At 59.1% G+C, this 104,743-nt stretch overlaps 1 protein-coding gene across 3 annotated transcripts; it reads right to left on the bottom strand.

Annotated features, from left to right (window-relative positions):
* Positions 1–3,413: 3,413 nt before the first annotated feature.
* Positions 3,414–63,951, bottom strand: SLC12A7 (solute carrier family 12 member 7). Of its 3 annotated transcripts, XM_055245839.2 has the most exons (24): positions 63,747–63,951; positions 45,023–45,117; positions 44,408–44,530; positions 40,090–40,236; positions 39,412–39,466; positions 37,822–37,952; positions 36,286–36,527; positions 34,874–35,085; positions 33,703–33,870; positions 30,109–30,207; positions 29,420–29,477; positions 28,556–28,730; positions 27,410–27,528; positions 26,851–26,949; positions 25,999–26,118; positions 25,188–25,292; positions 24,382–24,550; positions 19,418–19,613; positions 16,602–16,771; positions 16,357–16,488; positions 13,177–13,284; positions 10,275–10,453; positions 6,403–6,536; positions 3,414–5,497 (listed from the first exon to the last, which is right to left on the bottom strand). In XM_055245839.2, exons 1-24 carry the CDS (start codon positions 63,868–63,870, stop codon positions 5,406–5,408), a joined length of 3,252 nt encoding a protein of 1,083 aa, XP_055101814.1. In that variant the 5' UTR covers positions 63,871–63,951; the 3' UTR covers positions 3,414–5,405. The 3 variants fall into 3 exon arrangements, with proteins under 3 accessions (XP_055101814.1, XP_063475667.1, XP_063475668.1); XM_063619597.1 differs by lacking the exon at positions 33,703–33,870 and having other exon boundaries at positions 63,747–63,928; XM_063619598.1 differs by lacking the exons at positions 39,412–39,466; positions 40,090–40,236; positions 45,023–45,117; positions 63,747–63,951 and having other exon boundaries at positions 44,408–44,510.
* Between the last annotated feature and the right edge of the window lie 40,792 nt (positions 63,952–104,743).

The raw sequence follows: 104,743 nt of genomic DNA, 5'->3' as shown, positions 1-104,743 counted from the left end.
ATTAGTGGGTGAGTTAGTGTGTGAATGAGTGGGTTAGTATGTGAATGAGTGGCTTAGTGCGTCAATGAGTGGGTGGGTTAGTGTGTGAATGAGTGGGTTAGTGTGTGAATGAGTGGGTGAGTTAGGGTGTGAATGAGTGGGCGAGTTAAGGTGTGAATGGGTGTGTGAACGAGTGGATGTGTGAACGAGTGGGTTAGTGTGTGAATGAGTGGGTGAGGTAGTGTGTGAATAAGTGGGTTAGTGTGTGAGCGGGTGGGTGATTTAGTGTGTGAATGAGTGGGTGAGTTAGTGTGTGAGTCAGTTAGTGTGTGAATGAGTGGGTCGGTTAGTGTGTGAATTAGTGCGTTAGCCAGTGTGTTAGTGGGTGAATGAGTTGGTGACAGTGTGTGAATGAGTGGGTTAGTGTGTGAGTTTGTGAGTGGGTTAGTGTGTGAACAAGTGGGTGAGTGTGTGAACGAGTGGGCGAATTAATGTGTGAAAGAGTGGATGTGTGAACGAATGGGTTGGTGTGATTGAGTAGGTGAGTTAGTGTGGGAATGAGTGTGTGAGTTTGTGAATGCGTGGACAGGTTAGTGTGTGTTAGTGTGTGAATGAATGGGTGTGTGAATGAGTGGGTTAGTGTGTGAATGGGTGTGTGAAAGAGTGGGTTAGTGTGTGAATGAGTGGGTTAGTGTGTGAATGGGTGGGTTAGTATGTGTGTGAGAGTGGGTTAGTGGGTGAATGGGCGAGTTAGTGTGAATGAGTGTGTGAACGAAGTGGGTGTGTTAATGTGAGTGGGTTAGTGTGAATGATTGGGTTAGTGTATGAATGAGTGGGTGGGTGTGTTGAGTGGATTGTGTCAATGAGTTAGTGGGTTAGTGTGTGAACGAGTGGGCGAGTTAGTGAATGGGCGAGTTAATGTGTAAATAAGTGGTTGTGTGAATGAGTGGGTGTTAGTGTGTGAATGAGTGGGTGTGTGAACAAGTGGGTGAGTTTGTGAATGGGTGCATTAGCGTGTGAATGGGTTAGTGTGAGTGGGTGGGTTAGCGTGTGAATGAATGTGTGAATGAGTGGGTGGGTTAGTGTGTGAATGAGCGTGTGAATGAGTGGGTGGGTTAGTGTGTGAATGAGCGTGTGAATGAGTGGGTGGGTTAGTGTGTGAATGGGTTAGTGTGTGAATGGGCTAGTGTGTGAACGAGTGGGCAAGTTAGTGTGTGAATGGGTGAGTTAGTGTGTGAATGAGTGGGCAAGTGTGTGAATGAGTGGGTTAGTGGGAATGAGTGGGCGAGTGTGTGTTTGTGAATGAGTGGGTTAGTGTGTGAACGGGTGGGCAAGTTAGTGTGTGAATGAGTGGGCGAGTGTGTGAATGTGTGAGTGGGTTAGTGAAGGAGTCGAGTGTGAATAAGTGTGTGAGTGGGTTAGTGTGTGAAGGACTGGGCGAGTTAGTGTGTGAATGGGCGAGTGTGTGAATGAGTGGGTTAGTGAAGGAGTTGGCAAGTGTGTGAATGAGGTGTGTGAAGGAGTGGGTTACTGTGTGAAGGAGTGGGTTAGTGTGTGAATGAGTGGGTGACTGCTCTAGCCGAGTGCTTGCTGCTTGGGAAGCACCGGCCAAGGCTAGGAGGCAGCCTGGTTTTCGGGGTCCCAGGGAAGGGGACACCTAGGGGTCTCTGGCTGGGCCCTAGTCCCAGATTTGTGGGCATCAGTGGGACTCCCTGCTGGAATTTGTGAGCACGTGGCCCTCAGGACAGCAGGCCCACCCCAGCCGGCTGCTCCTGTGCTCTGAGTCCCGGGTGTGGATGCCTGGATGCAGCCGGCACTCACCCCTCGGGGGTCCGAGGATGACGCTGCTCTCACGGTCACTCTCCTGTGGCCCGAGAGCCAGAGCAGGACCCGCCACCCTCCTGTGCCATGTCCCTTCCTGTCACCATGTGTCAGGCCCGCTTGAGACGGTGCCCAACAGCTTCAAATACACAATTCGCCCTTCGTCGTGCACGAGGCAGTGTTCCAGCGTGTTCAGTCACATAAGCTTCACCACAGCCATTTCGGAACATTTTCACCCAAAAAGAAATCCATACCCTGTAAGCAGCCTCCCCCCTCCCCCATCTCCCCCCATTCCCCTTGACCCACTCCCAGCACCCGCCAGTGCACACCCTGCCTCTGTGCCTGGCCCGCTCTGGCATTTCGTGTTGTGTAGTCCCAGTGTGAGACCCTTTGTGTCCAGCTTCCTCCCAGGCCTGAGGCTTCCAAGCTTGGTTCCTGGTTCTAGCCGAGTGAAGCCCGCAGCAGGCACGGCCCACGTGGACTCAGCATGTTCTCGGACTGCATTCATTTTGGCTGCTGTGAACTTGTACGCACCCATTCCTGAGGCCGTGCCACACACCTGGAGTGGACCTGCCAGAGAAGGGGCGGCTCTGTCTCACGCTTTCAGGAACCACAGGCCCTTCCTGCGCAGCTGCAACCCTGCAAGAGGGGTCCGATTCTGCACGTCCTCCCCACGATTCTCCAGTTTTGGCTGTGGCCATCATAGGTGTAAGGTGGCATCTTACGAGTTAGAACACGCTGTCCCCACTCACGGTAGACTCTCTGGTGCCTCCATCCTTACATAAATTTTTTTTTTTGAGACGGAGTCTTGCTCTGTCGCCCAGGCTGGAGTGCAGTGGCGCAATCTCGGCTCACTGCAAGCTCCGCCTCCTGGGTTCACGCCATTCTCCTGCCTCAGCCTCTCCGAGTAGCTGGGACTATAGGCGCCCGCCACCACGCCCGGCTAATTTTTTGTATTTTTTAGTAGAGACGGGGTTTCACTGTGGTCTCGATCTCCTGACCTCGTGATCCGCCCGCCTCGGCCTCCCAAAGTGCTGGGATTACAAGCGTGAGCCACCGCGCCCGGCCATCCTTATATAAATTATAAATCGAATGGCCGGGCACGGTGGCTCATACCTATAATCCCAGCACTTTAGGAGGCTGAGGCAGGCAGATCACTTGAGGTCAGGAGTTCAAGACCAGCCTGGCCAACATGGTGAAACCCCATCTCTACTAAAATACAAAAATTAGCTGGGCATGGTGGTACATGCCTGTGATCCCAGCTATTCGGGAGGCTGAGGCAGGAAAATAAATAGCTTGAACCTGGGAGGCAGAGGTTGCAGTGAGCTAAGATGATGGCGCCACTGCATTCCAGCCTAGGCAACAGACTCTGTCTCAGAAATAAATACATAGATTGGGTCACTTCAACACACAGCACTAGAAGTTTGGGGTAAGGTCATTTCCAAGCTGATGACATGATTTGGAAGCCCTCGTCCAATTCATATGGTCACTCTTCAGCCACCTGAATTGGCTGTGGCTGGTCAGCCCTGACGCTCCTGCTAGAGAAGGGGCGGCCAGGACATTTTCTCCAGCTGTCTTTTATGCTGAACGAGACTCCAGGTTCTTCAACATACTGAGATTTCATAGCATTTTATTTTTCTACTAACAAAATCAATCATACAAAGAACAAAGAAAGACAGGGAACCTCCAAAAGGAAACGGAGTCAATTGTAAATGGCTGTAGTTACTGGTTACACGGAGTTGACAACACAAAAGATGCCTGGCGCTTGCGTGCAGAGGCTGCAGCCCAGGGCGGAGGCAGAGCTGAGCCCTCGCGAGGCGTTTCGTGTGCAGAACTGAGCGGCCCTCAGAGGCATCCAGAAGGCAGGGCTGTTTTCCAGCCACCAACCAACGTTCAGAGCCAGCACCAAGCGGCCACCGTGCCTCTAGCCTGCTCTCCTCCAGGTGCAGGGGACACAGGACCTGCCGGCCCCATCCAGACACGGAGGAGCATTTTGCTGCTCAACTCGTGCTTAGCCAAGGCAGGCAGAGGCTGTGGGAACTGCTGAGCCCCGCTGTGATGTCTGGGACAAGCTCTGGGCAGCAGCCATCACTCTACAGCAACGCCAGCCCTAGTGCGGCTCCTCAAACATCTGGAGGCACAAGTGCAGCCTCTGCCCTGATTTGAACTTCGTTGATGGGGCTGATTCCCTCGGGAGACCATGCAAGCTGGACGTAGCCCAACGCCTGGCCATCTGGGGCCTCTAGTATAGAAGCAACCTCTTTATGGACAACCTCATTACCATGTAACTCCCCGGGGTGTTTAAATAAATAAATACGCCACACAGAAAGGGAGGCCAAGGTCGGTGCCACTGCCCGCAGCCTGCAAATGTGACCACAACCTACAAAGCAGAAACAGCGGAAGTGCAAAGTGTTGGGCCCTTGAAAGCTATCTCTTCAGTGCCACCACTGCCTCCATGCAAGGCACAGGCCATGGCAGGGGACGCCCGGGACTCAGCCGGACAGACCTGACAACAGGAGCCACTGCTGCCCGAGGACCTCCCACGCGGGGGCTGTGTTTTCCTTCCCTGGAGCGCCGGGGTGGGGATGGCACATGGGAGCCTGCTCAGAGGCTGAACTGTGCGCCGCGCTCCTAGGGTGGGGTGGACAGTCCTAGCTCTCGTGGGCCGTGGGGGGAACTCACTGTTCACTCTGCGTGCGTGTGCCCCTGGGTTTCAGTGCATTCGCCTGCGTGAGGCACTGATCGCACTGGTGGCTGTGGGCTGGGCCCTGTCAGTGCTTATGAAAAGAAGTGGCTGGTTTTCTGAAGGCGGATGGAGACTTGGACAGCTGCAAACACAGCCCAGCATGGCAGAGCCACAGCTGGCGGCTCCTTCCCAGAGCATAGGCCCTGACGAACATACCGTGTTCACCACACACCTGACAGATGATCCACCACATTCTGGAAAAGCTGAGTTCCCTTTTCCTGATGGCCCCAGCCCACGCCTCAGCTCGTGAAATGTGGACCTGCCGAGCCCAGATGCTCCCACACGAGGGTGACACAGGCATGGACAGAGTCCTCCAGCTTCACTGCCTTGAGGTACAGAAACACAAAAACAGTCAAGGAACAGAGTGACTCTGAGGTGACCGGGGCCCTGAGTGGAGCCACGGCCAGGGCTGACATTTCACCTTCATCATCAGGGACAGCTTCAGCTCCGGGTGCTCTTCCAAGAATGTTCTGGATGGGGTAGAAATGCAACCTAGCCACTGGGTAAGTCCAGCCAAGGAAAATAACTTCCAGAAACCAAGGCGAGGGCTCGCTGGCTTCTTGTGACCTGCGAGAAGATCCGGCCACGTCCAGGTCACTCCTGCAGCAGTGTCTGCCCTCAGATGCAAGGAAATCCTCCAGCCACGCCCTGACTTGCTGAGCATGTTGTTTAAGGCTGCTGAAGAGGAGAGCCCCAGGTGACGGGCCTAGAAACTTCCATAGGAAGCCCCATGGGCAGGTTGGGCGGCATCACTAGGGGACAGGTGTGTTTGCCGTCTGTTTCCCTGGGCCAAGCCCAGGAGCAGGCTGCCCACGCCATCCTCCGTGCCTGTCCCAGAGTGCCGTGATGCTGTTGGGCGTTAGGAGTAGATGGTGATCACCTCCCGGCCGCCACCCCTGACCAGGAGGACTCTGTTCAGCCCCTCGGTCAGGACCTCAAGAAACTCCATGTCTGTGGTCAACAGAGTTAAGGCCACAGCTGATCTCACCTGGGCGTGTGTAGCTGAAATTGTGATAACAGCGAGGTTTTATCGTCTTCCTGGTTAGCTAAGATTTGGTTTGAGAAACCCAGAGCCAAGGTGAGAAGAGAGGTGGGGAATAGAGAGACCCCCAGGCGGGGAGAAGCAGGGCAGGGGAGAGAAGGGCCGGTGCTCAGGAAAGAGAGAGAGCACCGTGGCCACAGGGAGGACGAGCAGAGACAGCAACACAGCCCACGGTGCTGACCCCACCCGACAGGGAACCCCAGCCAGGGGACTGGGTCCTCGCCAGCCTACAGGGGACCTGGGCCACAGCTTCTGACCAGGACATGTCGAGGACATGCCCTCACTGGCCCCGGTTCTTGGTGCCAACCTGGCAGGGATGTGCCAGGTGTCGCCCTGTCTGTGCCAATACGCCCAGATGCACCGCGGAGTTCTCCTTCCAAACAAAGCACAAATTCCCAAAGCTGCGACTAATCGTGGCCTTAAAGCCGAGAGCTGGGCTCCTCACCTGCCACCATCGTTGGCGCAGGGTGGGGCTGAGCCCCAGCGGAGGTGGTTCCAGGATGCACAGCCACTGTGGGGGTGCATGACGGGGAGCCTCCCAGCCCCAGGGCAGCCCTGAGCACCCGGGGACAGTGGGGCTGGGGTTGTAGGTGGGCCCTCCCTCCCCCACACCAATGCCAGGGTTGGCCCCAACTCCGGCCCCATCACCACTGGGCTCAGAGCCCCACTGCATCCCGTTCGCAGCTCCCAGGGCCTGGGGCTGAAGGAGAGGCGGGAAGCCAGCCTCACTCACAGCACCCACAAACCCAGGTCTTAGCGAGAAGCCGCCAGGGGATGCCCGCACGCCCGGCAGACACACTGCGGGAAAGGATACAGTTCTCGTCTCCCTGCCGGTTTTTGGGAGGACCTGGCATGTTGAGTAGGACCAGCTGCGCGTCCTGGGACTTGTTGAGGACGACGCCATTGAGCTTCACAGCTGTGTGCATCCGCCTGACATTGGACTGGTCCCTGCGGGGGGAGGTGGGCACGGTCAGCGGGCGGCAGGTGCACCCCACGCTCCGGACACGAGTCTGAGCCGAGCCCTGATGAGCTGCATTTACATGTGTTGCAAAGGGCTGTGTGAATCAGGATCAGGCAGATTCTCTGACCCTGAAGGATGCAGAGGTGGCGGCTCAGAGCAAGAGGCGCTGACTGCAGCCGGGGCGGGCGTTCAGCAGCGGGATGCTTTGGCCTCCAGGGACCTAGAACTCAGTCCACTAAGGCTGCCAAGCTTCTAAGGGCTACAGTCACACAACACAAACCGCAAGCGTGTTCTCAACTACATCTACATCTGCGAAGCAGGCAGAACAGAGTGGAAGCCGTCTGGGTGTCCCGTGTGCCTGATGCCTTCAAGGCTAACACATTTCTCTTGACATCTACGCGTTGCCCCTAAACCCCACGTCAGACGCTGCCAAGCACAGACCCGTCAGGCTAGGCACACAAGGCCTTCTCTCCGAGGTTCCTGATACAACTGGGTCCAAGGGGCTGGAAGCTCAGGAAGAAAAGGCTCAGAGTCCCCCACACCGGCCTGTGCAGCCATTGCTGCTGAAGCTCCCAGGCTTGTGACAGGGACAGGGTCTGCCGAGAACTCAGCTGGAGGCACAGGCGCTCACAATGGCCACTATTGGGGTCCCCTCCTACAGCCCACCCTGCCCCTGCCTGGCCAAGGGCTAAAGGACAAGCACTTCCACCGTGTGGCCGTCCAGCCCCCGCCTTCCGTCCTCACTGACAACGCAGCTCTGCTCCACGACCCTCCCTGTCTGCTCTCTGAAGCTGCTGTGGCCAGTCCATGTCTCAAAGCGTCCCCGGCGGCCTGGGCCCGGCCACAGCCCCCCAGGAGGCTCCCCAGCCAAGTGGGTTTGGGGACACTGCAGAATCATGCCGTGAGGCGCTCAAGCCCCTGCGGGACACAGCTTATCTCCCTCCTCTACCCCATGGTCCCCTCCTAGGCAGGCCCCTAAACTGCAGCAGAACTGGCGTTCCAGGAGGCCACCTCGTGAAATGCCAGCAGAGGGCAGCCCTAGGGGAGCACTCGCGTTTCTGTGTTGGAAAAACCTGGCCCGTGTGTGGACTTGCAAGTCAGAGCGGGTCTCAGGCCAGCTGCAGTCAGTGCAGTAGTGACTGTGGCCCCCTGGGGAGGTCACCAGTGCCCTGGACGCAGAGGGGCAGCGGCAGACAGACAGAGGCCGCCCATGCAGGGTCACGGAGAGGCCCCACGGATGCCATCCAGGCTCACACCCTTTGATCCACTTGACGCTTAAGCCAAATAAACCTCATCATAACCACCAATTTCCAGGAGGAACACAGGGAGAGACCTTTTATCTTCTCTCCAGCTTGGTCTAATTACAGATGGGGTCTCTGTCCACAGCACAGTCAAGGGGCTTTCATGCCAGGAACTTTGAATTCCACTTCTGGATAGACCACAATTACCAGTGTGTTTGGGGACAAAGAGCAGCTCCAGGAAGTGAGAGCAGGCCAGGAGCACAGGGGGGTCAGAGTGGGCAGCATGTCCACAGCCAGTGAGTGCTGGGGTGAAGCGGGGACCTGGCCCTTGGCTGCTGGTGGAGTGTGCCAGCCGCCACCCCAAGGAGGACCAGTGCAGACACACTGACGTGTACACACACAGGCATAGTCACAGTAATACACAAACACGTGCACACATAGGCATGCAGTCACATTAATGTGCAAACGCGTGCAGACACACTAACATGTAAGACATGCATAGTGTGTGCACACAGACATGCACACTAACATGTACATGGATGTGCACACAGGCAGGTACACGTCCACCGGCAGGTGCGCTGACAGGTACACGTGAGCACGCACACAAACAGACATCCCTAAGTGCGCCCCCGGGGACGTCACAGTAAGCCGCACACATCTCACGCCTGCACTGCCCAGAAGTGGTCAGGGCCGACCTCCAGATCTTCGGAGGGCTTCTCCCAGCCCAACCCCGAGGAACTGCTGGGCCAGGAGAGTCAGTGCCGTTCCAGACGCACGCCCCACGTCAACACAAAGCCCATGCGTCGTCCATTCCGGCCCACCTTCTCCTGACCCTACAGGCCTGCGGGGACCTGTCCCTGCCCCAAGGGGAGGCAAGCCCCGGCGCTGGGAGGAGGCACAGGTGCCACTGCGGGTCCCCGAGTGTGTGTGCCTGTGCATGTGTGTGTCAAACCCTACTCCTAGGTCTACGTCGTTCTGCGGCTTTAATCAACACGCTATTCTGAAGGCACTTTCAGATTTACAGAATGGAGCAGGAACTACAGGGATTGCCTGCACGCCTCCCACATAGCTGCAGTTTCTCGTCTGATTAATCCAGGTTTCGGGGTTAAAGATAAAAAGGGAAGCGTGGCTCAGGCCCCAGGCACTGCCCGCCCACAAGGAAAACACGGCCCAGGCGGTTACTGGCGGGGGCAGGCAGGGGACAGAGACAGCATTGAGGACTCCCAGGGAGCAGCTTGGGGGTCTGTCCAGGGTACTCCCTCCCACCTGCCCCGGAGCTCAGACGCAGGCAGCTCCCGCCCGAGGGTCCAACCACACAGAGAACTGATCCGCACCCCTCTCCGCCTGGAGGCTGGACAGCTTTAACAAGGAAGGCATTCCGGGTGGGGACGCGATTCAGCTAGCACCCAACCCAGAAGGACGTGGATGGACTCACTGACGGGCCCTGCGAGGCACACGCCTCCCCTCCACTCCAGAGCGGCTCGGCCACCTCCCAGGTCTCAGCTCCTGGGCCTCACTTAGGAAGAGGCTTCAGGTGTGTGCTGGAGCCACCGTGAAAAGAGGGGAGCGAAGGCAACAAGAAACTGACATGGAAGCCGCGGCAGCTCTGGGTAAGCTCTGGCTGCACACGGACGCACACAAGCCACCGTGCACGGGGCAGGCACAGGCCTAGAACACGCACACAGACACACGCAGGCCACGCACACACAGGCATGAAGGGCAACCGGGCCCGGAAGGCGACCTGGTTGTAGCGAGTGAACTTACAGGTTTCCCCATTCTCTATGCAGGAGAGAAAAACAAGAGTGCGTTACTAACCTCAGGAGAGCGCACCAGGCTGTTCCAGATATCACGGCTGCCCGGGAGAACGCCGCCTCGTCCCACCCCACAAGGCCCGGGCGCCCCCAGCCTTTCCTGAGAACCTGGCTTCAGGGTCTGGCTCTGACCCCGGGTGAGAAGTGTCTCTGTCGCTCTCATCCAGAACTCAGAGGCTGCATCTGCAGAACCAAACCCACACCCCCAAGGACCCTGTACAGCCCTGGGGTTCGCAGCCCAAGGCCACAGGTGGGAGCCTGGGCGTAGGGCAGGCCGTAGGGCCCGACAGCAGCCTGAACAACCCACGGGGTGAAGGCCAGGAATTCCGTGCCCAGTGGCACACGCCTCCTCACCTCCATGGAACAGACCCATCTGCCTGCCGAAGCGAGGCTTCCCTGAGCACAGCAGGCCTGGCCGCAGGGCTGACTTCAGGGCCGGCCCAGGTGCCAGGAGGACCGCTCGGCACCAGCTGTGGGGTTAACATCGGGGTCCACCCTAGGTCCTACAAGGTCCCCTCAGCGCCCACTCAGGCAGCTCCCTGCTCTCTAACGGGCCCGCTGGCCTGCAGGGTTGCCCCGAAGCTCTTCAGTGGTCAGGGAAGGGACTCTGTCCTCACGCCAGGCCAGCACTGCCAAGATCTGTTCCCCGCTGGCCACACGCACGGACACTCACGGCTTCATGCTGAAGAGGTCTTTGAAACCGGACAGGCTGGTGTCTCTGTTCCTGTACTTCTCAGCGATCAGCTTCTCCCTGGTCCAGGTCATCTGCACCTTGTCTGGCGTAGGCGGCGCTTGGGTCCTGGCTGCCGCTGCGGTGTGGGACGCGGTGTTCCTGTCGTGGATCAGCTGGGCCTGGCGGGCCCGGGACTCGGTGAGACCAGCCGGTCTCAAAACTCCTCCGGGCAAGAACGACCCAGCATGCCAGGCCGGAGGTGAGGCCAGCTCACAGAACCTAAAGGGCCCTGCGCGCCTGACCCGGGACCCAGCCCGGCTTCCCACAGCGGCCCTACACCGCCCCCATGACTGCCACCCTCCTCCCAGGCTTCCCGACCGAGCGCTCACCCCCTCACCTTCCCGCCCTGGCCCTGAACTGGAAAGGCCCCACGACCCCGTACTGACAGGAGGGGACACGTGATGGCAGAGTCTCCCCCTCACCTGACAGGGCTCCACCCACGCGGTGTTCACCCCAGACCACCCGCTCGCCCACATGACCAGCACGCAGGTGTCCCTGTCTCAGGGAGGCTTGGGGCAGGTGGGGCCATTCCAGCATCCAGGCCCTGTCCCCGTGGAAGCAGGCTGTGTCTGACCAGCCAGGGGACGTTTGGGGGCCGGTCAGGCTGACAGGGGCCCTGTGGGGCACCGCTGGGGCCAAGACAGGGTCGGCTCCCTATGCGTCACTTCTGATAATCCGAGGAAAATGAAAACACCGTCCGCGCCCCTAGCTGTAGGCGCCGAAAGGGAAGTGGCGCCCTCACCGCGAGATGGCACCAATGGCTCAGCCCCTGGTGGTTAAACACCCTCCACGGGGTTCTCATTCCTCCCTGCACCCTTCACGCCCTCCGTGCTGTCGTGACCAGCATCACAGGTAGGCCAATGGGAGCTCCCGGACACGGGCGCCACCTTGGAAGTGCTATTTATGCACACACCGGAATGGCCACCTCTCCCACTGTGGCTGGAGCCCTGCCTGAGTTTCTGATGCAGCCCGGAGAGCCACTTGCCCCAGGGGCATCAGGAGTTTGTGAGCCCCAGGATGATTTTAAAAAGCCAAAGGCCCAGAGTGATTTCACTGGACCGGGTTCTTCCTCCCCGGATAAAAAATGTTTAACTTGGATGTCGGGTCCATCCCGAAAGGGAAGAGGTTGGCACAGATGGGGGAAGGCCTGGGGCTGCCTCCCTCTCTGGACACGGACAGTGGGCCCCAGGCCTCTACTCACTGTGGCTGGCGCTGCAGCCACCTCACAGCCCGGCCCGGCCTAAATTTCCCGCGGCCTTGAACACGAAACCAGAGCCTAAGGGCTGCCCGCTCTCGGCAGAGCCAGCGCCGCCCACCTGGCCCTGAGGGCCACCGTGTAAGGCACTAGAGGGTGCCCACTCAGCGTCTGCACAGCAGCTCAGCCAAACCCCGGCCTCTGCAGAGCGGTGACACCTCCAACCCCCCGCCCCAGGAGGGGCCCTTCAAGCTCAAGCTTGCTGTTCCCGCTCTCGGTCCCTCCTCGGCCAGCATTTGCTGACTCTCCACACTGAACTTCCCATCAAGCCGTGGGCGGATTCTTGTTCTTAGCTGGACCCAGGCTGAACCCTTGTGATGCCAGGGCGACCCTGCCGGATCTCAGGGACCTGGACCGGACAGAAACAGAGGATGTGGGTCCTCCCAGACACTCCCGGCTGCCCGGGCCCCCGTGGAAGGGGTCTCTGTCCACAGACAAGCTGGACGTCCCCCTGTGTCCTGCATCTGTGCCCACCCTGACCTGCCCGGGGTCTGGGAGTGGGCAGGGCCACAGCTCCATGCGCCTTTTGCTGTTGGAGGAGAGCGATGGTCGCTGCTTAGTGATTCCGGCTGTCAGCACATATGGCCCCACATGCAGACCCGTGTACCGAAGCTTCCTGCTGAGGCCGAGGCCCCAGGGCAGGCAAATCCTCCGTTCCTGCCACCGCTGTCACTGCAGTCTCAGAAAACCCAACACCTGCACCTGGTCTGCAGACACAGACACATGTGTGATGCCAGCCTGGTGGGACCCATGAAGACCCCATGAGGCTGTGACCTCACAGAGCTGAGCATCCCGCTACCAGGCGACCCCTGTGCCGTCCTCCAGTGTGAAGTCACCACAAAAACGCCTGCCCTCGGGGTCTCACGGTGGCCATGGTGCCTAGGCCAGTGTAACTCAGGTGGACACACCCGGACGTCCTCAGCAGCCTACAGTTACCCACGGAGCCAAAGCCGCTGCAGCCAGGTGGGGAGCTTCCACACGCGGAGGCTGCGCAGGTCTGCGTCGGTGGGGGGTCGGGGTGGTGGCACCTCTCCTCCGGCTCGCTTCCCTCCCTCCCTGCACACTCACTCTCCCCTCCTATTTGGTCTTGGACAGGACAGAAATCTGCACGCTGCGGGGAAGGGTGCTCAGGGGCTCCAGGATTTCAGGCTGTGAGACAAAGCAGCCATCGTAAGAAGCTGCGGGCACTCATCTGGCTCAGAAGCCGCTGACCCTGTCAGAGGGCACTGCCCTTGGGGAGGGTCCCCATGTCTCCTGCCTGCATCGCTGCTCGGTTAGAAAAGCTAAGTTCAAAGGTCCCGGCCCTCGTCCCTTCCTGCACATGAGCGTGCATCTGGCAGGCCGCCGTTCCTCTAACCAGGCACCCGCACGCCCAGGCTCCGATGAGCTCTGGCTCTGACGCCACTCCTGTGCTCCTGCAGGGCCTCTGCCACCTCCACGCAGGCTGGGGGCTGAGACTGCGACGCAGCACCTGAGGCATGCTCTCTGGAGGACCCTCGTGGGCTGCAGGAGGGTCCCAGAAAAGACTCAGCAAAGCTGGCTGTACTTCTCAGAAAGCCTAGTCTCTGGGCCGCGGCCCCCACGTACCTCTCGCTCCTGCTCGTTCTTGGACAGCTGCATCTGCTTCAGCATCTGCGATCTCTGCTCCATCATTAGTGTCCTCTCGTAGGTGAAGGCAGATATGTCATTTTCAACCTAGAAAGTTCCCAAGTACATAGTAAGCCCGGTGTGCACAGAACCACGGATGCCTCCAACACCACCCCGGTACCCAGAGACTGAGCCGCCCTGAATGGTGGGAGAGGCATTGCGTCCTGGGCCCCACAGGCCCCCTCTGGCTCTCAGGCCCCCCGCCCAGTGGCCAGGAAGGTGTGAGCACACGATGGGCAGTCACGCCGCACACACGCTCTGCTCATGTCCCTCCCTTGGGACCCTCCGACCGGGCACAAGGGCAGCTGTGAGGACAAGGCCATAGCCACAAACCAACCTGGCGCACGTAGCTCAGGGCGAGGCACTGCCCTGTGGGGCTGCACGATCCACGCTCACAGGTGTCATTGTCTATGCTCAGGGGGGCTTGGCACCATGGGAAACCCACCCAGGACACACGGAGAAGCCACGGCACAACCTCAGCGCCCGCTGTGCAGGACCCTGGGTCTCACCCATTGCACCTGCCGTGCAAGACCCCCGCGTCTCACCCGCTGCACACGCCATGTGGGACCCCCGCGTCTCACCCGCTGCACACGCCGTGCGGGACCCCCGCATTTCACCCGCTGCACACGCCGTGCGGGACCCCCGCATTTCACCCGCTGCACACGCCGTGCGGGACCCCTGCGTCTCACCCGCTGCACACGCCGTGCAGGACCCCCGCGTCTCACCCGCTGCACATGCCGTGCGGGACCCCCACGTCTCACCTGCTGCACCCGGCTCATGGAGTTGGGAGCAGCTGTGCCTGTTAAGCACCAGTATTTAAAACAGCACACCAGATCAGGCGCGGTGGCTCACACCTGTCATCCCAACACTTTGGGAGGCCGAGGCGGGTGGATCACCTGAGGTCAGAAGTTCGAGACCAGCCTGGCCATCATGGTGAAACCCCATCTCTACGAAAAATACAAAAAAAAAAAAAAAAAAAAAATTAGCCAGGTGTGGTGACGTGTACCTGCAGTCCCAGCTACTCAGGAGGCTGAGGCAGGAGAATTGCCTGAACCCAGGAGGTAGAGGTTCTAGCCTTGGTGACAGAGTGAGACTCTGTCTCAAAACTTCTTTTTAAAAAAATAAACAGCATGCCAGACTGAATGGCAGCGGCCCACACGCCCCTCTCCAGCCAGGTGACACAGGGCCACGGAGGGGTGGGCAGCCCCAGCCCTGCCAGAGACATGGCTGGGAGTATGGGGGGTGCTGGGAGCTCCAGGTTCCCGGACTTCAGAGCTAACAACCCCTGCTCAGGAGCTGGCGAGCTGCTTCTGGCACCACGAGGGGGCTGGGGGGTGCGGCTGAGGCCATGAGCTCATTTTGCCTGTTCCCTCTGGGCCCCAGTGGCCGCCCCACCTGGCCCCCTGGCAAGGCTGGTTCTCCCAGGCAGCATTTTGTTACTATTTTACTAAGTGGTTTTATGACTTGGAAATAACGTTATTCATACGACTATTAGCACCAATAACCCCTACAACCTTAAACCTGCAAAGCCTCGTCCAAACAAGACAAACTCCAGCCACTGTCCCCAAAGACACGGCCACGTGGAAACCAAGCCCAGTGCACAAAACTGGGCAGAAAACCACCCAGCACCACGCAGGCCTGCGGCCCTCGGCCTAGGAAGGTCCTGCAGGGCAACAGGAAGAGCAGCCCCATAGGACAACCGAGTTCCACGGGAACGGACACAGAAACACACAAGGTTGTCGGTGAGGCACGAAGCTGTGCCTGGCCTCACTCACAGCCCAACAAACCAGCAGCAGGTGCTCGGGGCTTCTACCATACCCAGGGCTGTGGGGCTGGGGGGATGGGGGGCTGGGGAGACCACACCTCCCAGGCTGCTGCAGGGGCACAGGTGGCTTCCTGGGGGACAGCGTGACAGCCTCTATCTAGCTTTATGTCTTCCCAGCACCCACCTCCAGGAGTCCAGGCCACTGAGGGCCTGCAAAGCCATGCGCTGGGGTCACGGGAGCCAAAAGAAACCAGGGCTTTGCGGGTTCTGACTTCAAGGCCAGTGTTGTCGGTGTGATCCACGTGGGGTCAGAACCCACGAAGTCCCGGGACCGCCAGTGGGACCAGAGGGGAAGGCACAGCCGTGGATCCCGGTGGGCTGGTTGGGAACAAGCACGGTTCCATCCAGCACAAGGGGCCCACCAGACCCCCGGGATCCAAAGCTCCATGCTTGGGGGCAGGAAGCAAGGGCTCCAATGTCAGGCCTCCGCCCATCAACCCCGTCCTCTCCAGGCGTGAAGGACCGGACGAGTCTCTGTCCAGGCCCTGCCTATAGCTGTCCCACGCGATGGCCGAAGCCTGGCCTCACTCTGACCAGTGCCCCTCTCCCCGGGTCCTGACTGCTGACGTGTGGTTTCCAGCCGTGGGACCATGAGCGCATCTGGGGAGAGCACCCAAAATGGGAGGTGCTCAGAGGTGCACCCACCATGGCAACACCACTGAGGTGTGAAGTCCTGGACGGGGTCCTGGGCCGAGGAGGACACAGGACCATGGGGGACACGGAGATGCCAACGCCAGCTCTAGGGCACCACCCACGCCGTTACACGAGGTGTCAACAAGGGACACACGGGGCTCTGTGCTTTCTGTGATGTCCCAGCGATTCCAAAACCAAGTCTCCTTGACCACCCCACAAGGCCTGGCAGCCCCCGCCACAATCGCCACCACCTTCTCCTCCCCACCTCCACCTCCACCTCCTGATCTCCAGCTCCTCCTCCGCCTCCACCTCACAAGGCCCACAGCCCTCCCCGTTTGCCCCCCACCCCCCCCCACTTCCCCCCACCTCCTCCCCTCGAGCCCGCAGGCCTCACCATCTCCACCACCTCCCCCCACCTCCCCCCACCTCCTCCCCACCTCCCCCCACCTCCTCCCCACCTCCCCCCACCTCCTCCCCACCTCCCCCCACCTCCTCCCCACCTCCCCCCACCTCCTCCCCTCGAGCCCGCAGGCCTCACCATCTCCACCATCTCCCCCCACTTCCACCCACCTCCTCCCCTCGAGCCCGCAGGCCTCACCATCTCCACCACCTCCTCCCCGCAGGCCTCACCATCTCCACCACCTCCTCCCCGCAGGCCTCACCATCTCCACCACCTCCACTTCGGCGCTGATGCGCAGGTGGTACAGGAACATCTGCAGGTCCTTCTTCATCTGGATGCTGTTGTCGTCCACCTGGGCCACCGTGAAGATGCGCATCCGGCACTTCCTCCACACCTGGAGACGGGGTGGGCATCGCTGCAGGGCCTTGGAGGAGCCCGTCCTGGCCCGCAGCACGTGGGGTGGCCGTGCTCCGGCCAGCGTGTCCCCGTCCCCGTCGCGTGCCCCACCTTGTGCTGGCGCAGCAGGAAGGGCAGCAGCATGAGCATGCCGCCGTCGTGCACGATCCACCACACGTCGATGTGGCCCCCGCCGAAGCGCTCCTGGTTTTGCGGAAACGAGTCGATGTTCTTGGCTACCAGCAGAGCCTGGTGCGCGGCGGTGGTGTCGCGGACGGTGTCTGTGGAGAGAGGCGGCCGTCCGCAGGTCATCTGAGGCCAGGGTGCAGAAGCGTCTGGCCTCCCCGGGGACTCACAGCCAGTGCAGGGGCGGGCACGGCGAGGCGACGGGGGTCCCTGCAAAGCCCCCACCCTCACTCCATCAGCTCCTCCAAGGCCCAGCCAGAGACTCACAGCAGAGTTCAGTTGTGGGTCATGTGCCCAGGGACTCCCCCAGCCCCCGCGGGGCTCTAGAAGGGGAGGGGAAGGCCTGGACACTTTCAGATGGGGAGGGAGAGCCTGGACACTTTCAGATGGGGAGGGAGAGCCTGGACGCTTTCAGATGGGGAGGGAGAGCCTGGACACTTTCAGATGGGGAGGGAGAGCCTGGACACTTTCAGATGGGGAGGGAGAGCCTGGACGCTTTCAGAAGGGGAGGGAGAGCCTGGACGCTTTCAGATGGGGAGGGAGAGCCTGGACGCTTTCAGAAGGGGAGGGAGAGCCTGGACGCTTTCAGAAGGGGAGGGAGACACTGGATGCTTTCAGATGGCGAGGGAGAGCCTGGACACTTTCAGATGGGGAGGGAGAGCCTGGACGCTTTCAGAAGGGGAGGGAGACACTGGACGCTTTCAGATGGGGAGGGAGAGCCTGGACACTTTCAGATGGGGAGGGAGACACTGGACGCTTTCAGATGGGGAGGGAGACACTGGACGCTTTCAGATGCGGACGCTTTCAGAAGGGGAGGGAGACACTGGACACTTTCAGAAGGGGTGGGAGAGCCTGGATAATTTCAGATGGGGAGGGAGACACTGGACACTTTCAGATAGGGTGGGAGACACTGGACGCTTTCAGATGGGGAGGGAGAGCCTGGACGCTTTCAGAAGGGGAGGGAGACACTGGACGCTTTCAGATGGGGAGGGAGAGCCTGGACGCTTTCAGAAGGGGAGGGAGACACTGGACGCTTTCAGATGGGGAGGGAGACACTGGACGCTTTCAGATGCGGACGCTTTCAGAAGGGGAGGGAGACACTGGACACTTTCAGAAGGGGTGGGAGAGCCTGGATAATTTCAGATGGGGAGGGAGACACTGGACACTTTCAGATAGGGAGGGAGACACTGGACGCTTTCAGATGGGGAGGGAGAGCCTGGACGCTTTCAGAAGGGGAGGGAGACACTGGACGCTTTCAGATGGAGAGGGAGACACTGGACACTTTCAGATGGGGAGGGAGAGCCTGGACGCTTTCAGATGGGGAGGGAGAGCCTGGACGCTTTCAGATGGTGAGGGAGACACTGGACGCTTTCAGATGGAGAGGGAGACACTGGACGCTTTCAGATGGGGAGGGAGAGCCTGGACGCTTTCAGATGGGGAGGGAGAGCCTGGACGCTTTCAGATGGGGAGGGAGACACTGGACGCTTTCAGATGGGGAGGGAGAGCCTGGACGCTTTCAGATGGGGAGGGAGACACTGGACGCTTTCAGATGGGGAGGGAGACACTGGACGCTTTCAGATGGGGAGGGAGAGCCTGGACACTTTCAGATGGGGAGGGAGAGCCTGGACGCTTTCAGATGGGGAGGGAGAGCCTGGACGCTTTCAGATGGGGAGGGAGACACTGGACGCTTTCAGATGGAGAGGGAGACACTGGACACTTTCAGATGGGGAGGGAGAGCCTGGACGCTTTCAGATGGGGAGGGAGAGCCTGGACGCTTTCAGATGGGGAGGGAGAGCCTGGACGCTTTCAGATGGTGAGGGAGACACTGGACGCTTTCAGATGGAGAGGGAGACACTGGACACTTTCAGATGGGGAGGGAGAGCCTGGACGCTTTCAGATGGGGAGGGAGACACTGGACGCTTTCAGATGGGGAGGGAGACACTGGACACTTTCAGATGGGGAGGGAGAGCCTGGACGCTTTCAGATGGGGAGGGAGACACTGGACACTTTCAGATGGGGAGGGAGACACTGGACACTTTCAGATGGGGAGGGAGACACTGGACACTTTCAGATGGGGAGGGAGACACTGGACACTTTCAGATGGGGAGGGAGACACTGGACGCTTTCAGATGGGGAGGGAGACACTGGACACTTTCAGATGGGGAGGGAGACACTGGACGCTTTCAGATGGGGAGGGAGACACTGGACGCTTTCAGATGGGGAGGGAGACACTGGACACTTTCAGATGGGGAGGGAGACACTGGACGCTTTCAGATGGAGAGGGAGACACTGGACACTTTCAGATGGGGAGGGAGAGCCTGGACACTTTCAGAAGGCCGCTCCCAGAGCCAGGGCCTTTGACAGCCTCAGAGCACACATCCTCGGGTCGGTGGCCTTGAGGCCCATTGGGACCTGACAGTGCATGGGCCTGGGGACGTCGAGGGGACAGCGAGGAGACGGTGAGGGGACAGCGAGGGGACACGGAGGGGACACTGAGGTGACAGTGAGGGGACACAGGGGATGCAGAGGGGACAGTGTGGGGATGGCGAGGAGACAGCGAGATGGTGAGGGGACAACGAGGACAGTGAGGCGACACAGAGGGGACAGTGAGGGGATACAGAGGGGATAGTGAGGGGACACTGAGGGGACGCAGAAGGGACAGTGGGGGGATGCAGAGGGGACAGTAAGGGGACACTGAGGGGACAGTGAGGGGATGCCGAAGGGCCGCCAGCCATACCTACCCACAAAGTTCTTCCAGGAGAAGGGGTTGTCCTCCTGCTTCCAGGACGCAGGCCAGGCCATGAGCACCGTGTTGTGCTTGAGGCCGCCCAGGCCGGCCGACTGGATCAGGTGGGACATGCCATCCCGCAGGCTGGATGCGACCACCAGCTGGCAGAAGCCCTTGGTCTTCTCTGTACTCATTAGGGAGCGTATGTTCTGCGGGAGACAGGACAGGTTGGTGCTACAGCCCCCAAGAAGCAGGAATGGGGTGCGCAGACCCACACCCATCACCCACGGTGACCAGGGCACCCCCCGACCTCTGTGGACCCAGCAGGAGGGAAGGCCCGAAGGCTCAATGGTGTGCCGCGGTGCTCCAGGCCGCTGTGTGTGTGTGTGCGTGTGTGTGTGCGTGAGTGCGTGCTCACACACTGGGGAGACACAGAGCAGGTGCCACTGATGCCACGTGCAGGTGACGTGGAGGGCTGTTCTGGGCACATAACGCCAGGCAAGTTCTCTGAGGCGATCCACAACATCCCAGACCCACCCCCAGTTCACTCGGATGCTCTGGGCCAGGTTCATCCACCTGGTGCATCAGAAACACCCGAAAATGGGCCAAATTAGCAACTCTTCAAAGGGAGGCCGTGGGGTCCAGGATGAAGCACCCTAAGAGCAATGGCGGGGGGGTTGGGGGGGGCACTGCCGTGTGGTCTCCTCCTGGGGTGGGTGGGGGCGGCACTGCCGTGTGGTCTCCTCCTGGGGTCGGGGGTGGGGGGGTCACTGCCATGTACAGTCTCTTCCCGGGGTGTCTGATGAGGCTGCACCACGGAACGGCTTGACTCCATGGGGTTTGCACATGCGTGGCCGAGGACCTGCCACACACTAAAGCCATGCATGTGTGGACGCAGGCCTCCCACCCTCTGACCCTCAGGCCCTGGAACCCCAGGGCCTGCCCTGCTGGGTCTCAGCCTTGTGTAGTACCAGTGGCTCCTTCCCACCTGATTCTCCCTTTTGGAGCAAACGTGCCTCTCCTGGCCTGTCCCCTGCTGTGTTCTGGGATAACCACTTCCTCACTTGCACAGATCTACAGACAGAGCAGTTTTGTCCAGGACGGACCAGACCCCACATTTCACTGGCTTCTGGTTTGAATGCTTAGAGGATGAGATTTGGGAGCTCTGAGCAATGAGATGTACATGAGACTTGGGACTCAGAGCTGGTCTGTGCAGGGCTGAGACTTCAGGAGACACTGAGATGGGGTGAACGTACTGTACCTGTGTGGCAGACATGAATTTTAGGGCCCAGAGCGCAATTGCAGTGGGTTGAATGGTGGCCTCAAAAAAGAGGATACCCACATCCCGGCCCCAGGAACCTGAGCACGTGACCTCATTTGGAAAACCTGTCTTTATGGATGTGTTGAAGAACCTTGCAATTAGGTTATGATCTTGAGAGAGCATCCTGGGTCAGAGGTGGGCCCTGAAGCCACTGACAAGTGACCTTACAGGATGAAGGCAGGAAGAGCTCTCAGACTGGGAGGAAGAGGCTGCGTGGAGGTGGAGAGGGAGGCGGAGGGACCGGCGCCCAGGGTCGCCTGGGGCCCCAGGAGCTGGAGGAGGCGGGAGGATCCTCCCGGGAGACTCTGGAGGCAGCGCGGCCTGCGGTCTCCTTCATCTCAGACTCCTGGGCTCCAGAACTAGGAGAGAACAGATGCCCTTTGCTGTGAGCCGTGTGGTCTGTGTCCCATCACAGCAGCCCCGGGCCACTCAGGGATCAGAGCCACCACCTGCCTCCTTTGCCAAGATTCCAGCGGCCTCTACGTCAGCCTGACTGGTATCCTCACCCCTTACCCTGGCTCACACCTAGAGCTCCACCAGCCCTTCACACACAAAACAACACCGTGTTCTCCCACAGCCCCGCTCCTCCGCAGGCAGCCTCGCCCTCACCCTGCTCTCCAGACACCTCCACCTTCTGCCCAGCTGCCTGGGGCAAGATGGGACAGGGTGCAGGGCCAGCAGATATGCCCCTCTTTGAGACTTTTGTTTAGGTCGGGAAAGGCCTGAACATGTTACCCCCAAGGGGCACCAGCCAGCGAGTGGAGGCAGGGGCCCCAGAGAGGCAGAGACCGGCTGGAGGTGGACGCTGCGGGGTAGACACAGCGGTCCCTGGGCAGGAAGGCGCAGGGAAGCACCTGCATCGGGGGTCATGTGGGAAGAAGGCAGGAAGCGCGGCTGTTTCAGCAGCCCCTTTATGTGGCTGCTTCTCATCCCCACGAGACCCCTCTGCAGGGCAATTCAGGTTCTCCGTTCTTGTGCCCCCATCTGGCCGGAGAACAGAGCCAGGGAAACGGCTGTTCAGGATCAGCCAAGTTTGGATGCAGCCACTGGAGGGGCCCTGAGGGCCTCCAAGTGCTGCAGCCACGTCACGGGGCCACTTCCTACGTGACTGGCTGCCGTGCTCACCCCCACATGCTGGCTCCGAGGAGTCGGAGCTGGGGATCTCAACTCTCTTCTGGCCTCACTGTTGGGAAAACCACCTTGCAGGACCGCAGGGTTTCAGGAGGACGCAGCACTGTGTCGGGGGACCCTGTTATCACGAGTCCCCGCACCTGCCCGGCGCAGCAGTCACAGAGGCCTCCATGCAGACAGACCTCAACCCGGAGGACAACGGGCCCTTTACGAGTGGGGAGCAAGAACACCAGTGCCTTAGGACCCCTTTTATGCCAATCAGTGCCACGTAGAACAGAGCACAAGGGCACGCATAAGCCTCCCTGCCAACTGCATGAGTCACGAAGCTGCACACTTCTTAGGGAAATTTCCATGCTTTACAGACTTGCCCAGACCGGGTGCAGTGGCTCACACCTATAATCCCAGCACTTTGGGAGGCCGAAGCAGACGAATCATTTGAGCTCAGGAGTTCGAGACCAGCCTGGCCAACGTGGCGAAACCCTGTCTCTACTAAAAGTACAAAAATTAGCTGGGCGTGGTGGTGGGCACCTGTAATCCCAGCTACTGGGAGGCTGAGGCAGGAGAATTGCTTGAACTCAGGAGGTGGAGGTTGCAGTGGGCTGAGATTGCACCACTGCACTGCAGCCTGGGCAACAGAGGGAGACTGTCTCAAAACATAAATAAATAAAAAGTAATAAATAAATACATAAGAAAAGATTTGCCCAGATTTCTCTAATTTCACACTAACGTAGCCACGATGGAGACTCCCCAGGGCAGTGCAGCCCCAGAGGCAGCCAAGCGAAGGCGGGGCCTGCGGCTGGCTCCAGCCCTCAGGACCAATGCAGCTAAGTCACAGCCAAAGGCTCGCTGAGAGCAGCGGGGGCAGGGTGGGCTCGGCCTCCTGTCCGCAAGAGCGGGCTGCTGTCTGAGGCTGTCCCAGACCCCGCAGCCAAAGGGCTGTCAGATGGAGAGGATCTTCCTGTGAGCTGCGTTAACGTGAGAGTGTGAGGGCAGCTCTTCCCATGGCCGTGAAGACTGGCAGAGCATGGCAGGGGGTCCCGTCATCCCCCAGTCACTGCAATCCCTGCCCTGTCCCTCATGAACACAGACGCGCCCTCACACACCTCCAGGAAGGCCAGGTGGTGCCAGGATTCTTAGAATCCGCCAGCAGGGCAGTTCCAACTCTGGGATTCCTCCTAAGAGCATTCCAGCACGGGATAAGAAACACGGAAAGGGACATATGGGGACCAGTACTGTGAACATCCCCCCGAAAACCACGATACCTAAATCCATGGGTTCACAGTCAATAGCAGCTAACGCCCGAACCCGTGGTGAGCCATGATGCCGCTGTCAGGGAAAGGGAAGGCCCAGAGCATCTCCTGTCTTCCCTGGAAAAGCCAACCTGTGGAACCGCCTGAGAGGGCGGCCGTCCACGTGGCCAAGGTGGCGGGAGGGGTGGGGGCCGTTTTTTACCTCCATGGGATCCTGGCCCTAGGCCACGCCACCTGAGGCTGCTACCGTCCACATGCCCACAGCCCCCTTGAGCAGCGTTCCCACCCCTAGGCTGACCGGCCCGGACCTGGATGGGCCTCAGTGCGGCTGTGGTTGTCCAGAGAAACATACAGCAGGGGGCCGGCTGCAGATGCCTGGACACACCCACAAGGCCCCAGGGGAGGCCTGGCAGCAGGGAGTTGGCTCCCAACCCACAGCGAGGACAGAGGCGGGCACCCGCATGGGAGGGACCTCGGACACACACCACTGCAACAGGCACTTGGTGTAGGCCCCACAGACTCCCACACACAAGAGGGGGAAGAAGGAGGCTTGAGGCGCCCGCAGCAGCCAGCCCTGCCTGGGCACGAGGCGCCCTTGGCATGAAAACCACGCAGGTGGGCACTCAGAAGCTCCTGCTTTAGCAAGAAATACGGAAGTAACTCCAGGTGACGCGACGGGACCCCACAGGCTTTCATCGTGTCATCATTCCGTTTCCGCATAGTGTGAAGCTTCCCGTAAGAAGTTTGAAAATCAGAGAAATGAAGACACGAAGTCTCAGAGCCCGATGTCCTGGGGCAGCCGACTGTAGCAGCAGGGCCCAGAGCTGGCACCAGCATGCTACATGCCCGGGGCACTCAGCCGTCCCTCCCCACAAAGCTCTGAGTGCGCAGAAATTCAGCAGCACACGGGCATCACGCTTACGCAGCCCCCAGTGAGCCTGAACAGCAGGAGACTGAGCTGGCAGCAGAACCGTGACTGTGGCTCTGGACGGGGCTCACCCTCTGGACGGGGCTCACCCATGGCGGGAGGAGGTGGTCCCAGGGTTCGCCCTTGGAAAGCTAACGGCCCTCAGCGCCTCCCAAGCTTCCTGGGGTGCGGCTGGCGCTCCCAGGCCTTAGCGCGCTGCTCTGAGCTCAAAGCCACTGCCATGGCTAAAACACAGCAGCGCCATGCACGGCACCGTGTTGACACGCTGCGATGAGGACGTGCCAGGGCGCGTTTCCTGTGCAGCTGGGGTGGGAAAGACGCCTGCCCCCAGACCCCGCCCGGCCCACCTCCTCGGCCAGCTGAGCCTCCATATGCTTGTCCAGGTACGTCCCCTCCAGCACCGAGCCCACGATGGTCAGGCCCTTGCCGGCTTTCAGCTGCGACGTGAAGGACAGCAGGCGGGGGTGCTTCACGGCCTGCTCCGCATCCAGGTTCAGCATCACCAGCACCTGGGGCCTGCAGTGGCGGGGGGGGGGGGGGGGGGGCAGCTGTTACCACGGCAACGCTCACCCGGGCACGGCCCATTCACAGGCAGGGCAGATGGGACAGGTGGGGCACATGACACAGGTGGGATGGGGAAACACGTGACACAGGTGGGGTAAGTTGAACAGGTGACAGGTGAGACAGGCCACACAAGCCAGATGGGACAGGCAGGGCCGATGGACAGGTGGACACTAGCCAGGCAGGACAGGTGAACAGGTAGGTTAGACAGGTGAGACAGATGACGTGCTGGACAGGTGAGACAATGGCCCAGGACACACGCCTGAGGCCCCCGCCGAGACCCTGAGCGGCAGAGGCTTCCCGCAGATGGCCTTTGCTTCAGCAGGAGCCACCCTCTCCCACCCCAAGCCCAGGGCTGTGCCGGCAGAGGAGCCGGCTCTCCATACCCCCACCCTGCAGTAGGGACACCCCCGGCGCTCCAAGGCCCCCAGCTGCGCGATTCGCTCTGCACCAGGCAGTGTTCACACCCCAGACCTTGCCCGAGCGGCTGAAGGCGAGAGGCCCCTGAGACTCTAAGGTCCCTTCTCAAAGGCCGACCTCAGAAACGGCTCTTCTGTGCGTCTGAGGAACACGGGGCATGGGCGGTGCTCACCTCCAGTTCTTGGTGTGGGGGGGACCGTGTTCCACGCGCAGCAGGGCGTAGCGAGCGGCGTTCAGGGACAGGCCGCGGATGCCGTCGCCCCACTCCTTCTCGGCCCTGAGGGGAAGGAAGTCAGGGGCTTGTCCAGCCGCATGCCTGGAGGCTTCTCTCCCACCCGGGAAAGAGGGGACTTCTGGGGGCAGGTGAGTTGGGGCAAACAGGACCCCCGGGAAAAGTCCCTGGATGAGGAGGGAGGCCTCCGTGCCCACCCCTGCCCTCAAGGGAGCCCATCCTAGGAGCCACCGGGTCAGAGGGTGCTGTGGCTATGGAGGGAACGAGGTGTACGCCCAGCCTGCGTGAGGTGCCTTCCTCACACGGCGGGGGGCAGGAGGCCCGTGACAGGGAAGTGGCTGGACCCCGGGCAGGAGGCGGGTGCAGGTGGAGGGAGGGTGGGCACTGGGGCCCGGGGAAGGATGCCCGTGGCTGCCGAGTGAGTACAGACACAACCTGGGGACACCTCGCAAGACACGCAGCAGGAATAGTCAGCCGTGGGCTCACCGCCTGCTGAAGACGGCACGAGACAGAGCTCCAGGCTGGAGACCCCGTCCATGAGTGCAGGCACCTCGGCCTGGCTGGAGGCGGGAGGGAAACCCCGGCTGTCACAACACAGCCCACCTGGACGTGCTCCCAGCTGCCCCCAGGAGGGCACACAACGCCTGAGCCCCAGGGAGGCCCCTCCAGGGAGCTGCCCCAGGTGTAGTGTGAGAGCGGCCCGCCTGCCCTCCCGTGCGCCGGGTCCGTGAGAGGCGCTAACGGTGCTTACCCACGGTACTCAATGTACTTGTAGATGCAGCCGGCGATGAGCATGGCGGACAGCGCATAGTACCAGGAGCAGATGAACATCAGCGCCAGGCACAGGCTCATGCCCAGGAAGGACAGGGTCCTGGGGGTGAGGCAAGTGGCTCAGGGGCGGCCCAACGCCATGCAGCCCCCACACCTCAGCCACCGCCACACGACATTGCCCCTCCCTCAGTGAAACTCTCTGTTAACACTAGGAAGACAGTCACTGACGCCTGACGATCATGGCTGCACTCAACCACCTCTGAGGGGTGACGTGGCTCCCTGGGCCCCTGTGGGAGCTGTCACTCCAAGACCCAGGACACAGCTCCAGCTCCCAGCGCGCACACAGCACCTCGGCTGTGCATGCAACAAGGGGCTGCAGCGTCCACCCAGCGCCTGATTCCCGGGGAGGGGAGTTAAGAAGACCCACAGCCCTGATGGGCTACGCCCCAAGCCTGGGAAGGCTGGGCTGACCACGGGAGGTACGAGGCACATGCAGACACCTGGGCAGCCTCGTAACCAGAGGCCTTCCTCAGGTGCAGAGGCAAGGAGAGGCCACAGTCTCATCAGCTGCGCAGGGGCTTACTCTGCAAAGGAACAGTCAAGGACCCGCCGGGGTCTTCAGGCCCAGGGCAGCTGGCCTTGCAGAGGCACCCAGTGTCCCAGCCTGTGGGGCCCCTGATGTCCATGCTGAGTGGCCTCACCAGTGGCAGAGCGACCCAGTGTCCCAGCCTGTGGGTCCCCTGATGTCCATGCTGAGCGGCCTCACCAGTGGCAGAGGCACCCAGTGTCCCAGTCTGCGGGGCCCCTGACGCCCGTGGCTGAGCAGCCTCACCAGTGGTAGAACTTGAAGCGTGGACGCCAGTTGGGGGTACGAAGCAGGGTCTGCACGGCGCAGGCCAGGTTCACGAACAGGTAGCACATGAGGAAGAACCTGCAGGGACGGCCGGCCACTGACACGGGCCTGCTGGGCCCCCCTGAGCCTCCAGTCACTGCCACCTGGGAGACCACCCTTGTCGTCACTGTCCCTCCCACCTGCGCCTTGTCTCCCCATGTCTGTCTCTGCACGTGACCTGACTCAAACTGATTCCGAATCAGGCCCCCTCAGGCTCCAGCCATCCTGTGGCCACCTGGTCCATCAAGAGATGGGCCATCGTCCCTTCCCCAGCAGCTGTCTGTCCAGCCACACTGTCCCCGGCTGACCCCAGCGGGCGCCTGCCTGGAGGCCTGTGCACCTGCCTTCCCCGGCGCAACTCCCTTCCCGGCAGGATCCTGACTGCCCACGGCTGGCCCCGCCTGTTTACTGCTTGTCCTGAGCAGGACCCCCCACCCACACTGCCCCACGCTCCAGGCCCACACACCCATCCCCAGGTCCCCGTCCTGTGGGGACTCACATGGAGAGGATTGGGGCCACGCTGTCCAGGGAGGCGATGAGGATGCCAGTCTCGCAGATGAGGACTGTCAGCAGCAGCGCCCACGTGGGCTCCCCGTTGGCCTTCCCGTGGCCAAACACCTGCAGGGAGAAGGGCAGGAAGATGGGGCAGATAACACCACCCTTTTAGGAGGCAAGCTGCAGGCTGGTCAGGTCTAGCCCAGATGAATCTTAAAGACACAGACCAGCAGAAACGCCTTTCACAGCAGGTCCCCGGGACACCACCCGGCCGGCCTGGGAAGAGGCCCTGACAAAGGGCTGCAGCCTGGGAGGCTTCAGAGCTGTGTCTACACTGGGCTTGCCTGCAACCTGTGTGGCCCCAGCCTGCCCCCACCTGCCTCAGTTTCCCTGACCACACAACACAGGACCAGCGTCTCCAGGGCACTCGCGGTTCCCCAGACCCTGTAGTGACCTTTCTCATCAGGCCACCCTCACCTCCCAGAAGCTGAGGCCCATGGGGCCTGTATGCCTGTCCCCTTCCTGGACACCATGCCCTAGGCCCGGCTGGGACTGAAGATGCAACCACACAAAGGCCCTGCGGGTCGGCACCCTGCTGAGGGACCAGCAACGGGCGAGGATGGCTCTGCCATCCACAACCTTCCCACAGCTGCCCCTGGGCCCAAGTGGCAGGAGGAGCCACAATCGGCAGCTCTGGGCACAGCACACGGACAGGACCCATGCGGGCGTCTGTGCAATCCTCAGAGCAGCCACACACTCTGGCTGCAAGTGGCTGGTGACGCCACCTCCCACGGACTAAAGAGCTCAGCCACACAGAGAAAGACGTGGCAGGAGGGCGGGCAGGGGGCTTCCCGCCAGACAGCAGACCAGGCACCTCTGGACCCGAGGCTGTGGCCCTCACACAGCCGCTCTTGACACACCCGGGGCCGCACTCGGAGGGGCCTGCAGGCAGGAGGGCTGGAGCTGCCTCTGCCCAAAACCCACCTCCCACCACTCCCATGCTCTGTGCAGGGGCCAGGGGCAGAACGACCACCACGGGGTCCAAGCTGCAGGCGTGCGTCCACACACGGCACTGTGAGGATTCCACAGGGGAGCAGAGCCCCCGACCCTTACCTTCCAGGGTCACCTCCCCCAAGGGCGCAGGACTCACCTGCAGGAAGGGGATGATGCCGTCACGGGCAATGGCCTGTAGCAGGCGCGGTGCCCCCGTGAGGCTCTGCAGGCCGGCGCCACAGGTGGAGAAGAAGGAGCCGATGACGATGACCCAGGGGGAGGGCCAGGCCAGCATGCCGATGACCAGGTTCCCCTGCAGGGCCTCCCCGAACCTGCAGGCAGGCGGGCGGGCGGGTGGCTTTCAGAAATGAGCCTAAGCCAGACAAAATGTCTTCTCCCACCCAGAGCGAGGGGCCCAGTGCAGTGGGGCGACTCCCTGGAAAGCTGAGGCCCGGCGTCCAGTCCCTGTTGGCTGAAACCTCCACCAGGCTCTGCCCAGCATGGCCAGAATGCTCTGGAAGGTCTTCAGCGGGGCAAGGGGTCCTGCTCACCTAAGGGTCACTCTTGGGAGCAGGGAAGACCCAGCCTGGCATTAGCTTCAGTCAGGGACCATCCAGGACCCCCGGGGCCTTGGGGCTGCCAGACAGGCATGCCCCACGAGGATGCAGGGTCAGTGATGACCTGCCTGGGACCCCACTACTTCTCCACTTGGCAGCAGGGCTGAGGGGTCTCCCAGGGCCAAGCCTCACCCGTCCACACCCCTGTGGCCTCCCCAGGAAGGGCCTGCGCCCCCAGCTGCATCAGGGCTTGGAGTTGGCTCTGAATGGTTCCCCAGGCCCTAGGCTCCAGTGGAAGAGACGACACATCAGACCAAGGGGATCCCAACCCTGGGACCAGGACGCCTTCAGCTCTGCACACGGACATGAAGTCCTAGGGTGATATAATTTCAAAGCCGAATTCGTCCTCAGGAAAACCCATGAAGACTACAGGCTTTGCACGAAAACTGCAGATGGAAACGTACTTATCTCGTAAGACCACGCCTTCGATGCAGGCCCCAAACAGCACAATGCAGGAGAGATCTACAGCTCTCGTCAAGGAAGGGCAGGTCCGCAGGTGCAGGGTCCTCAGGTACGGGGGGTGGGGTGGGTGGGGAGATGCACTGGCCAGCGGGCCGCAGGGTCCAGGTGGGCGGGGACCGTTCTGCACCCCATCCCATCCCGGGCAGGTCCTGTCCCCCGTGTCCCCAGCGCACCCTCCTGGGGCTCTGTCCAGCACCACAGAAGGGGGCCCTGGGGTGGTGGAGACACACCTGGCCTGGTGCTTGACCGCCAGGGATTGGCAAGGGACCTCGCTGAGGGGACAAGGCTCGGCTGGAAAGAGGCGGCCTTGGGATTGAGAAGCCAGAGGTCCCACGGGCCCAGCCTGCTGGCAGCACACACCACACACTGCCGCGCACCACTGTCCATGCGGCAGGGTGACTGCTTCTGTTTTATCTATGATCGCATCACACAGTGGTGAAGAAGCCGGGGTCCTGACAGCAGCCCCTGCCCCATCTCCCAGGGAGGATGACGTGGTCAGAGCACAGCCTAACCTGGGAAGTCACATGCTGGTGGCCGAGGGCACGATGCTGAGCAGGGGAGGGCATGGGGGCCTCCCCCCAGGCAGAGGCTGGAACCTGCGCCTCCCTCGCCTGCACCCCTCCAAGGATACAGATGAAAGACGTGGTCACTATGGCCAGGATGGTCCCCGTGGGGATGGACTTCTGCGCATCCTTGAGGTCCCCGGACCGGTTTGAACCCGCCATGATACCTGTGAACATGGAAAATGCTGCCAAGACCCATCTGAGGAGTCAGTGCCATGTGATGGCAGCCCGTGCCCGGAGAGCCAGAAAGGCAGTCTCTGGGGAGACCCCGAGGGTGAGCTGCGCCCAAGGCTGCAGTCCAAGCTCCGCCGGCCCACGCTGCAGTACTGCGGCTGGGGGGATGCAGGCCCAGGCACGCGGATGAGCCCCCACGTCTACCGCTCCCCTGGATCCGAGGATGAGGCCCAACCCCAACACTGACCCCCACCAACCCCCACACCCAAGGCTTCTCTGGAGCCTGCGTTAATCCCACGGCCAAGGGTCAGCCCAGGGACGGTGCTGAGCAATGGCTCACAGGCCCCCAGGACCTAAGGACTTTCGGAATGAGACCCTAGAACAACTCAGCCCAGCCAGCCAGGCCAGCAGACACTGCGACCCCTCCCACTGCAGCACCACGTGGACACCACCTTGCTCTAGGGAGCCACGGCCGGGGGTGTTTCCGCACAATCAGGTTCCACAAAGCTCCAGGAAGCCGGGTCGGTGGGGGCCACTTGACACCCGGCTCAGCCCCATCCAAGGCGCAGCCTGAAGCACCCATGCTCGGGGTGGCCTGGGAGCAGCAGAGCGCGCAATCCAGTGCCACGGAGACACCCGGAGCCATGCAGAGGCTCTGCCCCCACGCCCTCCACCCACGGTGCTGAGACACCCGGAGCCACGCAGAGGCTCTGCCCCCACGCCCTTCACCCACGGCGCTGACACACCCACAGCCACACAGAGGCTCTGCCCCCACGCCCCCCACGGAGGTGAGACACCTGGAGCCACGCAGAGGCTCTTCCCCCACGCCCTCCACCCACGGTGCTGACACACCCAGAGCCACGCAGAGGTTCTGCCCCCACGCCCTTCACCCATGGTGCTGACACACCCGGAGCCACGCAGAGGCTCTGCCCCCACGCCCTTCACCCACGGCGCTGACACACCCACAGCCACGCAGAGGCTCTGCCCCCACGCCCTCCACCCATGGCACTGAGTGCACGCAGACAGACGGGGGAGGCTGGAGCGGAGGTACAGGGAGAGGACCCTGGGCAGATCGCCCCCTCCATAGCAAGACAGGCCCACCTTCAGAGGAGGCAAGAGAAACACCAGACACCAGCGCTGTGGCCAGGCCCTGTGGCTGACCCTGGGCTCCAGGGCTTTCGGATGCGCTGAGATGAAGTCCAGGAGCAGATGTGGGAGGGACCGGAAGGGCAGCTGCACAAGCAGCCAGCACCAGTCAGGGGCGTCCCAACAGGAAGGCTGAGTGGAGACAGCCGGGGGCGTGTGCGTGCCACTCGGAGAGACGGGGCCGGGCCCCATCCCCTGGGGAACAACCAAGGGCCCCACCCCCCGCCGGAACAAGGCCCACTGTTTGAGGAGGACACAGAGGGCCGAGATCCCCAGCCTCTAAACTCACACTGAGGCCACTCCTAGGTGTCGCCTAACAGCGTGCCAGGTGTTCCCAGCAACCCTACAACACCTTCTCCTGACACAGGCCTGCCCGAGAGAGCAGCAGACAGGCTTCTTATAAATCCATCAGGACACAGGGCAGAGACCTCAGCCACTTCCCCTGACCCTAACAGGCAGGATAAGCAGGGGCAGGAAGGAACACACTAGAGAGAGACAGAGAGAGAGACAGAGAGAGAGACAGAGAGAGAGACAGAGACAGAGAGAGAGACAGAGAGAGAGACAGAGAGAGACAGAGAGAGAGACAGAGAGAGAGACAGAGAGAGAGACAGAGAGAGAGACAGAGAGAGACAGAGAGAGAGACAGAGAGAGACAGAGAGAGAGACAGAGAGAGACAGAGAGAGACAGAGAGACAGAGAGACAGAGAGAGAGAGAGACAGAGAGAGAGAGAGACAGAGAGAGAGACAGAGAGAGAGACAGAGAGAGACAGAGAGAGAGACAGAGAGAGAGAGAGACAGAGAGAGAGACAGAGAGAGAGACAGAGAGAGACAGAGAGAGAGACAGAGAGAGACAGAGAGAGAGACAGAGAGAGACAGAGAGAGAGACAGAGACAGAGAGAGAGACAGAGAGAGACAGAGAGAGAGAGAGAGACAGAGAGAGACAGAGAGAGAGACAGAGAGAGAGAGACAGAGACAGAGAGAGAGACAGAGAGAGACAGAGAGAGAGACAGAGAGAGACAGAGAGAGAGAGAGACAGAGAGAGAGAGACAGAGAGAGAGAGACAGAGAGAGACAGAGAGAGAGAGAGACAGAGAGAGAGAGACAGAGAGAGAGAGAGACAGAGAGAGAGAGACAGAGAGAGACAGAGAGAGAGAGAGACAGAGAGAGAGAGAGACAGAGAGAGACAGAGAGAGAGACAGAGAGAGACAGAGAGAGAGACAGAGAGAGAGAGAGACAGAGAGAGAGACAGAGAGAGAGACAGAGAGAGACAGAGAGAGAGACAGAGAGAGACAGAGAGAGAGACAGAGACAGAGAGAGAGACAGAGAGAGACAGAGAGAGAGACAGAGAGAGACAGAGAGAGAGAGAGACAGAGAGAGAGAGACAGAGAGAGACAGAGAGAGAGACAGAGAGAGACAGAGAGAGAGACAGAGAGAGAGACAGAGACAGAGAGAGACAGAGAGAGAGACAGAGAGAGACAGAGAGAGAGAGAGACAGAGAGAGAGACAGAGAGAGAGACAGAGAGAGACAGAGAGAGAGACAGAGAGAGACAGAGAGAGAGAGAGACAGAGAGAGAGACAGAGAGAGAGACAGAGAGAGACAGAGAGAGAGACAGAGAGAGACAGAGAGAGAGACAGAGAGAGACAGAGAGAGAGACAGAGAGAGACAGAGAGAGAGAGACAGAGAGAGAGAGACAGAGAGAGACAGAGAGAGAGAGAGACAGAGAGAGAGAGACAGAGAGAGAGAGACAGAGAGAGAGAGACAGAGAGAGAGACAGAGAGAGAGACAGAGAGAGAGAGAGAGAGAGAGAGAGAGACAGAGAGAGAGACAGAGAGAGAGAGAGAGAGAGAGGACGGGAGGGAAGGAGAGGGAAACACAGAGAGAGAGAGAGAGAGAGAGGCAGACAGAGAGAGAGAGGGAAAGGGGGAGGGGGACAGAGAGAGAAAGAGTGCAGGAGGAGAGAATGACAGAGACAGAGAGATGGACAAAGAGAGACAAAGGAAGAGAAAGATGGAGGCCAGGCGCGGTGGCTCAAGACGTCTGTAATCCCAGCACTTTGGGAGGCTGAGGATGGCTTGAGCTCAAGAGTTTGAGACCAGCCTGAGCAACGTGGGGAGACCCCCTCTACAAAAAATACAGACATTAGCTGAGTGTGGTGTCGTGTGCCTGGGGTCCCGGCTGCTTGGGAGACTCAGGTGGGAGGAATATTTGTGTCTAGGAGTTGAGGCTGCAGTGAGCCGTGATCACACCATTGCCCTCTCAGCCTGGGTGACAGAGCAAGATCTTGCCTCAAAAAAGAGAGGGAGAGAAAGAAAGAGAAGGAGACGGCTGGAGCCGCGGGCTCACCAGTCACTGAGGGGAAGTAGATGCCAACCAGCAGGGTGAAGGAGGCCGCGATGTCGGTGAGGACATAGGGCAGCGCACTGGCGTGGCTCTCCTCTGCCACAGGCACCGAGGGCACACCTTTCTTCTCCACAAATGCCCCCGCGTGTGCATACATACTCCACAGGTTCTCTGCCGGGCAAGGAAGATCCCATGGGTTTGTGGCACCTTCTGTCCATTGCCCCTGCCATGGGGCCGCCCACTCCCTGGCAGGTGCCACTGGTGGCCGGAGGCGAAGGGTCACAGCTTGCTCACTGCAAGCAGGCTCCAATTCAAACAAGTTTTTGAGATGGTACCTCTGGGAAAGCTACCTCTCTGCGTCTACGGAGGGATGGTCAGCACTAAAGAGAAGCCTCACGTGCGGAACAGCGTATTCCTGGAAAGTCTGGGCTTCCCATCTCGGGTTCTGGAAAGCCTGGGCTTCCTCTCTAGGGTTCTGGAGAGTCTGGGCTTCCTCTCTCGGGTTCTGGAGAGTCTGGGCTTCCTCTCTCGGGTTCTGGAGAGTCTGGGCTTCCTCTCTCGGGTTCTGGAGAGTCTGGGCTTCCTCTCTCGGGTTCTGGAGAGTCTGGGCTTCCTCTCTAGGGTTCTGGAAAGTCCAGGCTTCCTGTCTCGGGTTCTGGAAAGCCTGGGCTTCCTGTCTTGGCTTCTAGAGCAGGTCTCATGTACCCTGCCAGGGGACCTTTTCCCTCAACCCCCTGGGGCAGGTCCGAGGCAGCCTCTCATCAGGGAAGGATGCACAGAGGGGGAAGTTACCGCCCAGCCACCACTCCCTTATTAACACAGCAAGTTCCCCACACATGCTGCCAGGAGGTCGTGAAAATAAATCCATGGCGTTAAGACCAGCTTGCTGACCATGACGGAGGCGTCTCCCTGCCACACCGTGTTCGGCTTCTATGGCTCTGCCAGGGGTGTGTACAGGGACCCCCAGGCTCATCAGCAGCAGCTGGGAAGGGGTTCGGCCAGGCAGGAGGAACTGGGGCCCTGAGAGTGACTCTAAGGCGACAGCAGCCACCAGGGCCAGCGCCTGCTGCCCCCACCACCCCCTAGCGCCTGCTGCCCCCGCCACCCCTCAGTGCCTGCTGTCCCCGCCATCCCCGCCACCACCCAGCCCCAGCTGCAGCCCTAGGGTCCTCACCCAGGAAGACGCCACTGGCCGCACCCGGGATGCCCTGGATTTCGGTGACGTTGTTCTGGGTGAAGTACTCGTCACAGGTGGCGCTGGGCTGGGAGCCGTTGCAGAAGAGGCCCCAGAGCGCAGAGGTGGCTGAGTTGTTGTGGATGACGTAGGCCTTGATGCAGGCATCGAAGCTGCGCCGTGACAGCGTGCGGTTCCCCAGGAGGCAGACCCTAGGGCGGGACAAGGAGGCACAGCACGTGTGCTGCCACCGAGGTGGCTTTTACTGCCCCACCCAGCTCCCCCAATGGGAACCCACAGTGTTGCCCACAAGTGGCTCCTGGCACCCTGCACCTCCCAAGACAGGAAGGCCACAGATCATGCCGGGGACCGGGGACCGAGCCAGGCTGCAGCAGGAATGCTGTACCGTACAGCTGTCCCCTCATCCATGGTTCGGCCACCCATGTTCCAAACGTGCTAAATGAAGTGTTCTAGACATAAACAATTCACACGTTTTCCACTGCGCAGTGCTGAGTAGTGAGGCGGAACCCAGCAACCCCCCCACGCCAGCATAGCCACGCGGCAGCCGCTCCCTCCCCAAGGCCCTCGGCGGCGTCCTGGCCAGGTCAGCTGTCACAATCTCAGTGTCTGAGTTCAAGCCACCCTCGTGCCACGTGCCAACGGCCAAGAGCACAAGAGTGCCGCCGCTGACGTATAAGCCAGGCCTGTGTGTAGAAAACAGTCTACACAGGGCCGTGGCTTCAGGCATCGGTGGGAGGTCTCAGGACGGGTCCCCGAGGGGAAGGGCAGCTGTGCTTCCCTAAAACAGGCTTGCGGGGTTGCGGCTGTTCTGCCTCCCTCTGTTTTGAGGCCTCTATGAGGCTGTTCCTTCAGGGGCTCCCTCCACGTGGAGACGGCAAAACCACGGGAGCCTCAAGCGGCTTGGCTGCTGGCCCTTTCTGGACCTGCTCCCTGCGGGCTCTGGTGGCCACTCCTGTGTTCCAGGACCCTAGGCCGCCTCCCAGCTTCCCCTCCAAAAGGACAAGAAAGAGCCCCTCCATGCACCTCTGGGAGGGAGAAGAGACCCAGGAACCAGCAGCAACCAGGGCCACACCCATGACGCTCAGTGCACCTAACCGTGCTCAGGGCTGCCGGCCACCCCTGAAACCTGCCAGACCCCTCACCAGCCCTCCTGCCACTGAGGAAGGTCTTCATGCTCAGACCCGGCCACGAGGGTACCTCAGCCCACCTCACCGTTGGGTTTCCCGACATCCCCAGAACCAGCCCACAAGGTTCCCATCGCAGTCACACCCAGTCCCACCCCTCGCGGGGAGTTTCGGCATCAAGGATGATGGACGAGAGGCGAGCAAAGCCCATGGGACCTGGTCCCCTGCCCCACACACCACCCGCGGCTCAGAGGCCCCGAGACTCACGGGATGTCCGGGGGGTCGAAGGCAGACTTGATGACGCCGGCATAGATGGCCAGGATGGACAGCACGACGCAGGCCAGGAAGACCAGCGCCAGCTTGTTGACGTACTTGACGCCCACGAAGACCACCAGGGCCATGAGCACGAGCGTGCACGTGCCGTACACACGCATGTTGTGCAGCATAGCGGCCGCCTCGCCCCCTGCAGCCTCTGCCTGGAAGACGGCCGCACCCGGGGAGATGTACGTCTGCGGAGACAAGGTGGGTCAGGAGGCTGTCCCCGGACAGAACTCCCCAACGCCCGTCCCTCCCGCCACACAGGGGCCTCCTCCCAACAGGTGCTGAGGCCATCGGGACGCATCCATGCTGGACGGAGCCTGCGGGGGTCAGCACACAGGCAATGGACGGGCAGGGGCCTGAACGTTTCCCCGGAGCCTTAGAGTAAAGCAACTTCAGGACCTGGGGCATCTGCACATCCGCACTCAAAAGAAACACCTTCTGCTAAGAGGAATGTGACTGCTGCCCAGAAAGCTCGGCCCACCCCGGCTGGACGTCCTGGACAAACACGGGTCTGACCACGCCGGCTGGGGGCAACCTCTGTTCTGCCCAGATTCAAGGGACGGAGACATGAGATGGTGCTGCTCAGCTCCCTCAAGACCAGGACAGGACTGGGGTGCAGCAGGCATGGAGGGCATGGCACCCACCCCCACCAACGGGGATCCTGGGAGTGCGGCAGCCATGGCACCCGGGGCAGGTGGAAAGATGGAGGGACATGGCCGGGGACTCGGGTTGGAACGGGTGTGGATGTGACCCCACTGAAAGGTTTCAGAACCTTCTCGGCCATGTGGCTCTCTTCAGGAGCCCAGGAGGCCGGGAACCAGGTCTGGCAGCAGAGGGAGGGGCAGAAAGACTGGGGACAGGGGCTCAGGCGGGTGTCTCTGAAGCCCTGCAGGGACAGCGGGTTTCAGAACCTCAGCAGGAAGGACAGCGCCCGTCGGCCAGAGAAGGGCGGTCCCTGTCCCCATGAGGACCAAGGAACTCAGGCCACAGTTCTCGGCCGTGCTCAGGTGATGTGGGGCATGCTTTGAGCATGCCTGTTTTGAGAAGGTGATGACATCACCTGGTTGTACATTGCTGGGCTCTGTGACCCTCAGCCAAGTGCCCAAATCAGACAGGGAAGAGGCTGGGATCCTGGCAAGAGGTTCTTCTAAGCTGAGTTCCAGCCCTGCTCCTAAAACAGCTCAGACTGCAGGGCTGCACCTACGCGGGGCTCAGATCTGCAGCCCAGATGTCTACCCACCTTATGCCAGGCACCCCTCACGGAGGGCAGCAATGGTGCTCAAGGGGGACACGGGTCGCTGCTGAGTGCACGCTGCCCAACGGCTTCCGCCATGGCCAGAGCCCAGGAGAGCCCAGGGGCAGCCAGGGCAGTGCAGTCAAGATGGCTCAGTGTGCTGTGCGTGCCAGAGTGGGTCAGGCAGGGCCCCCTGGCATCCTGCCACAGACTGTGGGGTGGGAACCCTTCCAAAGCAGCACACTTACCAGAAAAATCTCGATGGTCCCCAAAATATACATGGCCCCTGCAAACGTCGTGCCCAGGTAGAAGCAGAGGCCGACGGCGCCTCCGAACTCCGGTCCCAGCGAGCGTGATATCATGTAGTAGGAGCCGCCAGCTGAGGAGACAAAGGTGGCAGCCGCGGGTCAGGGGCGCACTTGGACTCGAGGTGCGGTCTGTGCTGCCGTTCACAGGCAAAGGAGGGCCTGTCTCTGTGAAGGCAGCGTGTAGACCCTCGTGCACCCGCAAAGCAGCACACAGAGACGCTTCCACGGTAAACCCTCCCCTCCCGAGGCTTGGCACACGTTCCACAGCGAGGGCACACGCTCTCACGAACATGAGGACCAGGTGAGGTCAGGGACAAGGCTCCCTGAGGAGCAGGAGGCCCCAGCAGGTCCCGGAAAAAGTCCCGCGTACATCAATGGCAGCCCCGGCCCCCACTTTCACTAAGTTTTGCTTATAAAAAAGGCAAAAGAGAAACTAGGATGTTCAGGAGTGGCCTGGTATACTGTGAACCACGCACGCTACCACTGAGGGGAAAGCCGGGCGCAACCCCAGGGCTGCCTGGAGAACGCGGCTCTCCCTGCTCTGAGCAGCGCGTGTGGCATGAAGAAGGGGTCCTAATGGATGCGGTCATCGTGAGGCAGAGACTGGTCCCCTGGCTGTGGAGGGAGACCCCCAGTGAGGGCCCTTGTGCTCTCCTGCGGCCGGGGAAGTCTGCTGAGCACCACGCGATGCCCCCGTGGGGATGGGGGCCAGCTGCATGAGGACCTGATGCTGAGCAAGCCTGGCCGTTACCACGCGCAGCACACATGCACTCGGGAGCAGACGTGGCATCACCTCAGTTCACTAGTTATTACGTATTGTAATTCATTTATTACTAATTAACAGTATCATCTCAGTTCACTAATTACATTATAATTACTAATTAACATCATCTCAGTTCACTAGTTATTACGTACTGTAATTCATTTATTACTAATTAATAGTATCATCTCAGTTCACTAGTTATTACGTATTGTAATTCATTTATTACTAATTAACAGTATCATCTCAGTTCACTAATTACATATTATAATTAATTACTAATTATCATCTCAGTTCACTAGTTATTACATATTGTAATTCATTTATTACTAATTAACAGTATCATCTCAGTTCACTAGTTATTATGTATTGTAATTAATTTATTACTAATTAACGAGGTCAGGGCAGTGTTTTGTCTTCACCTTCCCTCGTGAGATACAGGTTCCAAGAACTCAGCCTATGGCACACGCTGGGCTACAGGTGCCACTGGAATCGCCCATGCCTCCCCCTCCCCAGCCTGCTGCCTGGTGGGCACTGACTACCCTGGCAAGAGACGGTCACCACGAGCAAAATGGGGAAGAAAACCCAACAGCTATGACCTCACGGCCCAAACACCAGAGGAGCCAGTGGAGAACATGCAGAAGGCCCGGCTGAGACCCCCAGGCAGCCCCTGGCCCAGCCTCGCCGAGCGGCCTCCTTGCAGCTACCGTGCGGCAAAACACAGACTCCTCTAACAGGACTTAGGGCCGCGGCTGGCGGGCACCCCTTACCTGGGACCACACCATTGGTAGCGATCGCACTCATGGAAATGGCGGTCAGCATTGTCTGAAAAAAGACAGGCGGCCATCTGAGGAGAGTTTCCAAGAGCCTGCCGGCGGAGCAACACTCCCAAGGCGGGGTCTACGACCTGGCTCCGGCCGAATGCCAGCCCCCAACTCCAGGGCTCCCCATCTCAGTGGAGTGGCTAGGAAACCAGGATCTGGAGGTTCCCAGGCGCCAGGCGTGCAGTGTCCTGGTTCCCACCCCTTTCCCTGTGACAGGGACCCCTGAAAGTGCCCAAGGTCCTTCCAAACTGGAGGTGATGTCATCAAAACACAGGGTGTCCCTTCCCTTGGAAGCCTCAGCCCCCAGATGCCACCCCATGACACCCACCACTGGCCGAGATGCCTTTCCGCAGACAAGGGTAAATGAGGTGCCAGTGTGCCAGTCAACACGCCAGCACTAACCCCGGACAGTGTGGCGTCTCATCCCCGCAGCTGCCCTGGCTCTCGTGGAGGAGACGGCGCTGAACGACGTCTAGACGGGCGTCTGGGGAGGGCCCTACTGTCCGGCTGCCATTGCCTGAAGGCACAGCCACAGCGGCCAGGGGAGACGGCATCTGAGGAGGGCCCTACTGTCCAGCTGCCACTGCCCGAAGGCACAGCCACACCCGGCCAGGGGAGACTTACACAGGTGCAGCACATGGCCACGATGAGGAAGGACTCCAGGACACCAGCCACCCCCACGATCCACGTCAGGCGCAGGAAGAGGATGACGCCCAGGATGTTCTGCAGACACGGCAGGTAGACGCCGATGAAGGTGCCCATGCGCGGAGCCTGCGACAGAGCATAGCGTGTCCCGGGGGCTCGGACCCCACACCCAAAGGGCGCCCCCTCCCCAGGCTGCACTCAGGCCCTGGGCAGGCAAAGCGGCCGTGGGGGCAGGAGGGGGCAGGAGTCCTTCCCAGAACAGATGGAGGTTCAGAGAAAGGCCCAGGGCAGAACCCCTGACCATCCCAGGGCGAGGGCTTAGGGCAGGGCAGCAGAACCACATGGTTGGCAGAGAACCAAGATGCAGCTGCTCCGCTGTGCCTCCCCGACAGAGGGAAACCTGTTACACTGGAAAAGTTATGGAAAAAACAAGAGGGAGAACAAGAGGGCCCCCGGCTCCATTCCTGGGATGGCTCAGGGCCTCAGATCTGACACCCTGGGAGAGCCTGAGCCTTCAGGAATGGAAGCAGAGCCAGCAGAGGGATGAGACGGCTGCTGCCCATAAAGCTAAAAAAAAAAAAAAATCTATAGCTCAGCATCGGCCCTAGGCAGAAACTGACACATCTTAACCGGGCATGGAGTTCACCACGAGATGACAGCAAAGGTTCAGATATCCACCCTGGGGGCCACCCCGCCTGCCCCAGCACGGAGCAGGCAGCCTGCTTCAGACACCTGTGCCAGAGAGGGGGACACACCCCGTGCCCTGAAGAAACCTGCATGGGCAAGAGTCAGCAGCACAGCCAGGAGCAGGCCAACGCCTGCCAGGCAGCCCCCCAGCTCCGCTCGGGACGGGCCAGGCTGGGGCAGAAGTTTCAGCTCCGTCCCCACTGCCTGCTCAGCCCCACTCCCACCATGAGCAGAGGCACGTGGCTCGGACCTGGAGGATGGCTGGTGCCAGCACAAGGTGACGTTTTAACAGGAAAACGTCTCAAGGTCAATACAGAAAAGGGGGAAGGTTTTATTTGAAGACACTTCCTGTGAACCACGGCCACAGTGCGGATCAGAACAGGCCCTGTGCAGAGGCTGAGGAGGGGCTTCGATCCTGGGGTTCACACGGCCCAGGCCTGGGGAGGATGGGAACGGGGACCAGGTGAGGGGCAGCTCCCAGGGAGAGCACGCTGAGCACCACACCACAGAAGCAAACGGTGGCTTCCAGGGTGACTGTGCCGGAACGCCTCCCACAGACAGGCCGAGGCCGAGGCCGGGGCCAGGGCAGGGCTCTAGGGCTCCACCGACTTTAGGACCCTGGGGAAAATAATGTAAGAGAGAAGCCCTGGATCTGAGAGCCTGGGGGATTCACTTGGTTCCCTGAGCCCTAGGTGGGAAGCAGCAGGGGAGCGACTTGCTTCTGATGGGGGCCCTGGAGAGGAGAGGAGAGGGTGACAGGGCCGGGGGCCGCTGCTGGGCCCTCCAAATCTGGGTACGCCTTGTTCTTGGTGCCAATGAGAGAAGGGGTGGGGGATGGTGGAGAACCGGCTTTGGGACATTCTCATTGGATAAAACTGAGAGCCCAGGACAGAGGTGACAGCAAGGCTCTGGGGACAAGTGTTGCTGTGACTTCACAGCGAGGCTTCAGCTAATGCAGGAGCCGACAGGCAGAGCTCCGGGCAGAGACGCGGTCCACACAGGGGCCCCTGCCCTCCAGGCTCAGCCTCAGATCCCACGGCCCCGTGACAGGCGAGTCAGAAGCTGGTTCTCGGCCAAAGGCGGGGGATCCTGACTCCTCACGAAAGGGCATGGCCGGCCTTGGCCTCTTGGTTCGCGCCTAAAAGGCAAATTTAAGGCTCAACCTGACCCAGTTTCAGGCTCAGGAGGCTGGAGATGCCTGGGCCCTTGAAAAGGCTCCTTAATGGGAGCAGGTCTGCTGGGACAAGCCTCTGAGCCTGGCCAAAGAGGACGAGGGGCGGCCCCTGCCCTTCCACCCCAGGGGCCGAGCCACGGTCCCCTAAGGGAGCTGAAGGATTCACTGCCAACCAAAACCTGCCACTGTCACTCAACAGGCCTGCTGGGGTCACGGGCCCTGGTCCGTCCACGACTGAAACGCAGGCGGCATCAGCCTGGGGCACCTGCATGTTGTCCCTGAAGGACAGAGGCCTGAGAGCCACCAGCCTGGGATAGGGTTGCCAGGGAGGGCCAGGGAAAGCCTTCCAGCTGGGAACCTCCTGGGCCCTGGCCCACAGTGTGCCATGAACAAACGCACCTGCCTGGACGTTTCACTCGTCTCAGGACCAAGTAGGGTGAGAGAAGCTGGGGTGTGCTCTCTATGGGCACCTCATGGCAGGCTGGGCTCCACCAGGCAGAGGGGTTGGAGCTGGGTGGCCAGGCCAGTGGTGCCTGAGCCCAGCCGAGCTGGAGCTGAAGCCGGTTCCCCGAGTACTCGGACCAGGCCCGTGGGAAGGCACCTGCTCCCTGGAGAAAGCCAACATCTCCCTAGGACACAGACTCCAGCACACAGAAGGACAGACAGGGAAGGCCTGTGGCTCCTGAGTTTTGGTGCCAGAGCACCAGCCTGAGCCCATGAGGCCTCAAGGTAGCGCCCAGCATGAGTGAAACCCCAGAAAGGTGCTGAGTGCCAAGCCCAGCAACACCCAATTCTGCCGCGTCCACGTGCAGCAGTGATGGTCCCATCCCAAGGGCTGGCCGAGCTATGTACAGGCAGGGCGGCCACAGGCTTCCCAAGCCGGGAAGGACCCAGCAGGGGAACCAGAAAGAGGTCCAGAGATGCAGCTTCTAAAGAGGCCACTGCCCTGTCCTGGGACAACAGCCAGGGCTGAGGGCCCTCATCAGGCCAGGCCCCACCCCGAGGTGGCCGCACGGTCACGTCCCTCACTTGTCTCTGGTTACTTCAACCCCAGAGTGAGGCTTCTCAAAAACAAAACCAAGTGTCTTCAAGTATCCTGGAAATGCAGTATTAATTCCACTGCGTTTACAGTAAAAGGAAGGAAACAGGCATCTTCAGGCGCCTGACTTCCCGATCGCTGTGCGGGACCCAGGTCAGCGGAACACTGGACGCTGGCAGGAGGCGCTCAGGGGTGGCGTCGATGCAAAGCACAGAGTCCAGGCTGGGCGGATGCAAGGGAGGGCAAGGGGCCAGCCGAGGGACACCCCACTTGGTGGAGGTCACACACAGCAGGGGGGGCCACCCTCCCTGGACCTAGGGGCGCCTGGCTCAGCACCTCCTTCCTTCCTGCTCACCAGCCTCTACCTGGCACTACAAAACCCTCCCTTCTGAGAAGATAGGGATCTCCTGATAGTATGTTTAGAGTTACAAAGCTAGGGAAAATAATAGGGGAATTTAAAAATCACCCTAAAAAGCCAACGTACGCCCTTAGCTGACTGCCGAAGGAGCGGGGCACAGGCTAGGGGCTGACTCGGGAAATGACAATTTTGTGTCAAGACTCGGGGAGGGCATCGCTCGGCTTCAGAGCGGGGCCTGCACTGCTTGGTTTCCTCCAGTGGATTTTGTTGTTGTTTTTTGTATCTTATTCTAAAGCAACGCACACGTATTTGGAAGAAGATTTAAAAAGCAGAGGGAGTTGAGAAGAAACTGAGCCACCCGCTGCACCCCCACAGCGAGGACATGAGATTTCCCCCAACACGGGTCCAGGGTCTTTCTCGCCTCAGGGTGGCTCTCAGGCAACCCGTCTGTGCAGGACGGCAGAACGCTCCCGAGGATGCTCAAGGGGATTCCACACCTCGTCGCCCACAGAAACCACTCAAGGGAAACCTTTCCCCACTGTACCCCCTCGTTTCCTAGGATGGATTCCTGCAAACAAATCCTCAAGGAATAAAACTGCAGGGAAAATGCTACCAGGCTAAGTGTCCTGGACAGGAAATGAACAGGAGGGCGGTCCCCTGGAAGCACCGAGGCCACAGCACCCTCTGGAAGGGGCCACGTCCCGGCCTCTCCGCACCATGCAGACTTCTCTCCACAGCAGGGGATGGGGCCGCTCCCGCAGAACGAACAAAACACCCCAAGTTCACTTCTCAACAGGGAACCCAGCGCCCAGATGCATGGGGGATGTCACGCTTCCCCGGATGGTGGAGAGGGAAGAGGGCTGCACAGGAGCTGCAGGGCAGGCACCATCGAGCCCTCCCAGGAAGAAAGGGCTGGACGTGGCCACGACACCAGAGCTCAGGGCAGCCCTTCTGACAAGCAACTGCTTTGTCGGCGTGATCTGACCGTGCCGGGACACATGGGGCGGGGACTGGGTGGGCACGGGCAGGGCGGCAGTACCTTGGCCTCGCGCCGCCGGCTCTCCTCGTCCTCCTCGTGCTCCACCACGCCCTGGCTCAGGTTGGTGTAGTTGGCCAGCTTGTTGAGCAGCGAGGACACCATGGGGTTGCTGTCCATCTCCTCCTGCGCGGCGTGGACATGGGTCACAGGCGGCCCTCACCTCGCCGTGCGCCCCCCCGAGTTCCCTCCCCGTGCTCAAGGTGTGGAGCTCGGGCCCTCGCCTGGTCCTCAGCCCCTGGGTCTGAAGCGAGCCAGAGAGGCCTGGACACCTGTGTGGCAGGTCTGAGTCCGAGGCCAGGGCCTCACTGAGTGGGACCACCCACCCATGGAAGGGACCCCAGGATGCCCAGTACTCAGCAGCTCCAAGGGGTTCCCATGGGGCCGGAGCACCCTAGATCCAGGAAGGAGCCCAGAAGGCACCAGCCGAGGAGCACATCCCAGCTCAAGTGCGGGACTGGGCCCCCTCCATGGCCTTCAGGACAGGGAGGCCCCAGTTCCTTCCACGTGGTGTCCAGTCCTGTGGGAGGCTCCGGCCCGGGGTCCCCAGGGGCTCCTTTACTTTTCCACATCAAAGCAACGGCCCTGGCACCTTCTTCTTCTAAAAAGTAAAGTTACCTCGAAAAGTGCCATGTTCTTTCCTTCAAAGAAGCTCTCTTGTTCCACCTCGACATTGTTGAGGAATGGGCTGTTTTCTCTCGGATTTCCATCTCCTAGTGAGGGAAAAACAATTCAGAGTCAGCTTAGAAGGAACTAAAAGCAAGCACAGAAGGCTAACCACAGACCTTGCACGGAGGGCTCTGGTCCCCACCAGCTGTCACCTCTAAACCATGGCTAAGGGTGATGTTTCTCACACACTCTCCTTCCTTTCACACATCTGTGTTCCAAAGAAAGGGGCATTTCTGAGGGTGCACGCTAGCCCCAGGACACATGCTATCCCCAGGGCACACACTAGCCCCAGGACACATGATATCCCCAGGGCACACGCCAGCCCCAGGACACACGCTATCCCCAGGGCACACGCTAGCCCCAGGACACACGCTATCCCCAGGGCACACGCTAGCCCCAGGACACACGCTATCCCCAGGGCACACGCTAGCCCCAGGACACACGCTATCCCCAGGGCACACGCTAGCCCCAGGACACATGCTATCCCCAGGGCACACGCTAGCCCCAGGACACACGATATCCCCAGGGCACACGCTAGCCCCAGGACACACGATATCCCCAGGGCACACGCTAGCCCTAGGACACACGCTATCCCCAGGGCACACGCTAGCCCCAGGACACACGCTATCCCCAGGGCACACGCTAGCCCCAGGACACACGCTATCCCCAGGGCACACGCTAGCCCCAGGACACACGCTATCCCCAGGGCACACGCTATCCCCAGGACACACGCTATCCCCAGGACACACGCTATCCCCAGGGCACACGCTATCCCCAGGACACATGCTATCCCCAGGGCACACGCTAGCCCCAGGACACATGCTATCCCCAGGGCACACGCTAGCCCCAGGACACATGCTATCCCCAGGACACACACTATCCCCAGGGGACACATTAGCCCTAAGATACGTGCTATCCCCAGGGCACACGCTATCCCACACACACATCATCATTGAAGACAAAGCCCCCAAAAGCCTAGGCGAGTGAGCTGTTCAGCCCAGGGCAAGGGCACCTCCCTCTGGCATTGAAAATCTCTCATTCAGCCAAATGTGGGCAAAATTCTCACTTTTAAAAGTCGGGGGGGGGGCACCTCCTAGCCTTGCTGCTTAATCCGCCATTTCTGAGGGACACAGAGGACTTCCCACTGTTCCCTGTTGAGGACGCCGCCCACGGGCTCTCCAGGTAAGTAAGCCCCTCCTGCGTCTTTCAAGAAGGCTGGGCCGGCGACCCCTCTGTGGGGCTGAGCCCAGGACTTGGAACCAGGGGGTAATCCCAGCAGCTGCCCGAGGGCATGAGCAAGGGAACTGGGGGGGAGGAGGACTTGAGGCTCCCTGGCGGCTTGAGGCCCGATGGCCCATGTGATGGTGTTAGGAGCCAGGGTCCATAGGAGGTGGGGCCCGTAGGAGGTGGGGTCCGTAGGAGGTGGGGTCTGTAGGAGGTGGGGCCCCTAGGAGGTGGTGAGGTGTGGAAGGGGATGAAAGTCCCTACACCCAGGCCTCAGCAGCAGAGCTCTCACCCTCCCACGCTCCATGGGAGGACACGGCAGGAAACCTAGGGCCCTCGCCAGACCCCAAACCTGCCCAGGCCTTGGTCTAAGACTTTCAGCCTCGAGAACTCTGAGAAGTTTCTGTCTTCATGAATCACCTGCCCTGAGGGACTGTCACAGCAGCACAAGGAACTCGGCACTGGCCACTGCAGAGACCACAGCCTGCCTGGGACCCTTGAGTAGCCCATGGCTAGGAGAACAGGGTCTGCAAATGCACATGCCCCAGCCAGGCACGGTGAGGAGCTGAAGGGTGTCAGACCCACAGCCACCTGCGCACCCCAGGGCCCTCAGGGCCCTCTGCCCCACGTGCTGCACACCAGCTCCCCAGACTGGGAACCACCAGGCCAGGACCCTTCCTAGGCGTGCTCGGCCCATCCTTGCCCCGTCCACCCTAGCCCTGCACTGAATGGTGTGGGACCCTGAGGGTCCAGAAGAAACGGTCAAGGCAGGATGCAAGGTGGCCGGAGGAGGGCAGGCCAAGACCTCATCACTGCATCAAACAACCCCGGCTGGGAGGGTGGGCATTTTCTATGGGACATTTCAGATGTGCCAGAGCCCACTGGCGGCCACCCTGGCCGGCTGACAGGCACAACCTGCAGGAGTGGTGGGTTCCAGCCGTGCCAGCAAAGAGGGCATCTCCGTCCAGGGGCAGGAGGGCAGCACATGCTCCCAGTACGGTGCCCAGGGTGGAAAGCACAGCCCTCAGGGTGTGCAGGTCCTCCGTGGGACCATGAGCGACTGCAGATGCCTAGGCCATGGGGCACACCACAGAGAGGCCAGTACCACGGAGCAGCGGCCCTACCCCTCAAAAACGTCAGGGAGACAACACAGAGGAAGCTCCAGGTGACAGAGACAGCCAAATGCACGCGCAGCCTCAGACTTTCTTTTTCTAGAGACCGTGATTGGGCCAGTTGGTGAGATCTGAAAAAGATCCCTCGTGTGTGTGTGATCACTAACTCCCTGATGCCGGTGACTGCACCGCAGAGATTCTGAAAGAAACGTGCTTGCTTTTAGGAAATACACCTGTGAGGGGCACCACGTCAGCTGCTTACTCCCAACAGTTCGGAAACAAATGTGGGGGTGAGGCCGGGCACGGTGGCTCACACCTGTAATCCCAGCACTTTGGGAGGCCGAGGCGGGTGGATCACGAGGTCAGGAGATCGGGACCATCCTGGCTAACATGGTGAAACCCCGTCTCTGCTAAAAAATACAAAAAATTAGCCAGGCGCGGTGGTGGGCGCCTCTAGTCCCAGCTACTCAGGAGGCTGAGGCAGGAGAATGGCATGAACCCGGGAGGCGGAGCTTCCAGTGAGCCGAGATGGTGCCACTGCACTCCAGCCTGGGCGACAGAGCGAGACTCCATCTCAAAAAAAAAAAAAAAAAAAGTGGGGGTTGGGGGGTGAAAGACGGAGACCCGGGGAAGGGCGGGAGGCAGGAGGGACACAGCCAACACAGCAGGAGGTTGGCATTTGGGCAACGCAGGCCAAGGGCAGATGGGCGTTCTCCACACTGGTCTTGCAACCTTTCTGAAATCTGAAGTTACACGGAAATCAGGTTAAAAGAAAAATTACAAATACTTTAAACTAAGAAAATATGTGTAAATATCTTTCCCATCGATTATAGGTGTCTTTCCAAGATGAGTCCCATCCAGGGCCCTTCCCCACTCCTCTTCAAAGGTTTCAGTGGATTCCTGCTCAGGCCCTTTTTCCGGACACAATGGCCAACTGTTTACAGACAGATCAGTGGTGACTGGCGACTCTGGAGTCAATGGAAGATGAAGGACCAGGAGCCTGGTGCAGCTGTTCTTGGAGGGGGGCAGGGAGGGAGGGAAGGAAGACTGGAGGCAGGGAGGGAACGAAGACAGGAGGGAGGGAGGGAGGAGGGAAGGAAGAAAGGAGGGAGAGAGGAAAGGAAGAAAGGAGGGAGGGAGGAGGGAAGGAAGAAAGGAGGGAGAGAGGAAAGGAAGAAAGGAGGGAGGGAGGAGGGAAGGAAGAAAGGGAGGGAAGGAGGGAGGGAGGAAGGAAGGGAGGGAAGGAGGGAGGGAGGAAGGGAAGGGAGGGAAGGAGGAAGGAAGGAAGAAAGGAGGGAGGAGGAAGGGAGGGAAGGAAGAAAGGAGGGAGGGAGGGAAGAAAGAAAGGAGGAAGGGAGGGAGGGAGGGAAGGAAGAAAGGAGGGAGGAAGGAAGGGAGGGAAGGAAGAAAGGAGGGAGGAAGGAAGGGAGGGAGGAAAGGAGGGAACAAAGGAGGGAGGGAGGAGGAGAAGAAGAAAGGAGGGAGGGAGGAAGGGAGGGAAGGAGGGAGGAAGGGAGGGAAGGAAGAAAGGAGGGAGGAAGGGAGGAGGAAAGGAAGAAGGGAGGGAGGGAGGGAGGAAGGGAAGAAGGGAGGGAGGGAGGGAGGGAGGAAGGGAAGAAGGGAGGGAAGGAAGAAAGGAGGGAAGGAGGGAGGGAGGGATTGAGGGAAGGAAGAAAGGAGGGAGGGAGGGAAGGAGGGACAGAGGGAGGGAGGGAAGGAGGGACGGAGGGAGGGAGGGAGGGAGAGACCCAAGGGTTTCAGGCTCTCCCTCCCTCGCAGCCAACCCCCAGAGACAACCTTGGACAAAGTCGCAGCTGCTTGGGTTCAAGTTTCTCTTCCCCACAGGAAGGGTGCGCGGCTGCGGAGGCTCAGCCCTGCCTGCCCTTCTCCACCAGGAGTGCAGCTTGGTGCTCCACTGCCCGGCCCACGTCCCTTCTGGAAAGCACAGGTTTACTGGTGGTTGGGGTCGTCGTATGTAACTATGTCTGCGTTCAGCAAGCAACCACTGTTTATCTGAACTTCTCCGAACTGCGCAAGTAGGAAAAACGTGTACACAGCAAGCACGTTCGCTCAAACCAAGGGGACGAACGTCCTTCCCGTCGCCTCCAACACTCCCAGCAGCAGCAACCCCTGCTCACTGCAGTGTCTCCTCTGCGCGGCCCACTTGGGAAGATGGCAACGCCTATCAGGCCCCAAGGACACTCCGAAAAACACACACACAAGCTCCCCACAGGCAACACATGCAGTTGGAAAAAAGCACTAAGAACAACTTGCTTCAGTTGGATGAGTACCCAGAAATTCATTAAACTTAGAAAACATTACGATGTAACCGCCACAGGGTCACACCTGGGATCCGTGCGTCCGACTGTGCAGGGCTGTGCGCCAGCGGCCTCACGACAAAGCCCTGCGTGTGGGGCCAGCAAGGCATGACTCTGTCCTTTCGCTGCTTATTAAAGTAACACAGATGATGAGTCCAGAGTGCGAGGATGCGCAGAAAAGGGGGACGGAACACACAAAAGCAGGGTGTGGCTGGTCCTCCCACGTGGGGACTGCACTGAACACATGAGCGTGTGTTCAGCCACCAGCATGTTCTTGTTACCAAAAGCAGCCTCAGACCATGATTATAACCTTCAAGCCTTTAAAGAGAACACCTTTCCCCTCGCTTTCTTGAGAAGAGTGTCGCTTGGTCTCTACGGAGGCCACAGCAAGCGTGCTCTCAGCAGGATGGAAGTGCCCACTTGGGAGACGCACAAACGTTTCTATCTGGTTAAAACAGCCAGGTCAGACCTGAACCAAGAGTGTGTCCCAGGGACGTCATGGGCTCAATGCCATCCCAGTCAAAAGACTCTTCGTTAAAAATCCAATGCCCCCTCTAACCCTCTGCACACCCAGCCACCCCCTCAACCCTCTGCAAACCCAGCCACCTCCTCTAACCCTCTGCACACCCAGGCAACTAACCCTCTCTCTACACGCCCAGCCCCCTTCTAACCCTCTGCACACCCAGCCCCCCTCTAACCCTCTGCACGCCCAGCCCCCCTCTAACCCTCTGCACGCCCAGCCCCCCTCTAACCCTCTGCACGCCCAGCCCCCCTCTAACCCTCTGCACGCCCAGCCCCCCTCTAACCCTCTGCACGCCCAGCCCCCCTCTAACCCTCTGCACGCCCAGCCCCCCTCTAACCCTCTGCACGCCCAGCCCCCCCTAACCCTCTGCACGCCCAGCCCCCCTCTAACCCTCTGCACGCCCAGCCCCCCTCTAACCCTCTGCACGCCCAGCCCCCCTCTAACCCTCTGCACGCCCAGCCCCCCTCTAACCCTCTGCACGCCCAGCCCCCCTCTAACCCTCTGCACGCCCAGCCCCCCTCTAACCCTCTGCACGCCCAGCCCCCCTCTAACCCTCTGCACGCCCAGCCCCCCTCTAACCCTCTGCACGCCCAGCCCCCCTCTAACCCTCTGCACGCCCAGCCCCCCTCTAACCCTCTGCACGCCCAGCCCCCCTCTAACCCTCTGCACGCCCAGCCCCCCTCTAACCCTCTGCACACCCAGCTGCGTCCCTTGAGCTCCCTGGCCTGGACTTGGACATCGGCAGGCCTCGCTGCTGTGAAGGGCAGTGAGTTTTCCTCTGGCTGAGCCCTGCCTGTGTTTTGGGGATAGAGCCGCTCGCCTGGGATAGCACCTCCTCCCTCGTCATTCTGCACATTCATGATGACCGGAAGGCTCAGAGGACAAACAGACACAGGGGAAAGCCTGGGCGTGCGGTGCAGGAAGGTGAGACGGGCAGGGTCCTTGCCGGGTGGCCCACAGTGTCTAACCCTCAGGGCAGGCCCCGGTGGTGCACCTGCCATGCACCGGTGGCCTCTGCCAAGCAGGGTGAAGCGGGGGCGAGGGATGACCCAACAACCCAGATCAAGTCTCCCCACAGCCAAACCCCACCCCACGGGACAAAGAGCAGCACCCAGACCCCGCGTGCCCTGAGGCAGGAGCGGGGTACAGACATCAACCCAACCCCGACCCGGTCCACCCCGGCTAGGGGACGGCAGAACCCGAGCCGGTCCACCCCCTCTGGGGGACGGCAGAACCCGAGCCGGTCCACCCCCTCTGGGGGACGGCAGAACCTAACCCGGTCCACCTCCTCTGGGGGACGGCAGGCATCCTCAGCGGGTCAGAGGATTGATCCCAGTTCCGGCCAGGACACAGAATGAGCCATGGTACCGACCCCCACAAAACTCACCTCCCCTCCCTCCTCCCGAAGATAAACCCATTTCTGACTTGTCTCCACATTTAAGGACTGAAATGCTGAACTCACCTCACAGAAACCCCTGTAAAGGCCGGCTCCTTTCACATTTTACATCACAGCCGTGGCCTGCCCACGACAGCTTAGAAAGGCTGACTCGGGAATCTCAGTTTGTGCCAAGCTCGTGGTCTCCCCAAAACCAAGTGCAGCAAAACTCGGGACACCTTAAAACCAGCGATAGGAACGGCCCCTGCACAAACACCACGGTCCCCTCCGGCGGGCGTGTGGGGCAGGAGTGGGGAGCGGAAGTCCAGGGTCCCCCAGGCCTGGGCCGCCCCACTTCGCACCCTGATGGCGCATGACGGTTCCTGTTATCACTGAGAAACGTGACTAATAAGGCTTTAAAAGGAGGCTCCTTCAGCCAGTAGCATCCAGGGCAAGAAGAGGAAGGCATGGCATTTCAACCCTCTCCTCCCACCCGGTCGGGCTGGGCTCCCACATGCCTCGGAAGAGAAGAGCGAGGCAGCCGCTCAGGAATTTCCCCTTAAAGGAGACTCGGGCGGGTGTCTGCAAATAGCTCATGAAGCCCGTGAATCATCCACGAATGTCCCTCATCCTCGGGCAGCACCGGGACGGCAGGGGCTGGTACTTTCCGCGCTGCCTGATGAGGCTTGTACAGTGCTTCATTCTGCAGACATGATGTCGGAATTAAAAATCTACAGGACCCGGCCAGAAGCCCCTGTAAAAGCCGCCTGGCCCCTGGGCCACCCGCAGCCGCCTGTCATCTACCTTTGCACAGCCTTTCAAAGGCTTGATGGTCTCACAGCAGCCCCCAGATCCCCTGGGTTACTCCACAGCACAGCAGGCCCCAAAGGCAAGCCCAGATCCAACAGTGGGAACCAAAACCAAACGAGGGTCCAGAAGCCTGGCTGGGGTGGGAGAGGAAGGTGAACCACACTCGTGGGTAACAGAGGAGGATGACGGAGCCCTCGGGGAGACCACGCCAAGTCCTGTTGATGCGTGTGCCCAGACGCCGCGTGCAGGGAGGGCGCCTGTCCTCTGGGGTCTTCCTCCCCTAAACACTCAGCCGCAGGCTAACGACGCAAGAAAACACCAGACACCTCCCAACTGAGGGGCATTCTCTAAGACGGACCAGGACTCCCCAAAACTGCCACAGTCACCAAAAAAAGAAAGTCCAAGAAACCGTCCCAGCCAAGAGGAGCCCGAGGCGGCGTGGGAACTTGGCGTCTGTCATGTCGGATCCTGGATGTGTCCTAGGACAGAAAAGCACACCCGGGAAGAGGCGGTGAAACATGAGCCTGTAGGGATGTGGCTCCGCATGGTGACCCCCCACCAGGAGCCCTCGACGAGCTGAGCCTGCACCCGTGGCCAGCTCCCCCACAGCTGCGTGCACTGCTCTCCCCGGCCTCGGCCGCCTCATGCCTGGGAACAGCCTGTTTCAGCGCCTCTCCCCAGAGGCCCCTCCTCGATCACCTGCCCCGAGCGGCCCTAAGCAGCTGGCACTGGGTGGACTGCCCTGCCCACCTGCACCGGGACAGGGCCTCGGTCACTGTCACTGGCGCCCGTCCCTCCAGGTTTAAAGCAGTTCCAGCAGCAGCTCTGCTCACAGCTTGTCTGGTGCCTTCATGAACCCCATGCACCAGGCTGACCTATCCCCAGGGGCCAGCGTCCCAACAGGACCTGCCCCAAGCAGACATGCCCGGGAATGATGGCGTCTGGCCAGCAGGCCTGACCTGGTCCAGGCCCCAGAACTATACAGCCTCTGGTGGGCCCCTGAGACCTTGGAGGAGTCCTCCCAATAGCCAGCAAAGGCCGACAGCCGCTGGTGGAGAACCAGACACACCAGGCTGACCAATGCTGCCCTCCTCCTCAGCCACGAAGGCGGCGAGGTCAAGCCCTGGCCTGGAGAACTGGCCACAGGTCAGTTTTTTCTCATCTTGTTTTTTCTGCCTCTTCATTTTACTATAAAACGACCCCAGGTAAGCAAGTGGGCAGACATCCTGTGCAGCCCCACGGGTGCTAGCTGTCCACACACAGATCCACCCCGCACAGCCCTGGTCTGATGCATGTCACGGCACACAGTGGCCACCACCGCCCCGACCCCCCTCCACCCCCCGACACTGAGCAGCCTTGTGGCCCTCCGGAGCCGCTTTGCTGAGTTTTTTCTGGCTGCAGCCGCCTGGGCAAGAGAACGTCTATCTGCTGAGCATTAACAAAGGCCTGCCCCTGCCCACCAGACCTACCAAGAGCCTCCCACCACTTCCCCAGCTCCTTCCTTGCCAAGCCCCCCAGCCACAGAGGCAACCTCTGGTCTGTTTTTCACTCCAGATTAGCTTTCCCGACACCTTATCAACAAAGTGAATGCAGACCCTGTGGTCAGTAAGCAGATCCTGATGGGCTGGGCCCTTGGGGAGCAGCCTCCTGGGCTTGTCCAACCAGGCTGTGTCCCCACCCCGAGAGGGAAGGAGGCGGCTGCAGGTGGAAGGGCAAAGACCAGACAGCCCCTCCAGCCAGAGAGGCAGTGAGAGTCTGCGTGTCAGATCCCTGACCCATCCCGATCCAGGCCTGGGAAGTGCGTTCATGGGTAGTTTCTGCAGGGAGAAGCTGGCTCACCTCCCTAATTGGCCCGAATCCCCTCTGAGATCGCAATGCTTCCATCGGCCTCCCTATCTCCAGGCACAACCTCCTCCCTTTGTCGGTGGCTCATCCCTTCCCCTCTTCCTCCCGCGTTTTGGGATTTTACAGCCATTCTCCGCAAAGGGCTCTGGGAACGTCCTCTTAGACTCAGCCTCAGCCGGAAGCAGCTGACAGGCAGGAGGGGCCGTGAAGCTGGAGCCAGGTCCGACAGCCTCCGCCCTTTCCTGCCCTCCAGCGTGGGTGGTCCATCCAGCTACCCAGCTCTGCAGAGCAGTGGCGGGCGGCACCAGACCTGTGCACACAGAGAGGCGCTGGGCCTGGGGCAGGGGACAAGCAGGTCCAGGCTTCCTGGCTCCCTGCACTCGAGGAGGTTCTCAGGCCTGGCTCTGTGTGTCCCCTGGGTCCAGGGGCCACCCTCCCCTGGAGCCACAGGGGCACCTGCAGCAGAATGAGTCCCACCTGGTGACCCAGTGGCATCAGCCCACGTGGCCTCTGGGGACAGCCCGAAACTGAATGGACCCAGGAGCACCCCCTGTCTACGCCACTGCCTGGAGGCTGGGCTCCCTGTCAAGGTGCCAGGCACTGAAATAAAGTGTGTTTAGGTTCCAGGATCTGAACGCCAGCTGACAACCCCTGGCCCTTGCCCTCCCTCTGCCCCTCACAGTTTGTGCTGTGTGGGCCCTAAAATCTGGAAACTGAGGCTCTCAGGGGCACAGGATGAGAGTGGCCCAGTGTTCAGGCTGGGACATGGGGGGCTTCAGGCAAGCTCTCAGGCTTCCAGCACAAGTTTCTGGCTAAAGCAGCACTGCCTTCTGAGGAAAAAACAGGCCCTTCATCACCCATTCCCGAAGGGACCTCATCCCAACAGTCTGTGCAGACACCACCGCCAGTATCCTGTAAACCAGGAGAGCGCCGGGAGATCCCAGCTCACCGTCAGAGGCACCGGGAGCAAGGAAGCCTGGCTGGAAGGTCCTGGCAAGCTATGGCCAGACACACATGAACACATGCCACACAAAACATACACTCACATGCACAGAGACATGCACGTGTACAGATGCACAGATAGGCACTTCCATGTGCACACGCAAATATGCTCACACGTAAGACACTAAGACACTCTCCATACCCATACTCACACGCTTCCCCACTCATTCATACACACAACATTCACCTCGCAAACCTGCACACGCACCTGTCCTCACATGTGCATACCCATACCCAGTCACACACACACACCAACACCCGCACATACACGTGTACACACACACACACACCTGCAGCACACACATCTGCACAAAGTCCCGGGGACTACAGCCCCCAGACTGCACGACCCACGGGGCGGGGTGCCCAGGACACAGGCATGCACTGGGACTACAGCCCTTCCATCTAAAGAACACGCCTGCTCGCGGGAAGGTGGCCTCGGGTGAACTCACTTCCCGAACCCTCTGTCACGTGGCTGTTTGCTGGTCCTGGTCCAGCCTCCTCCCTCAGCAGCCAGAGTGACGTCTGAGCCATGGAGGGGCCGTGGGGTCCCCTAGTGCCAGACTCGGGGCCCAGGCAGCCTGCAGGGGCAGAGATGAAGGAAGGCTGGAGAGGCAGGGCCCCCAGCGCACCTGCCAGGCCCTCCCAGGGCGGCTCCTGTTACAGGCTCCCTCTGGGCTGCGGTCGGGGACCCTTGGCGGCGTGGAGGGGACCCAGGAGGGGCCTGGCCTGGCACACTTCCCTCCTCCGATTTCCACTCCACTCAATCCCTCCCCAGTGACTGCCCAAGGCGTCTCTGAGCCTCCCTGAAAGCCCAGGCCCGACCCACTGGCGCCAGAGGTCTGCAGACAGAGCCAAGGAGATGAGAGGTCACGGCCACCGCCACCCTCGTGACAGGGTCCTGCCAAGGGAAACTGAGGCACAGAGCAAATGTGCAAGGATCACTTTAACATCCTCCTCCCGGCTGCACGTCTGCAAGGTGGACATCCCCCATGCACGGGACTTAAGTGGACGGGAACGCTGGGAGGGCCAGCGGGGCTACCCCAGCATAAGGACAGCTCCAGGCCATGGCAGACACACAAACCAGGCACGCCAACCAAGCACACGGGCATGCTGCGTGGGGCTGTCCATGGCCAGCCTTGGGCTCAGGTCCCAGCCCCCTAACTTCCGAAAGCCGCTGTAACAAGCACAGTGGATGGCAATCCGACTCCAGGGGTCAACACAGGCCTGGGCGGGGCCCACTCTCATCCCAGACCCCAGGACCACTCCCCGCAGAGCCGAGGCCCACCAGGGGGGTGCGTGTGGGGTGCTGCCCAAGAAAACTCCAGAACGCAGGAAACAAACCACCCCAGGTCCACACGTGATTCAGAAACAGCACTCTCCTCCCCACAACTGTTTCCTCAAAAGGAAACGCCCAAGAAGAGAGCGGAAACAGGCACAGGCTGGCAGGATGGGGGGGCCACGCCACAGCCCAGGGCCGCAAGCAGCACTCGGACCCCGAGACCCCTGCAATGGCAGCATACGCCCCTCCCCACAGGGGTGAGGTCCTGCAGTCACCCACCAGCCAAAGGGGACCCTGCCGTGGGCCTGCCCCCCGGCACTCCCGGCCAGAGGCTCCAGGACCCTTGGGGAGTCAGCGGCCACGAACAGGGGAAGTGGCAGGGCCTGGACAGCATGGCCAGCCAGGCAGCTCATCGTTCAGGCTGCTGCGCTGAAGCCAGAGGTTTATCTTCACAGAACAGGCCTCTGCCCCCAAAAGGGAGTTTCCCCCTTCTTCATAAAGGAAAGGTATTAACCCTTTGTGCTCTGTCCTCGTCCCTGGGCGGCACGTCCCCAGCATCTGAGAAGGAAGACCAAAGGGACCAGCCCCCCATGTCAGTTACCAGGAGGGCCCCCAGCCAGCTGCTCACCAGGCCCCAGATGCCCCCAGCCCAGCCCACTGCCCTGAAGACCAGCTGGTCCACTCCTGAATGCCGTCCACGCCCAGCCCCACCGGGCTCCACGGGCTTCCCATGCCCCACAGGGGGAGGTCTGCCCCTCAAGGCCCCTGGCGGGCCTCACACTTCCCAGCACCCAGGGACTCCTGCCCCACCCACCACGCAGCCGTCACAGAACGACTCTGGGAGCCACCCCCAGAAACACTGAGCTGATGGAGCTGAAATCAAAAGCACCCAGCCAGGAACTGTGGTTAATACTTAACGTCAAACATCAAACTTTGCCCTCCAGACCTCGGTCTAAGGCACAGCTTAGAAAATTCATATTCTGGCCAGGTATGGTGGCTCACTCCTGTAATCTCAACACTCCAGGAGGCTGAAGTGGGCAAACCACTAGAGGCCAGGAGTTCAAAACCAGCTTGGCCAACATGGCAAAACCCCATCTGCACTAAAAATACAAAAATTAGCCAGGCGCGGTGGTGCGTGCCTGTGGTCCCAGCTACTCGGGAGGCTGAGGCACGAGAATCGCTTGAACCTGGGAGGCGGAGGTTGCAGTGAGCTGCGTCTGTGCCACTGCACTCCAGCCTAGGTGACAGAGTGAGACTCTGTCTCAAAAAAAAAAAAAAAAAAAGAAAAGAAAATCCATATTCCAACAGGGATGGTAACAGGAGAGCCCTCCGGGCAGCCGGCCGGCCTCACAGAGGCAATCCATCACTGGGGTGTCGGCTCCACTCGTGTCCTTCACAGCCGGGGGGTCACCCTGGGCTGACCTCCACTCCCAGCGCTGTGCCCGGCGGTGCCATGTCAGGATCTGTCTGCAGTGCCTGAGGACGGCAGCCCTGGGAAGCCTCCCTGGTCCAAGGTATGAAAGGAAAACAGGATCTCAGGATCTCGGGACCCAAGCACACAATGCCACAGGCAAGAGTCAGGCTGGGAACCGGGTCACGCAACCTGCCTTCCATTTTCTTCCTGTGTCGAAAGCTGCAGGCCTCCCTCACATTTCAGGACCCACAGGATCCTTACGCTAAAGCAGTTGCGACGAAACTCACCCTGACGGTAGAAATGACAGCTCATCCTCACGGGTGTGGGACCAAGGACAGAACCAGGAGTCGCTACTCTGCTCACCAGAGGCAAACGCACACCTGACGGCTTCACCCACCCTGTATTGACTGTGTCCTGACGGCTTCGCCCACCCCGTATTGATTGTGTCCTGACGGCTTCACCCACCCTGTATTGACTGTGTCCTGACTGCTTCGCCCACCCCGTATTGACTGTGTCCTGACTGCTTCGCCCATCCCGTATTGACTGTGTCCTGACTGCTTCGCCCACCCCATATTGATTGTGTCGTAGATAAATGTGCAGATTCACTGAGCGTGAGGCGTGAGGGGTTCTTCCTTTATCCCACGTGTAACACACAGGTTCAGTGAATGCTGATCAAACACTGCCTGCCTCTTATCTGCCCTCCCTCTTCTTTCTCTTTCTTTCTTCCCCTAATACGCATGCTTTACCCTCTGAATATTCAAGTTCTCAGCCTTCTTTGAGAAGAAAAGCCCGGATCACAGCAGTTTCCCGTGGTTCTGTGTTACGCGCATCCTTAACCTTGGCAAATAAACCTCTCCAGTGATTGAGGCCCACCTAGGTCACTTTCTGTGATTTACGAAGGCCACCCATCCCCCATGCAGGAGCCTGGGCCATCTGGGAATCCCTGGGTCAGGTCCAGGGAGCTGTGTAGGACGTGGCCCCACGTCCAAAGGGCAGAGGTCCTGACAGAGGTGGCTTCACTCCACGGCCCACTCACTGCCAGGCATGAGGGGAGGACAGCCCCCAACTCACCCTCAGGGTCCCTCAGGTGCCTCTGCTTGACTCCAGCCACCGCCTGGCAAGGTCGCCGACATTCACCGATCCCAAGCAAACCTGTGTGGCATCAGCTCCAACCAGCCGCCCTGCACCCAGGCCTGAGCACCTGGCCCTCCCCTTGGCACCACCTTCCCGACGGCCATCCAGACCACAGGAGAGGCACTGAGAAAGCCATGCACTCTTAAGAAGAGGATCTGGTGTCCAGCGCTAGACAGAAAACCACCGTGGAATCCATTTGGCCTCGCCCACTCAGAGAGGCCTGGGGAGCTTTGCAGAAGAGGAAATCATGAACCCCAGTCCATGAAGCAAAGGTCTCCTCATATGATCAGAGGCCCAGGAGCAGGTTCAGACCTGAACACGAGGCCACACCAGGAGGGGGAGCCCCTGGCCACTCACAGATGGGCCTAGCCCCAGGGAAGGAACGGATATCCAACACCCAACACCGTGTGACCCTCTGCTGCGGAGGAAGCCCCAGCCCCCCTCTACCTGCCACGGCATACAAACACACACACACACGCCATGGAGGAAGCCCCAGCCCCTCTACCTGCCACGGCATACAAACACACACACACACACACACACACACACACACACGCCATGGAGGAAGCCCCAGCCCCTCCACCTGCCACGGCATACAAACACACACACACACACACACACACGCCATGGAGGAAGCCCCAGCCCCTCCACCTGCCACGGGATACAAACACACACACACGTGAGCATGCCCACAGCACACAGCTGTGCAAGAGCACAGTGCACACATGTATGCACATGAGTGTACATACATGTGCACATATACACTGCAAGCACATGGCTCACACGTGGATATACCTGCACACTCACAAGGCACACAGGTGCCCGCACACATGGACCCAGCCAGCTGACCTAAAGCACCATGCTTTACCGCATGCCTGCTAAGGAGAGCCTCTTGCCCGGAGACAGCCTGGGAGTATCTCGGGCACAGGAGGAAGCATAGGCCCAGGCCTGGATGCCCAGCAGCCACCACGTTCCTGTCTATCTTTTGTTTCCTTTGGTTTTAAAAAGGGAACTTGATACACAAAATGCATGTCTTGTGGCCTCCCTGCCTGCCCACCACATATCCATGACCTTCCATGCCCGCAAGGCGGTGCCCAGCTGCTACAAGAGCTCCTGGGCACAGCCGCGGGGTCAACGGCCTGCCTGTCCCTCCTGCTGCGACTGCCTCCCATGTCCGTGTTGGGAGCGCCCTCCTGAAATCTGGGGACGAGAGCTCTCTGTCCCTACTCGGCAGGACAGAACCTGGACGCTCTGTGTGTGGTCCCCCTATCTAATGCATGATACCCCAAGTCCCTGCATCCCTAAAGGGGACCCCAGATCAGCATGACCGGCGTGCACTGTCTCGCCGTTCCCAAGGGCAGTGCAGAGCATGGCACCCAGCACCTGACAGGCAAGGACGGCCCAGGACGAAGCGGCAGCTCTCGCTGTCCTCAGATTTTGGGACAGGGCTCCCAACACGGACACGGGAGGTAGTTGGAGCAGGAGGAACAGGCAGGCCGCTGACCACGCGACCGGGTCTCTGTCAGCGGCTAGGGGCAGAGGGAGGCAAGACCTCCCCTAGACAACCAACACGAGCTCAGCCACAGTGGAAAATCTCAGAAACGGAACCCAAAGAGGGAAGTGGCGCCCGAGCCAGGAAGAAGCTCCCAGCAAACCTGGCAGAGCCCCAGCTGAGGGTGGGAGACCTGGGGGTGCCAGGCAGGACCCACCCTCTCCCAGCACAGGGAGCCCCGGACGAGTGGAAGTCCCTCCTAGAGAGTGGGTGGCCAGGGCCTGCGGGGCCTTGCCGGAGGCTCTGCATGCTGCACCTTCCAGACAGGCCGGGGCACCAGCCAGCCCTCCCTTCCCACCCCTCCCAGGGTCTCCGAGGCCCCTGGACGCACCCCCTACAAGCTGGGAAAGAGTGAGTCTACCCTGACATGGTCACGGAGGAAGGGTAGGCTCCCCCAAGTCAGTCACAAAACCCACTCTACCCTGAAGTCGGACAAGACGCAGCCGGCCCCCAGAAGTGTCCTCCTACCTCCGACTCTCAAAAAACCACCCCACTGAGAAATTGAGGGCTAACACGTCCTTCTCATTTCAAGACGAGGTATTTCACATAAAAATAAAACCAGGAATAAAACCTCGGTCCGAAGAAGTGCTGAGGGCACAGTGCCCATCCCGGGGACAGGATGCCTCCCAAAAGCTCGGTGCAAAGTAGTGCTGAGGGCACAGTGCCCATCCCGGGGACAGGATGCCTCCCAAAACCAGGAATAAAAGCTCAGTCCGAAGAAGTGCTGAGGGCACAGTGCCCATCCCGGGGACAGGACGCCTCCCGCAGAGGCTCCGCCAGAAGCAGCAGGGAAGCTGCAGGGGTCGGGGACAGGAGGCCCCCAGAGCCAGGCTGGGCAGACGCGACCCTGCTGGGCTCTGGGTCGAGCCAGGCAGCCTGGACAGCAGCATCTACCCCTCCTTCCCCAGAACCCCCCAACCGAGGCTCGGGACACCAAGGCCGCTGCTCAAGTTGGGGTGGCTCAGGACGCCCTCTCCACGCCCACCTTGCAGTGCCTAGGAGCAGCCCACCAGGCCCCCCAAACTCGCTTCGCCGTCACCCAGGCGCCAGCCCAGAAGCCCCAGTACCTCCACAGACCGTTCAGGGGAACGGCAATAGAGTCAGGAAGAACTTGGGTGCTGGAAACTCCGTGGCCGGACAGGTTTGGACCTGGCCTGTGACCTTGTGGCGTGGACCCCACACAGCAGGCCTTTGGGAGGGGCTCTGCCTTCTGCAGGAGCCCTGCCCGCCCCCACCACCAAAAAGCAAAGCCTGTGCCTCCTTCCCCAGGCTCCATGCCTATCACGGGACTCCTCGCCGCACCTCTGTGGGCTGAAGATCAGGATGTGATCAAGCGGATTCTGAAGGGCAGCTGCGTGCCCATTACAGCCTGGCAGTGGCTGGGTGCCGGGCCCTTTCTGTGGAAGTAGGAAGCGGGTCCAGCACAAAAGCCCCAGGTGCAAGTTCTCTGCCAGTTTGGAAAAATCTCCCAAGTGCAGCTCACACCACAGGGCCACCCTCAAAAGTGTCCAGAAGCCCACACCTGGCCCACACGCTCCTGTTCTCGATTTCATGAAGGCCAGGGAGCTTCCTGACACGCCTGTAGCAGGACCTGAGCGCGCAGGCAGCGACAAGGGCAGCGCTCCGCCAGGGCCACTGCCTGCTGGGCAGACACAGGCCCAGGGCACCGCTCAACAGCCTTGAGAGTAGAAGAGACAAGAAAACGAACAAGCACAAAATTCCCTCTGGCTTAAAAGCAAATGACACATTCTAGAGAGAAAAGTGAACCTGATCATCCTTGAGAAGGGGCCGCCACGCGGAAAGAGGCTCCTTCTGAGCCTCCGCGGCCGTTGCTACAAAGCTCACACAGAAAGACCACGCCAGGGCCCACCCTCCTTGGTGCTTCCTGCCTCGGCGGTGGTGACGGGAGAGAAGAGGCTTGGACTCATGCACCCTGCTTAGCACTTCACCTGGTGTTGAGCCTGGCGCCCCGCCTGACCAGTTCCAAGATCTGGGCTGACCTCTGTGCAGAGGAGGCTGAGACCACTCCTCGCCCGCCACGGGGACCCTGATGACGCACCCCAGGCCACCAGGCCAGTGCCTTCACGGTGGGTCCCCACCCGTGTCCCCGGGTTCCTAAACTGCCTGGAGGGGATGTCTGGCCTTTCCTGCCCGGGATGGTGGGTTAGGAAGGATCTGGGGTCTGGCGCCAGACTTGTCCCTGGGCAGACCTCACCATCCTTCCACTGCCAGGGAGCAGGGAGGCCGCCACCCACTGCATGAGACCCGGGCACATGCGGGCACAGCCAGCACTCGGGGTGGGGGCTGGACTGAGTCCGGACACCTTCTCAGAGACTCCGGATGGAAGGGCCTAAGAGCCTCCGGTTTCTAGAGGGGGCTGAGAACCGGGGAGTAACTGGGATTTGGAGCCAGGATGGAGGGAACAGGGCTGGGGGGTTCTCTCCCCAGCCCCGTCCCCACCCCCCAGAGAAAGTGAAAGTGCTGGAAACGTCCAGATTCCCGGAACGGGGGACGGGAACACGGAGGACGCGGCCTGAGCAAGGCCCCGGCGGCTGCCCCCTCCCCAGCCAGGGCGCAGTCCTTCCTGTTCCGCCGCTGGGGGGTGGGCGGCTCCTCCAGGGTCAGGCGGGGGCAGGACGGGCCGGCCCGGGCTAGTGTTACCGGACGGCCGCGGCGCAGGGGAAGGGAGAGCGCGGGGGACACAGGACGCTGCGGCTCCTGAACCGCCCGGGTCTCCACCAACACCCCTGTCCCACCAGGGACCACCCAGGGACCCGGGCTCCCTCCGGAGGCGCGCTCCAGCCCCTCCCCGTTTCCATGGCTACCAGCAGCGGCGTCCACACCTCCGCCCCCGGTCCCACCCGAGCTGACGGTACCGGGAGCCTGGGCAGGGCCCCTCGCCCCCAGCCCTGCCACTAACGTGGGGTGGGGGCCCTCGTGGGGGGCCGAGAACAGGCGGTGGGGGCGCGGGAAGGGGCGCCTCCTGTACCCCCAGCCCCGCCGCCCGCTTCCGCTCCCGGATGCAGGGCCCAGACCCGCGCTCGGGGCGCTCGGCCTTTGTCCGGCCAGGTGCGGCCGCGCTCACCCGGGCTGGGGCGCTCGGGCTCGGGGCCCTCGGGGGTGCCCGGAGCCTCCGTCCGCTCGGCAGTCTCGTCCCCGCCGCCGTCGGCGTGCGCCTCCACGGGCACCACGGTGAAGTTGGTGGGCATGGCCGCCTGCACCCCACAGTCCCTGCCCCGGCTCGGCCCGGCCCGCGCTGCGCGGCTCCCGCCGACGCCACGGGACTTGGGCGCAGGGGCGGGGTCCGACCGCCCCGCCCCCCCGGCCACGTGACTTCACCTGCTTGCCCCGCGGCCCCACGAAAAGTTGGCCTGCCGCGGAGCTGGGCCAGGCGACTTCCTGTAGGGACCCCAACCCAGGCTGCGTCCATCCGACCGCCCCGACCCGGGACGCGGGGCCTTCGCTGCCTGTGCCCCCGACCCTCGCAGAGCCCGCGAATCCCCGCCCAGCCCCCTGCCCCTCCTGCTGGAACCCCCCCGCCCTCCCCGCCCCCCTCCTGCTTGCCCCCCTTCCCGCCTCCCCTCTTGTCCCCTTCCCCGACCCCCCACTCCTGCTCCAGCCCCCGCCCCTTCTGTACGCCCTCCTGCTGGAACCCCTCACCCCTCCTGCACCCCCGCACCCCTCCTGCACCCCCTCCTGCTGGGCCCCTCTGCCCCTATGAACCCCCTCCTGCTGGAACCCCTGCCCTTTCTGCACCCCCTCCTGCTGGGCCCCTCCTCCTTCTGCGCCCCCCTCCTGCACCCCCTCCTGTTTGCCCCCCCTTTCCTGCTCCAGCCCCCTACCCCTTCTGCTTCCCCCTCCTGTTCCCCCCCGTTCCCCCCTGCCATCCTCCAGCACCCACCTCCCACACAGTCCGCCCACCCACTCCAGGCAGCACCCGCTGAGACCCTGGGCTCCTAGCCTGGCTGCTGGCTAGCCCAGCCTGGCTGCGAAGGCATCTCCAGTGGAAAGAGCCTTGGATAGCCTGGGGGTGGGGTCCTCCAGAGCTTGGTCCAGCTCCAGGTTAGGGAACTAACCCAGTAGAGGGAGTGCCCGCCATGACAGATACCACCCACAAAGACCCCAGTCTCCTCCACACCTGCCCCAGGAGTGCCCCATGGCCCCTGGCCTGGAACCCTCCCTTCCCTCCTTGGGAAATGTTCCAGAAGCTCACAGGGTGATGCAGGGAAGGTGGAGTTGCAGAACCCGCCAGGCGGACACCAGGATACCACCGGCCAGCACCTGGCACATTTCTCAACAAATGACTCATGAAAAACGGAACAATCAGATGTCCGTCAATGAGGAATTGGGCTAAAATGCTATGGCACACAGGTGCAATGAGTCAGCCTTCATTCATAATCACCCACACCTGCTGTACAGCAACAAAGCAGAGACACAGGTGGTGTGGGCAAACACGGCCACAGCCCCTTGTCACGTGGAAAACGGGCATGGCCTGGCCATGTTTTAGCAGCATGCCTGTCTAATCCTAAAAGGCAGCTGGAGGGGAGTGATGGCCTCCAGGCTGTGGGATCACGGGGCTCTGTGGGTTCAAGGAATGCAAGCCCAATCTCTCCAGCCATTTCCAGTAAAGCCAGTCGTGCCCTGGGGTGGCCCAGGGTTCTACCCTTTGCCTCATGGACTCTTCTGGGCAGAAGCTGTAGGCCTGGGCCCCTCCTGGAACGTCGCCCATCTAGCACCAGCCCTTGCAGAGGTGGGGGTTCCTCTGGCCTGGGTGTCTGGAGCTGTGCCTGCTCCACACTCTCATCCCACCTCCCACCAAAGGCAGCTCAGGGCCGTGGATGGTGCTAGGTCAGCTGCCTCCCTAGGTCAGCGGGACGGAAGGTAGGAAATCACCTCCCCAGAAGGCAAAATGGTTCCCAGGCATCCTTATGAGGAGAGCTGGCTTTGCTGAAAAGATCCAGGGGGTGGAAACAGAAGTGCCCAATGGGGTCAATTATAGGGTTCACACTTAGGGTGCTGGGTAAATCCTCTCCTTAGTCACCCCAGCAGGGGCTTCTGTACATTCAACCCTGATCGCCACCCAGCGCTATTCCCGAGGGTTGGACAGAGCTCAGGGTGGGCATGAGGCTTTCCCAAGTGATGCCAGCAGGAGCAACAGATGTGCAGGCTCCCGTCGCACGTCCAGGCTCCGCTTCACACCCCAGGACCCCAGGGCCAGCTGCCCGCCACGTGCTGGATGTGGACCTTCAGAGGAGCTGGTTTGGAGGGTCTGTGGCCAGGGCCAGCTCCCGGACTCAGGACTCATCAGCTTCATTTTACAGACGAGGAAACCGAGGCCCAGGAGTTTGGGGTCCTGCGGCAGCTCCAAGGGTGGTCTTCTCAGTGATTACAAAATCTTGACTAGGACCAGGGGTCATGGCTGAAGCACGTGGGTGGGTGCCCAGCCCTGCCAGGCAGAAGGCGGGTGGCTTCTCTTGTTTAAATCTTAGATCTTACTCATGGGAGACCTGGGGTGGGGGGTGAGGTCTGCCTTTTGCATTCTAATCAGGTGAGTCGTGACAGGGATCAGCACCCTGTAAGCACCTGCGGGTCTAGACAGAGAACCTTGCCAGAGCCCAGAAGCCGCTGCAGGCCCCTCCCATCCTGTCAGTAGCCCATCCCTAGGGGCCTGGTGGCTCTTCCCTTCGCTCCGTGGGTGTCCATGCCCACGTATATCCTCCCACGCGGCAGCCTGGGGTTAAATGTGCATCGTGTGACTTTCAGTACTCTCTTCCTACCCACCTCCATCCCTCTGTCCTTTCTGTACCCGGCACCTGTTCAGGAAGCGGCCCTCGGACACATGGAGGTGCCCGAGGCCTGGGTTGGAGCTGCATCTTTCGGTGCAGGCCTCTGCACCTCCTGAAAGTGGGCACCTGGAGCCAGGGGCCTGCTGGGATCCGGGTGCAGTCTCCTGGCAAGGCCGGGGGCTCTCAGAGGGAGCCACGCACTGTCTGGTGGTAGCTCCTCCGTCCGCAGTCGTTGGTGCTTGATGTCTGAATCGACAGATTCGTGGAGCAAAACGGTGATTTTCCAGTGCGTGGTGGCTTCGTCATGAATTCACTGGAGGGAGAGGCTCGTCCTGTCTGTCTGGCCGTCTGGATAATGGTGCCCACAGGAAAGGCAGGGCAAGGGTGCCTTTCCCTCATTTGTCGGTTTTCACAGCGGTGAATTGATTCCCGACGATCTCCCAAGTGTATTTATATGTCGCTGATGAAACACATGGGTGGGTCTCAGTCGATCACCATTAGGGCCCTTTCCAAGCATTGTGTCCAGCTTTGCCCAGGGAGCCTCTTCAAATGCCTGGTCATCTGTGATGGCCTCTTGGCCGTGTGCAGGGCACAGCCAGGGGAACCCTGGGATTTAGTGCGAAAGTGTAGTCGATGGTGATTACATTCTGTCTGTAGATTCTCGGAACAGTCCCTGCTGCCTGCCACCCTGGGGTGGAGTTTCTAATTGATTAGGATGGACACCCAATGCCAGCTTCCAAGCCAGGAGGCCGCTCGTGCCCACGGCTTGGAATCAGGGCTGTGGCCTGGGAGGGCTCTCACCAGGCGCAGGCCGCCTCCAGGTGTCTGTGTGCCTCTGCACACAGAGCTTCTCCCCAGGTCCGCGGGTCCCCCCCGTCCACTGCTGCTTTCCCTTTAGGGTGGGGGCTCATCTCCTGGTGCACCATCTGCATCCTTCTGGGCTGGGAACCTGCTGTCGGGTACCAGGCAAGGCGCACCTCCAGGGCTGAAGGATGCAGGTGGGGCTCGCAGGCGGAGCGTCCGTGGAGAGCTCCGTGTCCAGGGAAGGGGACACCTGGAGGAGGCCAGCCCTGGAGGCCCCACACTCCTCCTCACCAGAAAGCCACCCGCCTTCTGCCTGGCAGGGCTGGGCACCCACCCAGGTTCTTGCCTGTTGGCCTGGCACCCATGGTGAGTAGGGGGAGAGAGGGAGTAGGGCAGAGTAGAAGAGAGGGGAGGAAGGAGAAGCAGGGGAAGGGGGGAGGGAAAGAAAAGAGGTGGGACGGGAGGAGAGGGAAGGGGAAGCAGGCAGAGGAGAGGGAAGGGAGGCCCCAGTTACCCAAGGCTAAAGTTATTTTTAAAAAACAAAACTTTTTTTTTTAAATGTGGTGAGCCTCTCCTGGCAGGGTGGGGTGTGTGGACATCAGTGGAGGAAGCAGAGGCTCCAGCCGCCTGTGCGACCTGCACTCTCCCTGCCCAGGAGTCCTGCCCGGGGCCGAGAATTCTGCCCATGGCCAGGGTGGCCCTAAAGCCCCACACCCACCACCACCTGTGGGGGCTCTAAGGGAGCTGTGGTAGGCAGGGATGACAGAGGACCCCAGCCACAGCCCCAGGCCCACGGCTGCATCTCCCCTGAAGATGCGGCCCTGTCCCAAGGGTTCTGCAAACAATGCCAGGCTCTTCCCAGGCTGGCACTGCAAGCTGCCCCCACCCTCTCCACCCCCAGCTTGCTCAGGGCACGGCCCCTGGGCCTAGTGGATGGTGGGCCTGGCTCAGCTGGCGCCGGGGAGCCTGTCTGCACAGTGGCTGGGTACGTGGGGTTCTGAGCCTCCCGGGTCCTGTGCCTGCTGGGCAGGGGCACATCCCATGGAGCTGAATCTGGGAACAGAAGGGGCCTCCCCTCCCACAGAGCTCTGAGACCGTCTGTGTCTGAGACTGTAAGTGACGCCAACAGAAGGTCAAGCTTGAGCGACAAAGCTCTCAGTCCTGTAATTCAGGGACACTGAGTCTTCGCTCAAGTTCCCTCTGGAAGATTCCGTGGACGAGGCCGACACCCTCTGCCCCTCACTCAGGAGGTTCCAGGATTCTTAGACCACATGTGTGGCTTTCCTTCTCTCAAAGTGTAACTCACATAATGTTACTCAGAATCTCACGTGGACGCCCGTGAGCTGCGGACACGGGGAAGGGTCGCATCTCCTCTGAAGTCCAAGCTGCAGAAGCCCACCCACCCCCCGCCAGCTCTCGCTCCTGCCCCATAGCTGACTTCTTTCCCATGAACGTTGGGCAAATGTTTGCTGTTGGCTCAGGGGAAAGGCTGTGCCAGGGTCCAGATGGGCTCAAAACCTCCCAACCTGGCAGACACACAGCCCTTCAGAAACGGAAGTAGAGCCCAGGACATGGTGTGGCCAATCCTCTCTCAGACGTCATAAAGAGCTGGGTTTGGAAGACGAGGCCAACCCTCATGGATGCCGCCTCCAACCCTGGCAACACCATGACATCAGGGATTTGCTGGTTCTGTCTCAGAGCCTCAGAGGGTCCTGCTCAAACCCCAGAGCCGCAGGGATGGGCCGGGGGGCTGGTGGGGGGCATATTTCGAGGGGCCACTGAGCAGGCTGGGGTGAGCTGGGCCTGGTCTGCGGGGGTAGGGGCGCAGCCTTCGCTGGGGAGGCAGCCAGGGAAGGGGTTCCTACCAGCCTGAGATGGAGCAACGGAGCAACTAGTGAAACCAGGTTTGCAAAATTATCACCGTTGGTGGAAGGGATCCGACCTAACTCCATCTTGGTTCTGACCTCCAAGCTGTCCTTATTCCTTCCTGGGCGTAGGCTGAACTAACTTTGGGAGGAACTTAGTTTATAGTTAAAATAAACCTCCTTCTTGCCTGAGGACTAGACTGCCTTTGTAGGATTAACAAATTAGCCACAAGATTAAAGAAATTGTGGTTTAGGAGTCATGCAGCTGGAGGCTACCAGATTCTGACCCTCCCTAAACTGCTCCTAAAATCCATGCTTGAGATGTTTTGCAGACCCTTGTTGTACTAGATGGATCAGCTGGCCCCACTCAGATCAATAGACTGGCTCATCTGATCTTGTGACCCCCACCAGGAACTGACTCAGCACAAAAGGACAGCTTCAATTCCCTATGAGTTCATCTCTGACCTGACCAATCAGCACTCCTGGCTCACTGGCTTCCTCACCCACTAAGCTGTCCTTAAAAACTGATCCCTGCCGGGCGCAGTGGCTCATGCCTATAATCCCAGCACTTTGGGAGGCCGAGGCAGGCGGATCATGGGGTCAGGAGATCGAGACCATCCTGGCTAACACGGTGAAACCCCATCTGTACTAAAAATACACACACAAAAAATTAGCCGGTCATGGTGGCAGGTGCCTTAAGTCCCAGCTACTCGGGAGGCTGAGGCAGCAGAATGGCGTGAATCCGGGAGGCGGAGCTTGCAGTGAGCTGAGATCGCACCACTGCACTCCAGCCTGGGGGATAGAGTGAGACTCCGTCTCAAAAAAAGAAAAAAAAAAACTGATCCCACATGTGTGGGGAGACTGATTTCAGGGATAATAAAACTCTGGTCTCCCGCACAGACAGCTCTGCGTGAATCCCTTTCCCTATTGTGATTCCCCTGATCTGAGTGACAGTAAAACTCCGGTCTCCTGCACAGCCAGCTCTGCGTGAATCACTCTTTCTCCACTGTAATTCCCCTGTCTTGATCCATCAGCTCTGTCTGGGCAGCAGGCAAGGTGAACCCATCGGGCAGTTACATGAGGGGGAGTCCATGGGCCTCAGCCCCTTGAACAGAGAGATAAGAAGATCCCACGCGGGAAATGTTTCAGTGCAATCTGAGAACATCGTGGGCAGGCCTGGCAGCCATCCAGACCCGGCAGAAGAGTCTTCCTGGCAGCAGCGCCAGGGATTCTCTAAAAAATAGGTGTGACCCAGACCTGCGCCCTCGCCAGACACAGATGAGCTGTTGGCCAAATGCGAAGGCCGCCGAAGCTGTCCTTGGGAGTGAAAGGTCTTGGGAAGTTTCCCCTCTCTAGACCGGGGGATGCCTCCTGCCAGGAAATTCGAATGAGTCCAGGAGGAAGGAGAAATCCTGGACCTGATACAGGCCGCAGAGGGCCTGGTCTCACCCATTTCTAATGGAACCAATTAAACATCAGAGAGTGTGGGGGACCCAGACAACAGTAAACAACTGTGCCCATAACATCAAATGTGCCGGCCCCGCAGCCTTGCAGGTACTGAGGTTGTTTCTAGTGGCTTCTTCCAGGGCTGTGGGAGGTGTGGGGGCGTCTCGCTGAACTTCTGGGCCGGCTGGCGGGAGAGGCAGAGCTGGCGCTGACATCAACCTCTCAGCAGGACGGGCTCACAACTCACACTGAGCACCCAGAGCCAGACCTCCCCAGAGGAATGTTCTGGGGGAGAGGGAGGGGCACAGATGACTGCTCCCAAAAGGAGGGCCCTGCCTGGTTTTGTGGCCCCGAATGTGGTGTGCACACCCTCAGTCTGCAGCAGCTTGAAGCCTTCCTGATGAGAGCCGACACAGGCAGGGGCCGGAGACGCTTTTGCAGAGCTTTAAGGCTGTTCCGCCATCAGCTTTGCATTTTACAGCTTTCTGGTGGGATCAGAGAAGCACCCGCGCAACCTCCCCCGCGTTTTCTAAACATGCAGCTGGGAACCTGGACTGCAAAGCCCGGCCTCAGTTACCGCCACTTTTTCCCAGAGCCCTTCTGAGGTGAGTTTTCTGGACTTACTCACCGGGGCCAGCACTCGTTAAAGGTGAGGATCCCCTGACCCCACCCCACACAGCAGCACCCAGACACCCGCTAGGGCCCCAGCTCCCAGGGGACGCCGCAGGCATGCACACATCCCTGCCTGGGTGATGCCGAGGTTACACACGCCCTTTGGAAAGCTCTGGTGCTGCCTTGGCTGCACCATGACCCCCTCCAGCTGTGTGCAGCTGGCTCGCCGCCCATCGTGCCGTGGTCCTGGGTGGGCAGTGAGGCTCAGCCCTGACGTCGGGCAGCGAACGTCTCAGGAAGCACGGGGGCGATGGGCTTTGGGCTGCCTTCCTCTCCCCAGCACCTTTCCAGTCACCCCTGTGCCAGGCTCCCCACCCACACAGCCCCATCCCAGGCACGCGGTGGCTCTGGAGGGCTGCATTTCAGGGTGCAGACCAGAACACGCCCGATTCCCTCCAGGCAATGGACAAATGGGGTCCGCCGGCACTGTCCTGTGATGGGCGGGCTGGGGGGCAGTGCCCAGCTTTGGGCTCTGTGGCCTCGGGCCTCCCCTCAGGCCACCTGCTCCCCGTGGCTGCTTCTGCCTCCCCCCAAAAATCCAGTCTGTGCTGGCTGAAGGTGCACAGGTGTCACCATGGCCGAGGCAGCTGGGACCCCCATAGGTCAACTGCCTGTCATTGGGGTCACTCAAGGGCCTTTCTGCCCAGCTGGCAGGGACTGACCAGGTCCCCTGAATTTCACCCCCAGAGTGCAGGGGATCCCCCTGGGGCTGAGGGGACCCCTTGGGGTGGCCCACGCTTGTGGTAGCACAGCCTGCAGACCCCTCCACGGCCCCAAAGCCACAGAGCACAGATTCACACTCAGAATGATGGCTGCAGACCCCACCACAGCTCCAAACACGCTCTTCATAAGGGAAAGGCTGACAAAGTGGTCTTCACTAAAATGACACACTTCTCTTCCTCAGAAGACGCTCTCAAGGGCAGGGGAGCAAGCCCGGGTGCAGCTGGGTGAGCACCTGCCGTCCACGGGGCACCCCCCGGCAGTGTCCGGATCACACAAAGACAGCCTACAGACCAGCAAGGAAACGCCGAACCCAGAGGGCAAGAGGGCAAAGACTTGAACTAACACGGAGGAGCACGTGCAGATGCCACCTCGCCCGGGGACGCTCGCCGTCGGCAGTGTACCGGGGACACCACGGTGTGCTGGCCAGATGCTCACAGCCGCTGTACCTCCCCACACAACTGGAGGCCCGTGGAATGCAGGGCCACTATGGAAAACTACAGACACGCCTCCATCACCACCCAGAAACCCCACTCTCAACAGAAACACACAGTCACTAAGCAAAAGACACACAGAGGCCTTCCTGGGAGCCCAGACTGGACACAGCCCACATTCCCATCAGCAGGGCAGTGGGCGACGGGCCACAGATGGCGTGTCCCTTCAGGGAGTGCCCACCACACATGCCAGGGATGATCTCACACGCGGGCTGCAGGGCAAGAGGAGGTCGGCATGATGCTGTCTACGTGATGCTCAAGGGCAGGCAGGACCCGCCCTGGGGCGCACACCAGCACAGACGGCAGTCCCTGTGCAGCAGAGACGGCTTCCGGGGCTTAGAATGGTCATGCTTCGACCCGAAGGGCTCCTGGGCCTGCCTGTGCTCAGAGCTCCCCCGGCAAAGATTTAAGATGTGTGCTGCTCCCTGGGTGCCAGCTGCACCTCACTTAGAGGAAATAAGAGTGGCTCAGAGCACGCACTGCACGGTAGACTCGGTGCATCCTGACCTTGACACTGAGTCCACCCAACCCTCCTGCTGCCCCGCCACCGTTCCCCAAGCTGCCTCCCGCACGTCCCCGCATCCCTCATCTTGAAGGCAGTGGGACAGCTGGGCTGTTTCTGTCACATCCTCTGTGAAGAAGAGTCCAGGCCAGCAAATATTTATCACCAAGTGTCTGGCCATTGTGGTCCCCAGACAGAGCTGCCTCCGTCCCAAGGCCAGGACTTTACATGTGGAATTCCCTGTGTCGGTCCCCAGACAGCAGTGGTGCAACGGGCAGGGGTTTGGCCTGTGGAGGGCTGTGCCCCTGAGGCCCACGGGAAAGCTCGTGGACTTGCTGGGGGGCAGGGCTGATGTCAGTACCCGTGTGTGGATCCCCCTGCAGCTGAGTCCCAAGGAGGATCGTCACCCTCACATTCCTCTCTGGTGAAATGCTGCTGAGAGGTCCTTTAAGCATATGGCCTCAAGTAATCGTGGAAAAAGAAGGCAGCGGCATCGGTGGGCACAAGAAAGATCCATGCCACTCTGTGGGACCCAGAGAGGCAGTGTGACCTCAAGGGCTCACAGCCAGTGAGTGGCGGGCGGGGACAAGGGGGAGTTCCAGAAGCCTCAGGACATTCCTTGTCCCATGGATGACTGGAAGGACCCTTCCCAGATGGGAACCCCCTGCCCACCCCAGCCATGCCCAGCACCAAGGGGTGAGCCCTGGAAGCACCCATGGGTCAGCCCCGGAGCCGCACAGGCCCTCCTAGGAAGGGGTAGCTGTGCCCCAGACTCAGGAGGGGCTGTCCTGTCATCCTGCAGGCCTTGGAGGCCACTGTCCCTGATGGGGTTGTGCAAGTGTGGGGGGCATGAGAGGGGGCCCCTTCATCAGCTCAGCACCCACCCTAGGCTTGCTTCATGCCAGGCACACACTGTGCTGCATGCATGAAGTGGGGATGGGGTCCCTGAGTGGGGGCTCTGCCTGCTCCCAGACCCTTGTGGAGGCCCCGCCTCCCGGCCTCTCTGCATTGTGCCCAGGGCCCACGGCAACGCAGCCCCCATTCCAGAGAGCCGGACCCTCCAGCTCTCAAGCGGACAGCAGGGAAGGCAGGGATGGTGTGGGGGCACACTGTCCTAGGGACCCTTCCCTGCCCCCACCACCCGCCCTTGCACATGGGCCTCCCTAGAAACGTGAGTCACCCCAACCCTTGAGAAACCAGAACCCCCGGCAGGGCTGTGCGAGGCGGAGCGGGATTTGGGGGTGTCAGAGTCTCACCAGCATCTGGGCAGTGGGGGGGATGAAAATTCTGGCTGCCTGGCACAGCCCCCACCACTGCGCTTGGCACCTCAAGGGGCTTGGGTTCTCAACATCAGCTCAGATAACTGGTAAAAATGTTTATTAGTTTTAACTTTGCTTTTTCCTCTTTCTAAAAAAAATCCATTTTATTTAATTGTTGTAAAATCATACATAAAATTGCCATTTTCACCATCTTTAAGTGTCCGACGGATGAAGCACATTCCCACAGCTGTGCATCCGCCTTCACTGCCGGTCTCTAGAGTCCTCCCAAACTGAAGGCGTCTCCCCAGCCCGGCACCTGCCATTCTGCGTTTGGTCTCTACACATCTGGGAACTCCAGGGACCTCCCAGGAGGGGATCAGACAGGGCCCCACGGCATGATGTCCACACAGCTCCTTCATGCTGTAGCCCGTGCCAGCATCTCCTTCCTTTTCTCGGCTGATGAGTGTCTACTGCGTGGATGGGCCATGTTTTGTTCACCCACTCATGTGCTGATGGACACGAGGGTTGCTATTCCCCCTATGTACAGTGATGGGTAACAACTTCAAAGGTATATATCTAAGTAAAAACAAAAATGTGTAAAATGTGTGAAGCGCCCCACGTGCGCATGCACAAGCCCTCTGAGAGGAGGTGGGGGTGTCGCCGTGGCTGCCTGGGGGCACGGAGCCTGACCTTCTGCCTACGCTCCTCTGTCCTGTTACCTGGGGTGGCTACACCAGCATCATCTGGCCAAAAATACCTCCTAATCGTTCTGGCTGAGCCGCTGCCACTGCCCAAGATAAGCAGGGCACGCTCTGGCTCCCGGTAGTGATTTCTGTCCTATTTTTACACTTGGTTCAGATAAGGTCTCGGGTGGCCTGTGCCCAAGGTCACTCTGTGGGGCCCCAGGGAGGCAGTGGCTTGCCCTGGGTCCACATTCCCTCTGGGGAAGTGGGTTCCGGGAGCCGCATAGAGAGGCATGCTGGGTGTGCAGAGCAGGAGTGGTCACAGGGACCCCGGCTCCGAGGAGGGGACAGGGCCACTCCTGGGCCCTCGAACCCTTGGGTCCCAGCACCTGCAAGCACGGCCCTGCCAGGTAACACCACCAGCTCCTGGAGGCGCACGAGAGCTCACATCTGGGGTTCCTGGCAAAAGAACCCCCAGATAAATGAGTTAAGCTGTCTAGCCTCCTCCCTGCCAAAGACCCCCAGATAAATGAAGAAAGCTGCCCAGCCTGGCCCCCGGCCCACTGAGGGGTAGCGGCTCAGCAAGGCAACGAGGCCGGCCAGAGACCGCCGCACAGGAGTGGACGTTCCCCACCAAGGGGCCGGGGGCCGTGGTCAGCTTCTCTGAGTGTCCTGGTCTTGGAGGACACACGTCGTGTGTTGGCCAAGGAGCCGGGATCGGGGCCTCCATCAAACAGTGTTGCAAACTGGTGGAGCATGTCCTCAAGGTTTAAGCTTCAAATTTTGCTTGGCAAACTGAACCCAAATCCACCTCTCTTTCTTGACTTTCTTCGTTTGTTTCATTAACAGAAGAGAGAAGAGGAAACATGTTTAACAGTTTCTGAGATAACTCTCTTGGTCTAATTGCCTCATTGAAACCTTAAATATTTGGCTTGCATCACGAGAACAGTCAGGCTAATACAGTACTAAATTCATCGCTCTCAACGGAGAATGACTTATCTGTGCAAATACCACAAGTCATCAATTTCTATTTTCTCAGGGTGATAAGTTAAAAATACATTTAAAAAATAAGCTTTGATTGCTTTTGAAGGACAGCAACCTCCATGGACCTCGCAATGCAAAACCCACAGCTGACGGCAGGTAATCTGCTCCAACGACTCAGGGACACACTTCACAGGCCAGAGATCTTCAGCATAGAGATCAGTGCCCACAAGCCAAGAGAAAAGTCTTTCAAAGACCACCTAATCCCTCACTGTTTTCGAGGAGAAAAGAAATGCACATGTAAAAAACACAAACCAGAAAGATTTGCAGCTCCAGCACCTGGTCACGAGGGAGTAGCTGCGTGCAGTGGTCAGAGAAAACATAGAGGACAGAAGACCGTGGGAGGGAGGGTGCTTCCAAAGTACAGAGAAACAGCTGCAGCCTCGACCTCCGCGCCAGCAAACACTATCTTCAAAAATGAAGGCAAAATCAAGACATTTCCAGACAAACGAAAACTGTGAGGATTCATCCCAAGTGGAAGGAAAATGATTCCTGATGGAAACACCGAAATCCAGAGCTCAGAGAGCACGGACTGGCGGGGCAGGCGGCGGAGGCTTGCGGCGCTGGACACATTTAACACTCAGTGCCCAGCACGGGGGAGGGAGGCCCTGGAGTCCCTGATCGCAGCACACCTGGACCGTCAAGGGCGTCTGTGCAGGGCAGACACTGGGGCAACGACCGTGAGAACAGCAGAACACACAGCTAGCAAGCGAACACAAGGAGAAAACGGAGTAATAAAAAGGGTGTTTAATCAAAATAATCAAAAGAAAAGACACCCATGCTTGCACTAACTGGAGAGCCGAGGCGGCTGACCAGGCCTCGAATCTCACGCTCTGATGATGCCCCACTTCAGCAAAAACCAGAGAACTGGAGGAGAAACAGACACTACTCCAGGGAACAGCTAGAGATTTGAAGATGCCTTGCCCCGTAACTGGTAAAACAAATCACCGGAGATAAAGATTTGAACAACACATGAGCAAGACTGACCTAATGGTCAGCTGTGTGGAAATGCACCCAGCCACTGCGCAGCCTGTCCTGTGCACCACGGGGTTGAGAGAGGAGCTCTGAGAGCTGGGAATGGAGCACAGAGCAGCTGTGGAAATAATGGAAAATGCCCCGGAGCCTGGGAAACTGCAGCACATCGAGAAACCCATGTGCTGAAGAGTGAGCCATGATCGGAATGAGATGTTTTAAACTAAAGTGTGTGTGTGTGTGTGTGTGTGTGTGTGAATTCTTTTTAATTCTAAGACTTTCATATAGAAACATCACTTCATGGGTAAAAGCAAGTAAAGTCAAACGGCACACTTTTTATTTTAGTATTTTCATGCTGAATAATACATAATAATGGTATTTTAGTATTTTCATTGAATCTGCAGGCGTGTCAACATGTTAGAAATTGTACTGCAGAAAATGCCACTGCTCTCAGTGGTTTGGAAAGTTTATCTAGGGTGGGAGACTCTTCTAATTTATTTATAACATTGACTAATTGGATCCCAATTACTTTGGATAAATGGTAAAATATGAAATATATCAAACATGGTTAAAATGTCTACCTGGGCCAGGCACAGTGGCTCATGCCTGTAATCCCAGCATTTTGGGAGGCGGAGGCGAGTGGATCACCTGAGGCCGGGAGTTTGAGATCAGCCTGGCCCACATGGTGAAACCCCATCTCTACTAAATATACAAAAATTAGCCAAGCATGGTGGCACGTGCCTGTAATCCCAGCTACTCAGGAGACTGAGACAGGAGAATCACTTGAACCCAGGAGGCGGAAGTTGCAGTGAGCTGAGATCACATCACTGCACTCTAGCCTGGCAACAGTGCCAGGCTCTGCCTCAAAAAAAAAAAAAAGTCTATCTGCTTGCATTGTTATTGCATTGTTATATCTTCATTAATTTAATTGTTAATGTTTCCAAAAAGTCACCCATGTTATTAAGCTAATTCTTAGCCATATACACATAGCATATTTACACAATATTAACCCATGAATTCACCTATTCTTTTTTATTTTATTTTATTATTTTTTGAGACAGAGTCTCACTCCAGGCTGGAGTGCAGTGGTATGATCTCAGCTCACTGCAGCCTTCACCTCCCAGGTTCAAGCGATTCTCGTGTCTCAGCCTCCCAAGTAGCTGATAGCTGGGATTACAGGCATGGGCCATCATGCCCGGCTAATTTTCTGTATTTTTAGTAGAGACAGGGTTTCACCATGTTGGCCAGGCTGGTCTTGAACTCCTGGCCTCAAGTGATCCTCCTGCCTCGGCCTCCCAAAGTGCTGGGATTACAGGTGTGAGCCACTGCACCCAGCCCCTACCTATTCTTTTTAATGTTTAATATAATTGAGATGTTACTCACTTTTTAAAACATTTTAAATTGTTTAGTTTTTCTCTTCTGATTTGTTTTTGTTTTTTGTTTTGTGTTTTAAGTTTCAGGGGTACATATGCACGTTTATTACAGGTAAATTTGTGTCACGGGGTTTGTTGTACAGATTATTTCATTACTCAGGTATTAAACCCAGTACCCATTAGTTATCTTTCCTGATCCTCCCCCTCCTCCCACCCTCTGCCCTCAAGTGGGCCCCAGGCTGTGTTGTTTCCCTCTATGCATCCGTGCATTCTCATTGTTTAGCTCCCACTTATAAGTGAGAACATGCTGTATTTGGTTTTCTGTTGAACTAAATTATAATGAAAATACAACCTATCGAAACCGTAAGATGCAGCTGAAACTGTGCTTTAGGGAAGAGTCACCACGTAGATCCTGCAAAAGTCTAAAGATAGTGGAGTGGGTTGAGCTGGGCTCCCCCAGAAGGAGATGTTGAAGTTCTAACACGGGTACCTGTGAATGCCCTGACTGGGAGGTAGCTCCTTGCAGATGGGACCGCATCATGAAGATGAGGTCATCCTGGAGTAGGGTGTGGGCTCTCAATCCAATGACTGGTGTCTTTTTTTTTTTAGACGAAGTCTCGCTTTGTTGCCAGGCTGGAGTGCAGTGGCACGATCTCGGCTCACTGCAACCTCCACCTCCCAGGTTCAAGTGATTCTCCTGCCTCAGCCTCCCAAGTAGCTGGGACTACAGGCATACACCACCACACCCAGCTAATTTTTGTATTTTTAGTAGAGACGGGGTTTCACCATGTTGGCCAGGATGGTCTCGATCGCTTGACTTCGTGATCCACCCACCTTGGCCTCCCAAAGTGCTGGGATTACAGGCGTGAGCCACCACGCCTGGCCGACTGATGTCCTTATATGGACAGGTTTCAGGCCACAGAGATGGAGGCAGAGGTTGGGGCAATGGGGCCACAGACCCAGGGATGCCTGGAGCCACAGAAATTGAAAGGGGCAGGAAGGATCCTCTTTTAGAGCCTCCGGAGGGTGTGCAGCCCTGCCCACACCTGGACTTCAGATTTCCTTTCTCACCACTGCGAGAGAAGGCATATCTGTGAAGCCACCATGTGTGGTAATCACAGCAGTCCGAGGAAACTGATGGATATACAAATACCACAAATAACTCTGTGATAATGATCTTGTAAATGGAGATAAAATAGACACATTCTCTGGGAAACAAAACCTACCAAAATCCATACAAAAAGAAACAGAAGCTCTATGTCTCATGAAGAAATTAAATCCTTGACTTAACCTTGCCCCCCTCCTGCACATAAAACCTTCGGGGCCACACACTCTCACTGGTAAACTTTTCCAAACCCTGAAGGAAGAAATAATACCAGTTACGTTGAAGTCTTCCGGAGAATTTTTAAAAAGAAGTAATCTTGCACAACTCCTGTTATCAAATTAGCACTTGTCATCAAGGAAGGGAAGATAAAGCACGAGGAGATGCTCACACCCCAGGAAAGTGTCCCAAGAGTGGCTCAGGTTCTCCAGGGCTGCGACGTCCTGGTTTTCATCTAGGGGGTGGTGACAGGCGTGTGATCTCTGGTTATTCCAGAAACAGTGAATGTAGGATGTGTGTCATTTAGCTTCTCACGCCATGCACTGGGGCAAGTTCACTTAGGAAACAGATCTCATCCTTAAGGAAGGCCGGGAGTGGGCGTGGCTGGGAGGTGGGTGCCTGAGGGACCACTCCCGCCCCCTCCCCTGCACCTGTGGTCTCAACCTGGCGGGAAGTCCGCTCCGGCTCCTGTGGGATCAGGGTTGCTGGATCCGAGTTGCTAGGTAAATGCCCGCTGATCTGCAGCACAAGCGCCAAATCCCAGGACGAGCTCTCACAGAGCAGTCAGGCCCAGTGGAAACTGGTGGCCTCACTCCAGGAAATGAAGCCAGACTCAGACAAACAAAAGCCACCAGCAATGCACGGAGGCAGGACGGGACATCTCACGCGGACCCAGGGACCCTGGAGCATGCCTGGGTACAGATGGAGCCCCCGACAAGGGTTTCCTTTCTCATGTGGTTGATGGAAGGTTCTAGAATTTGTCTTCTCATAGAGAGGAAAAGTGCTACCCAGCCCCCAACACTCTGAGACCGCTGAGGCTCAGTAAATATTTGATAAACACCAGGCTCAGCAGGTGCGGTGGCTAGTGAGACTGGTACAGACCAGGTGGCCCGTGGGCATTGGGTCTGCCCTGTGACCACCAGTCCTGACAGGCTGCAGTGGAGCATGTGTGCACATGTGTGCATGTATGTGTGTGTGTGTGCATGTGGGCACACCAATGGGAGTGGCCCCAAGTGCCTGCCTGGTTTCTACACGGCTCCCAGCCTTTTCCTAGAACGGATCACATGTTTGCATACACACACGTGCACACACATGCAGAAACCAGACCCACTCCCACCATCCACCCACACAAGCTGGACCCTCAGTTGCGTGGCTCCCTGCCAAGTGCTCCATCCCCATGTGTGTCCAACACACCTGCCAGCTCTGCTTTCAGCTTTCCCTGATGGCCAAGCATACCCTGCTGCCCCCGCAAGGCTTGGGAGCACCCCTGGATCCCCCGCAAGGCTTGGGAGCACCCCTGGGATCCCCCGCAAGGCTTGGGAGCACCCCTGGGATCCCCCGCAAGGCTTGGGAGCACCCCTGGATCCCCTGCAAGGCTTGGGAGCACCCCTGGGATACCAAGTCTGATGGCCTCTAGAAGTCCCTCTCCTCAAACCTTGGTCACAGCTGCTGCCCAGGGCCTGCCCCGCCAGGGGGACAGCCACGTCTCTCCTAGACACACGAGGACACCCCTCCAAGAGGCCTCCCTCAGCCAGCCGCCACTGCTGCCAGCCCCTCTGTGCATCCCCAAGGGCTGAGCTGCTGCAGGGCGCAACGCCTCCTGGCTCCAAGTGAAAGTCAGAGGTGGGCAGGACGTTCAGGTAACACCCCCACCTCCGAGGTCCAGTCTCACAGAGCCTAAGCAGCCACCCAAGGCAAGGAGGTGGCCACGGGGCCACCAGGAGTGTCCCGGGGACCCCAGGCCCATGAGGGCCAGAGAAACTTCCGGGCTTCCCCTGGCGTAAGGGACAGAACCAGGTGCCCTCCCCTCCTGGCCCCCTCAGCTTTCCTGTGATGCCCAGGACCAGGACCAGGGAAACCACAGTGTCCCAGGCGACAGGGTGGAGGGCGGCTCCAGGAGCCCATCTGGGGCATCAGCCAACCCCCGAGAGACACGCTTGCTTAGGCGTCCCTGGCAAGGTTTCCAAAGCCCTCACGTGGATGAACACGAGAACACCCGGGGCACCCACTGTTTCACGGAAAAAGTCACAGCGGTCACCCTGATGGGATGTAATTTCTGGATATGATTAAACAGGAAGAAAAGATCCCGGATGAGATTACTGTTCAGAAGCACCTTGGAGCCGGGCTCTCGACACTGCTGACCTGAAACCTGGTGATTCAAGAGGAAAAGAACGCCCTGCTGCGTCATAGCTGGAAACCGCACAGCCCATTGTGTCCTGGGCATGAAGCCGTCACCTGACTCCCAGGTGAGGAGCCTGTGGGTCAGGGGTCAGAGCTCAAGGGACGCCCTGGCCAGCTGGGGCAGCCAAAGCTACCTCTGCGTCTTCCCCTGAAAGAGGAAGTGTAAATACCCAAGAAGCTTTGATGTCTCCTCCATGACTTTACTTCTGGATGTGGTTCAGAAAAATCTGCGGAAAATCACCCAGAATTGCACCCGTTTGGTTTACAGGAGTCTTAGCTGTGGGGGCCCCTTTTCCACTGCCCCCATCAAGTGGCCTCCTGGGCAGCCCAGGACCCTCCAGAATCTTCCAGAAGCCGAAGCACTCGCTTCAGTCATAACCTGCAGGACCCCACCGGGCGAGGCTGGCTGGGAGGAGGCACTCTCAGGATAAGGGACCTGGGCAGGCACGTCCTGTCTCCGCTCGATGCCCAGAGAGGACAGGAGGACCCAGGGTGCACCTGCATCTGCGTCTGGGCTGGGGAGCAAAGACGTGGCCTTCCCAGAGCTTGAGCTGTGGGAGGAAGAGAGGCCGAACGAAAGCCCGCCCCCGCCCCACCCGAGGAGAGGCCACTTGGGGCCTCCCATAGCCCTGCCGGCAGCTGCACACGTGTGTTCCCTCACCTCCTTAGCCAGGGCGGCTGCACGCATGTGTCCCCTCACCTCCTTAGCCAGGGCGGCTGCACGCGTGTGTCCCCTCACCTCCTTAGCCAGGGCGGCTGCACACGTGTGTCCCCTCACCTCCTTAGCCAGGGCGGCTGCACACGCGGGTCCCCTCACTTCCTTAGCCAGGGCGGGGGCAGCAGGGAGGGAGGGCATGCTGCATTCTTCCCTGGGCCTGCAGGTGCACCTGTGCCTGCCCAGAGGGAGCAGCGGGAGCTTCTAGCAGACACACCTGGACAGGTGCCCGGAGACCCTGCCAGGGAAACCCAGCACAGACGCAGGTGGGCGGGTGGTGGGAGGGTGGCAGAAGCGGGCAGAGGAGGAGGCTGAACTCAGCATGGCCCAGGCAGTCTCCTTCCGGCCAAGGGGAGTGGCTGGGCCAGTCTGAGCCAGGAGGCAGCCCAGGGAGTGAGCCCCAGGGACAGCATTGGAGCAGCACGGGGGTCCCTGACAGAACCTCACCTCGGAGGGTGATCTGAGGGCCGCTGGGGGCCCACCTAGGAAATGGGGTCCCAGGACACAGAACAGGGAGGGGTTGGTGTTTCCAGGGTGAGGGCTGGGGGAGGGGAGCAAGGCCTGGACTAGGGGATGGAGGCCTAATCAAAGCAAAACAGAGACTCAGAGCTCAGCGCCCGTATTTGCAGGGACACACAGGGACTCACAGGGACATCCCAGATCGCTAGGGGACACGTGGGGACACGCTCGGACTCACAGGGACGTGCAGGGGCCCACAGGGATGTGCAGGGACACTGTCCCTCCCAGCCGTCCTGCTCCTTGCCGAGAGTCACCCGGAGGCTGGGGCCTGGCACCACATTCAGACAGGGGATTCCTGGGCCCCTCCTTGTGGCACCTCCGCCTCAGCAGCCGCTGAAGGGCGTGGGGGAGGGAGCTGGTGTTGGTGCAACAGGCAGATGGTTCCAGAAACTCAGGATTTTACACAATCCTAGCACGTGGGGCACACAGTCCTGCACGGCCGCCACGCTGTCGGAAGCAGGCACTGGCCCTGGTGGTCAGCACAAGCCCTGAGGACCCCCCAGAGGGCATGCTCCAGGCAACCTGCCAGGACCACCTCTCCTGCCCGATCTTGGGGGCCTCACCTGACCTCTCCGGGTCCCTAACCAGGCGCTAGGGCTGCCTCCCTTGGGCGCCCCAGAGTCACCCTGGAATGGCTGCTGGGACTGAGACCCTGAGTCAGGCCAACCCCCAGAGCCTTGCCCAGCCATGGCTTGTCTGGGGTGGGTTCCCAGACCCTCGTCCAGGACACGGGAGAGGGGCCCCCTTTGTGACCTGTGCTGTGGAAGGGCTCAGTGAGCAAGCTGATCCTCCCGGGAGGTAGGGCAGTGCCCCCCAGGAGCAGATTCCCAGGTGGGGCCCGGCACCCTGGCTGTGTACACAGCAAAGCTCACTGCCCCTGTTTCCGTCAGGGGTGTTTGAACCAGAGTGACTCCATCTTGAACAGGGGCTGGGTCTGATGAGGCTGAGGCCTGCTGCGCTACATTCCCAGGAGCTTAGGGATTCTCAGTCACAAGGTGAGACAGGACGACAGCACAAGAGGCAGGTTGTTAAAACCTTATTGATAAAACAAGTTGTGGTCAGGAAGCCATCCAATGCCCAGTACCCACCAAAACCAAGGCGGCATGAAAGTGACCTCTGGTGGTCCTCACCGCTCATTATACCCTAATTAGAATGCATTAGCATCTAAGAGACAGTCCTACCAGCATGGTGGCAGTTTACAGAGGCCACGGCAACGTCGGGAAGCTACCCTCTATGGCCTAAAAAGGGGAGGAGCCCACAGTTCTGGGAATTGCACACCCCTTTCCCGGAAAATTCATGAATAATCCACCCCTTGTTCAGTGCATAATCAAGAAGTAACAGTAAGTGTCCTTGGTCGGGCAGCCATTCTGCATCCCTTCACTTTCTTAATAAACTTACTTTCACTTTACTCCACAGACTCGCCTCCAATTCTTTCTCGTGTGAGGTCCAGGAACCTTCTCTTGGGGGTCGTGTGGATTGGAGCCCCTTTCTGGTAACAGTTCTTTTTCTTTTCTTTTTTGAACTAAAACCCAGGCTGTTTTCTGTCCCTTCCCTTCCAGGGCGCCCTGACCCATGAAGAACCCTTGCCTGCCTTCTGGACCATTCTGGGGCCAGCTTTCCCCACGGCTTCCTGAGATCATCCTAATGTCCCCAGAACATCTCCTTGGCATGCTCTGGCCCCTCCTAAGAGGCATGTGCCCAGCTTGCTTCCCTCTGGAGCCTTGGGGCCAGTGCCGCCTCCCAAGAACTGCACTGCAGTGTCCACGGCCAAAGGACCTGGTCAGGGCTGCCGGATAAGACAGGGGCACTCGGCCCAGCGCAAATTTCAGATAAATGATGAATTTTATTTTGATGTAGTGTGGCCCAAATATTACTTCTACTAAGATTTTTGAGACAGTCTCGCTCTGTCATCTAGGCTGGAGTGCAGTGGCGTGATCTTGGATCTTGGCTCACTGCAACCTCTGCCTCCTGGGTTCAAGCGATTCTCCTGCCTCAGCCTCCCGAGTAGCTGGGATTACAGGCATGCATCACCACACCCAGCTAATTTTTGTATTTTTGGTAGACAGAGTTTCACCATGTTGGCCAGACTGGTCTCGAACTCCCAACTTCAAGTGATCTGCCAGGCTTGGCTTCCCAAAGTGCTGAGATTACAGACATGAGCCACCGCACCCAGCTGCTTCTACTAAGAATTGTTTGTGTTAGTTTGAAACAAATTTAACCAGGCGCCCTGCGCTGGGCTGGTGGTTGGGGGTCGTGCATGCGGGCAAGCGCTGCCCCCAACCCCCCGACCTCCTCAGGATCTTCAGACCCCAGCTTGAATCCCGTGAGCCCCACCTCCTCCAGGAGTGGAGGATTTTCAAATGCACACAGCTCCCTGGGAACCCTGCCCTGCTGGTCCTGGGGCAGAGGGCTGGGCGAGGTGAGGGCAGAGCCATGAGGTGCCTATTCTTTCCGTCGACAGGACTTAAGGCAAGAGAGGCGACGGGGACCCCACACAGTGCTGTCTGGGTTGACTGTGGGTGGAGAGAACAATCCCAAATACTCGTAGGCCGCCATGGCTGCTGCTGACGCTGACGCTTGCTGGCTGGCATACTTGCTGGGCGTCACCCCAAAGCACTGTCAGAGATGGGAGGCTGGACGTGCACCCCTCGGTGAGAACATCTATGTGTGGAGTTTCAGGGTATGAACATCTGCTGCTGAATCTCAGAGGCTGAGGCTGGGGGCAGCTCAGGAACCCCCTGGGGTTCTCAGACCCTGTAAATAACTTTCCCAGTAATCCCAGGGGAGCTAAGTTATTTCCCTGACCAACCGAGGCAGCAACACCAGACAGGGTTGTGTGGAGCTGCAGCTGGAGATGGGGGTGGGCTCGTGTTCTAACCGCTGCACGGCCTTCCTCCCTGAACTTCCCAGCACGTACACCATGGAGAGAGGGGACTTGATTGTGCCCACAAGCCTGCTCAGCCCAGCCAGACTCCCTGGCCCACCACAGACCCACCTCAGACAGCCAGAGCCTAGAACAAGCCCAGCCTCCCCTTTGAAAGCCTCCCAGCTGATTCTCAAATTGTGAGAGAACTGGGTGGCTCTCCCAGCTCCAGCTCTGCGATTCTGGGACAGCTACGTGTTTCTAGTAAGTTAAAAAACTTGGCTGGGCGCGGTGGCTCATGCCTGTAATCACTTTGGGAGGCTGAGGTGGGCGGATCACCTAAGGTCAGGAGTTCGAGACCAGTCTGGCCAACATGATGAAACCTCGTCTCTACTAAAACTACAAAAATCAGCCGGGTGTGGTGGCACATGCCTATAATCCCAGCTACTGGAGAGGCTGAGGCAGGAGAATCACTTGAACCCGGGAGGCAGAGGTTGTAGTGAGCTGAGATCACGCCATTTCACTTCAGCCTGGGCAACAAGAGCAAAATTCTGCTAAAAAAAAAAAAAAACTTGAACACCCATGAAGATAGCCACTATCAAAACAGGAGAAAATGAATGCTGTAAGGATGTGAAAATATGGGGCCCTTGTCTTCTACCGGTGGGAGTGTAAATTGGTGCAGTCAATACGGAAACAGAACGGCAGTTCCTGAAAAAGTTAATAGAATGACCCTCTGACTCAGCAATTTCACTTCTGCATATGTGCTGGAAAGAACTGAAAGCAGGGACTCGAATAGATATTTGTACACCCATGATTACGGCAGCACTACCCACAACAGCCGGGTGGCAGAATCAGCCCAAGAGGTGGTGAGCAGATAAAGCCATGAACAAAACAAGTCCGTCCACACAGCAGGATGTTGTTCCACCTTAAAAAAGAAGGGCATGGCCAGGCGCCGTGGCTCACCCCTGTAACCCTAGCACTTTGGGAGGCCGAGATGGGCAGATTACCAGGAGTTCGAGACCACCCTGGCCAACATGGTGAAACCCCGTCTCTACCAAAAATACAAAAATTACCTGGGCGCGGTGGCGGGGGCCTGTAATCCCAGCTACCAGGGAGGCTAAGGCAGGAGAATCGCTTGAACCCGGGAGGCGGAGGCTGCAGTGAGCCGAGATTGCGCCACTGCACTCCAGCCTGGGTAACAGAGCGAGACTTCATCTCAAAAAAAAAGGACATTCTGACACAGGCGGCAGCGTGATGACAGCTGAGGATGTTGTGTTCAGTGAAATCAGCCAGTCACAAAGGACAAAGACTCTATGCTGCCACACCTAGGAGGTCCCCGGAGGTGCGGGATCCACAGAGACACAATGTAGATGGCTGTGCAGGCTGGGGAGGCAGGACAGTGAGTGACGGGGACAGGGGTCTGTCGGGCGTTTAGGAGATGGACGGCAGGGGATGGCTGCACAGCAGTGTGGACGCGCTGAATGCCTCAGAACCGTCCACTTAAAAAGGGTAAAAATCGTAAATGTTGCAAAATGTGTATGTTTGCCACAGCAAAGAAAGAGAACTCAAGCTGGACACTTGCACAGCACCAGCAGGGAGAGGTCAGGAGGTCGGCTGGGGGAGTAGGGCCCTGGGACACTCACAGGCAGCGTTGGCACCCCTCTCCTCCACAGTGCACCCCCCTGACGCTTTGTTAACAGGCACCATCAGATCTAACTTCAGTCCCCACCAGTGGGGTCACCAGAGCTCCCAACACATCCTCGGCCCCGCAGCCTCAGTCACCTCAGGGGGAAGACGGGCTGGCCCAGCCACTCGCTGCCAGGTGGGGGGACTCCTGCCTGCCTTTGAAAGGTTCTGCTCCCCTCTGCTCACAGTTGAGGCTCAGGCACACCAGTGAGTGAGACTTCAGGACGCTTGCTAACCAGGCCAGAGCCCTGACACCACCTAGGCTGACCTTGGTAAGACACTGACCTTCCTCGGCTGGGTGCGGTGGCTCACGCCTGTAATCCCAGCATTTTGGGAGGCCGAGGGGGGCAGATCACCTGAGGTCAGGAGTTTAAGACCAGCCTGGCCAACATGGCAAAACCCCGTCTCTACTAAAAATACAAAAATTAGCCGGGTGTGTGGCGGGTGCCTGTAATCACAGCCACTCGGGAAGCTGAGGCAGGAGAATCATTTGAATTCGGGAGGAGGAGGTTGCAGTGAGCCAAGATCTCACCACTGAACCCCAGCCTGGGTGACGGCAAGACTCCATCTCAAACAAAAGACACTGACCTTCCTAAGCCTCGGTTTGCTCATCTGTAAGATGGGGATGAGTAGATGGAAAATGAAAGAAGAAACATCTGGAGAGATGGGGCCAGCCAGAACCTTCCCAGTAAGTAAACTAAAAAGGTGCATTTGCAGCTGAGCCTGTGAGATTTTGACTAAACAGGCAGAGGGAGTTCCCAGGACCCAGGAAGTCAACCACACACAACCACCATGCTCCGTTTTCCAGGGCCTTGGACAAATGCCTCAACACTAGACATTCTGGCTCCAGCCCAGGTGCACTCACCTGTGGGTGATGTGACCTGTGGCCCTCGCCCCCAGCCCTGCTGCCCTGGGATCCAGGGTGGCCATGGAGATACATGATGCTGGTCCCAGGGTTGAAGTGGCCACAGGGGTGCAAAGACAGCTCCAAAACAAGTCTAGGGCGATGCTTACCCCCAGTGCCGTTTCTGTAAGGGTGAACATGTGCAAAGAGATGCCACACGCGGCTTCGGGTGCGTGCATGAGTGGTGACAGTGTGATGATATTCCTGGAAAGACAAACGTCCCATTCAGGGTTTACTGAAGGCTCAGCTTAAGTCCCTCGCCCTGATAAGGGCAGGAACACACCAGGTCTCTTTCAGAGGAGTGCAGTTTCACAGTGGTGGGTTTTCCAAAAATATCTTCATGAGTTTGACAAACAATGCCAGCTTGGACCGCACTGTCCTCACATCCAAGACACACTCCCTGTTTCCCTCACCCTCCCTGCTCATCCTGTAAGTTTCCCACAGAAATGGTGGCCTCGTCGGCCCTGCGGGGTGTGGGGGTAAGGAGCACACTGTCTCCAGGCCTGGCTCGGGTCCAGAGGACACGGATGCACATGGCCCCTTGATTCATGCTGAGAATCCCGTGTTTAAGCAAACAGCTGCTGATGAGAAGGTTCAGAGCCCATGGAAGAGGAGACTGCAGAGATGCCACAGGAGGAGGGAGAATCGTGGCTGTCTCCGCTCCTGCAGGCACTGCTGTGCGGCTTGTCCACCCAAGGAACCATCCATGCAATAGTATTGGGAAACGCTCCACTGTCCCTCCGACCCAGCTCCGAGAAATCACGACTCCTCCTGACACCCACCAAGACATGAGACACGACTGACACACAGACATGTGCTCAGTCACCAACACCAGGACACGCAGGCACACACGTGCTCAGACACCAACACCAGGACACGCAGGCACACACGTGCTCAGACACCAACACCAGGACACACAGGCACACACGTGCTCAGTCACCAACACCAGGACACGCAGGCACACACGTGCTCAGACACCAACACCAGGACACACAGACACACACGTGCTCAGACACCAACACCAGGACACACAGGCACACACGTGCTCAGACACCAACACCAGGACACACAGGCACACACGTGCTCAGACACCAACACCAGGACACACAGGCACACACGTGCTCAGACACCAACACCAGGACACACAGACACACACGTGCTCAGACACCAACACCAGGACACACAGGCACACATGTGCTCAGACACCAACACCAGGATACAAGACATGTGCACACACACCACTAGGACACACACATGTACTCACACAGGACCAGGACACACATGTGCACACACACCAACAGCAGGACACACACATGTACTCACACAGGACCAGGACACACATGTGCACACACACCAACAGCAGGACACACACGTGCTCGCGCACTCCAACACCACGACACACATGCAGACACACACGTCTACAGCGAGTTTCCCAGCCCAGAGCTGGCTGCACAGAGCCACACCCAGCCACAGTGAGGCCGCCACAGTCCCGGGTTTTCAACCCCTCAAGCTCACTCTGCCCCTACTCGAAGGAGTCATACCCCAATCACAGGTGGGGCCACCTGTGCCCTCTTCCCAGAGCACTCGAGGCCAGGAACGATCCAGAGCCACTTCCCGTGTAGCCCCATCCATCTGTGCCCCAAGAAACCAAGGATTCGAAGGACAAGGATCAGACCACGAATGACAAAGAACCTTGGCCCAGAGAGCCACGACTCAATCCCTGACTGCCTCGCCACTTTGTTTCCTTACAGCTCGGCACCTGCCAGAGACGTCAAATACACCCCACCCAGTCCCAGGGGGTCCCCACTGCTAGGGGACTGCCTTCAGCTCTGGCTGCACCTTCCCTTCCCGTTCCTCTTCAACCTGCCTGGACGTCCAAATCCCCTGAGCAGGCACTGAATGACCCGTTCCCCTCTGGGTGGTCCCCACTCGTGTCCATGGCCTCATCCTGGACTTGGCAGACAGGGCCTGCCCCAGGACTTCACATGGCTGTCCTTGGGCCACACATCTGGGCGATTCGGGGCCGGGGCTCCTTTTCCTGGATGTGGCCTCTGCAGGTAAGGCCCTCCCTGCTCGCCCAGGTGTGTCATCAGAACCAGTGGTCTGGCTGGCGGAGAAGCCAGCACAGGCGCCCGGATCTGCCCTTCCCCCCGCACCAGCTCCCTGGGGCCTGGCGCACCGTGAGGGAGAATGATGGACATCGGCGCCAGTGCTGTGGAAGACACCCCAAGGGGGTCCCCGTGGGCTGTGGCAGAAGGAACAGTCTCTCCTGCCGGGCTGGTTCCTGGGCTCCTGGTTCCTGAGTGACCCTGGAGCAGGGATAGCGGCTGGCACCCGCCCCTCCTCTTCTCAGGAGTGGTCACGCTGTGTCCAGAGTTGGTTCCTTCCAGTGGGTTCTTGGTTTATGCTGACTTCAAGAATGAAGCCCCAACCTTTGCAGTGTTACAGCTCTTAAGGGTGGCACGGACCCAAAGAGTGAGCAGCAGCAAGATTTATTGTGAAAGGCGAAAAGCACAAAAACAAACCTTCCACAGCATCGAAACGGATCCCACTGCGCCACCCGCTGCCGGCGGGTCAGGGCAGGGCAGGGCAGGGCGGCTTTTATTCCCTTATTCGTCCCCGTCCACATCCTGCTGATTGGTCCATTTTACAGAGCACTGATTGGTTCATTTTACAGAGTGCCGCTTCTCCGTTTTTACAGAGTGCTGATTGGTGCGTTTACAAACCTTTAGCTAGACAGAAAAGTGCTCCAAGTCCCCACCCGACCCAGAAGCCCAGCGGGCTTCACCTCTCAACCTCACAGGGCCTCCTCCTCTGCGTGCCTCTCTCCTCGTCTGTCTCTGATTTGCCAGTGGGCTTAGAGCCCCCTCAGATAAACTGGGGTGACTTCAGCTGGAGATCTTTAACTTTACCCACATGCAAAGATTCTTTTCCAAAATAAGGTCATACTCTCGGTTTCCAGGAATCAGGACATAGAGGTAGCTCTTTGGAGGCCACCATTTAGCTTACTACAAACCTTGAAACCAAAACAGGATCAAGGTCCAAACTTAGAAGGACTTGGGCTCCAGAGAGAGGCACAGGAAGCCAAGCCCCACTACCCGACGGCCCTGTGTCCACAGCGGGAGCCCCAGGGTGTCTGCTCAACTGCAACACACGGCTTTCTACCAGGTCCTTAACACATGCTGGGTCCTAAAACATGTGCCCTGAGGTGAGCCGGGGACACTGGACTCCAGGGCACTGGCCAGAAGCCTTGGACCTGCACCCACCACCCAGGCCTCTGAAAGGAGAGCAAGCTGAAGTCTTGACTTTGAAACGGCTGCCGGGGTCGCCCCTCACCCAAGCTTAGGGGGGCCTCTGGGCGGCAGCAGGTGCACTTTGGGAGCCTCCGATGGTCCCCACAGCTGGGGTCCCTCCTCATCCCCAGGGGCGTAGCCCACCGGGTGGCTGCTGAGTCCTCATGGTCTGCAGGCAGGAGGAAGGGGGAATGTGTGAGCCCTTGGCCTTCATGGCAGCCGGCTGGGATCCTGGCGGGGGACCCTGGCTGGTAACAGTGTCTCCCCAGGACGTGTGGCCTCAGTGCCTGCACCCAAGCCCAGCCCTGGTGGGGAGCAACCCCTGGAAGGCAGGAACCACTCCAGGCAAGTGCAACTGGCGCTCAGCTACATCCTCACCAGGGCCCTGGGCCCCCAACCAAGAGGCGGTTCAGCCTGACAGATGCGGTTCTGGGAGCTGGGGCAGTTGACACTGCCTGGGCCTTCCCGGCTTGGGCTCCTCTGAGGGGTGGTGTCCACACAGCAGCAATGGTGCCACATGCCGGAACCTGGAGCCGAGGCTGCCTCGAGAACTGTTTGGGCAGTGGCCCTAGCGGGTGTGGGTGCTGGGAAACAGGTGTCCGCATAGCCTGCGTTCCCCGAGTGCACACGGCGAGCTTGCTTGACCCTGGGGTGGCCACGGCCCACTTTTATGACCCACGCCCCTCCTCCTGGCAGGCCCGGTGTCTTTGGGGAAGGTGAGTAATTCTGAATCTGGTTCCCGATCCCCACTTCCCATTCGAGGGCCGCTACGTCCCCATGGTTCTGGGACACTTGCTGAGACAAAGGCAGATTTTGTGAGTCAAAAGGGATTTTCCACATCTCCCAACGGCGTTTCCGGATGCATGGGCCTCAGGGCTCTCATCCCAAGAAGTGCCAAGAAGACCTCTGTGGTCACAGATGCGGACCAGGCCAGGACATGCCGGAAGGTGTCAGGACACACCCGACCTGCACCTCTGTCTCCCGGAGCGTCCCAGGTCTCAGGGCATCACACGCTCTGAGGTCAGCGACCAGCACCCCAAAGGCGCTGTCCTGCCCCCAGAAGGTCCCCCAGAAAAGCTGCTCCCCATCGCCGGCTGGCTGTCTCATACCAGCCGCTTCAGGATGTGAGAGACTCTGCAGCCCCGGCCCACCTGGGTGCAGGGAGCAGGGCCCCATGGGAACCCAGGCAGATCCCTCTCCTGAGGAAGGCGGCCCTGCCCCAGCCAGCACATCCCAGGCGATGAGGCCCATGGTCTCCACGGCCCCTCGGGTGAATCCTGACCGCCAGTCTGCACACACAGCCACACCTGTGTCTCCATCTCCCTCGGTTCCGTTCCCACCCCCGGATCTGGAAGACATTGGTGAGCAGGGGAGGAGGAAACGTGCAGCTCCAGCAAGGGGGTGCTCCCTGCTGGTGAGGGGGTGCCCCCTGCTGGTGAGGGGGTGCCCCCTGCTGGTGAGGGGGTGCCCCCTGCTGGTGAGTGGGTGCCCCCTGCTGGTGAGGGGGTGCTCCCTGCTGGTGAGTAGGTGCCCCCTGCTGGTGAGGGGGTGCCCCCTGCTGGTGAGGGGGTGCTCCCTGCTGGTGAGTGGGTGCCCCCTGCTGGTGAGGGGGTGCTCCCTGCTGGTGAGTGGGTGCCCCCTGCTGGTGAGGGGGTGCCCCCTGCTGGTGAGTAGGTGCCCCCTGCTGGTGAGGGGGTGCTCCCTGCTGGCTTCCCCTCCCCACAGCTGTCCCTGGAGGGAGGTGTGGTTCTGTAAACAGGGAGATGGGGCTCGGGACAGTGCCAGCATGGGGTTCAGGTGCCAGCGTGCCCAACAATCCCAGAGTTCCCCGTGCTCAGGAACTCGCACCGCTGGATCCGCACTCTCTACTCCAGGGGGACAAGAAAGCTCTGGTCACCAGGCAACGAGAGGTGCAAGGCACCAGGCAGGGAGGGCTCAGGTGGCTGGAGGAGGGGGTGCAGGGGAGAGAGATTCACCCAGGAGTGCCATCGACAAGCACTGGCTGGGGAGGGATGTGGTCACTGCACCGGCATGACAGCTCGGAGTAGCTTCTTGGGGACCACGTCATGGGAGAACGTTCTGAGGGGAACCCCTCGGGAGGCTCAGGGTGAAGCAGAGCCATGGGGGGCTGCAGCCAAGGTGGGCAAGCTGGGCCTGGGCCAGTTCAAAGCAGCCAGGCTGAGGGGGAGGGTAGACACAGGACGTTTATACCAATCCACTCGGGCCACCGTGGAAATGAGTGCAGCCAGGCTGTGCACACCACAGACACATCTTGCGGCCTCGGGCCTGAAGTCACAGGTCAGCGTGTGGCTGGGCTGCTCCACTGAGCTGTGGGGAGCACCGGTTCCAGCCTCTTCTTGGCTCGCAAGCCCCAGTCTCTCCCTGTGTCTCTGCATCGTCTCCACTCTGTGTCTATTTCTGTGTCCAAACTCCCTCTTTAAATAAGGACACCTGTCATATTGAATTAGGACGCACCCCTGTGAGCTGTCACTTGATGACCTCTGCGAACAGCTCCCTCCCAATATCATCACATTCTCAAGTGCTGGGCAGTAGGACCCCCAGTCCTCTCCCAGTCCTAATGGAGAGATGTCACCGAGCCTGTAACCCGGCTGTCCCAGCCGTCCCTGCCACCACGGGCACCACAGCTGCCATGGGCACTATAGCCACCATGGGCACCACAGCCATCCCTGCCACCACAGCCACCACAGCTGCCATGGGCACTACAGCCATCCCTGCCACCACAGCCACCACAGCCACCACAGCTGCCATGGGCACTACAGCCATCCCTGCCACCACAGCCACCACAGCCACCACAGCTGCCATGGGCACTACAGCCATCCCTGCCACCACAGGCACCACAGCCATCCCTGCCACCACAGGCACCACAGCCACCACGGGCACCACAGCCATCCCTGCCACCACAGGCACCACAGCCACCACGGGCACCACAGCCATCCCTGCTGCCACGGGCACCACAGCCACCACGGGCACCACAGGCACCACAGGCACCACAGCCGCCACGGCACCACAGCCATCCCTGCCACCACAGGCACCACAGCCGCCACGGGCACCACAGCAGTCCCTGCCTCCCTCTCCGCGCTCTCCCCTGGCTTGTTTTCTGTCCCTCCTGGGATGGAGGCTCCCTGGGGACTGTCTTCCTCACCATGTCCTCAGCACCCAGACCTCACTGGGACAGCAGCCACTAAGCTTGTGTGGTCACTGAAGTTTATATTTAAGCTAAATTTGTTTTTAAAAAATGAAGAATCCAGGTCCTCAGCCATAGCAGCTACAGCTCAAGTGCCCATAGCCACGTGTGGCTGGTGGCTGCTGCATGGGACACCGTGGACAAGGAATAGCTCCGTTGGTGCAGAGAGGCCACTGGAGACTCAGACAGAGACAAGAGGGTTCGCCGGGACAGATCAACGGATGAACAAATTCAGGACAAAATGCTTAGTGAGGGAGAAGTGAACTTTCATTTTGTCCAAGTCACCATTATCGTGGGTGCTGCTGGCAGGATCAGACCTGGTCATGTGGAGTCTGAAGTGCTCACAGCCACCAACTGTGGCTGTTGCTCAGAGATACCCCCCTTCCCTGCAGCCCTGCAGGACTTCCTGGGGCTTCCTGGCCCCTACCTTTGCTTCTGGTGCTAGAGGAGGGACAGGTGGCGTCAGGGTGGCTGCTCCCCTCCCCGGAGCTTCACTGGGCCGCAGTCAGTTCACCCGGCCACCCCTGGCAGCATCTCTGGGCCCTGGACAGGGCCCCTCCATACAGAGCCCAGATGCTCCACAGGGCAGGGGCAGCCCAGCCCTATAAGCCCTGGTGCCCCCATAATCAGGAGGAAGAAAACCTCCCCCATCTCCTGTCCCCTCTCCCCACTCCCCTCTCCCCTCCCCCCCCTTCTCCTGTCTCCCCTCTCCTGTCTCTCGTCTCCCCTCCTCTCCCCTCTCCCCTCCACCCTCTCCTGTCTCCCCTCTCCCATCTCCCCTCTCCCCTTTCCCCTCTCCCCTCCCTACTCTCCCGTCTTCGCTGTCCCCTCCCCTCTCCCCCCTCCACTCCCCCCTCTCCCCTCCCCACTCCCCTCTCTCCCCTCTCCCCTCTCTTCCCCGTTCTCTGCTTCTCTGTGGGTGTATGTGTCTCTCTCTCTGTCTCTGTCTCTGTCCATCTGTCTCTCTTTCTGTCTCTGTCTATCTGTCTCTGTTTTTCTGTCTCTGTGTCTCTGTCTCTCTCTCACTGTCTCTGTCTGGCTGTCTCTGTGTCTCTCTCTGTCCCCCTCCCCTCTTGCTGAGCCACTGCCCAGAACTCCAGGCAGGAGCTGCTCACGACCCTCCCCACATCTTCCCCCTAGAATACCGGTGACCATCAGCTGCCCTCCCATATACACCCCTCCCCTCCACATCCCAAACTCACTCAGAGCCCCTGTTCTTTGGGCAACGTGCTCAGAACTCAGGGGAGGTAAGGGGGAGTAGGTCAGCAGAAGAGGAATGGACTTTGTGGCCCATTCTCCATCCTGGGAGGGCCCTGGGCCCCGGTATTCATGGTAACAGGGGCTGAGAGGCGGCCAAAGAAGAGGCTTGTTCCCATGCCGGGCACCACAGAGCTTACAGCTCCATCTGTGACACGGGCCTTCCTTCCCTGAGGGTCCCAACACAGCCTCCCGGGCAACACGCCCCTCCATCCGCAGGGTCAGAAGCCACAGCTCAAGGATCCCCTGCGGAAGGTGGCATTTCCCAAGACCGGAGCTTCCTGACATCCCGCCACCTCCCGCAGCACTGCTGCCAGTCCCCTCGGATGAGGGGCAAGTGTAAGGCCGGCCTCATCCGCTCCAGCAATTGTAACAAAGCGCCACGGGTGGGGGCTTCAACACCAGAAATCGTTCCCTCGCAGCCTGGGGGCTGGAAGTCCAAGACCAAGGGGCCGCTGGGCGGTTTCTCCCGAGGCCTATTCGTGGCCCGCAGATGGTGGCTTCTCCTCTGTGCTCCCACAGCCGCTCCTCTGCGCACACACATCCCTGGTGTCACTTTCTCTTCTTACAAGGACACGTCCTATTGGGTCAGGGCCCTCCTCACAACCTCATTTAACCTTGTCCCTCCCTCAAGGTTCTAGCTCCAGATACAGTCCCGTGGGGGCTGGTCCTCGGCTGCGAATCTGGGGGCATGACTCAGTTGGCGGCTGTCTGTGTCCTGCGTGCGCCTCCGTTGACCTTCCCAGGGTTCTCCCTGTGTCCTGGCGCTGCTTCTCCACCCAGAGCGCCGGCACCCACTGCAGAGCTTCAGACCTGTGACCTGCCCAGTCCCCTCTGCAAGCCCTGCACCTTCCTCAGTACCAACCAACAAACCCGCGGCTGCACTGGGGCCAGTAGACACGCTCGGGCAGAGTGCTGGGCACCCTGGCCTCCTGGGCACCCTGGCGCTTGGCACCCTGGCCTCCTGGGCACCCTGGCAGTGGGAAACCTGGCCTCTTGGGCACCCTGGTGCTGGGCACCCTGCCCTCCTGCCCCTGGCTGGCTCAGGCGGCTGTCACCAGTGTGTTCTAAGACTGTACCCCAGAGCCAAGAAATAGGGAGGGGGGGAACGGCCCTGCAGGGAGGGGACCTGGATGCACCCACCAACCTCAGGGAGGGGAAGTTGGCCGGCGCAGCGCCGGGTGGCAGGAGAGGACGGTGTCTGGGGCTTACGCCATGCCCAAGTTCCCGCAAGGCAGGGACCCACGTCCTGGGCTCCATGCCAGGGCCTTGCTCTGCCAGGGCAGCTCAGGGCAGCTCCGACAAGGAGTGGCCCCTTTGAATGAGATCCTGGAGAATCAGGGTTTTCACTCCAACTTTAAAACAGTCGCTCTCAGGCCGCCGCCACCGCCCCCACCCAGTTGTTCTTGGTCCCAGCATCATCATGACAATTTGGGGGCAGGAATTCAACTGTGGAACGGGAGGAGCCCTCAGCTCCGGGTCACGCTGGGTGGAGGGAATGGTGAGGTCACGCTGGGTGATGGTGAGATGATGAGGCAGGCAGCCAGGTGGGCACTCACCTTGAAAACGACCCCTCAAACCAGCAGACCGCACCATACTTTACAATTGAGTACAGATATTTATCCATTAACACCTGCATCCACTTCCAGACCAACAGATCACCAGGCTGCGGTGGGGACCTGTGAGAAAATTACAGGTGAGGAAGCAAAGACTAGAACCAGGTGTGTCTCTGAGTTCCAGCCCTGCTGAAATGCCCATCTGAGTAAACGGGCTGCTGCCATCCTGGCCGCACATGCACAGGCCTCCGAGCAGCAGAAAGCAGGGATGACACCAATGTGGCTTTAAACCAGTGTTCAATTTCCCACGGCTGATTCAGAACGTCCTGAGGCAAAATGTGAAGTTTGCTGCATCCGAGGAAGGAAGTGCAGCGCCCACAGCAGCAGCTGGCACCACTGGACCCACCAGGCCAGGGCTGGGGAAGGAGCACGTGCTGTCCGCATGGCCAGGACGGGCCTGGAGTGCTGGAGAGAGCCCGCGTGGGACAGCAGCTGGAGGCCGCAGGGGGCCCAGGGATCACCCCTACTTCAAAGGGAACCTGTGCCGAGAACTCGGCCCTCACACTTGGGTGTGGGGTCTCTGGAGAGAGGACAGTGAGTGGCCGCAAGGGCCAGGCAAGGGCTGCTGCCGATGGGCCTGGAAGACCAGCGAGGGCCCGTGTCCATCACACGATCAGTGCAGCAAATGACGGCCGGTTCCGCAGACCCCTCTCCCTGTGGGGACACAGCTGCTGGGGTGGTCACCCCTCCCCCTAATTCCCAGCCGAGGTGCCCCTGCAGAAGCCCCCAGTGCCCAGCGGGGTAACTGCGGCCAGGTGCGTGCTCTTGGGGCACCGAGGAGCCATCGGAGGCTGCAGGCTGCCTAGGGGCCAGGCTTGCTGCCCCTTCCTGGAATCTGCCCACAGGAAGTCAGAGGCTGCCAGCCCCTTCACTGACCTTTCCAGGACCAGCCAGGAAGGGCTCACAAAGGATGTTACTTGAAACAGGAAGGTCCCTGGACAAAAATATCTCTTCCAAGAGGCCTGAAAAAGCACCTTGCAGAGAGTAATTTAGATTAAACAGGACCCCCTCCCTGGAGAGCCTGCATAGGTGTGAATTGATTTAATCAAACTGGCCTCCACTCAGAAAACTAGAGGCCAGGATCAAACGCCTCTGTCCTCTGCAGAAGGAAGGGGCTGGGGGTGGGGGAGGATTTAGTTTATCTCTAGGCCCCTACTGTCTGCTTGCATTTTCTTTTTGGTATTTTTTGTATTGTGATAAAATACACATAATATTTTACCATTTTAACCATTTTTGGGTGAGCAGTTCAGTGGCATTAAATGCAGTCACAATGCTGTAAAACCATCACCGCCATCCTTCTCCAGAACTTCCTCTTGCAAAACTGCAGCTCTGCACCCATTAAGCTGACTCCCATTCCCCTCCCCCAGCCCCTTGCACCCTCCGTTCTGCCTCCGTCTCCCAGAATTTGACAACTCCAGGCTCTGCCTGCAGCTGTTATCCTGCGGGATTCACCTTTCTGTGTCTGGCTGCCCCATCCCTCCTCATTCCCAAAGGCTCTCCCTGGAACCGGCTCCCAGCAGGAGGGGCCATTCCCTGGTCACCCACCTTCTTGAGGCTCCTCCAGGAGAGTCTCCAGGTCTGTGATGAGACCCCAGGGATCTGCCAGCAGGTGGGCTTTTGGAGTGGAGTTGTGGGAGCCCAGATGCTGGTGACCCCTGGAGGTGACCACCTGGGCCAGTGACCACGGACCTCCAGACCTGGGTCCCTCTGACCAGGCCGTGGAATGAAGGCTGGGGTGCCTGCATGGGGGTGGGGGCAGTGGTGGCCTGCCGAGAGGTGTTCAAAGCCATCTCTGCAGTGTAAACCAAAAATAAAATTCTAAGGCTCCTCCCCGACCATCTGAATGGACCCCTCCTCTGGGCCAGGACACCCCAACATTAACCTGAAGGAATGGTTCAGGCCACGACAGGAAGCAATGGTCGGCCATGCCTCATGCCGCCCTCCTCCCTTTCGGAATTTAGGAAAAGCCGACCAGCAGTAACATCAACACAGACCTTAAGTCTGGTAAGAAACACCATACAATCTCTTCTCTCTGGAGCCTGCTACCTGGAGGCTTCATCTGCATGATGAAACCTTGGCCTCCACAACCCCTTATCCTAACCCAGACATTCCCTTCTATTGATAGTAACTTCCAGTCAATTAGAACATTTTTAAATCTACCTATGACCTGGAAGCCCCACTTGGAGCTGTCCCGCCTTTCTGGATCTGACCAATGTATATCTTAAATGTATTTGATGGATGTCTCCTGCTCCACTGAAATGTCTAAGGCCCAGCTGCACTCGCCCACCTCCCGAGGGCCGTGTCACTGCATGGTCACTCTATGTGGCTCAGAATCAATCTCTTCAAATATTTCAGACTTTCGCTCTTTTCGTGGACAGGCTTACTTCATTCACACAATGTCCTCAGCCTCCATCCATGTGGCAGTGTGTGTCTGAATTTCCTTTCTTTTGTAAACTAAAAACAGAATCCAAAGTCCCCCAGACAAATGAACGGAACACCCCTCTTGGAAAAGGGGACCCAGGGCAACTGGAAACACTAAATTCCCGCCATGACAGAAGGGAGGAGGGACTCTCCTCATCACGCCCCCCCTCCATCCCGCCTTTAGGAGTTGAGGTGCAGCTGACCCACACTAACTCCAAAATAGAGATCCAAAGAGGGCGGAACAGACTCTGCGGCGGTAAGACCCCAAATCCAGCCTGACCCTGGTATAGAGACCTACCAAGAGTCCCCCCCACCCAGAGAGACCAAGGGTCCCACACCCAGGAGAGACCCGCCGAGGGTCCCCCACACCCGGGAGAGACCCGCCGAGGGTCCCCCACACCCGGGAGAGACCCGCCAGGAGTCCCCACACATTTGAAGGCCCTGCCCGCCCTCTGTCCTCTCGGGGCCGCCTCCTGGAGGCTTCTACGTCACCAGCACCTTGGCCTCCACAGCCCCTCAGCTGAACCCAAGCGTTTCTTTCCACCCACTGCAAGCCTTCACGTCTTCAGCTTAACTGTTTCAACCGAATGCTAATCAGAAAACCTTTAAATCTCTCTGCTCCCTTTCAAGATGTCCCTCATTTCCCACCGAATCGATGTATACCTTCCATGTACTGATTTATGCCTTTGCCTGTAACTTCTTTATTTAATTAAATTAATTAATTACTTTTTTGAGACAGGGTCTCGCTCTGTCACCCAGGCTGAGAGTAGTATCTCAATCACAGTTCATTGCGGCCTTGACCTCCCGGACCCGAGCCTCAGCTTCCCAAGCAGGTGGGACCGTCGGTGTGCACCACCATGCCTGGCTGATTTGTAGAAAATTTTCTGTAGACATAGGATCTTGCTATGTTGCCCAGGGTGGTCTCGAACTCCTATAGGGAAATAATCCCCCTGCCTCAGCCTCCCAAAGAGCTGGGATTATGCCTCGCCTGGCTTTGCCTGTAACGTCTGTCTCCCTGAAATGTATAAAACCAAACTGCAACCGCCTCAGGCACAGGCTCTCAGGCCCTCCTGAAGCTGTTTTCTGGGCCATGGTCACTCACATTGGCTCAGAATAAACCTCTTTAAATATTTTACAGAGTTTGCTTTTTTTTGTTGATACTTTTTTCTTTCTTTTTTTTTTTTTGAGACAGAGTCTTGCTCTGTCACCCAGGCTGGAGTGAAGTGGTGCAATCTCTGCTCACTGCAAGCTCTGCCTCCCGGGTTCACTCCATTCTCCTGCCTCAGCCTTCTGAGTAGCTGGGACTACAGGCGCCCGCCACCACGCCCAGCTAATTTTTTGTATTTTTAGTAGAGATGGGGTTTCACTGTGTTAGCCAGGATGGTCTCAATCTCCTGACCTCGTGATCTGCCCACCTCGGCCTCCCAGAGTGCTGGGATTACAGGCGTGAGCCACTGTGCCCAGCGTTTGTTGATACTTTTTAAGGCTAAATAATATTCCACTACATGTACTATCAAAAGTTTTACAAAATTATAACAAATTTAGCTGTAGATCCAATTGGCTTTGATTCTCGATTCACGAATGGGGCAGCCTCAATCGAGGAATGAGAGTTACCCCTGGGCAATGGCCAACAGTGGGTTTTGTAAAGCGGGTACAGGGACACGGAACAGGAGAAAGGCTGACGGTTGACATCGGGTTCCCTCAGGTTCCTCGTTGTAAGGGTTAAAGCAGAGGGACTTCCTTAGTACACTGACCAGGCAGACTGGAGTCTCCTGTTTTCGGGGAAAACTGGTCAGCTTTGGGATCTATCTGCTTCCTTAAAGTTTCAGTTTGATGATGCCATTTAGCATTTAGGTCAAACCAAAATGGAGTGATGTGTTGGGGCCTGGTGTAGGAGCTCCATTCAAAACAACAGCTGCCCATAATGTTTGTTTAAAAGTACATGTCACATTTTATGAATCCGTTCATCCACCCACAGGCAGCTGGGTTGCTTCCACCTGTGTCTACCGTGAATGATGCTCCCAGGAACACGGATGTGCAAATGTCTCTCTGAGCCCCTACACCCAGAGGGGGACTGTGGATCCTATGATGCCACACCCAGAAGGGGGACTGTGGATCCTATGATGCTACCGTGTGAGCTTCTGACATCTGTTTTCCAGCCATGCCACTTTACATTCCCACAAGCAGCACACAAGGGTCCCCACTTGTAACATCCTCACCAACACGGTATTTTCCATTCTAAAAATAAGAGCCTGGCCAGGCGTGGCGGCTCACACCTGTCATCCCAGCACTTTGGGAGGCCGAGGTGGGCAGATCACTTGAGGTCAGGAGTTCGAGACCAGCCTGGCCAACATGACGAAATCCCATCTCTACTAAAAATACAAAACTTAGCCAGGCATGGTGGCAGGTGCCTGTAATCCCAGCTACTCTGGAGGCTGAGGCAAGAGAGTCACTTGAACCCGGGAGGCGGAGGTTGTAGTGAGCCAAGATGGTGTCACTGCACTGCAGCCTGAGCAACAGGGAAAAACTCCCTCTCAAAAACAAATAAATAAATAAAAATAAAAATAAGAGCCAAATAGTTGTGAAGTGGTGTCTTCACAACTATTAGTGTTGATTTGCATTTCTCTAGTCATTAGGGATGTGAAGCATCTCTCCATGTGCTTATTATCATTTGTGTATCTTTTTGAAGAAATGGCTATTCAAGCCGGGCGCAGTGGTTCACACCTGTTATCCCAGCACTTTGGGAGGCCAACGTGGGTGGATCACCTGATGTCAGGAGTTCGAGACCAGCCTGGCCGACATGGTGAAACTCCATCTCTGCTCACAATACAAAAAATTAGCTGGGCATGGTGGTGCACGCCTGCAATTCCAGTTACTCGGGAGGCTGAGGCAGGAGAATCACTTGAATCTGGGAGGCAGAGGTTGCGGTGAGCTGAGATCGTGCCATTGCACTCCAGCCTGGGCAACAAGAGCGAAACTTCATCTCAAAGAAAAAAAAAACAATAAAAACAGAGAAATAGCTATTCAAGCCCTTTTCCCATTTTTAAAAGGGTGTACTTGTTTGCTGTTGCTGTTGAGTTGTAGGAGTTCTTAGCATCCTCTGGGTATGAACCCCTCATCAGCTCTATGATTTGCAAACGCTCTCTCCCACTCTCTCCCATCCCGGGAGCTGTTCTTCCGCTCTGTGTGTGTCCTCTGATGTGTGTTTGCGCTTTTTTTAGTCTGTGCTTGTAGTTTCCTCTGCCCCTCCCCCGGCCCCGACAAAGCCATGCAGGAGCCGACATCCATGCACACACACCTGCCCCTAACCCCATCCCTCATTTTCAGAGCACAGGCCTCGCCCAGAGGAACAGAGGAGGCACCTGGGTGCAGCCCTGCACCAAGGCCCAAAGGCCCAGCCCACAGTGAGACCCCAACTCGTGCCACAAGCAGCTGAGCTGCAGGGTCTCTTCTGGATATTCAAGTCTTTATTTAAAGAAAATTCTGGTGTATACATGGAGCTGGTGTCTCAAAACCCAGGCCCCCGCCAGTGGAAAAAGAAGCCAAATTAAACACTAAATAGGAAAGAACAGAAAGGATGGACATGTATTCAAGCATTTTCTTTTAAAGCCAAAATTAAAATCACTGAGTCGAGACTTCTTTAAGAGCAAAGTGACAAAACGCAAGCTTGTCCTGCTCCACGGATAACTAGAGGCAGCTCATGGATGAACACGACGGCCGAGCTCCATGAAATATTTAAGCAAAAAGAAAACGGAGTCTGCCCCGTGGGGCCGGCGGGTTTTCAGACACCAGAGCCGGCGGCCTCCGCCTGGGAACTGCACGCCGCGTTTCTGAGCGGCCCAGGAGGGCACGCAGAAGTAGCCTGGTGGTCCTGGTTTTCCTGACGAGAGCACGGAGCGAGCTGAGGACATATGATTTTTTCTGAGGCTTTCCCCCATCAGAAGGCAAAGCTGAGGGGCAGCCCGCTCTCCTGGGGTCCACGGATGGGGAGGGCGGCCTTGGGAGCTAGACGGAGATGGCGGGGCCACAGCCTCACTGCTGTGCCCAGCAGGGTCTGGGCCTGTGGGCGGTACCCAAGGACCCTCCTGTTCCAGGTCCCTGGGATCCCAGCTCACAAAGCTCAGGCTTGCAAAGGCGCCTTCTACCGTGACGTTGCTTCCCAGCCAGAGCAGTTTCCAACGCTCAGGCAACAAGCTCTTCACCTTCTCTTTAAGCGGCAAAAACCCAACACGCTCCACAGAGATGCAGACATCCACTCACACACAGAGACACACAGACACACACAGAAACCTCAGCCTGGCCTCGGCACACATCTCAGCGAAGATGTCAGTGGGCTGCCCTTGCCAAGCTGGAGTCTCAGCAGGGGCCCGGCCTCTGCCAGCCCCAGCACTAGGGGAGGGTTCCTTTAGCCTCCCAGAATGTTCTGGGCTGCACACAACCCTCCAGGTATAATTATGAGCGTCTGTAGGGCTCTGATGGCCCCG

Source organism: Symphalangus syndactylus, chromosome 16 (genome assembly GCF_028878055.3).
Source record: "Symphalangus syndactylus isolate Jambi chromosome 16, NHGRI_mSymSyn1-v2.1_pri, whole genome shotgun sequence".
Taxonomy (NCBI): domain Eukaryota; kingdom Metazoa; phylum Chordata; class Mammalia; order Primates; family Hylobatidae; genus Symphalangus; species Symphalangus syndactylus.
The sequence above is the reverse complement of the archived record's forward strand: the minus strand, read 5'-3'. Positions and strand labels throughout refer to the sequence as shown.

What these genes read in the sequence shown, in the direction of transcription:
- SLC12A7 (XM_055245839.2), bottom strand. Translation starts at nt 63,870, where the DNA reads ATGCCCACCAACTTCACCGTGGTGCCCGTGGAGGCGCACGCCGACGGC. An exon ending in TGGCCATGTGCTGCACCTGT is followed by an intron (nt 39,467 to 40,089) that starts GTAAGTCTCCCC and finishes GTCTTTTTTCAG; the next exon opens with ACAATGCTGACCGCCATTTC. An exon ending in CTACTTCCCCTCAGTGACTG is followed by an intron (nt 30,208 to 33,702) that starts GTGAGCCCGCGG and finishes CCATGTTCACAG; the next exon opens with GTATCATGGCGGGTTCAAAC.